At 42.2% G+C, this 110,318-nt stretch overlaps 2 protein-coding genes across 3 annotated transcripts; both read left to right on the forward strand.

Moving 5' to 3' along the window:
- Window positions 1–614: 614 nt before the first annotated feature.
- On the forward strand, window positions 615–37,659 carry CWH43 (cell wall biogenesis 43 C-terminal homolog). Its single transcript, XM_074991809.1, has 15 exons — window positions 615–783; window positions 4,745–4,865; window positions 5,048–5,202; window positions 8,449–8,644; window positions 9,809–9,897; window positions 13,068–13,322; window positions 17,517–17,642; window positions 19,917–19,996; window positions 21,750–21,855; window positions 25,534–25,669; window positions 28,031–28,180; window positions 31,206–31,350; window positions 32,644–32,705; window positions 34,265–34,420; window positions 37,427–37,659. Exons 1-15 carry the CDS (start codon window positions 630–632, stop codon window positions 37,521–37,523), a joined length of 2,028 nt encoding a protein of 675 aa, XP_074847910.1. The 5' UTR covers window positions 615–629; the 3' UTR covers window positions 37,524–37,659.
- A 12,842-nt stretch (window positions 37,660–50,501) lies between these two features.
- On the forward strand, window positions 50,502–109,133 carry DCUN1D4 (defective in cullin neddylation 1 domain containing 4). 2 transcript variants are annotated; one of them, XM_074991810.1, is made up of 11 exons: window positions 50,502–50,608; window positions 67,162–67,232; window positions 72,274–72,313; window positions 79,686–79,800; window positions 88,063–88,154; window positions 91,403–91,473; window positions 94,581–94,672; window positions 97,204–97,312; window positions 104,857–104,961; window positions 105,795–105,900; window positions 105,996–109,133. In XM_074991810.1, exons 1-11 carry the CDS (start codon window positions 50,584–50,586, stop codon window positions 106,049–106,051), a joined length of 882 nt encoding a protein of 293 aa, XP_074847911.1. In that variant the 5' UTR covers window positions 50,502–50,583; the 3' UTR covers window positions 106,052–109,133. The 2 variants fall into 2 exon arrangements, with proteins under 2 accessions (XP_074847911.1, XP_074847912.1); XM_074991811.1 differs by having other exon boundaries at window positions 105,798–105,900.
- Window positions 109,134–110,318: the final 1,185 nt, after the last annotated feature.

Raw genomic sequence — 110,318 nt, forward strand, 5'->3', positions numbered from 1 at the left:
AGAGTTGGCAACCCTAAGTGAAGGATGTGCATAAGGATTAGTAGAGTTGAGGCCTTACATTTTGTAAGCAGCTGCAAGGTCAACGCCACACTCTGTCCCTGTTTAGCATGGTTGGTGTAAACCAAATCGCTAGACTCATGCACTGGGCCCTGATCCTCTTGTCAGATCTGCCATTACCAATCCCCCTGTACAGACCCGTACAGAGCTTCTGAACAGATCCTCTTGCAAGATCAAGGCCTTGGTCTATTTGACTCATCATTTGATACTTCTGTTTAAGATGTGGTATGACTCTTCATCTGTCTGCACTTACTGTCTGGTAGAAAAATTGTCAGTCTGAAGTAAGGTAGGGCGGGCAACTGTCCCACCCTGTATTTTCCGATTCTGTGAGCAGTTGGCTGTTTCCTTCCTAGCCTTCTAGTTTCTATGGCAAATGAAATTATTTAAAATGAAAAAGAAAATGTTGCTTTCCAGAAAAGTCATGGTTCTCTAGTCAAAGTTCAGCTTTTTAAACACTAAAGAGTACTTTCAGGAAATCTCATATTAAGAATGAGATGGGGGAAATATATAATGTAATTTTTTTCTTTATTTTAGGCTACATTTCCTGGTCACTCTACCATGCACTTCCACCCATGATCTATTACTTCCCTTTACAAATATTGGCACTTACTGGTTTGGAAGCTTTTGCTATTGCTTTCCTTTCTCCAGTATTATTAATATTCAGTCCTTTATGGAAATTGGCAAACAACCAGTATATCCTCGCTCTGCTCAGGCTGACTATGATTGGTAAGTATACTTTGTAGTGCGCTTAACCTTTAATCAATGTAAGATGTTCCAAATATACCCATCACCATACTATCTAGCTACAAGAGTAAATATTCCAGTTTTTAATTTTAAGTGACTTTGAAAGCACACAGAAATGGACTGTCCTTCTCCTCTGCCTTCTTCTCTTGAGCTTTTCAGTAAATTATGAGAAGTATCTCAGGCATTCATGGCATTGTTTTTTAGAATGCATAGCTAAAGGCAAAGCCAGTTATAATTCTGTTTGTACATAGGGCCTCTTATTTTAGCACAAAGCGCTATTCTACAGGAAAAATCCTTTTAAAACTCTATTACAAAAAAACTGGCATGCTGGATTGGATCAGTGGTCTGTGTACACAAGTGCCAGATCCTGGATAGCTGCCAGGGACCAGATATTTTGAAGACAGGCAAAAAAAAAAATCCAGTGATGGACACAAAATGATCTGCTCAAGGGGAAAGCTTCAGTCTATCCCATCAGTTAGCAGCAGGCTTATGCCCTGAAATATGAGGGTTTATTTCTCCTCTTTATTATAATATTTGTTTGTTCATGCTTTTATTTTATTTTGATTAATTATGCATGTTCTTTCTCTTTTGTATAAATATTTACTTTCGATTGCAGAGGTTTTGGGTCTCAGTTATATGGGGTTGGCAATCAATTTCTGCTGGTTTATTAAAGTGGGGTAAAAGGTATTTCACAGAACACTTAAATGTTTTTCAATGTAATTAATTGTCCCCTCTTTCTTGTATTAGAAGAGAGGATAAACAGAACATCGCATTCACTTCCTCCACACCAGACATTATTTTGCATCTCTCTATCATTTCTGTTCTGTGAAGGGGTCACTATGACCCATTGTTATGAGGAAAGGTGCGAGAGCAGCCCTGTGTGCAAAGCTACTCCTGCCCTTGAAGACCATGTATGGCACATGTAGGCAGGAGGCTTTTTTAAAAGGAGACTAGTTAGATGAGGGAAGAGATCACCCTGAGCAGGAAACTGCTGGAGCAAGTCCTGGAGCCAGAAGGGGAGCTCCTATCCAGGAGATCTCCACCCCAGCTTCTCAGGGAGTGCAGTGAACTCCCTGGGTAAGCCTGACAGTGTTTGATTCAGCAGCCCAGCCCGAACGACTCCTTGAAAATCCACTGTGCAGGCAGCCTTGAAAGTAAGGTAGTGTTGGCCTTGTTTCCCCCTGGAGAAGCTTTGGGAAGAAGTTATTTTCTGTAGTGCTGGGACATTTAGTGTTTCTTCTGATCCCCCACCAGAAAAGACTTAGAAGGCTGGAAAAGAGCAGGGTCCCCTCTGCAAGAAGTAAGGAACTGGGCCCTTCTATAAGCCACGGGGTTGCCAAGTGTCTGTTTTTTGACTAGAACACCTGGTTGAAAAGTGATTTCGTGGTTGTGACCAGCACTGCTGACCAGGCTGTTAAAAGTCCAATCAGCAGTGCACATGGGCAACATGTATAAGAGGCCAAGGGAGGCAGTGCCTTCCCTGGGAGTTAGTACTCAACAGCTCCTCTCTTCTCATCCGTGTTCTTACTCTTTCTGCAGGCGCCCACAGCAGCTGATGAATCTTCCCCCAAAGTAGATTTAGTAATTTAAAAGTGAAAATCCTTCAAGCTTGTCAGACCTATTAGCGTAACATTGAACCTGTGAAAGAGCCATTGAATGGTAATGAAGTCGTTTATCAGGCATGTGCCAACCCAGAAGTATACACTGTGGCTGGGTCTACACGAGCCCCTTCCTTTCGAAAGGGGCATGTTAATGAGCGGGTTCAAAATATGCTAATGAGGTGCTGCAATGAATATGCAGCACCTCATTAGCATAATAGCGGCCGAGGCAATTCGGAAGTGCGGCTTTTCGAATCATGCACTGCCCACGGAGACGGGACTTTCTGAAAGGTCCCCCCCCAGTTTTCGAAAGCCCTTCTTCTGATCACCAGATAGGAAGAAGGGCTTTCAAAAACTGGGGGGGTCCTTTCGGAAGGTTCCGTCTCCATGGGTGGTGCACGATTTGAAAAGCCGCACTTTCGAATCGCCGTAGCTGCCATTATGCTAATGAGGCACTGCAACTTCAGGTGAGGCGATGCATGGGAGGTGCACGGGTGGGATGTCACATGCATCCCCGGCACCCAGCCCAGCCTCCTCCCCCTCTGCACTCATCCTCAGTGGTGCACCATTGATGGTGAGTGGGGAGGCAGTCTTGCCCCTCCCCAATTGAGGTGGCCCATGAGCAATGCAAGCTGTAGGGCAGGGAGCAGGGTGGGGCAGTGCAGGGAGGGGGAGAGGCTTGGTGGGGGCAGCTGGGTTGTGCGTGTCTGGTGTCCCTCCTGGAATTCCCTCACCAGTTGCCACTGGCTTCAGCACAGTTGTCGCCAGCAGCTGCAGAGCTTAGGAAGAGAGATCTCTCCCTGCTGCAGCCTCAAACCCTTTTGTGCGGCTTAGTGGTGAGCTGCACCTCATAGGGGGTGCGTGGGCCCAGAGAAAATTAGTGAACACGTGGGGGTGGGAGAAAGTGAGCAATGGAAGAAGAGAGAGTGGAGTGAGTGGGGATGGGGCCACTGAGAAGGGGAGGGCCTTGGGGATGCAGGGGAACAATCATATTTGTTATTTTGCAGTCAGAAAGTTGGCAACCCTAATAAGCCACACCATGTACGTAATTAGGCCTGGCCAGGGTCTCCCACCAGCTGGGCAAAAACCCCAAGGAGACTATCTTGCAGCCCCTCGCTCATCTCTGCTCCATACTAAGCCATTTGTCTGTTCAATCTCTGATCAAATGGAAACAAAAAAGCAGTCCAGTAGCACTTTAGAGACTAACAAAATAATTTATTAGGTGGTGAACTTTCATGGGATAGACCCGCTTCTTCAGACGAAAGCTCACCACCTAATAAATTATTTTGTTAGTCTTTAAAGTGCCACTGGACTTCCTTTTTGTTCTGATAGAACACAGACTAACACAGCTGTCTTGCGATGATTAAATGGAAGTTTCTATAGGCTTCTAATCACTTTGTCTATCTCTGAACCCCTTAATTCTACTCTACCACATTTAGAGACAGGGCAGCCAAAAGAGAAAATAGTATTCTAGGAGAGGATATCCCATCACTTAGACACATGGCATTACATTTTTATTCCATTCCTTGCCCATCCTGATTTATTTGCTGGTTTTTAACTGCAGCTGTACATTTGAGCAAAAACTAAAATGAGTTGCAATGCCCTGGGACATTTTCCTTTGTGATTACTCTTAATTTAGACCTGGACAAAAACACAGATGTTGTGTAATACAGAGGATCTGCGCTTTAAAGGATTATACAATATAAACACCCTTCTGAACTTTAACACCAGCTACATAGAAAAGTTAATCAACTTGACCAAAGGGATACACAAGAGGTGTGTGGCCCAGCTGTGAATAAAACATGAATCGCCTGATTCACAGTCCTGTGGTTTAACCTTTGTGAGTTTATATAACTCACAGTCTGGTATAAATAAAGGAAAAAGGAATCTATTTGCAGTGGTGAATGACAATGTGTTCTCAAGTGGTGGAATCCATAGAATGCTAACTGTGAATTGTAAAGGGGAATAACTTCTGAAAAATGTAAAGAATTGCTTTTAATCCTTCTTTCATGTACAATACTTAAGAAGAAATGACAACCTTTATCCTGTTTAAGGCACCCTGAGATGCTGCTTGCAATATATACCACTAAGTGGACAACATATTTTTTACACTGTGGCAAAATGGGAGGGTGTATCTAGCGGGGTCTTCCAGGGATCAGTCCTGGGTCTGGTACTCGCCAATATTTTAATTAGTGGTTTGGATAATGGAGTTTGAGAGTGTGCTTGTAAAACTTGCAGAAGATATTAAGATGGGATGAGTTGCAAACATTTTGGTGGACAGATTTAGTATTCAAATGACTGACAAATACATCCAATAAAGTCAGTGTCTGTTTGTTTGTTTGCAGGAAGCATAGCTTCATACCAAGCTCCAAACGCTACACTCCGAATACTGATCTTGGCTCCAGGAGTTTGTTCCTCTCTCATGGTTCAAACAGTAACATGGTGGTCAGGAAACAGTTTACAGAGGTATTGTCCACACTCATAAAAATTACATGAGTGCAAATGGCTTCTCTTTATTGATAAATTCATGAACTGAATATCAGTTTAAAATTGCATGCAGTGATTGTGCAGTAACTAAGACCTGATATTCACTATGACATCTGTTACAATATACACCAGCTATTCAAGAATCAATTCTATATTTATAGGTACAACAGGATTTGGGGATTCATACTGGGGAAGATTCTTCTACTGGTACTCCGAATCTGGTATACTTCACTAAATCCAATATGGAGCTGTCAGACTGCCAACACCATTATACTGATGTTGGGTTTTATAGCAACTGTTGATCGAATTTATGCAGGTAAACAAATCACTTTTTTTTTTTTTTTTTTTTTTAAAAAAACAATCTGACCCTATCCAGGTCTTAATGTTGCACAAAGGCAAAAGTTAATGTCTTTTGTAAAATCAGATAGTGTGTGTCTACATTTGCATTCCTCTTTCGAAAGAGGTGTGCAAATGAGGTAAATCAAAAAGTCAATGTGATATAAATTTGCATATTTGGTACCTCATTTGCATATTCTAATTTTGAAAGAGCTTCTTTTGAATGAAGAATGCCAGTGTAGATGCCGCTCTTTTGAAAGTAAACCCCATCTTCAAAAGAATCCTTCTTCCCATTAAATAAATGGAAGAGGGATTCTTTTGAAGATGGGTTTACTTTTGAAAGAGCAGCATCTACACTGGCTTTCTTCTTTCTAAAGAAGCTCTTTTGAAATTAGAATAGGCAAATGATATGCCAGGTATGCAAATATATACCTCATTTCCATTTTTGTTTACCTCATTTGCATACCTTTTTCAAAAGAAGAATGCAAGTGCAGATGCATCCATACTGTTCTTTCATGCATTGACACATTTGTGTACTTTATAAGGTGCTTTTACTTGTCTCTCAGTTGGCAGAATATATAAATAAAGAGCTGCTTTCTTCATTTAAATGGGCTATAGTACATGGGTTTGGCTAGTGATGCACATTGCTGATATTAATACAGCAATACTCATATCGTGTGCCCCCTGAAGTGTGCCTATTTGATTGGTTACAGCTATGCCTAAATGGAGTGGCAGTGGATTTTCACTTAGGCTACATCTACACTACAGCCATCTGTCTACAGAAGTTACTGTCAGAAGAGATGTTCTGGCAAAACCTTCTGTTGACAGATTGCATCTACACATAAAAGCAGATCTATCTTTTGATTTGCTCGTTCAACAAAAGGGCTCCCTGGAGCATCTACGCAGCTTTTTTTGGCCATACTTTGTCAGCAAAACACATTTTGTGTGTAGCTGTTCTGCAAGTTTTGTTGACAAAACTCCGGTTTTGTCTAAGAAATCTCTACTGTAGGTGTACCCATTACCCATACAGTGCGAAGCTTCAACCCAAAGACTAAAACACTGTATGATAGGGCAGGGCTGAGCAAACTTTTTACATCAGTCCTCGCTTTTTGTCCCTGCAATTAGCAGCCCTGTCTTACCCCCCCAGCAACCTGTCTAATATAATCCAAACTGATGGAAATTTCCATTATGTTCATATGGTGGGGGAAAAAAACCTTTTGGCATATGTAAGAAAATAAGTATGTCAAATATAAAATATTAATTGGTGTATAAATGTGAATACACACACATAAACAGTAACGTAGTTCAACATTTTTAATGAGCTGGATGAGTCTGAGATCTTTCTGCTGTGCCCCCCCTTATCAAATTTCACACCAACCTGTGGGGGCCCATGCCCCCAATTTGCACACTGCTGTGATAGGGTGCCAGTCTGGGAGTGAGGAGGAGTCCTAGATATATAAAGTACTTCTCTACAGTAGGTAACTGCCTTTCCCTAGTTTCTTCCATGTGGCAGATTAGCCACACAAACTTGGCCTCTTATGTGTACTTCCTAGTTGGTGTCCTGCCACTTGCCTTTTGACCAGCTTCAGATCATGTAATGGTGGCAGGACACAGTAAAGAGAAGAAAGTGGGGAAAGGGAAGAAAAACATGAAAGAAAATCAAAGCTCCTACCTTGCTTATAGGCTGCCCAACAGAAGTGTGTGTGTGTGTTGGGGGCGGGGGGGGAGATGGGGTGGAAAGCACCAGACATGTGCCCCTCTCCATTATGTGGTTAAGGCAAGAAAATAAACCCAAATTCTAAGACCAAATCAGGTTATTCACTCCTCTGTATACACCTTCATCCACCTAAGATTTGCACTCAGTGGACAAAATGACACAATAGTGGTACCCCATACAGACTGATACATATTTTAAAACCCTGAGAGGAAAGCAGTCAAAGTTGGAATGGGTAGTTCAAGGCAGTCCACCTGAAATCCTCACACACGTGTGTGTGCGCGTGCGTGTGTGTGCATCCACGCAGATTACATGATGCTATTGTATTTGTTTCATCATCTGTATACCACTCTGGGCAGTCATGCATTCTGTATATGCCATATATGGTACAAAATACTGCAGAGGCGTTTGAGTGCTTATTGGGTCTTTTTTTGTATGCCTTCATTATTAAGGCTTCAGGAAGTTGTAAAATCCTCTTTAAATGGCCCTATGTTTTCTGTATGCTCTCATGTGATGTTCAAAGTCTGATGTCTCAGTCCCTTAAGCTCTGGAGATGAATCTCTCATTCTGGCTAGAGATGACAGTCTTCTCTGTTGTTCTCGGTCTGTCACACAGCACCTCTAATAATCAAACTACAGTTGCATAGGTGCCTAACTATGGGTTCAGGAGCCTGTGTGGGTTGGATAATATTGTTCTAGTAGCTTTTAGCTGCCCGAAATACGGAGTGCTTGTACTAACAGATGATGTGAATGACAATGTTATGTTTTAAAGACTCAGAAAACATTTTTCCATTTCTCTGCTTTTGAGGAGTTTAATAATAGGCCAAACACCTTTTGCACATTTGGTTAGAGTCAACAACTGGCATTTATGTCAATCTAAGATTTTACAGTCAGAGTTCATTCTGATTTTCAAAGTTTTATAATCTTGTTTTTTTTCCTTGTAGAAAAGTATCAGTTGGTTGACCTTGCCGTGTGCCCTGTACAGTAAAGCTAAACACTCACTCTACAGAGAGAAGGTCTAAACCAAGTGGGGAAAAGGTGAAATTGGCAAGGGAGAGGACCTTTATTTTGTTTTCTTTGGAAGTATTGAGTTTTGTTCTTATCATTGTTTTGGGTTTCAGAAAACAGGCTCTGGTTAATTAATTTTCAGTAATTTTTCTACTGATTTTTAATATCCCAGATAGTTTAAAGCTTGCTTGTGTGTGTTCAGTTTAAGAGAACTTAAAAAATTTTTGCGAATAAGTTATGGTGGCGTGACTAATCAGAAGAGGAAAATCTTTGTCACCCAGAATGAGTAGATTTATTTCTTTCTGACCATCTAGTAGAATATAATTACATTTTTCTATTATCAGTCATCATGGTAGAGAGGAAGTGATGGATTTTTGTACCTGGTTTGGTAAACTTTCAGGACTGTTCTGTGATCCTCACTGTTTCTTCTTAACAAACCCTGCTAAAAAGATTTAAATTGTTTGCACACATGTACTGTGTGTTCATGTAATTATTCTATGCACAGATAGTGTGAAGCGAGAAACAAACAAGACTGGTGATGCAGCAAAAGTAACCATCCCTAGATCTAACTGGCTTGTGTCAGGAGCAGCTTTTGGCAGTCTAATGTTCCTCATCTTATGGATATTTGGAGAGGTCTCACTTGTTGCTAGGTGGGCTGTGAGTGGACATCCAAACCCTGGGCCAGACCCTAATCCATTTGGGTGAGAGAAATTTTTTTTTCTTTCTTGGTAAAGTAGTAACTAAAATGCCAATCCTACAGTCTCACTCACATGGGTGCAGGATTATTCCCACACAGAACTCATTTCAGGATTGCGGCCTTTATGTATAAACTGGAGGTAGGTAATCAGAGGGAACAAAGTCCTTCTCAGTCATATTTGTTTTCAGATATAAAGTGCCTCACTATGACTCATACTGATCTGGGTTGAACCCCAAAGGGTGTTCCTAGCACAGTTAGCCTCCGATCCTTGACTGGGTCATGTGGGTTCTACTCGTATATAACTTGGGAGAGTTGGTATTTCAGGTAAACATCTGATTTATTACACTAAAATATTTTAAAATTAAAACATGTCATTCAGTTACATTAGTGTAAAAGATTTTGCTAGAAGTTAAAAAAAATCAACCCAATTCTGCTCTTTGATTTAATTGTGAACAGAATCAGACATAATATAACTAAAGCTAGTAAGCAAATTTATAAATTAACATGAAATTGCATCACTTTAGAAATACAGATGCAATAAAGTTTTGTGGTACTCATGCGCCAGATTCTATAATATTTACACAGATATCAGCAGGAGTTTTAACTAAGTGATAACTGGAGCAATGGTCCCTCGGCTGTATCTTGTTCATCAGAACTCCAAAATCTAGAAAACACCCCCAAAAACCTAGATCTGTCATCCTGTTAGTTTACTAACTCAGTATAGTAGCGACTTTAGTGTCCTTGATAGTTTGTGGCTTAACATGCAAAAGCACCACCCAAGACCATTACACCGTTATATGATATATAGTCCATTTGTAGAAACTATGTGACTATTTCTCTTTAGCCTGGATTTCTCATCTTCCAGCCACCCTTTTTCTTTTTGTACCTAATCTTGTAGACTTTCATTGGTTGTTAACGATGTATTTCTGTGTATTTAGAAGTCCTGCAATATTGTAAACTGAACACTTTTGCTTCTCTGAAGAATGAAATTGGAAGTGATCTCTACAAGCTGAATATATCTTGCTCAAATTAAGATTCTCTAAAAGGATAGTACAATATTATTGGTAACTTTTTTTCTGCAGAAATATTGTCTGTTTAGCCTGCAAGTCTAGCTTTCAGCATCATGTATTACAAGATTACAGTGATGTGTATTTGTTTTCTTTCACAGAGGTGCAGTTCTGTTGGGAATGGCCCATGGAGTGATGCTTTCCTTTTTGTCTTGGTCTTCTATCACCAGTTTTGGCTGGTGTCTTATAGGTAAGAGCATGCTGGATGTGCTTCATTACTTTATTTCCAATATCTCATGTAAATCTTTCCTCTTTCTTTGTGCCCTGATGCCTAAAATAGCATTTTCTCTTTCTTCATTTCTGGAATAGATGCTGAAGAAAAGAGTTCTATTAATAATTGGCATTTGTTATCTATGTGCTGGCTATTTGATCCTGCCGTTCCTACAGTGCCACTCTTATTGTACCTGTGCATTTTGGGCCATGCCTAAGAATCAATGCCAGAGTTCCAGCCTAATGTAAATTACTGTTTCTATAAGTGACACCAGCTGGGGATCTGGACCCCTTGAGTGTGGTCTGATTTGTTCATCTTTCATAATATGTGTGCACTTTGGGACTGGGCCAGCAAACACTCACTACTGTGTCCCTTGATTGGGCTGTACAGAAAATGCAAACACTTAGGCCTTGTCTACACTTGGGCAAAATTGCAAAAGGGCCATGCTAATGGCCAAATCGGAGAATACTAATGAGGCACTGAAATGAATATAGTGGCCGGAAGCATGTGAATGAGGTGCTGAATATTCATTTCAATGGCTCATTAGTATTCTCCGATTTGGCCATTAGCATGGCCCTTTTGTAATTTTGCCCAAGTGTGGCCACAGCCTTAGTGTTTAATCAGAAATTCTCTTTTGGGACAAATCGAGCTCCTGCCTCTGGCTACAGAGATTGTGTCTCTGATTCTGCCAGTACATAGTGAGCCACTGGATGCTGGGAAGGCAGCAATGGTGAATGGGTGCTAGGGAGGAACTATTGGATCTAGGCCAGGGGTGGGCAATAAGTGGCCTGCAGGCCAGGCTCATTTCAGCAAGATTAGCCCCAGATGGGCCAGTGAATGCTTTATTTGCCCATGTGTCTGCTGGTACAGCTGTTTGCAGCTCCTATTGGCCTATGTTTGCCATTCCCAGCCAGCAGAAGGTGTGGAAAGCGATGGCCTGGCCCGTTGCACTTCTTGTGGCTCCCATTGGTGGGGAATGGCAAACCATGGCCAACAAGAACTGCAAGAAGCACTGCTCTGTTTTTTTGCTGCAGGCATTTGAAGCCCATTCAGACTTTCTGGAAGCCCTGAGAATTTTATCCAATGTGAATGTAAAATGGTGTTGAAAAGTGACCTCTGCCTCATTGATCTCTAGATCTATTCCTAGATGTATTTGGAGAGAAATCCAAAGAACAGTGCAGTGCTCTGTGGTGTTGCCAGTCCCAAATGAGCAAAAATAATGTCCTTCTCTCTGCAAATAAAGAGATATTAAAAGATAGTAAAAAGAATCCAACATTAAATATACCTTTTGTGTTTTAAGCCTACAGAATGCTGTAGGGTCACATTTTCAAGCTGTTTCCTGCAACCACAGGGGCTAGAAACTTAACTTTTATTTTTAATGGAAGCTGAGATTCTTCCATTATCACTTATTCCAGGAAATGGGACTTACAATGAAATGCCAGATACCATGAGAATCACAATAAAATATTGAGGTGTCAATGCTGCAAACAAAAGTGATCCTAATAAATCTGATTGTGTTGATACTGGCATAATAAAACACATTCTGGCTGCATTGCTAGTATCATTTTATTTGTACTGTACCTCCATCACTAATTCTAATCAAACATCAATTGACTATTGAATTCAATCATGCATTTGCACTGGGAAAAATAATTTAAGAGAGGTAGGTGTGTTTAGTCTGTGTCTTCACAAAACAAAACAGCAGTCCTGTAGCACTTCAAAGACTAATAAAAATAAAGCATTAGGTGATGAGCTTTTGTGGGACAGACCCACTTCTTCCAGTATGGAAAATTCTGAAGAAGTGGGTCTGTCCCATGAAAGCTCATCACCTAATATATTATTTTGTTAGTCTTTAAAGTGCTACGACTCCTTTTCTGTGTACTGAAAAAAGTTAGTAATCTCAATTGTCAAAGAAAAAAAATTACAAATTTACCAGTACAGGCTGAACCTCTCTAGTCTAGCACTGTCTCATCTGGCAACATCTGTAATCCAGCAGTTAACCAGCTCTCCATTTATCACGGGCATGGCCAAGTTTCTCATGGTCCAACAACCTTGGTTTATAGCCGCCACTTCTGGCTCGGTGTTTGGTGCTGTCATTTAGCTCTAATTTACTCCTATATGTCTTCTATGTGCCCAGTATGCAGTGGAAGTGTTGGTAATGTGCTGGACAGTATTGACCTCCCATGGCCTGGGAAATTCTCTTGTTTGGCACTGGTCAGATCATGAGGGTGCCAGACTAGAGAGCTTCAACCTGTATGCATGATCGCAAAGCAATAGTTGTTTGGGTAGGAGAAATAATCCCCACTACAAAAATATTTTATTTTTATAAGCATATTCTATGTTATCAGTAGTCTGTTTGGGACCAAGTCCCACTGCAGTTAGTGACAGTAAGGTAAGTACACTGGAGTTTGTGAAAGGTTAACAGTATGTTCCTGGCTGTCGTGTGGCTACATCACTCAAGTGATGTATTAAAGCAAGGGGAAGCTGGGTGAAGAACCTGCTGCAGAAGGTTATAAAATGGAAGCTACAACTATTTGGACATATTTGCAGAATGAACGACGAATGAAAAATCAAGACCCTAGTATTCGGCATAATGGACGCCTCAAATAGGAGAGGCAGACCCCACAGAGAATGGATAGATGATGTAGTAGAATGATGCGCAGCTAGTCTACAGAAACTAAGCCACACTGCACTGGATAGGGAAAGATGGAAGGAAATAGTGAGAGAGGCATCAGACACCAACGGGCGCTGAGCCCTCGGTTATTGATGATGATGATGAAGCTGGGTGGAGAGATAGATAAGAGGAAGGGTGTCTCCTCTCCCCACCTATTATATTTTGCACTGCCCTTATCTTATCATAAGTTGTTTTTCTGCAAAAGAAAATATTTGAGTTTAGCTCTTGATATTTTCTAGAGTGTAGTAAACGATGCTTAAGAAAATGTGCTCAGGGCGTCTTTCAGTAACTGTAAGGAATTGCCACCCCTAATAATACTACCGGAGTGCCCATTCTCACTGTAACCACACTCAGAATTTCTCTTAAATACAGAATATTTCTAACTGCATTTTTCAAAGCAAGAGTGAACATAAGGAGGAAAATAATGTGTACGTGATCATGACTCATTGTGACCTCATTTTGTCTCCTTTCACAGGCATGGCATCAGCAGCTGGTCTCCTTTACTTTAAGACTTGGGGTGCAGCTATAGGAGGCTGCATTCTTGCTGTCTTTACCATGTCTATGTGGCCACGACTGATGGGGCATTTTATTAGCTGTCTGCATCCTGGAAAAGCCATGAGTACGGCGATGTTTGTCTATGTCCTAGAGATGATATTCTGTGTGTGGTGCACAGCGTATAAATTTGTGCCAGGAGGAATTTATGCTAGAGAGAGCTCCCACCTTCTGATAGGTATGTTTGTGATCTGGAACAAAGATAACTGAGAAAATTATACTTTTTTTTTTTTTAAGTCTGAAGCAATCATTTAAAGCAGTAAATTCAGTTCTGTGATCCTTCCCCATGCACATCTCCAGTTGACTCGAATGTCTTGGGAGTTATCCATGTGGAAAGACAGCCAGATAAGAAAAATAATGAAAAAAATACAAATCTACAAGTTCTGTTTTGTTTAAAATTGGTGTAAAATATGGGCAGAAATAAAATATTTAACTCAAGCAAAATGGAGTGAAGATAGTCAGCATTCAATGGAACAGAGAGATCTGGGAATATTGTAAAGGAGACTCAGAGGTGGTAGCTGCTAGTAAATGGGACCTGAGTTTGCTGTGTGACATGGCAGAAAATAATGGCCAGTACAAAGTGGGCCTCGCATTCACAGGCACGGGCTCTCAGAAACCATGGAGGTAAGTCTGTCTTAATGGTGCTTGTGAAGTTTACATCTTACCAACTTCATCTTTGCTGTAACTGCTCACCAGCTCAGACCCAGGCATATTGGTGTCAGAGAGGCAAGACTAATAGGCAGTACATCAGTAGGGGTGGGAAGTAGGGGTGGGGGTACAGCAGCACCCTCAGGCTTTGGGTGTGCCAGCGCTTACATCCCTAGTGCTTGGGATCACCACTTCCAGAGCTGCTGGTCTGGGAGGGCTGCACTGCTGGCTCTGAGTTCCACTCAGCTACTGGCCCAGCATCCCACTGGCCACTAGCACCAAGCCCAGAGGCTCTGCTGCCATGGCTATGTCCAGGAAAATGTTTCTAAAGCATCATTTATCACCTATGGTAAACAAAGCCATGGTAACCAGGTATCGTTTTTTACCATGCCCAGGTAAATGATATTCATGTGTGATTGATTATATTATATTTTGAGTGGGGAAAGTATTCTTTATATACTTTACTAGATGCATGGTTGTCCAGGCGGTTTTAGGATGCAGATGTGCTTTTACTATCCCTCTATCTCTTTAAATTCTCAGGCTGAATGAGTCCTGTTTCAAATACTGTAGGAATAATTCTCAACTTTTTATTTACATGTATTATTTTAGCTTTCTTTGCTCTTGGAAGATATCCAGCCTTCACAATTCACTAAATTTTATTTTAAAAAGGTGTATGTGAAGAAGGTCAAATACTCTCAGAAATAATGCTTTTCCAGAGCACAGATTGCTATACAAATCCATCTCTATGACACTCAGAGAGTGTGGCCAGTGGGTGATAATAAAGAAGGGGTCCCTGTGCTTTTCGGTTGGCAACATCCAAGCTAAGAGTTAGAGCTATGGCAGTCAGTGGAGGTACACCAATTTACCTTAGCTAAGGAGATGATCCTCTGAGTCTTCAGAGGAAGATCTAGGGGAGTTATAGTTTCTGGGTTTTTAGCCCTATTCTGTTGCTTACAAAACTTTTTTGTTCTTACACCAGGAGACCGTTTATTACTATATTTCCGCCGCCCCCCACAACACCATGGCTTTCGGCAAAAGTCTTGTTTCTTCTGGTTTCTTTCAGGTGTCAGTGCTCTTTCCTGCTCTCTCCTCCTGTACGATATCCTGCCTTTTTCTCACTGCAGCTTGGGTAGGGAACCACCATGTGGGAAACAATGAAAGTAAGATGATTATGTTCGTTATTGGGATTCTTCAAACTGATTATACTGGCCGAACGCCCAGACCTAAGTCTACTGAAGTCAGAGTCTTTCTGTTAACTTGAATTGAGAAGTTGGAAGAGTACCTTCTCATTCATTTGAATATAGCTCTAATGCTGTGATTTGCAAACATTCATAACACAGGTAATGTTCAAGAACAGTGAGGAAGTTGATGGACTGTTTTACTTACAGCAGCAATGCTGCTGTCTAACAGAAATAAAGTGCAACTTCGTGAGCTAGTTAAGCATAGCACAAACATCCGGAGGCATGTTTCCGTTAGTGCATATTCTTGCATCGCAGCAGAGTGCTATGCTGTATGCTTTAGCCATCCAAACCTCCATTGTACTCAGTGGGATTCTTCGATGTATAAAAAATGCAGGATAGTGCCTATGGTGCGAATAATCTAAATTACATATATGGAGTGGAAAATACACGCCCCAAAATGTAAGTAGTTTGAAGCTTCATCTTTGGTTTTTAAATATGTCCGTATGTAGCTGTGTTTAAAAAGCACAGGTACCACTGTTGGGCGTTAACACAATGCATTGTTTGTCACATTAAACTTGCCTCTGAAGTTGTCTGTTTTACAGACCACTTATGGAAGGTTAGAGGACATAGCTGAAAATCTGGCTTTGTAATTCCTGTATAAACAGAGTCTTGAAGAGAGAGCAGTGCGTTAGTAACAATTATGGATATTTAGAATCCAGAATGTATTTTCTAGCAGGCTAAGGTACGGTAAATTAAATTTTAAGGCGTAAGCTGGTTTCCAGGTGTGTTATGTTACATATTAAAAGGATTGGGCTGATGTGAGAGCTGTATTGTCCAGCAACACCATTCTGTGTTATTTATCCCAGTGTCAATTAGAACATAAAATCTCAGGCCTTGATCTTGCACTTGGAACTGGTATCCTGCAATATTTCACTGAAATGGTTGGGTCTCTGTAGAAGGTCTTACTGGAGCTTGATGCAGAATCATAATGCATTTTGTTTTTAAAAAAATCTTAGAGCACTGTGGTAATGCTGTGGATCTCCCAATGAGTATATGTATGGAGTAAGATAAAATCATATTTATACCATTGTTTCGATTACAAATATACTGATAAAATATCAAGAAGTCCTGTGGCACCTTACAGACTAATAGATCTATTTGGTCATAAACTTTTGTGGCTAAAAAACACAGCAGTTTTTACCCATGAAAGCTTGTGCCCAAATAAATCTATTTATCATTCTTTAAGGTATCACAGGTCTCCCGTGTTTTTACAGATACAAACTAACATGGCTATTCCTCTGAGAGCTGATAAAATATATGTTAAAGTACAAACCGATAGCATCCAAGAAAACTAAAGTTGTGTCAGCATTTCCATTTTAAATAATGAGCCAGATCCTCAGGTCATTTTAGCACCAGATCAAGTTAAGAGTTGGGGGTTGCCAAGCCAAATGTAAGTTGGCGCCTTGATCCTTGGGTGGCTGGATACTTGTATGGTCTTAGGCCTTGTCCGCTCTTATCTGCTCCATCAAGCTACTTCTGCAACAGAAGTAGCGTAGCTGAAAACATACCTACTGCAGCATCTTGAATATAGTAAGGTCAATGGGGGCTGCTCTCCCATCAAGGCCGGCTAATCTTTTTTAATCTTGGTGAAGTACCCGCATCAATGAGCGTGAGCTTAGAGATTGATTTATCACATCTACAGTAGATGTGCTAAATTGACAGCCCATGGATTGATTGCTTCTGCACCAATCCACCACGTAAGGGACACAAGGTCCCAAGAAACAAACGAGAGCGGCTCTCAGTTGCACTGGCTCCAACAGCCCTCAAGAGATGCATAGGAAACGTCAAAACCTAAGAGATATGTTAGTGAAGCATTCTTTCTGGGAGTTTTCTATGCACCATGATCTTTGGCAGGCTACTGCCAGAGTGGCACAAAGGGATGATACTCTGCTCCACTGCCCTTTTTTTCCCAGGAGTTCTATAAATTACTGTTTCTATTTGTTCTAGGCGTATTAAATCTTAAAGTAGCAGGAATTTATTGCAGTTAAGCTTAGACAATATTGTTCTGGCTCTCCATATATTTTGTTTAGAATAGGGATATAGAGAGGTTTTAAACCATATTTTACTTTAAAATATTTTTGGAATAGTCTTATTTTGAGCTATTTACTATGTTTGGCAAATTAAATTTTAATAAGCGAGGAAGATGTATGCTTTGACACTGATGGTTATTGTATGTAATACAGCTCTACGAGTATTTAAATCAAATGCAAAATTATAACCAAAGTATCACATGCATCAGTGAGTTCCATGACATTGAAAAGGATCATCCCCAGCCACTATAACTGTAACTTGTGTATATTTATTGCATTACTGTAGTTTGCAAATACAAATGTCATACCATATGTTACAGTGGGAGCCAAAACTTTGAGTGTCTATAAACTTCGCATATGTAAATTCTCAGCTATAAGGTTGTATTATCACTGTCTCATTGCATTTAATAAGTAAAAGGTGCATGAAAAACTAATATGTTACGTTTGTTACAGGGCTGGTCATGCTTTTTGTTGGATTAGATGTACTTATTGCCTCCAAGAAGGACCTTAATTGTGTATTTCAAGTCAAAGGTAGCCATAAGCCACTGTTTAAACAAAGTAAAAAATACATCAAACTATGTAAGTACAAGTTTGTTTCCTTTCTTCAATTAAGTAGCTCTAAATTAAGCATGCAGCTGAATTGGGAATATGATTTCTGTAAGAAAAAGTAAAGCTGTGCAGGATTTTCCTGAGTCACTTTTATAGATGTTTGTTCTGGTTCTTTAGACATAATTTTTTTCTGATTTGTCAACCTTGATTACTGTTTTTGGTTCTCTATGCCTTAAATATTGAGTCTGTTCTGGTATGGCTATGGTCTGAAGAAGTGGGTCTGTCCCACGAAAGCTCACCTAATAAATTATTTTGTTAAAGTGCTACTTCACTGCTTTTTTGTTTATTTTTTAATTGACTGACTATTGAAATCATAACTGCTGTCACATTTTAACTGTTCAGGTTCCCTTCAGTTATGAATCTACTGTCAGAATTTAATATTGGTAAAAGGTGGTAATCTGACAGAAGTTAAACAACAACAACAAAAAAATCCCAACTCAAAGATTATCATATCTACTGCCCATGTATCTTTCATCTTAAGACTCTAAACTTGAAAATGACTGACATACTAGGGTTTTTCTTTTTTAAACTCCTGTAAGTAAAATGAAGTACTGGTTGGTACACACGTCATAAGAGGCACAGAAAAACATAGATCGCTACTGTGTTGCAAATAGCATTAGTGACATGTTATAAGGTTTTAACGGTTTTATTAGTGAGAATGCTAATGAAAATATAAGATGTGATCTTCCATTGTGGAAAATTTAGGCATGAAGCACACAGGTCAAGAAGATAATATGGCCCTAAACTATTACAGTTGCTTTTCTTGGTTTTTTTTGTAAAGAAACCAGTAACTACACATTTAATACCAAGTGGGAAAATATATAACTGCAAAAGCCTAAAATGTATGGAAGACAGAAAATGCCAAAAACATTTACCCTGGGCTGGGAGAAACCCTTTCAGAGTCAGTGTCTCTGGTCTATCAAATTGCATATGTCAGCTGCACACCTCAGCCCCAGCCACAGAAGGGGGCGTATCAAATGGGGGAAGGCAAGTGCCAAGCTAGAGTTTCACTACATCTGATCTTCCCTACTGAAGCTTGCCACCCCCAAATGTTCAAAAATTATGAGCCACCACCCAGAAAAATAATGAAACCTTTCATAAAAATAATTGGATTCTTTCTTTTTTGGCTTTCTGGTTTCCAAATCTCTATGATGCACTTGGGTCACATTGGAAGCTTTAGTTCTGCAAGCATGAGAGGTTATAAACTTGCTTTCATATTTTGGTTAATCAAGGCTGAAGATCTCACAAAATAACCGCGTTCTGTGAGCTTGGGCTTTAGGTAAAAATAATACAAAACGTCATGAAACTTACAGTAAAACAAAGAGTTGGCTACCCTTTTCACACTGGTGGCACAACTGGCTATCAAAGCCAGACTGTGGTAACTTCTGTTGGGACTGGAGATTAAGGCTCAATGAGCTGCAGCCAGCTTCTGGGACTGCCGTTCTCTACTACAGGTAGCACATCTGAGATGTAGTGGGGAATTGGGGTCACATAGTATCATAATAGTTTTTCAGTTACAATGCCAGTTAGAGCCTAATCCTCGGCTATAGGCAGCCTGTGTTCAGGTGCCACCCTGAGGATCCTTAGCTGTCTCCAGCTGTGATTTGGCAGACTTCAGAAGCAACAGAAAAGCCATGATTTGTATCCTATAAGGTTCTAGTGCTGCTTCAAGAATCTGCCAATTTGTACATTTAGAAAAATGCTTCTAAGGTTTGGCAGGGACTCCATCTTTCTGAGATTTGGGAGTTTTTAAAGCAAACTTATATCTATTTGCTTGGCAAGATAATATTAACAAATTAATATTTCCATACTCAAAAGGATAACTGGTAAAGAGCCAGGAAAAACAGAGCATTTTCTTTTGCCTTTATGAATTTCTATACCAGGTTCTTCAGTAGACATAATTTTAGCTATACTAAGTCTTTGCTATGCAAAGGAAAGTTCTATACAAAAGCCTTCTCTTTCTGCTTTGTTTTGTAGGACAAGAATGCAAAGCAAATAGATTCTTTTTTCTAAAAATATCTGCATTTATACTGACGGGCAGATACTTTCTAACTACACTTCCTTGGGACTGTATTATAACTGACATATATGAAGATTTAACTATAACCTGACAGTCACTCCCATTCCTTGAATATTAATCCCAAGGAGGGGAATCTACCCTTCTAAGTTTAACCAAGACGATAACAATGTGCTCTTCCTCTTTTTCTCTTTTCACAACTAATTCCCTGTGTTTTCTGTTTCCAGTCTTATGGCTGTTTGTTGGTGTGGGTTTGCTAGGATTAGGACTGCGATATAAAGCTTATGAGAAGAAATTAGGTCATGGGGTGAGTTAAATGATTTTTTTTTTTTTTAAAAAAAAGCAACACATTTACATACACACTGCAATAGCTGCAAATAATACCTTACCGTCTTTCCAGAAATACACAGCAGCGAAAAATCACTCAGTACATGAATATGTATTGAATAGCGGAAAATGGTCTGCTCTTGCTTGGGAATGTTAAGTGCTTCTGTAATACAAATAAAAAATGAATGGTGGGGGGGAATGAAGACTAAAGTTAAGTTAGGATTACCTCCAAAACACACTTGTCAGCAACTAATGAATACTGACTGACCCTTTTAGTATGACGTAAAACTGAATATGGGGAAAGACAAGCAGGAAAAGAGACTGGTGCAGAGAACATGTCAGGCAAAAGAAAATTAAACAAAGCAAGATATGGGAGTGGGAAGTGAGAACCCATTGGACTGCAAGGTGTGAATTCACAATATAATGTAAGTGCAAGGGCTTTTATGGTATAAGTATGTTTTTTGGCATTTACAGGATTGGGAGATGTTCCAATTGCTGCTTCTTAAGACAGTGACTTTTTTGCTCTTTCCACCCTCCTTCCATGACGATGAATGTGGATGGTGATTCTGACTTTGAGTCTCTGACGGGGGCATGATAGTGATTTTTTTCAGTGCCTCAGTAAAGCTCTTCTATTATAGAAGAAGTCTGAGTCCACTTTAAGAAAAAAAAAAAAGTTAGGCTGATGCAGGCTTCCCTTCATCTGGTCAGAATTTAACTCAAGGTTTAATGAGTGAATTCATGTGCTTGATGATATTGATGTAGATATTTGCCTGTGTGTTCATGACCTAAGAGCACGTAATAGTGAAGTAAGCAAGGGATTTTTACTCAGCAGGTTGGAAACTCTGAACTCAGTACCTAAAGCTTAGCAGAGTCATAGTAGAATCTGCTCAAGTTTGGTTGAGTTGGGTAGTGTTGAAATGTGTGTGACATTGCATCAGACTAATTTCTAGGGTGACCATTCATCCTGTTATGGGCGGGACAGCCCCCTATTTCAAGTGCCATCCCAGCGTCCCGATTTAATTTGCAAAAGGGGCTAATTGCCCTGAACTCCACTTTTTTAGCAAGTGGCAGCTGCAGATTCTGGCTTCCTGTGGCTGGGGAAGCTGGGAGAGGGACTTGCGCGGCTGCCACCTGGCTTCCCCTGGCTGGGGATAGGAATAAGGGGATTTTGATGTTTGCAGGGTCCTTTCAAAAAGGACCCCCATGTAGATGAGCTGAATGTGATTGAAACGCAGCACTTTCAAAGTGCCATGGCCAGCGGCATGCTAATGAGACACTGAATATTCATTTCAGCACCTCATTAGTAGTTTCCGATTTGGCCATTAGCATGGCCATTTCGATGTTTTGCCCAAGTGTAGACGTGGCCCCAGTGTGAAAATAGGTGATGCAAATACAATACAATGAGAGTGAATGTCAGCTGGTAACCTTTTTGTGATATTTATCCAGGTTTGTAATATATTAGGAGTGGGGAGAGAGTAACCCTCTGCATCTTCTTCTTATTCATTTCTCTACCTTATTTTTGTGGGTACATTTTAAACGTCATGACTTCCTGATTTTCTCTTTGTGGAAATTATGTGCTATTAATAATACCTATCTCTGTGATCTACTTCCCTACTTCAGGAACACATACTAATTAAAATGTGTAATCTTAGATCTGTTTTATGGTACTTGATATTTCAGATTAAAATATAATAGAATTTACCGGCTTTTTAATTTTTCTCTGGTTCTCACAGCCTTCAAGGAGAGACTTCTCTGCTGCAATCTGGCCTTTCAGGTTTGGATATGACAATGAGGGGTGGCCAAACCTGGAAGGCTCAGCAATTCTTCTTAATCAAACAGGTATTTTTCTGAGTCAAACTTTTTTTTTTCCTCTTTGAGATTCTTACGCTTACAAGAAGCACACAGGATCTTTTTAGAGGGACAAGGCAAGAATGCCGCGCTTATTGTAAATACAGTATCGCTAAATTATTTACATATGATATATGTAGTTCAGTTAGAGGAACACGCACATACACACACTGTCTTGTGGTTGCTTATAGTTACCAAAGGTTGCTCACTCTAATCCATTGGCCAGATGGATTAGATGTGGGTGTGGAACCAGGTTTTGTTGATCCAGATCAATGCTCTGATGTTGACAAGACAAGAAGAGGAACCCAGCTCTGTTCTTGTGCACGCATCTTTTATAGCATTTAGTCCACAGTCCTGGTTCTGTCCCACTTCCCCAGGCATGATGAGTCACTAGTCAATGGCAGATGGGTTTGATCCTTTCCCACAGCCCCAGGTTTTTGTGTGACTCATCACCTACAGATGGGACTTAATCTTCCTCTCTGGGTTGGTCACTGCTGTAAAGTCCAGTTTTCATTGTTCTTCAGCCTCCAAAGTCTTTGTTGTCCAGACAAGCTGGCTCCAGAGGGTAACTCTCTAAGCATCCACTTTCACACTTCCAGGTGGCTTTCACACACCCACTCTCACACAGACAGCACAAGGTTTACAGGCTAATACAAAGTTAAAATGGAGTTTTAAATATAATATGGAATCAGGTACAAAGTGTGTATGAATGTAAAATAACCAATATAAAGGGTAATACAAAGGTATAAAGTAGGTAGAATAACAAGTCTAAAGAGTAATACAAATGTCTGTGGTCTATTAAAAAGATACTGTATTGGGTAATACAGGGGATACAAAGCTACAGAGTAATGCAAAGTTTCTACTAAAAGATATATTACTATCCAGAGTTGCTATCCTACAAGCTGAAATCATAGGAGCTAGGAAGACGAGCACCTGGGGTGGGCCGTTGAATCCATCTGCCTGTTAGCACAGGACTGTTCCTTACAGCTTAAGGATGAAATAGTTTCATTTAAACTTTTGTGTGTTTGTAGCTGTTCTATTATGATCAAGTCAGTGATACAGTTACAAATCCACATACTTCACAAAAGTAAGTGGTACCCCCTTTGATTATTTTAAAATTCTCTCCAGCTAGAAATGCCACTTATAAGCTGTGTCTACACGTGCACGCTACTTCGAAGTAGCGGCACTAACTTCGAAATAGCGCCCGTCGCGGCTACACGCGTCGGGCGCTATTTCGAAGTTAACTTCGACGTTAGGCGGCGAGACGTCGAAGTCGCTAGTCTCATGAGGGGATTGGAATAGCGCCCTACTTCGACGTTCACCGTGTAGACGATCCGCGTCCCGCAACGTCGAAATTGCTGGGTCCTCCATGGCGGCCATCAGCTGGGGGGTTGAGAGATGCTCTCTCTCCAGCCCCTGCAGGGCTCTATGGTCACCGTGGGCAGCAGCCCTTAGCCCAGGCCTTCTGGCTGCTTCTGCGGCAGCTGGGGATCCATGCTGCAGGCACAGGGTCTGCAACCAGTTGTCAGCTCTGTGTATCTTGTGTTGTTTAGTGCAACTGTGTCTGGGAGGGGCCCTTTAAGGGAGCAGCTTGCTGTTGAGTCCGCCCTGTGACCCTGTCTGCAGCTGTGCCTGGCACCCTTATTTCGATGTGTGCTACTTTGGCGCATAGACGTTCCCTCGCAGCGCCTATTTCGATGTGGTGCCGCGCAACGTCGAAGTTGAACATCGACGTTGCCAGCCCTGGAGGACGTGTAGACGCTATTCATCGATGTTGCTACATCGAAATAAGCTATTTCGATGTTGGCTTCACGTGTAGACGTAGCCATAATCAGTCTCAGGTTTTTTTCTTGTAATGGACAGGAGTGACTATCTCAATACACTTCTGTAAGCAAATACTGAAGACAAAGTACTGTTGTAGGACAAAGAAGGGTTAGTAGGTGACAGGTTTGTTGTAATCAACCATAGATCCAATGTCCTCAAAAAAGTCATTCATTCAATAATGTCTAGCAAATTTGTGATTTTTAAGCTCTACACTAAGAGGGGCTTAAGCTATTGGTTTATAACATATAAACTAGGAAATTTTGCTTTTCTAGTGTTTATGTATGTGTCTGGATTGTCCTTTCTGCTCTCATGAATGGAAGGGGCCAAGATCAAGTGGCACTGGAGTGTACATTCGAGGCTTTGTAGCATTATTCTCACAGAAGCTTCTCTGCAGGTGCACAAAGGCTATTAGGAGGAGGTGACGGTGATGATGGGGTTAGCATTATAGTGTGTGTGTTCCTCTTCTACTGAGGAAACCAATTGTTCCCCTGAGGAAGGGTTGTCTCCACGTCAATGAGCAGTTTGGAAGCACTAATGCAGCATATCATGCTGAAGTGTAATGGGGGCTACAATGCAATGAGGAGCTCTGGACTACAGCACAGACAGCTCTGACCTCAAGTGCTCTGATTCTTTTGAATTCAGCGGGCTGATACCTCAGCGCATTCAGCAGGCAATCCCCACCTTCAAAGAAAACCAATTCAGAGCCCCAGGAGTTGGAAGCTGGGCCGCTTTCTGTCCTCGTAGTGGTTATTCTCCCTTCACATATAACAATGTAGTCTGTTTTTAACACGAAATATCTATATAATACATATGTTGAAAGTTTTTTTTTCTCATGCACATTAAAACCCATCAACTGAAGCCACCATGAACCAAAAGCACAAACGACAGGATCAGTAACTTACGTTACTTCCTTTGAAAGTCTCCATGCTAGCAAAATGTTTATTTCTAAAAGAAGCAATTCAGACGTCAAACAGTAGTAAGATGTTTCAAGACAAACCTTAGATTAAGGAGTCTTCATTTCTGTCTCCTGGTGACATAGGTGTAACACACAATTCCAGAAGTCTAAGTTTTATATAAATATTACATGACTTTCTAGGAAATTCATAAATTCACTAATAATTGAGGTCTAGCAAATTTGAAATTCTACCCTTTGATAAATAAGCAAACAACAGTCAAGGCAATGGAGACTTTTCCTACATCATCAGCTTCCAACATGCCTCAGCCTTGACCTAGGGGGGACATTTCTAATGGTGAATAAGCAGCTCCGTTACTGTGCTCACTTGTTTCTTCTCTCTATTGAGACAGCCAATTAAAGTCCCAATTGTAAAGGTGGTTTTTGTGATGTCGTTACCTGTCTGTTCTGAATTGGACTCAGACCAACTTATTTGACACATGAACAGTCATCAAATATCCACGGTCAGCCATTATCTGCATTTGAAATGCTCCCTAGAAATTAAGAGTTCTGCCTCTCATTCAAATATTCTGAGCCACCAAGTCCTCCGCTAGTACTATTTTTACTGTACTAAAAACATTCCCAAGAGTTCATGAAGTAAGGCTGAAATTCCATCTTGTGAGGTGCAGGAGAGTCTTCAGGTACACTATTAACAAACAATTGTAGAATGGGCTGAATTATTGGTGTAAGGGGTCCAGATTGAGGGGCCCTAAGTTATCAAGGGCTGGGACCACTTCAGAAACCGCGTACACGATCAATGGATCAGAGAGCACTCACGCAGTGGTGCTGACTGGTGTGTGAGAGAGAGCTGCCTCCAGCCTGTGTGATCAAAAGAATAACTTGGTATTTTTTTTATTGATACAGTTACAGTTTTTCAAACTTTTGTTTCCCAGGTGCAGATTTTATTACTATTCTGGAGAGTGATGCCTCCAAACCATTCATGGGGAACATTGATCCAACCATGTGGTTAGGAGAGAAACTGGGGTTTTACACTGATTTTGGTCCAAGCACAAAGGATCACACATGGGGGTGAGTTGTTATCTCTAGAAACAGACACAGTAGGTGAAGAAAGACATGGATGTTTAAAAATCTGAATTAAAATGTCCCAAGATGTAATCATAAACATTCTTAGCAACTTAATGTTCAATATAACCCTCATTTTTCCAACGGTGGGCGAGGGACACTCAGAGAAGCTGAACAGTGTGTGCCAAGTTCTTAGCTATAGAATGCAATAAAGGAGGCACCAGTTTAGAAAAGGCCAGTCTTCAATGTCTGCCTCCAGATTCTGCCACCCTACAGAAGAAAGAAGGGAGTCACGACTGATTTGTAGTCTGAGAAGACAAATATTCCAAACACTATACAGTAAACCCTCCTGTGTCCAGTATTCTTTCAACCAGAACTCTTAGATAACTGGCCCAGATATACTGCTTGTCTGAGAGCAAAACTGAAAGGAAGTCACTTTCGGCTGTCACTGCTAGAGTTTACCCAGCAGGCTCCCTAGCCTTGGTGCTGCCGGTGCTCCCCCACATCCCAGCTGGCTTCTCAGCCCGGGCACTGCCAGTGCTCCCCCATGTCCCACTTGGCTTCCCAGCCCCAGTGCTCCCCCACACCCTGGTCAGCTTCCCAGCCCTGGCACTTCTGGCCTTCCACTGTGCCCTGGCTGGCTTCCGAACCCTGGAGTTGCTGGCACTCTCGTGGCACTGCCACCACCGTCCAGCTCCCCAGCTCCAGAGTTGCCAGCATTCCCCCAGCCCCAGACGGGGATCCTGTGGCTTTGTTTCTCCCCAGCTGCCTGTGCCCCTCTTGAGCTTTGCCTGTGCCCCCCCAGCTGCTCTGTGTTAACTGGCATATTTCACTATCTGGCAACCTCCTGGTCCCAGGGTTGCTAGATATGAAAGAGGTTACTGTAGTTAGTTACTTTTCTTCAGTCCTTTCTGCCCTTGGGGAATTTGGGATTCAGGCTTAAGGACAGTAGACATTGTGAGGATGTAACTGTGCTGGGAGGAACTTGGAATCTTGATTAACATGAGTTTGAATCTAGCTTGGACTTTATGCAGGGAAGTGTGCAGAAAAGTACATCTGAGTGTGTGTGTGTGGGGGGGTTGGTGAGCAAGTCTCTGGTATCCAGCTGTACATTGCCGTTGCACACACTACCACTCAAGGTTTTTTGATGGTCTTTACTGCCTTGAAATAATGATTTTTTTATGAGACTGGATTGTTTCAAGAGGAATTTTGAAGTTTCAATAGCATATTGAGTGTCCTAATACCATTCATGACGCCTTTATTTTAATTTCTACCCTGTGACTCAACCCTTAGCGGAGCCTGGTTACAGGAATCTTCCACTTCTCAATTTTTAAAGAATGTGGAATGCAGTCACGTGGTCCTATAACATTTCTCATTAAAATGCTACATTTATTATAAAATGTTTTGTGAAAGTAAAAACTCAACTTAAAACTCTAAACTGATGGTGAACAAATTCAAGTTTGCAATTTAGGGTTACATTACTGCTCACGTGTAAGCAAAAGTTGTGAAGAGTGGTTGGTTGTTCTGAAGTTCTAGTTTGCATGGAGGATACCAACTATTTAATTCAGCCTTCTTTTCTTAATTTATTTCACACTCTCTGATGCTCTAAATCAAAACGTCAGGCTTATTTTCATTTTTCAAAATGCCTCACCATTCTGTGCTGTGGCTGGCAGGAAATGTGGTGAAACTCAGCTGCTTTTTAGGAGCCTCATGTTGTAATGCGTGTCTGTTGTCTAGGACATCGAAGCAGTGTCTCCCTTCCCATGATGGATAATTTCTCTGGAAGAGCAATTCTCTTAAGAATTGTGGATGGCAGTCTGATTTTACTTTTTCATTTTTCTGTGTGCTGCAGTCCCTGCTGGTAGGCTCTTAGCTGCTCCTTTCTCCTTTTTGTCAAGAGGATCCATGACAAAAGATTTAAAATGTGTGTGGTTTTTAAAAACAACTTCTTAAGAATGTTTTGATGTATATGTAAAAATGATAGTGAATGCTTTTCTATGTACAGATATTTGTTGAGTTCTGCTTTTGTTGTGTACAAACAGTACAGCACTGCCCCAGCCTATGGCCCTGTGTCTAGCATAGCTGAACTTGTTCAAGGATTGCAGAGATGATGTGCAGAACACTGGCTTATCCAAAGTCCATTGAAGATATTAGGAGTCTTTTCCCTGACTTAAAGACATTTGACAGGGCTTTACATGCTAAAATTAGTCTACATGACGAATGCTATCCAGTTTCACTTGCCTTTTCTAATACATGATAGAGCAGCCTTTGTGTTTTGAGTCTGTTGTCTGTCTGGTCTCCTTGTTTATGGACCAGCCTCATCATGTTTTAGAACTGAACAATTAAATTTCCTTCTGTTCACTGCAGGATCATGGCTCTGTCAAGATACCCAATTATAAAATCCAGCCATCACCTTCTCCCATCCCCGGAGGGAGAGATTTCACCAGCCATCTCCATGACTGTCAACTTCACTGGGAAATTGGTGGATTTTGTAGCTGCTCACTTTGGAAATGAAGAGTGAGTGATTTTTTTATTTTAAATGTACTTTATATAGAAAATGAAAAGTAAAATGTAATTGATGTTAAGCCGTGATTTTTATAAAGTAAATATCCATGAAACATTTTCACCATAATAATTGCTTTTTATCCAGATACTGTGATAAAGTTATGGTTTGAGAAAGGATCTTTGATTTATTAGTTTATGGTCGAAATTCAAACATCCCTGAGAGGTGTGGGTGTATATTGCTATAGACCTTGCAAAGCTGCTATGCTGATTAGTATTGTAGAAAATGTATTAGATTCCGCCCAGTCACCTTCACCTCCCACGGCAGTTGATAAGAGTTCCATTGTGTTCCGGCAGTTGATAAGAGTTCCATTGTGTTCCCTCATGGGGAACAGACTCTATCACAGGTGGAAGGCATCAATTATGGTTTGGTAAGAAGTTATAGGTCTTAAGTGTCTCTTTCCCTTAAGGTTTTTTTTTTTCCTTTCCACTGAAATATAGCAGTTACACTAAATAAATAACAAGTATAAAACCCCCCAGTTCAGTACCTTTACTGGACAGTTAAAACTGGAGGTGTAAAACCTGACCTCCTGCTTGTGAAATGAAGACTTGCACTGATAAATAGGAAGTCTGAAGGGTTTAATAAGTATATTATCTTTCTCGACCTTTTGTTTGGAGAATGTCTCGGTTATGGTTGTCTAATGTGTATAAAAAATTGGTCAAGTTTTGTCAATATTTAAGTAGCTATAATTTAGCTTTATTCTTCATGGTATATAATATTGAGACCCCAGTTATTAGATTTAATGAGTTATCTATCAATTACTGTAATTTTATGCAGAGATAAATATACAAGCAGAAAAGGAATATAATACTCACCTTCCATAGGGATGGCCCAGATATCAGCCATGCCTTCACCCCTCCATGTTCTTCCAGTTTGGGGTCTTCTGGCATAAAACCAAAGGAAGACAGTTAAACAGCTTCCAGGTTACTCTGTATTGAGTTACTGATAGTGCTGTAAGGTGTACTTGGCACATGAAACTAATGAATGGGCCATGCTTAAAACAGGATTCTGCCCTGAGGAAATCCCAGGCTAAAAGCACAGAAAATGTGAGTTGCAGTGGAGCAGCAAGCATTTACTGGTGGCAACTCCAGACATTCCTTAATTATTATAATTATGAGAAAGCATCTTGAAAGTGCCTGGCCATAACCACATGTTAAAAGAAGGCCAGATATCTGAGAATGTGGGAAGTAATGCTCAGAATTTGCTTCCTTGTGCCCACTCATTAAGTTCCCACTATCCCCTTTCCCACTTCAGAAGCTAAACTGCCAGATAGCTGGATTTCTTGGGAACTGTGGTTTGAGCATTAGCCTGCTAAACCCAGGGTTGTGAGCTCAATCCTTGAGGAGGCTGCTTAGGGCAAATAGATGTCAGGGATGGTGGCTGGTCCTGCCAAGAGGGTAGGGGACTGGACTAGATGACCTCCTGAGGTCCCTTCTAGCTCTAGGAGACATGTATTAAATAAATTGAACTGGTCTGAAACTGCTCCCAATAGGGCCTCTAAAACAAGCTGGCAGCCCAGTAACTTCCATTTTTCTGTTCAACTTTGTGGCACCCCAATCCCAAAGAATATGCCTGTTAGGGTAGGAGAGAAGGGAGAAGCACATCGCAACAAGTCGAATGGGAGAAATTGACCGGGGGGTGGGGTGCTCCTCTGTTTCCCTCAAAGACTGCAGTACTGGGGAGTCAGAAACATCCTCACGTGCACAGAAAGAGGAGCAGAGGGAATGCTATTGGAAGCTGTAAGGTCAACTTATAGGCGCTTCTGCCTGCAAAACAGCTGACACATTGGCCCACCTCGGTTGGTCTCCTAGCCTTTTGATATGGTAGGAGTAACGTTGAGTGTCTTGCTCAGTCTGTGAAGAATGAGATAACACAGCAGGTCACCTGTCTTGTAGCACTTGATCAAAGGGCCAGAAGGAAAAGACTAGAAAGAAGCAGCCCAGCTGGTAGCTGTGGGGTAGGGTAGGACCTCAGTGCTGAGTGCCTGCCTATGGACCAGCCTAGAGTTTCCTCCCGTGGTGCTCTTCCCTGGCCCTTCCACTCACCTCTTCAGCAGCATTCTTCTAGTGACCTATAGTCTCCAGACCAGCTCTCCATTTAGTGAGGGGAGAATAGTTGTATTACCCTTTCTTGCAAATTTCTCCAGTCTTGTGATATTTGGTGGCTTTTTTTTTTCTCCTTAAAAGCCTCAGCTCCAGGAGTCAAGCCATATTTGGTCCCAGCGGTGCCGACAGCTACTGCAGGCCCTGGAGCAAGGTGGGAGGGAGGACCAGCTCAATGCACCAAAACATCTAAAACTGAATCAGGGGACCTGGTTACAAACACAGCAGTTGAAGGGACTTCTGATCCACTAAAACTTTTAGCCAGTTGCCACAAGGTCTAATGACACTGTTGTAGTTATGAACTATAATCAAATCCTATAATGTTAGTGCACAATGGACTGGTGTTTGTTGGGGTGTATGTGTTCCAGCATCACTTTTGTTGGAAGTGTTTGTGGGACAGTGTTTTTGAAAGGTGTTAGGTAATGTAACGTAAAATTTCTCTAAGTTTTAGAATTAGTCAGTAATGCAATGGTATGATCTGCTTGTCCACTGTACGATTAAAAAGGTCACGTTACAATCTGGACATCCCAAAACATTGCAGGCAGTTATGTGCAAGCACAGTTCAACTTATAGTTTAGACAGACAGACCCAAAGTCTTTATTGCACAAGCTACTCAGATGAGACACTCATGGTGATAGCAGCACTGTATAAAAATATTAGAACAAGCTGATCAAGCAGTGTGTTGAGGAAGAAGAATCTCTTATTTGCATCTAATTTGTGCCATAGGTCAAATGTTTCAAAAGTTTAAAAAGCACCCTATTGTTGTAAATATTCCCACTCCTCCTTCCACTGCATAGTACACAATATTTGGTGTTTGTCTCAGAATCTTTTTTCATCTTTTTTTACATTTTGAGTAATGATTTCCCACTTCTTTCAGAGATGAATTGGACAGGAAACTCCAGGCTATTGCTGTTTCAAATCTGTTGAAGAACAGCTCTCGACAGGTTGTATTTCTAGGATATATCACTTCAGCTCCAGGATCCAGAGATTACATACAGCTAATTGAAAATGGTAATGTTAAGGTAATGTAACAATTAGTTTAAAATTCCAAATCAGTAACCTATACAGATTATAAGGTTAAAAATGCACACACTTTTAAAAAAATCTTGTCCTAAAATCTGTTGCATTTTTCAATTACCTGTTAGGAAGTATTATTTTGGAATAAAGTACCTTCTAAAAAAAATTCCTTACCTGCCTGGAGCGAACATCAGGATTCTGTTTCTTTCCAACTTTTGACTACATCTCAAGTCATTTCTTTGTTCCATGTCCACATACAGATTATGTTACTGAGTCCTGGTCTATATTTAAAATTTAGATCAACCTAGCTATGTTGCTCAGGACAGAGGAAAAATTCACATTCTTTAGCACTGTCATTAAGTGGACCTAACCCTCATAATTATGTACACCATTAGGTTGTTGGTAGAATTCTTCTGTTGACCTAGCTTGGGGCGGGCAATAATTTTTGATGGGGGGCATGCCAGGATTTTGGTACTATGGGACAAACTGGACTATGAAGTGCATTTGGGGTCTGGGATGGAAGCTGGGGACAGAAGGGATTGAGGACTAGGGGATTGGTTGCAGGAGAGGGGTCTGAGAGGGAGCTTGGGGGAAGGAGCAGGGTTGTGTGACATGTGGCAGGCGATTGGGATGCAGGGTCTGGGAGTGCGTATGGGTGCAGAAGAGGATTCGAGCTTGATCAGGAGTTTAGGAGGAAGTGCAGGGTCTGGGAGGGAGTTATGACCTGGGGTTGGGGAGCAAAGAAGGTGCAGTGGATTGCATGATGACCCAGGTGGCGGGGGTGGAGTGTGGGAGGGGGTGGGGTGCCAGATGCAGGCTCTACCTGAGAGGTGCTTACCTAGGAATCTCCCAGCCAGCAGCCCAGCTGGTCCCTCAGGCAGACTCCCTGCCTGTGCAGCCCCAGGTATCTCAAAGAAACTGGCTGCTGGGGCCATGTGCCTTTCTGTGCCATGCATCTCTGGGTGGGGGAGCCTTCACATGCTGCCCCTGTCCCCAGCACAATCCTCACAGCTCCCATTGGCTAGTTTCTGGGGCTGTGACAGGTCACGGGGCTGCCTGAGGGTTCCACCAAGTCATGGGCCAGATCCAAAGGCTTGGCCAGCCCATATTTTGCCTGCCTCTGACCTTGCTAGTACAGTTTATGGATGTGGATTACCTACACTGATGGTGGTGGAAAATCTGTCAATGTAGGAAGCGTCTCCATTATGGCATTGCAGCAGCTGTTATGTAGACATGCCCTGAGTGAAGGTCCACCTTTGAGGAAACCATATGATATTTGCCTTATATTTTTCCCATAGGATATCGACACTACAGATAATGACAGGTGGTGTGATTATATCATGTACCGTGGACTAATAAGGTAAATAAAAAGAGAGAATTTACTCATTTGTTTTACAAATGTTACCTTTATCAGTGTTTAGAAATCATGATGGAAACCTGAATGGAAGAGCTTCCTTATTGTATTTAATTCTCCTCTTTAATTTACATCAAATTTTCTGATTGGCTGAGGCAAACTACTCAACCACATATCTAACATGAAGTGATATGGAACCTGATGAGGGAATGTGAGCTGTAGTGTGATTCTACTTTGTAAAGTTACTCTGTAAAAATGGCATTGTTGGAGTTTCATCACTTGCTTCTAAAGACTGCAAGATCAAATTTTCTCAGTTAATATGTAGATATTTTAATTTTCTACTTCCCAGCTCTGTAGTCACATTCTGGAATTCTTGTTCATAACCTCCAGTAATACAAATTCTGAAATTTATTCTAGGGTTTGATCTTGTGAGGTGTTGCGCACATTGGCCCCTGTCCAGCAAAGCTTTGCTTTGAAATCAATGGCTACGTCTACTCTAGAGAGATCTTTCAGAAGAAGCTCTTCTGGAAGATCTCTTCCAAAAGAGGCTCTTTCAAAAGAGTGCGTCCACACACAAAAAAGCGGATCAAAAGAGCGAGTTGCTGTTCCAAAAGAGAGCATCCACACAGTGCCCACTCTTTTGAAAGGACAGGCTGGAGATCGAAAATGAAGATAGTTCTTTCCAAAGGAGGGCCCTTCAGAGTGTCTTCACATGTTTTCTTTCAAAAGGGGGTGCTCTTCCTGAAATGGGAAAGGAAGAGTGATTTCAAAAGAAGTACCACATTTTTTTCATTTACTTTAGAAAGAATGCTTTTTGTGTGTAGATGCTCCATGGGCTCTTTCAGAAGAGCCCCCTTCATTCAAAAATATTTCTGAAAGAACTTGCTAGTGTAGATGCAGCCAATGAGAATACTTTTGTGCTTAAAGTTAACCACTTGCTTAAGTACTTTGACAGACCAGGGCTGAATGCTGAGCATCTTGCAAGACCAAGTCCGCAGTAAATAATTCTGTCAGAGATTCTTGAACCAGAAGAGAATCCAGCTCACTCTGACATAGCTGTGTACAGTCCGAAGTGTTAGAAGGACTAAAAAGAAGTAAACTATATTGTCAGGAAGGAGACTGACACACAGAGAAATGCTGTACTGAGGGAGACGCCATTTATAACACAACTTCGCCTGTATTTTAAGTTTACTCTTCTCTGAATATGTGTTGGAAACTTTCAGACTGATATAATTGAAAAAAGTTGAGATGTATCAATATGTTCAAATGACTGAAAAGCAGTGTAGTACTTTTGAAATAACATTTCTAGTCATACATCTGACCAGCTGTGTGATTGCAGGCTTTTATACTGTATCTCACTTTTTTCATTTGCAAAATTACTTTATGACGCTTACGTTAGTAAAATGCTTTGAGATCTTTTGATGAAAGTTGCTATAGGAATGAAAAGAATTCTATTGGTGAGTTAAAATAACTAGCACCTTTTAAATCAGGGTCTTTCATCGTTAATTTGGTGATCTGACTTTAAGCTATTTCTCCAAAGTGAATCTGTGTTTTGGATGTGTTAGGTTGGGTTATGCCCGCATTTCTCATGCTGGCCTGAGTGATACAGAGGTTCAGATGGCCACATTTAGGATTCCAGATGATGTGGATAATTATGTTGACAATGACAAAATCATCATTGACCCCAGTCAAGTTCCTGAGGACATCCGTTTCAACCCAAGGTCGGTGTATTACAAAAAGAATTGCACATGATCATTGTTTTGTTTATTTGTTTTACCAATAGGGGAAAACTTGAGGAACTGTCACATTTCAAGGTGCAGTCCAGACCAGTGAGGGGTTTTCAGCACTTATTTTGCAGTCTTGGGTGCCTCACAATGCTTTTCTGTTACAGCTCCAAATCAGGGCCACTCACACAATCTGAGTCTGTGTGGAGCTGCAACCCTGGTTCAGCAGCCTGTTGGCAATGCTCCAGGCACACGCTCTGGCTTTTACCAGCCTAGGTTATATGTGCAGGGTGATTCTAACACAGGCCCCATCCCAAATGTTCCTAAAACGTATGTTGTACATTGTTCTACCGTCTGCTGGACAAATCTGTTATTAAATGTTCGTTGCAATATTCAGCCGTTGGCTATTTTAACTGGAGTTATCAAAAAGTTCAGTTTAAACACAAAATGGAACAAGTTTATATAACCACAAACAGAGTTGTTAAGTGGATACAAGGTATTAAAGCCAGAAACCATTCAGAGACAAAATGGTTTTTAGTAACTAAAATGTAAAGATATGAGATTTGGTTCAGGGTAAAATCCTTATACACTTACCAGCATAGAGTTGACCAAATTCTTCAGTCAGGATCTCCCCTCAAAGTCAAAGGACTGGCTCCTTTGTCTTCTTAGGTGAGACATAGAGATGGGTCCCTTGGTTTTCCTTTGCCCTTTCTTTTTATAGTCCAGTTAACCTTTGAAGTGGATTCTTCCGAGGGTTACTTCTCAGAAGAAGGGTTGTTTATTTAAAGAGTAGAAAAGGTGACCGGGAGTCTGCTAAAGGAGACTCCATGTTCTTTCTTCTCACCCGTGTTTACTGAAACACAGATTTACTGTGTGTCTTGCCATCTCCTCTCCCTCTGTCTCCTGGACCTGTTCGTTTTACAGTTATATGTAAATAGAGGTAAATACATATTTTTTCATCCAGGATACTTCTTCCTGGGGAGGGCTGTGTGATTTTTTTTTTTTTTTTTGAACCTGTGGTAAGAACACTATGCACAGGGATTTCAAAACTTTGCCTTTAATATTGCTATACCCATTTCACCACAACACAATTGACCAGTGAAGAGTTAGTTGTCAGATGATACCTAGTGAGGCATACTTTGCGCAAAGATGATTACATTGGTTTACAAGGGTGAATACAGGTAGGGAGGGTACTTTTGTACACAGGAATAACTGGACTTGATAAATATAACATGGGCAGCAACATGGTCTGCTGTATTGAACACGAAATTAAGAAGCCAGCATCCCTCATTTCTACGTCCATTTTTCCCACTGATTGGCCATTTGCTATGAGTTACTTAATCTTTCTATATCCCAGTGTATTGCTCTGTAAAGTGGATACCTACCTCACATTGATGATGTGTGTATTAATTCACCTCTCAGGATCAAACATGTTATATAGTGCTTTGAAATATAAAATACAATATGAATGCTGAACACCAATTACATGAAGGTTTTTTAAATGATACATCTATCTAGAATAGTATGTAGTCATGCCAGAAGTAGCGTTACAGGAAAAAAATATCTTCGGAGGCAGATGGTGCCATTTTCCTGTGAACTCCCAGGAAGTAAGAGGAAATAATGATAGGCAGGAAATTTGTTTTACGCTGCTATCAGTGGGAGAAGTACTTAGATTGGTGTCATGAGGTAAGTTTAAGTATTTATTTTCTATGTATGGATGTCAGTTGGGTTACTCATGTAAGGGAAGATTTCCACAAGATGTCCCAAATGTTGAAACTTAACTAAACTCCATATTCAAATTCCAGATCTTTGTCCCTTTATTTCAATACAGAGCAAGTTTCTTCTTGTACCAATGTTTTTCACTCCTGCTTGGAAATGACAGGCTCCTGAGAACAAGCTTCATCTTTTTAAATATAATTAAAAAAAAATCTGTTGCTTTTATATGGCTGGGTAATGCTGGCATTGTGAATAAACAAAGCTGATTTTTTTTTTGTACACGAGGTCAGTAATAACAAGCAGTAATTAAAAGGTACATCTTTAAGTGTGATGTGAAATGTACTTGTCTCACTTCATGTAGAGTTTAAAGCTTTTCTGCATAATTTTAAGAGTAGAGAGTATAGACCCGGCGTCAGCAGCCCCAGTCTGGGTTTCAAGAGCAGCATGTGAGCAAATTTTCACTGAACCGTAAGGTGGGAGCTCAGCACCACCCCTCATCCCCCATGCAGCTGAGAGCTTGTTCAAAGCTGTGCTACCTCTGGATTAACAAAAGACCAGCTAATGCTACCAACCGCCACCTAAACAGCAAAGTTGTACATCTTAATGTCTTTTATTAGTGAAGCTGCTGTAAGTAGGACTATCAGTGACTTTTAAAAGTATCCTCAGCACTTTGTCTGTATATAGAGGTCAAAGGATCAACTTTCGGCATTCTGCCTCGGAAAGGTTGCTGACCCCTTGATCTAGACAAACAATAGATCTGAGTCTTCAAGCACTCCGTGGGGAAGTCCTGCCTTCATCAAAGTTAATGGCAATACCTACTTTGATTTCAGTCAGTGGGGCCAGGATTTCACTGCATCTGGGCTTTTCTCATTCAACTGAAGTTCCATTTATGGAATGTCCATAGCATTAGGCCATCATGTAATCCTTGTAATCATGATTTCCTTGTACAAGGATGTAGTTGCTGATTCTGATGCAAAGGACTTGTGGGCAATTGATGTAATAGACTAAATTTTTTTTGTTTTCCTAAAAGGTACTTTCTATTTTTGTTGCAGTGCCATCATTCTGTCTGAACTGCAGTTCAGATATGCTTGCTTGTTTTCTTCTATCTTTGCTTTTGGGAAAAAAAAATTGTCTCAACAAGAGTACTTTAAAATGAAGCCTAGTTTTAAAACAATTGCTTCAGATTAAATATTAATTACACCATACAGTTGTGTGATTTTAATTGCATGGCTTAATTCATTTTAGCTACATTATAATAATTTGGCTTTGTTCATTATATTTTATTAGGTTTGGATCTTACAAAGAAGGACACAACTATGAACATACTCATCATTTTCATATGAGTACACCCAAGTATTTTGAACAGACTAGAATGAGGAAATAACACATTGATGTGACCAGAAAGAGTCTGTAGATTTAAATCAAACCAACCAAGTTGACACTGTTAGAGACCGAGCAACTTCTAGGCTACATAATATTGTCAATGTCTTGCAATATGTAATGACTAATAACTTATTAAACTGGGAAACCTTTTCTTTCATGTTCACTGTCGTCTTTTTAAAAGAAAAAAAATTACCAATCAAAATGTCATGAACGTGGGACAGAGGGAGGGAAAGTTTTGTGTTAAAGTTTTATAGTGCAAGTTTGTCCATTAAGTGGATAACATGTAGGTCAGATTCTCTGCTTTACACTCACCAAACCAGAGAATAGGGGCTGTCAGGGACCTGGTATGGGTCCTTCATTTTTCCTCTGGTAGGTTTAGCTTTCACTAGCTGGTAATGGTTCTCAAGAGACTAACTGCCAGTTGAACATATTCCCCTATCCTGACATGCCCCATGCAGTAGAGGCTTCAAGGAGGTTGGGTATGTTGGTTCTGTTGCCCCTAATGGCTTCCCTTTGCTGAGAATCACGAGCAAGGGGGATGCAGCTAGTTTCTGCTCTTTTTTTCCATCAAAAGAGCAATAAGAAGGAACAGAGCCTCAGAGAGAGTTTGCAAAGGAGGTTACTTGCCTGCAACTGGAGGCCATTTGTGATGTATGGTCCCCATTTGTATTCCAAACATATGTGCACCATGCACTAGAGCCAGAAGGTTTTCTTAGTGGTGACTGTTGACCTGCTTGTCTCTCTTGCATTGCTTCTTGTGCTCACAACCAAGGGTATAACAGGCCATGTGGATTCATGCCACCCCACTATCCCGTCTACCCCCGAGTATTCCAGTCTGCAGAAGTGAAGATGAAGGGTGGGTACTAAATACAAATAGGGACTGCATATCTCAAAGAACTTCCAGTTACAGATAAGTAACGCCCTCTTCATAGTGTGATGGATGGTTCCTGCACGTATGCTAAATATGGGTGAGCAGTAACCAGTGTGGAGGTGGGTGCAAGGATGTGAGAAGAAGTGCAATCTGTAGCATGATATGGGCTGCTGCTGTGACTTGGGCAGTGGCCTTGTGCAGTGCTCAGCAACCTTTCTCACCTCGTGGCACACTTCAGCATTCATTATTAACTTCACAGCACACCCAATATACAGAACCCAATCCCTCCACCTTCCCCAGAGCCGCCCCTCCCCACCCCCTGCTGTAACCCAATCCCCCTCCACTCCTCCAGAACCAGGCACTCCCCGCTCACCACTATAACCCAATCCCCTACCCCTCAGATTGCTAGAATAATGTCATCACCCCAGGAAATTAGCACTAGCAGCAGAATTAGTGAAATACAGCTCTGTGTGTTTCTGCCAGAAAAATCTCAATACAAGCTTTCATGGAGCAATACACCAGGATAGGAGTCTTGGAATTTCTAGTCCTGAGGGAATGCTCCACCAAAATCTTCAATTCTGTGCTCAAGAGTTTAAAATTCTGCATATTTATTTCAGCAAAAAACAATATAATCACACCAGTTTCAATTATTATGGTAATTTATTTGTTTAACAAAGAAACTGTCAGCAAGTATGCCTATCACAGTGCAGGACAAAAAGATTCTGGTAATTTTTTTTTTTTTTGGATGACTAGATTCCTAACTTAGCATAGATATATGGAACTTGGAGTAATTCATTTAAACTACAATACAGAAACATATTTCTTGCACCCATCAGAAGGAATGCAAAGGAGGTGTCAGGGCTCAGAGAGGAGCTGAGGGAGAGGGAAGGAGGCTGGCATAAACCTGGTAGGCTGTTGGATATGGCTGGGAGAAGTAGGGAACTGTTTGTCTGCTTTTTTGAAGAGGGAGGGGAGGTATCATTAGGGAAGTGTGGAGTCTCTCCCACCCCAAGTGTTGGCAGACCCCCCCAAGCCTCTCCCATTCAGTCAGGCACATCTGCCCTGTCCTCACGTCTCCCAGCCCCATATGGCCCTGCATCCCCTCTTCCGTACAGCCCCTGTCACAGTGCGATCACCCCACACACGTCTGTACCCACCACTGGGCATTCTGAATCCCAGTCTGTGGCACCACCCCCTTGCCCATAGCAGCCGTGTGTCTCCCATTTGATCTCTCCTCACCTGGCTCTACATGAAGGGTGTGTTATAAGCACCTACCACTGCAGGAATTCTGTGCCACTGGATGGTACCATAGGCCATGCATGGGGAGTGCATGTGGGGCCACATGAACTGCCCAGTGTTAGCCCCACCCTCGCACTCACTGAGTGCAGAGGGCCTCCCCCAGATTGGAGCGGTGCGAGCTTCTTGCTGCTCCTAGGCTGTGCCACTCCAGAGGAGTGGGTGGGAGCAGGGGGACTTCCCTACACACAGTGGAAATGGCAGGCAGGGGCAAAGGTGGAAAACGCACCCAAAAAGTAAAAGGGCAACTGCTTTCACTTTTGGATATGTGAGCACAATAAAGATGTGACTTGTTTCTGTGCTTTTATTCAAGTACCTCAGTAAGGACACTGGTGACTTGGACACCCCCCACTCCCCGCAGCTGTACTTTTTAACTCAAGTAAATTTTTGGGTATCTTTTCCACCTCTGATCCAGGGCAAGGTGGGGCATGGGTGGAAGGACATGGTGGGGAGAGGGCGGAGCATGGCAGGGAAGGGGTGGGGCGTGGGCAGGGAGAGAGCAGGGCAGGGGCATGTGGCTGGTGCCTCCCTGCAATCCCCACACCAGTCACCTCTGGAGAGCACCACCACATTTTTACAGTCCCTGCCGCTGCTCATTTCATGAAAAGTCGCCTCAACTTCGTTCTACCAGAACTCAAGCCACCATCCCCAGGGGACAGCATACCTCCTGCCCAAGAAGAGCTGCCGTTCTTCCTTCTGCCCACCAGGAGCTTCTGGGGCACCAGAACCTGCAGCTTGGCTGCATTCCTCCATCTGGAAGACACCCTGCACAGAGCCTGGCTAGGAGCTGAGTCTGCCCGCAAGATACACAGTGGTGGAGTGGCCCCAGGCGAACAGGCGCTGCTCTCTGGAGCACAGCAAGTCTGGGGCTCCTTATGCTCAACCACTCTAAGGTGACCTTTTTTTAAAAGCATAGGAGGCACTAGTCCTCCCACATTTAAAATGGGGGAGGGGGGAAGATGAGAATGCGCTTTGCTAAAATTCTTAGAAGACATTGCCAGCCGATCCAAGGGCCAAGCCCAGGGGCAGTAGAATGGGAGATGCCAGGAGGGCAAAGGGACGGGTCCTGTGGAGTGGGAATGCCAGTTCATGGCAGATGTCATGGGCATTCAGGATCCTGGCGACATGGGAGGCATGTGGTTTAGGACAGAAAACCTAAGTTGGGGCATTGATTTATATGGAACCCTAATATTAACTTCAGGAGGAATTTAGGGCAGGAGTCTCAAACTCATGGCCCAGGAGCCAGCTGCAGCCTGAGCAGTTCCACAATCTGGCCTGCCCACAGCTGCTGGCATGTGAGTTCTGCTGTTTTGGGGGATGTCCATATCCTTCCCCAAAGTCCAGGCCCTGCTCTACCCCTACCCTGCCTCTTCCAGCTCCTGCTCTGCCCTCCCCCATCACACCTCTTCCTTCAAGCCTCCTCCAGCAAGAAACATGGCCTCAGAATTACAGATGAGGGGGAGCCTGGCATGGAGCAGCAGTGGGGATCAGGTCATCCTCCACTCCCAACAGGAGCCGTGGGGAAGCAGAGTAACAGTGCAGAGTGTTGTGCTCCATCACTATCTCCCAGGCCAGCCTAGCAGCTCTGCTTCACTGCAACATCTCAGGTAATTCCTCCCTGGTGCAACATGCCTGTTGGCTCTTGTGCTGGACTGTCCCTGATTGGTTGCTCTCTCCTTCCCAGGTACTGGGCAGGTTCTTGGTTCCTGCTCACTCTGCAGGCCTGCTTGCTGAAAGCTTTCTATCTAGAGCTCCAGTCACTGCTCCCATGCTTTGCTCTTCCCCCGTCTCTCTCCTCCCTTCCCCACAACAGAACTTCCTCTTTCTGGACCAAGCCATCCTGCCCCCATCAGGAAAAAGGTTTAAAGCGGCCGTGCTTGCTAAACCCCAAAAAGATGACAGTTGTTTTAATCTTTAATAAAATAATGGCAATTAACTTTTAAAAAGCCCAGAAGAGAGCACAGCATGGTCTGAAAAATACAACACTGCCACATAGCTGTAAGATAAGGATTTTCAATGATCATCATCATGGCCTGATGCTTACATTTTCACATCATCACAAAACACCTCCATACTGGTGTATGTCAGTTGCAGTCAGGTGCTATTTTTATGGGCCCCAAAAGTCACCTTGAGACTTACGACTATATCAAAAATAATCACTTGCACCTGTGCTTTTTTTGTGCCGGTACTGAGTGCCGGCACTCTGGCACCTCCAGCCATTGGACTGGCTGGGGGTGGGGAGCCTGCTGAGTTCTGGCTCGTTTTCTATTTTTTTTCTTTTCCAAAAAAGGCACTGATTTGCACAATCTGGAGTTAGGACAACCCTTAATTTATAAGATTTGGACCCTCTACCAGAATAGTGATTAATGCTATGGCTATATTTTAGTCACAGGTATTTTTAGTAAACACCATGCACAGATCATGGGCTGTCAACGGAAGTTCATGCCTCATGAACTGACCATGAATTTTACTAACATTTTAGGGAAAGGGGGACTGGCAGTACTGTGGGTTCTTGTAGGGACATGGTTGGCGGGGGGAGAGGTTGGTAGGATTGTGGCAGACGACGTACCTGGCTTCTGGGAAGCAGCAACTTCCAGCTCTTAACTCCACATGCTGCCTCTGCTCTGTTCCAAGCTCTAGTTCTGCAGCTCCCATGGACTGGAAACTACAGCCAATGAGAGATGTAGGGGCAGTGCCTGCAGATGGAAGCAGCACGTGGAGCTGAAGCTGTTCCTGTTGCCCTTCTGGAGAGCCCTCCACAGGTAAGCACCATCTGACACTCCAGCCCTCAGCCCTGATTGCCACCCCATCTCCTGCAGCTGAGACGCAGTGGCCCAGGACTGCCCCAGCAGCAGATAATACCTCTGCCCCAGGGGCTGCTCAAGCTGCTGAGGCGGTTCCCTGGGCAGGAGGCATGGGCCACTGCAAAAGGTCACAGACTTCCCATGACTTCAGCGGCAAATATGGAACCTTCATTGTTGCTAAATGTACAAGAGATGGAACTATCTAACTGGAAAAAAATGAACGTACAGCAAACCCTCGTTTTACAGGACTAATACGGGGAAGGGGTGTTTGTTAATGCCGAAAGTTTGTTAAATCCAGATCTGCAGGACTGGAGGCACCCTGCAAGACGCACTATGGAATGCTGCATCCGAGACCTGGAAGGAATGCAAAGGGCTCAGGAGAGAGAGCACGGCAGCAGGCTGTTTGCGCTGTTTCCAGAGCAGGACCTCTGGGCTTGTCTGCCACAAGCCACTCATCACCCACTCAAGGCTGGGCACTATTGGGGAAACTAAGTTTCCCTCTTCTGGCCCTGGCGACCCCGCTGTGGCAGCAGCCCCAGCTGTCATGGCAGCGGCTCCTTCAGCCCTGGTGAGTCACTGGCATTTATTTAAGCAGGGGCCTTACCAGACAGTGTCCATTATTTCTGAAGGCTGTTAAATCAGGGTCTGTGAATCAAGGATTACTGTAGTATCAAAATAACTTTTAAAAACTTCCCATTTTTGTCCAAAAGCCAGAGTAAAAGGTCTTGTGCACGTATAGATAAAGGAAAACAATAGTATCAGCAGCGGGAAACTGCATTCTGCTAGCTAATTACCATTACTATTAAACATCTATTTTAGTGCAAACTATTTCTAATGAGCTTAGGACTCAGACTAATCAAGCAGCAAGATTAGTCACTGATGCATAGGTCATCTTTTCCATAACTGCTGCTCATTGTTTTTTTTTTCCAGGAAGTGATTTATATTGGGGGAAAAATAATAAAAGGATCCAAAATACTGCCGTAATTACCTTTATTATGTAGGGGTCAGGGTAAGTCTCACTGTATGTGTTCCAGTACAAAAAACCCTAGCTGTATGGAGCAGAGAATTAGATGAAGTGCAATGATATATGTGCTAATCTAGGTTATACCTTGTAGGAAAAGTGCTAAATTAGACAAAAGTGCGAACCTTAGGGTAAGCCTTTTGTGTATTTTCACCCCAGCAGGTTTCTGGTGTGCAAACTATATGGAATTTGCATCCGAAAGTAGTTGGTGCCTGGGGTAGTGGCAGGCCTGCTGATGGGACGGGCGGGGTGTGTGTGTGTGTGCAAAGAGGGCACTTGCCCTGAACCTTATTGTTTCAAAGGGGCCCAGTGCTCCATCTGCTGCCGCTACTGCTACTACTTCAGCACTGGCAGCGGCCAGAGCTCTGGGCCCCTTTGAACTCCTGCAATAGCACTGCTCTGTGCAGCTGGGTGGGGAAGGGGACAGGGCTACTGCCATGGCCCAAGTGGTACTAAGGAAGAATTGCCCTAGGCCCCCTCTCTTCCACCCTTGGCCCTGCCTCTTCTAGGGCTAGGAAGCCAACCTTCCTCCCACCTTGCCCCAGAGCCCACAGTGGCTGTTGGCCCCTATGGGTGCGGTTTCATATCTGCAGGGGTGAAGAACTAGAGGGGAAAAAATCAAACTGTGTGGTGCTTAAGAATGGGGGAAGGATGGAAATGAGGAGACCTGAGATGAGACGGTCATTAGGTGTCATCTTGAAAGCAGTACATAGGCTTGTGGAAGCCAGGGTGAGACCTGCAGAGCCAGCACACCATTACACAGAACAGGAATCCGTCCACTAGGAAACCCTGTAGGGGCTGGACCAGACGTCCTCCTGAGGTCCCTTCTAGCCCTATGATTATACGATAGTCAGAACACACATAATCCAGGTACGTTCCTGGGTGGCAGAGCCAGCAAGGGGCAAGGCAGGTTGAGATGATTTTAATCAGTTACATCAATGCAATTGCTCCTTTCAACCACATGAGGTCTCCTTTATCCCTAATTCAGTAACAGAGCGATGCCATTGTACATGAAGCACGCTCACGCTTGTGGAGTGCTGTTTTATTTCCTCAGTTCAATCTTTTCAGCAGCATTATGTAATTCATGTGTGTCATTTGTTTTACTAGGGATTCATATCTATAAATGACTGAGATACATGATTATTTGATTTTTCTGGGTGTACTGTTTCTCTTTGTTCTGGTTCTGTGATAAGGGCATTTTTCCTTAGACTGCTCTATTCCTCTTCTTAATTTAAAGGGTGTAGTGCTTCTGAGTCATATGGGTTATGTTTCTGGTAGTCAAAATTATTTTTCAAGGCTGAGCTTTAGCAAAGCAAGTACTCTGGAGCCACAATCCACAGCCTGATTGTCTCAGAATTGGGGTGTAAATTGTTGATGCTGCTAGGGAACCCACTCCCCTCAGAAGAACTTGTGCCTTACTTTCCTACTCATTTATGGCAGCAAGAGGGAAGATGAAGACAAGCTGCCATGTGACTTCTGTTGCCAATTGCAGTTTGGCCTAGTACATTACACCCTATGCATTTTCCTTTCTATCAGAAGTCAGCAACCCTTCCGAGGCAGTGTGCTGCAATGTGATCTTTTGGCCTGTATGTACAGTTCGAGAGCCGGTGATATTTTTGAAGTCATTAATTGTCCTATTTATACCAGCTTCATTAATAAACAAACTAAGATGCAGAACTTTACCTTTTCTGTCTCTAAATCACTATCTGTCTGGGTTTTTTAAATTCTAAAAATGTTCCACATTTTACTAAAGGTTGAACCTCTCTTATCCCAGACTTTCTGGCCCAGCAACACCCCTCATCTGGCAGAGGAAGGAGACATGCCCCAGCCCTCGCAGGCTATCCTGCATCTGTCCATGGGGGAAGGGGGAGACTCAAGACATCCCTGACCCCACCTGTCCATGCGGTTGGGGGCGGGAGGCAGACATGAGACACACTTGCTCTTCACACTATGGCAGAAGGAAGGGGAGGAATGAGGGGTCAGTGTAGGCCCAGAGCCCAGGTGTGGTTACTGAGCCAGCACCATCAGGATCCCTTCTGGGCCACCCCCACCCCAATCCACCGGCATCCCTCTTTGCCCCCAACCTCTCTCTTCCTGCCTTTACTGTTTGCAAACTTGACTGAGTCAGCGAACAGTAGAGAAGTGTCCACTGTTAAACTACAGGTCCCACAACACCCTTTGTTTGCCAAGAAAATGGATGTTGCTGGACCAGACAGCTCCAGCCATTCAGGGCACAGCAGAGCCTGCTGGTGGTAGGGAGTCCCACTGGCAGCCCATTCTGGGCACCCCCAGGGCAGGTAGTGAGGTCAGGGAGCCCCACTACCGAAAGCCTGTCTGAAATGGGGGAGCCCCACTGTGGGGGGGCCCAGCGTCAGTTGGGAGCCCCCCAGTGGAGAGCCAGCAGGGAGCTCAGTTGTGACAAAGCCCCGCCAGCAGCCCTGCAGCCACAGGGACCCCAACTGGGCCCAGAACACCCCACTATCCCAAGCAAGGGACTCCTACTGGCAGTCCCACAGACCACAGCTGGGGCAGCCCTGCAGGTGGGAGCTGTCTGGAGAGTGGAGCCCTGCCAGTAGCTCAGCAGCCACAGAGACCCCAGCTAGGGACAGGGATGCCCTGCACACATCCCTGTGACAGAGAGCCAGGCAGGACTGAGGCAGGGGAATCCACAGTTAGCCAGCAGCTGCACGCAGCTGGCCTGGGGCACCAAGCGTGAGCCAGGGAAAGGACTGCCCCTCAGCCTGCCAGCTGGGGGCAGTGGGGGCAAGGAGCCTTTGCAGCCAGCAGTGAGTTGGAGACTGCCAGGGCACCCTGAAGCAGCCCTGCAGAATCTTGCCCCCACCCCAACATTCCCGCAGACATGCTCCTCCCCGGAACTCCCCAGTGGACATAATATACCTAGATTTCCAGAAAGCCTTTGACACAGTCCCACACCAAAGGCTTTTATGTAAATTAGGTGGTCATGGGATAGGAGGAAAGATCCTTTCATGGATCGGGAGTTGGTTAAAAGACAGAAAACAAAGGGTTGGAATAAATGGTAAATTTTCACAATGGAGGGGGGTAACTAGTGGTGTTCCCCAGGGGTCAGTCCTGCGACCGATCCTGTTCACCTTGTTCATCAATGATCTAGAAAATGAGGTAAGCAGTAAGGTGGCAAAGTCTGCAGATGACACCAAGTTGTTCAGGACAGTCAAAACCAAAAGGGATTGTGAAGAACTACAAAAACATCTCAGCAAACTGAGTGATTGGGCAGCAAAATGGCAAATGAAATTTAATGTGGGTAAATGTAAGGTAATGCACATTGGAAAAAATAACCCAAATTACACGTACAACATGATGGGGTCAAATTTAGCTATGACAGATCAGGAAAGGGATCTTGGAGTTATAGTGGATAGTCCTCTGAAGACATCCACGCAGTGTGCAGCGGCAGTTAGTAAAGCAAATAGGATGTTAGGAATTATTTAAAAAAGGGATAGATAATAAGACAAAAGATATACTTCCCCTATATAAAACTATGGTACGCCCACATCTTGAGTACCGCGTGCAGATGTGGTCTCCTCACCTCAAAAAAGGTATATTGGCATTAGAAAAGGTTCAGAAAAGGGCGACTAAGATGATTAGGGGTTTGGAAGGGGTCCCATATGGGGAGAGGCTAGAGAGACTGGGACTTTTCAGTCTGGAAAAGGGGCGATATGATAGAGGTATATAAAATCATGAATGGTGTGGAGAAAGTGAATATAGAAAAATTATTTACCTTTTCCCATAATACAAGAACTAGGGGACACCAAATGAAATTGATGGGTAGTAGGTTCAAAACTAATAAAAGGAAATTTTTCTTCACACAGCGCACAGTCAACCTGTGGAACTCCTTGCCGGAGGAGGCTGTGAAGGCCAAGACTCTATTAGGGTTTCAAAAAGAGCTCGATAAATGTTTGCAGGTTAGGTCCATAAATGGCTATTAGCCAGGGGTAAAGTATGGTGCCCTAGCCTTCAGTACAAGGGCAGGAGATGGATGGCAGGAGATAAATCACTTGATCATTGTCTTCTGTTCTCCTTCTCTGGGGCACCTGGCATTGGCCACTGTTGGCAGACGGGATACTGGGCTGGATGGACCTTTGGTCTGACCCAGTATGGCCATTCTTATGTTCTTATGTTATGTAACTCCCTCTGTCCCGACTTACCTGCACTGTTCCACGTGGAGGGAGCAGGAACTCAGGGTGGCAGCACAGGCGTTTTGCTCCCCTCACAGACAGAGCTTGCCTCATCCCTCTCTCCTCCCCCATTGAATGTCTGATACCAACCCCTGCTTTATATGCTTGCCATTTTAACTGTTAACAAAAAATAAAAGAAGCATGAACATAAAAGGAGAGAACTCCTCTTTACATTTAGAGTAAGGTCTTTGTGGAGGGGAAAAGGGCTAAGAAAAGGAAGGGAAAACGGAGATAATTTTGCCATATTTTTCCAGAAAACTGAAGACTGTCACAGTTTGTCATGTTTTTGTTTCCCCTATGTGGCAAATCTAGTTTGCACAATAATTGACTGACCACCCAAGCAATTATGGCAGACACTCTTTCCTCTTAATTTATGTAGAGCTAATAGAAATCTGCAGGGAAATATCAGAATTCACTAACCTCCCAGCTAATGCACATTATAATACATAAGGGATGATCTCAAATACTTGCAAAGTGACAAGAGCTTCATATCTAAAATATAGTATTTATATAACAACAGCCTCAGCAAAGTAGAAGACCAAAGCTCTTGTCTAGACTCAACAACTACCACTCCTCACAGCCCACACAGCAGCTGGGAACCACAAAGATGTCTGCCAAGTCTCTCTTGAAAAAAAAAAAAAAGGCAGCCTTCAAATAACCACAGCTCCTCTATCTGGTGATTTACGCACCACTTTGCAGCTACAGTTAACAAAGGGGACACATACACATTCTCTAGGCTGGAATTAAGGTGCACGTTAATAACGAACCTTGTTTGCAGCAAGTTTTGCTATACAGGAGGCAACAGAAAATGAGATTATTTCAGAATGGGTTTCTTTGGCATTGATCGCTCTGATGTTAGGTCCAGTACCTGGAGGGGAAGAAAGAGATGGAAATTGTGTGCGCGCGCACACTGGTTTAAACCATCTTGGATCATTGAGAGAACTGTATGAAACATTTCAGGAGGGATTTTTTTTGGTGTTGTTGGTTTACAATATTATTTGCTTTATAATTATCGAAAGATCTAAGCAGTAAAATCCTGCCCTCCTGCTTTATTGCAGGGCCATGGAGTTGCTCTTTGCTGGTCCTTGTCAGAGATATCAGACATAAAACTTTCATTGAATGTTAGAGCCTTCGTTTTATTCTCAATTTTAGTTCCATAGCTCTCCCATACTCTTTGTCCATTTTCTAAATATCAAGTTGAATATTTGCTGTATGATAAATCTCCTTTATCGTATTTTTCCATGTAGTAACTTTTTCAGGCATGAGCTAGGTCTAGTGTGACAACATTTCCCAAAGAGAAAACAGGCCACTCCCAGCTGCTCTTTTGAAGCACACTCTTTTTCCCTAAAGGAAGCTGTTGCCAGTGGGGCCAACAGCCACTGTGGGACCCAGGGCAAGCTGGGATGGAGGCCTAGCTCTGTGTCTGGAAGTAGTGTGCCCACCCCGCCCATATTAGAGGGACAGTCCCATATATGGACACCAAAAAGGCAGCCCAACTTATTTTTTAAAGGGGACTAATTGTCCCATGTGTGGGTGACCCCCCATCTGACCTTTTCCACCAGAAGCTGTGAAGGCACAGCTGCTGGCAGAAGTCACTTCCCCAAGCCTCAGGGAAGTGGGGGGAGTGTGGGCGGCTGCCACATCCCTGCTGCTTCTCCAAGAAAGGCCAGCAGCTGCCACTTCCTTGGGGTTCTGGGGGAGAGCCAGCAGCTGTCACCTCCTTCCCAGCTCCCTGGGGCTTGACAGAGCCAGGAGGGGTCACCCTTCTGCTCCATATCTCCCTATCCTGCATTTGGAACATGGTCACCCTACTGGAAGGGATAGGGCCTATGACCGTCCTTGGCAGTGCCCCTCCCCACATCCCACAGAGCAGTGCTGCTAGTGCTTCAAAGGGGCCCCAGGCAATTGTCCCCTTAGTCATCTCCTGGCAGCAGGCCTGGCTGTTTGCTGAAATCCCATTAGGCTCTCCCCTCATGCTAGGCCATTGCCTTCCCAGCTCTGCCTATCCCTTGAATGGGGCCTGGCACCTCCACTTGCAACACCCCCCCACCCCATGTTCCTCTGCACCCATCCCCCACTTTTGAGAAAAAAGTGGGCACTTTTTTCCTGTTTGCACTCAGATCAGCTAGAGAAAATGGAGCAAAAAACTCCCGGAGAGCGGGGGAGACGGGGGGCTAGCCAGGACAGGGCTCAAGAAAGCGCTGACCCCGCTCCCAGGGGTCACGGTCACCCTCCCTAGCTTTGCTGCCCCACTCCGTGCTCTGCTTCCGCAGCTGTCAATGAAGTGGGTGCCTCCCCCGGGTGCAGGGAGGGCGGCTCTCAACAGCCTGCCGCCAGGCACCTCCGCGCAGCTCCCGCTGGCCCAGCCAAGATGTGAACCACTCGGCGTCCCACTCCACGCCCTCGGACCCGTCCACCCAGCACCCTACTCCAGCCACACCTACCCGAACCGCTAGAGCAGGCGCTGCTCCCCTTAACCAATTACAATAGGCCGTGGGCGTGGCCCATATCCTCCAGGACCAATCAGATTCAGCGGAGACACACAGTCGTGTTCTTTGCACGCGCTTGCAGAGCCAGAAATAATTGACATAGGCAAGACCAAATCAGTATGGTCGGTAGGCGGTGCTCAGTCTGACCTGTAACCAATAGGACGGCGGAAGTAGGCGTGTCGGTCCGTGTGGGCCGGGCAGAAGAGGAATGACGGACGCATAGCCTAATGGCGAAGTGAGACAGGTTTTAGCTCATGCCAGCCCGAGCCAATGGTGTGCGCGTGTGGGCGGGGCAGGCGGGCCCGTGCCTGGGCTCCGTGATTGGGAGACAGAGTGAGCCCGGTTGGGCAGTGTGTGCGCTGCACAAAAATGCACTCGGATGCCGCCGCTGTCAGTGAGTAGCGGCCGGGCCGGGGATCGCGCCGCGGGCTGGGTGAGGGGGTCGCGGCCCGCGGGTCTCCTGTAGTCCCTGCTGGGGCGCTGCCCGGTGCTCGCGGGACGAGGGCGACGTGGGGCCTGTGGGCGGGGGGGTATTGGCGGGGGCACGTAAAGACGAGAGGCCTCCCGGCCCCGAGAGCCGCGGCTGGGGGAGCCTCGCAGGGGCTGCGGGCGGCCGGCGGCCGGGGCGGCTCTGCGGCGGTTCCGAGCGCTGACCGAGGCTGTGACGCAGTTTCTCCACCTTTGCACAGGAGCCTCGCGTCTGGCGCCGACCCCGCAGGGTGCCTCTGAGAGTTGTATTGTGCGCGGAGAGGATCGCAGCGGGCACCACCGCGCGGCACCTTCCGCCGGGGGCGATTTAACGGGTTCAGTGTCTGCCCGGTGCGGGAGGAGCGGGCTGTGCTGTGAAGGGGAAGGAACCCGGTGCATTGTGGGAGCGGGAGTCTCTCGCTGCACCGCGCCGTTGGGATGAGCGGCTGCGAGGACTACAATTCCCAGCATGCATCGCGCACCACTTCACACCGCCCCCCCCCCCCCCTTTGGGTAAATGCCAGCTGCAGCTTCATGCTCAGCTCGGGGACCCGGAGGCAGGGACATACTTCGGGCCCGGGGGTAGGGGATAAGGCAGCGCTCTCCCGAGGAGTATCATCTCTCTTGGGGCGGGGAGAGGGAGCACCGGCTGGCTTTATCTCTACGGAACTATACGCTGTGGAGTAGCAGGGTGCAAGGGTCCTGAGCACAGGGAGGGTTTTGTTTGCCCAGTGAGCTGCGGGGAGGCAGGGATGCAGAGCCCGGCGAGGCATGTGTTTCAGGAGCTCGTTCTAGAGTGGGAAGGAGGCTACGCTTCCAAGCATAAGACTGTCTCTGTAACATGAGGTTGTTGACTGTCACTGACAGGAGAAAAGGCACAGCACTGAGAACAAATATTTATCTCATGGGGCAAAGTCTGATCTGGAACATTGTTATCTCTTTGCATATTTTCTTATTTTGGGAAAGGTTCATGAGCTTGAAAATTACTATTAGCAGCGAAGCTGTGTAGGTCTTGGATTTTCTTGCCTCCATCTTCTACCTTTCAGAATTAGAGCGTGGAGAAAAAGAGCCTAGCATAGGAACATAGTGTAGATTTACCCATATAGGTAGGATTCATTCATTGCTCCAGTATGTCTGATGATTTAGGGCTTTACCAAATTTATGGTTCATTTTTGTTGATTTCTTTTTTTCTTTAGATATTTAAATTTGAAGTTTCACATTATTGTAATTGTAAGAGTCCTGACCAGTGTTTTTTTTCCTATACAGAAAGATGCCAGAATTCAAGCCCCAGCTCAACACGCGCCCCCCCCCCCCCCCGACAGCACCACTCCCTGCTCAATCTCCTGCATGGCCCTGGCTCAGTCCCCCACCTGATGCCAGCTCAACAACCCCCCAACCCACCCCCTTCTGTGGCTTAAACCTCCCGCCCCCGCATGGCCCCAGCTCAGCTCACCCTCTCCCGTGGCTCAATTGCCCTGCATGGCCCCATGGCCCTAGCTCAGTCCCCCCCCAGCCTTGGCTCAACCCCACAGTGCCCTGGCTCACCCCCCCCATGCGACCGCATGGCCCTGGCTCAGCCCCCCATGCTGCTGCACAATCCTGGCTCAACCCACCCCCTACCCCGGCTCCACTTCCCCCCCACAGTCATGTGGCCCTGGCTCAACTCAACTCAACCCCCCTGCTCTTCCCCCATAGCCCTAACCTACCCGCAACCTACCCAGCCTTAATCTACCACCTACAGCAGCTCCCAGCCCACTCCCAGACTTAACTCTCCCCAACTGCATGACCCCTAAACCCAGAACTTACCTTTCAAAAGGAGCTCCAGGTGCTTCCTTGGCTGTGTGGTTCCCCGCACGTACAGCAGCAGGGGCAGCTCCCCGCTATGCATGCTGAAAGAGCAGGAGTCAGTGTAACTGCTCTGGCTGGCCATTAGGCCAATCAAATCGAGTCCTCTTTCTTCTGCAAGCAGGGAGCTGGAGGCCGAGTGGCAGCAGCTCCTTTTCAAAATGGTGCTGGGAAAAAGGTGGTGGAACACAGTTCTACTGGAAAAAAAGCCCTGCTTCTGGCTGAAAAGGAGTTGGTTGGGGTTTGCCAGGTTATTGTGCAGGGTTGCAGCACTGTTACCTTACTTCTGCACTGCTGCTGGCCATGGCTCTTGCTTTCAAAGCTGGACAGTGGCAACTTCTGGCTGGGAGCCTAGGTTTGACGACTGAGTCGCTGCCAGCAGTAGCATAGAAGTAAGGCTGGCATAGTATGGTATTGCCGTTGCCTGCAGAGCTGGGCCCTCAGCAGCCACAGCTGTACCGCTGCTCACCTCTGAAGGCTGCAGCAGACACATAAAGATGGCAATACAGCAACAGTCCTTAAATAACTTTGCAATTTCCCTGCTACGTCCTTTTGTGTCAGGAACCCCCGTTAGGGAGACAGTGGTCTTGCACATGAAATTGGTATATTCTAGGGTGAACGCGCACAAAAGACCAGACTTCACAGTCTGTGAGGACCATCAATTTGGTAGGGCCCTAATAATGATTATTAATTTGTATTGATTTAACTTTTGGGATCTGGTAGCCAGCGTTTGTTGATTCAAAGGAATGTAAAAATGTACTCTCCCAAAATTAACATAACTAGTGGCACAGGAGGATGTATACTGGCAGATAAAATCCTCTTGATCCCTGCAGTGCACACTTTACACCTTGAAGCTTGAGATTAGGCTTAATCCTGTTTTAGCATATATAATACTATATGCTTATCATAATATAGACAGATAGTAGGAGAATTATTCCCTAAACGTTCTCTACAGTACAGATATCATGGGCACATAAATGTGCTTCATGTTCTCATCAGTCTTTTCAGGAGTTATTACTAAGAAAAAAAATAAAGGTGTGAACCCTTATTGGGAAGATATTTGAGCTGGAGCTGACGTGTTTCCCTCTGCTCCCTCCTTTGGGATGTTATACGTTATCCACTGTTCACTTAACCTTTTTGTTTTTGTTTTGTTTTGTTTTTAATTTCTCTGTACAGGTTAAACCTCTCTAGTTGGACACTGTCTTGTCCAGCAACATCTGTAATCTGGTATGATTTTAACATAAGAACGTAAGAATGGCCATACTGGGTCAGACCAAAGGTCCATCCAGCCCAGTATCCCGTCTGCCGACAGTGGCCAATGCCAGGTGCCCCAGAGAAGGAGAACAGAAGACAATGATCAAGTGATTTATCTCCTGCCATGCATCTCCTGCCCTTGTACTGAAGGCTAGGGCACCATACTTTACCCCTGGCTAATAGCCATTTATGGACCTAACCTGCAAAAATTTATTGAGCTCTTTTTTAAACCCTAATAGAGTCCTGGCCTTCACAGCCTCCTCCGGCAAGGAGTTCCACAGGTTGACTGTGTGCTGTGTGAAGAAAAATTTCCTTTTATTAGTTTTGAACCTACTACCCATCAATTTCATTTGGTGTCCCCTAGTTCTTGTATTATGGGAAAAGGTAAATAATTTTTCTATATTCACTTTCTCCACACCATTCATGATTTTATATACCTCTATCATATATCCCCTCAATCGCCTCTTTTCCAGACTGAAAAGTCCCAGTCTCTCTAGCCTCTCCCCATATGGGACCCCTTCCAAACCCCTAATCATCTTAGTTGCCCTCTTCTGAACCTTTTCTAATGCCAATATATCTTTTTTGAGGTGAGGAGACCACATCTGCACGCAGTACTCAAGATGTGGGCGTACCATAGTTTTATATAGGGGAAGTATGATATCTTTTGTCTTATTATCTATCCCTTTTTTAGTAATTCCTAACATCCTATTTGCTTTACTGACTGCCGCTGCACACTGCGTGGATGTCTTCATTGTGCCAGTTCACTTTAGTCAGAAGTTCCAGATGTGAAGAAGTGGGTCTGTCCCATGAAAACTCATCTCCTAATACATTTTGGTTAGCCTTTCAAGTACTAAGGGGCCATGTGAAACTTGGACACACCCATGATAGATGGTTATCTGGCTAACTAAAATCATGCTGACAGTAACAGTGAGGTTGTTGTGTTAGTCTGTACTCCAACAAAACAAAACAGCAGAAATGTAGCACCTTAAAGACTAACAAAATGATTTATTTGGTGACGAGCTTTTGTAGGACTGACCCACTTCATCAGTTCAATCTCATGTGCAATACTGACAGACTTTTATAAGTAGAGAGGATGCAAACAAACAACAATTGCAATAAAAACCGTCACGGGGGGATGAGGGGCACGGGGGATGTTAATTGTCCTGTCTGAGATACAGGATAATTAACATCCCCCACCTCTTATATCCCTGTGTCAGTTTTTATTGCAATTTTTTTTTGGTCCTTTGTATTTATAAATGTCAGTCTGTATTGGAAATGAGATTGATCTGATGAAGTGGGTCTGTCCCACGAAACCTCGTCACCAAATAAATCATTTTGTTAGTCTTTGAAGTGCTACATTTCTGCTGCTTTGTTTTGTTGGAGTACAGACTAATACAACAACCTCACTGTTACTGTTGGCATGATTTTAGTTAGCCAGATAACCATCTGTCATGGGTGTGACCAAGTTTCACATGGCCCCTTAGTACTTGAAAGGCTAACCAAAATGTATTAGGAGATGAGTTTTCATGGGACAGACCCACTTCTTCACATCTGGAACTTCTGACTAAAGTGAACTGGCACGATGAAACTATAACAGAGAGAGAGAAAAAAATTAAACGAAAACTGACAAATCAGGTACATGGAACAGAAAAGGAGAGTAACGGGGGGAAGAGGGAGAAGAAAATTACTTACTGCAAGTGTCTATTAAGTAACTATCTGCCTAAGATCTCTGAGAATATCCAAGATGGGGAAGCTATCTTTGTAATGCGTAAAGTAGTTGCTATCTCTATTAAGACCAAGCTGCAGAGTGTTGAACTTGAGAATAAACTCCAGTTGAGATGTCTTCCCCCATCTTCTGTCCTATGTAGCTGATTTGTCAGTTTTCATTTCATTTTCTTTTTTGTCTGCGTTATATTTTCATCATGCCAGTTTATTTTCATCAGAATTTCCAGATCTGAAGAAGTGGGTCTGTCCTATGGAAGCTCATCACCTAATAAATTATTTTGTTAGTCTTTAAAGTACTACATGACTGCTTTTTTGTTTTGTGAAGATACAGACTAACATGTCTATCTCTCTGTGACTGTGGTCTCTTGAAGTTTGTTTACAGCTGCCAGGCCCAGTGCTCAGTGCTGTTATCTATCTTTTAATGTACCCCTAAATATCTTCTGACCAGCCACGCTGGTCATGCTTCTACTCAATATTGACCTCCCTATGGTCTGGCAAATTCTCTCATTTGGCACTGTTCAGGTTCTGAGGGTGCTGGACTAGAGAGGTTCAACCTGTAGCAAACTTACGTACACGTTGCACCTCCCTGGTCCAGCACCCTTGAGACCTGAGTGGTGATGGACCTGGGGAGATGAGTGCTTCCCTGCTGTCCGCCGGCCACATTCTGGGGCTCCGCTTGGGGTATGTGCCTGTTCCTGGCTGCCAACCCCACTTCTCCCCGGCCCCATGAGGATTCTATTCCAGGCTATGGCCGCAGCTCCCACTCCATAGCTGTGGCTGTGCCTGAAGCTCTCCCGCTGTGGCTCCCCAGAGGCTTCGTAGATGCTGCAGCCCTGCCCCCTGCTTGAATTCCTGGCCCCCAGCCATTCTGGCCCGCACAGGCAGGCTTCCTGGTCCCTTCCAACTTTCCAGAGCTGCCTCGCCCCACTCAGCTGGGATGCTCTCCCAGCCATTGGGTCTCTCTGGTCTGGGTAGACCATGGATGTTGATGGACCAGAGTGTCCCAGATTTCAGAGGCTGAACCTCTGCTTTTTCTGGGTTTCCAGCTGTCACTGGCTCGGCTCCTCCCCATCCTTCTCTTCAGCACCATCCATTGAAATGTAACTGTCTCTGGTAGTTCAGTGCATTTCCTTCTCTTTCTCTTTTTTTAATATACTTTCATCACTTCCATAAAATAATTTGGGTATAAGAAATCTCTGTGCCAATTTATAAAGTCTTGCAAAACTTTGCTCCCCAAGTGTGAGTAACTAGTTTTCAGTACAAATTTACAAAATAACGTTGCATCATTAGTGTTATGTTTTGAGGGAGTAAATGTGCTGAGCCGGTAAACTTTTCTGATAATTTTGCAAGATTCAGTTAATTTTTTTATTTTTCTTTCCTCTCCATCTCATTGGGAAAGACTTAGTACTTCTTGATTACATCTTTGATATTTTAATATCTTCTGTAGTCTTGAAAAATCTACTTACTTACAGTTTTTTCCAAAATTAACAGACTTTGTTGTCTCTAGTTTATACTTCTGTGTTTGTAGATTAATGTGGGTGCTTGAGATAAGAATTAGCTGTTCTTTGAATAGCGGACCTTTCAGGATGGGTTGATTTGAATCAACAAGAAAAAATCATTGGTTTAAATCACGTTTCCCACTGATAATTCTTCACATATTTCTTAAGGAATGGTGCAAATCTGATCACTAATCCATGTTAATTTATGACTCGGTACAGTATTGTACAACATAAGAGGGTATATTTTGTGTAATTTTTAAAAATAGCTTGATATATATCGATTTAGGAAATAATATGTAATACTCATTACAGCTACGTCTACACTGCATTCCCCTTTCAGAGGAGGAATGCAAATGAGGGAAATGAAAAATGCAAATGAAACGCTGATTAGAAATCTCACACTTTATTTGCATAATCTCATATCGTGTTTCCGGAAGAGGCTTTTCTGAAAACAAAAAACAACTGTATAGATGGGGTTCCTTCGGGGGAAAAAAATTATTTTTGAAAGAACCCTTCTTCCTATTTTGTTTCAGAAAGGTTTTTTTTTTATTCCTCCCCCCCCCCGAAGAAACCCCCTCTACACATCTGTTTTTTGGAATAGCCTCTTCCAGAAATGTGATCACATGAGATTATGCAAATGAAGCACAAAATTACAAATCGTCACTTCATTTGCGTTTTCAGTCTCCCTTATTTGCATTCCTCTGTGGAAAGCGGAATGCAGTATAGATGTAGCTTACCTGTGTCAAGCTGAAAAGGACATTAGGAATGGTAGGAACAAATGGTAAATCTCACAAACAAACATAACTGCATTTATATTTTATTAAAAGAATTTTAAATGTTACATAAATGTTTCAAATTTACAATTGCAGCATTCTCCTGAGTTGCTGACTGACAGCTGTCTTTACTCTTTTTCTAAAAAATGTTTTTAAATGTTCTTAATCCTAACAGACAAGTCCTCAGAACACTAAATGTATCGTGTCCTTAAAACTTCTTTACCGAGCTCTCATATTCCTCACTCCCTCTGTCTTTTTGATTCATAGACTGAAACAGAAATGTGTGGTCCTGCTTTTTCAGTTCCCAGTCGAATTCTTAAACTTGTGTAAATAATACCAAATGATAAAAGCGTTCTATATATGCAGAGGAAGCTAGCACTCTGAAAAGTTGGTTGGGAACTGAAGGAACATTGTTTCAGAGTACCTGGCTAATGATTCCCACAAATTTCAGGGGAGTGACTTTGTTCAGAACATAATCGCTAAACATTTACTGATTGTGTGGTTTTGCTCCAGCCTTAACAATCACTCCTTAATAATAAATTTTGAGATGCCCATGGCAGCAGCAGTAGTAGCAGTGTCTTTAGAAGTTAGGTATCTGTCTTTGTATCTTGGGTGAAGAACATGTACAAGAAAATTGGTTGGATTTAGTATTTGATCCATTCAGTTCTTATTGCCTGCAGTTTAACTTTCTGGTGAGGTGTTTCTTTTGTCAACGTCTCTTGAAATACCTTCCAGTTTCAACAGCATCAGCAGTGCAGCGGCATTCCTTTGAAATGTGTTTAAGGCTATGGATAATAAGTTTCACTGTTAGATACAGTAGGGTCTTAACATTCGCACCAGTTCCATGTTGAGAACCCTCGTGAATATTGGATTTCGCGAATATGGCTCCTGCTTGGAGCCCAGTTGCCGGTGCTCCTGCCCAGGGCCTCGAGGGAAGCGGTGGCTGCTGGCACTTGCAAATAATTGAATTCGCAAATATTAAGTTTGTGAATCTTGAGACCCTACTGTACTTTGTATGAGATACTTAGTCTATTTAATCACCATTTTCTTCACAAAATTTTATAATAGACCAATTTATAACAAATTGTTCAAAACAATCAACCATAGAAGTCCACTGAACGTTTTGAGAGAGATTTATCTGGATTCTTTCTTCAGTGCAGCTGAAGCAAAATGGTGTTAACAGAAATGTTTTTATGCCTTCAACACATTTTCTTTTATTTCTGGAGAATACGTACTTAAGTCTTTGGCTAAAAGATGCATTAAATGAACAATGAAGCCGTATATTATTAAGGAACATACTTCTGTATCTTCTTATGTTTTCAGCGTTATCTATGACAAAATTCTGCATATGACAGTTGAATTTTTGTTCACGGTTGCAGCTTTCACTGCCACTTCTTTTTAATATTCCATTGTGTGGGCATTTCCCGATGTATCTCTTGTTTCTGAAAGATATGCAACTCCATCTTGTGTAGTTACATGGACACATATTGTTTTGCTTATTTTGGACATTGTTCCACCCGTCAGTCCTAAATTGGCAAATTTTTGCTCAGTATTTCTTACACATTGTTCAAATTCCTTCTCATACACTATCTAGCAACTTTCCACCAGTGTCTGCTCTAACAGGTGGAGTGTAGCCTGGTTACATAGTATTTATTATTAACAATGGGAGAAGGAGAATTTTTGTGGTTAAAATGAACCAAGCACTCTTTTTATCTTCAATTTCTTGTTGGTATTTGCTAGTCCTTACTACAAACCCATTCCTAATGGTGGTTTTGCTAGATTGAAATCTTTTGCTAGTTACTGATGTTTTGTTGTCTGAAATATGTTTAGTTGTAGCACTGTTGTTAAAAGTACCAATAGGTGATTTCAGGTTGTTGCAGATAGCTTAAATGGGTCCTGAAACAAAATTCAGAAACGATTTTGAATAGTCATATTTTTCAGTTCTTCTCATTCTGCTATTCAGTTAATCATTTACAATATTTTCAGCAACGATGCAGATCTGAGTCCAAGTTACCAAAAAAAAAGGCAGACTCACTGCACTGAGGCTGCTTAATTTTAGATTCTGAACTTAGTTAACTAATTAAACAAGCCATTAGGATTAGCTAAATTAAACTTGGAAACAGCTTGGAAATTTACTTGTTAAATCACACTTGTACTAAACGCATAGAGAGAGAGTGTTACTGGGAGAAAATGATGTGGATGTCTGAAAAACAATGTGGATGAATTGGTTAGTAACTTAAATAATTCACTTTGCAATGCATTTTTCTTCATTTTCTCCCAGTAAAATGTTCTTCCTGTGATGTTTCATTTTTGCAACTAGACCATCTTCTTCTTGCACTGCTTACGCTTGAGACGTTTTCCTTTTTTACCCAGGGAAAGAATTTCTTTAAAATATTCCTCTTTGGTCCAGGAGCCATGACAGTTCTTTTGTGGCAAAAGTGTGGAGGAATATAGGAAGCTGTGTGCACATCGGCTGTGTCTACACAGTGTGCTGCTGCCAGCAAGGTCATGCAAATGAGATGCTCATTTACAAACTGAGTGCCTCATTTGCATACTCTCATGTGATTGCTGTCCTGGCAGAGGCCTCAGTCGCCACAAAACAACCTGTGCAGATGGAGGCCTGTTGACCAAAGTCCCCTGTGTTGACAGGCCCTTATCCATCATTTTTGTCAGGGATTAGGCCCTGTCTACACATAAATGTGCACTGGTTTAATTAATCTGTTTAATGAAAACAGTGAATTTCTTATGGGGACCCTCTTGTTATGATTTAAAAGTGAATTATTTGGGGCCATTTCAAACTAGTTCTTAAAGTAAACCGGAATAAGTTTGGTTTAAACTAAACTGTCCACACAACCTTTTGCATAGGTTTAATGAAGGTGTGATGTCAAAAATAATTTTGTATTTAAAGCAGTGCAACACTGTAACTAGGCCAACTGTTGCTGTTAACAGTTCAGTTACCTAGTGAAATAAGGGTTTTCTTCATAGAAAGTCATGTTTTTTTTGCCTTAACATTACTCATTTCAATCTGCATTTTATACAAAATCTTGGAATCCTGAATTGCAGGTGACTAAATAGTATGATTAGCAGCACTGTATGAGTATAGCTGAGTTTAAAAATAACATATGCTTTGAGTCAGGTGTAAATTAGTGCACCAAATGGTTTGCCTCACTGAATCAAATTTTGTTTCTTTTCTCTGCTCTTCATGGCTGTATCTTTAAAACGTATCAGAACAAATTTTAGTAGGATTCCTCAGACAAAAGAAACCCTAATTTTCAGCTTTTTGTTTTCTGCCTTTTGGCTAGGAATATAGGCTTTTCAGAGCTATGCATTGTGGAAACTGTGGGTTTTAGGTTGAAAATGTTGATCCGTTTCAGATCTGGGTTTTTATTTTAAAATGCCTTTATGATATAAACTGATACATAGTTGTGAGTCTGTTAGCAGACCTAGTCTTGTCAGTGTTGGAGCTTAACTGTTTTAAAAAGTGATTCTGGTTAATGTGGATTTGTCTGAAGATAGGAAAGGTAATTTTTAAGTGGCTTTATTAAATAACTGGCATGTAATTTTGTCGTTTGGAATTTTTGTAAATAATTGTGTTCCTCCTTGATGTGGGCTTACTCTTTTAAAAATAGATATAGGACTTACTGTACAATTTTGAGCATACTCCTTCTTCCTTCCCTTTCTCTTTTTCTGTTCTGTGGGACATTGACTTCAAAGTCAAATTACTATAATTTAACTGCTGAACAATGTAGTAGGTACATGCAGCGGTTGGCTTTTCTTGCTGTGTCCCCGTTTTGTAGTTAGTACACTGCTGCCAATACATCTGTGTATTAGATCTTGTCTACACTATTGAGTTATACAAGCTGCCTTGCAGTAATCTCAGCCTTACATCAATGTACACTAAAAAGTTGCTTCTGCTGATACAACTCACTTGCTATGCTAACTTCACATCTGTGAGTGGCATAGTGCTTGAGGCAGCGGTGGGCAACCTGTGGCCTGCGGGCAGCGTATGGCTCACTGGGGTTCCACCTGCAACCTGTGGACATCTGGTCGCTCCGCTCCCCTCCCCTCCCACTTTTTGCATGCCAGGGCACTGGAACCTTGTACTTCCTATTCCTTCCCCTCCCTCCCAGCACTTTTGGAGTGCTGCCCATCACCTGATTTGTGCTCTGTTCCTGCTCCTCTCTTCCTTCCCTCCCAGAACTGGAATGCTGCGAATCAGCTGCTCGTAGCATTCCACCTCTGGGAGGGTGTGGGAGGGGCAGTGATGGAGCACAAATCAGGTGTTTCACACTTTCTGAAAGTGCTGGCAGGGGTTAGGAGGAGTGGGAGGCAATTGCAGGGCTCTGATATGTGAGAGGTCTGGGGGAGGAGAGCACACGGGGGCTGCTGGAGTGCAGGATGGAACCTTAGTAGGCCACGGGCTCCTGTGGCCCACTGCAGTGAACAAGGGCTACTCATGTGGTCCACTCACTATTTGTGGTTGCCCATCCCTGGCTTAAGGCAATGCAGTGTCAGTGTAGATACTGAATTACTTATAACTTCAGTAGCCTCCGAGAGGTGTTCCGTGATGTCCCAACATGACCACTCTGGTCACTACTTTAATCTCTGCTACTTGACAGCCAGGTACACAGATGCACTCTCTTCTCCATAAATAGCCCTTCAGTTTTTTGAAATTCCTTCTCCTGTTTGCTTGATAAGGAAAAATAACTGCCCAGTGACCATGGTGGCTCTACACTGCAGACACGCTTCTGCCTGTAGTATGCAGGAAACATTGGAGCTCGTGGGTCTGTGGGAGAAGAAACTCTGTAGGCACATCTCTGCTTCAGCCATAGAAATGTGGCTATGGATATCTATGAACATATTGCTGAAGGTATAAGGGAGAGAGGGCTGCAAGAGGGACTTTCCATAGTGCTGCCTGGAAGCCATCCAGCTGCAGCATGTATACCAGAAGTCAAGGGTGGCAAACATTTGGTATGGAGCTGCAAACATGCCGCTTTTATAAAGAGCTGCATGCCATCTTTGGAAGAGACCCCATTACCACCCCCAAGAGCTCCATGGGTATTGTGTGGGAGATGGAGTCCCAGCCCCCAGAATAAACAGTGAGGAGAGGGAGAATTACAGGGGTACAGGTGACTGGGTGATCTAATGGTGGACCAAGGCAGGACCTGTTTTTTGACTCCCAAGCAGTCAAGCCAGTTCTTAACAGTCCAGCCCTGGTGTACCTGTTGTGGGGAAAGAAACTTTTGATTAGTATGCAGTTTGCTTTGATATTGCAGGGATGTGTCTGTCATTTACTCTTTTCTTAAATCATGTTAGAAAAGATCGTGAAATAACAAATAGACATAGTCTGTTTGTCATGTACATTTAGCCAGAGGGGGCTTGCAGAACAGTTTTTCTGTGCACTGGGATGTCCCGTAAATCCTCCAAAGACATCTAGGGGAAACTGTCGTGAGGGTAGTCTACAGTACTGTGGGGAGGGCTGCCTTATTTCTTCCACAGCCATAGGACACTTTCCCACACCTCTTTGCAATTACTCCTGCAGACACAAGCTAGCAGCATATGGGCCCGGTCTGCAGTTGAATGTATGCAGGATGTATGTATTTCCTCTCATCCTCTGTTACCCTCAGGAGTGAGATATCAGCTAAAATGAATAGCGCCTGTGGGACATGGTGCCTGTAATCAGTTCATTTGTCTTGTCCACATATATTGATGCTCGTCTTCTTCCTTGCTTCCTTCTGCTCCTGCCTGCATTGTTCTATATTACCTCCTCCCGTTTGGGCTGTACTCACATGGCTGGGACTGTTGTTATGCTCTGTGAATCCTCAAAGGGAGTGAGAATGTAGTATTTATAACCTGTGGATCAAAGGGAGTGAGATCAGTGTGCTAATTGTCCATTTATCTTGTGAATACAGTGCACACAGGTGCTATTGTGAGCGTATTTTTTGCAGCTGGAAATGTATCTTTGGGGTGTCCCCATTCACAGCAGAGGAGCAGCTCAGACAGATAAAGAGAGGCAAGAGGATGCAGAATGACATATTCCAAGAGACCTTGCAATCCTCTGGTGTTTGTAAACAGAGCACAAGGCTTGGAAAGATCACCCCAGTGCAGTGAATGGGCAGGGATAGTATGACAGACCTCCGGCAGGAGATGTTAGTATTTCCCAAGCTGCAAACTGACATGCTGGAGACTCTTCTTGACCTTCAGGTTCAACAGACCCAGGCTCACCTCCATCTACAACCACAGAAAACTGCATTCTGGTACCTCCCTGTGTACCCCCCCACCCCACATTCACTGTGGTGTCTGAGGCTGCTTCAACTACCCCTCCTGTTCCACCCTAGGGCAGAGTACAGGTTTTTATAGCTACACATATTCTGACCTCTGAGAGACCCTGGCAATGTAAATCAAAAAAGCAGTCCAGTAGCACTTTAAAGACTAACAAAATAATTTATTAGGTGATGAGCTTTCGTGGGACAGACCCACTTCTTCAGACCATTCAGTAATAAATTATTTTGTTAGTCTTTGAAGTGCTACTGGACTGCTTTTTTGTTTTGATAGTATATAGACTAGCACGGCTCTCTCTCTGTTACGGGCAATGTACATGCTTATGAAATGGAAATGATTTTTCACAAATTCTTTTCCCTTTCTTTATAAAGTTTAATTCAGTTATAAATACATGTGTTTGGATTTGGAATAAAAGTCTATTGTGGAAACTTAATTCATTTTTATTAGTTTACAGCATATGCTGTCTGGGGTGACATAGTTTGCAGGTAATCACAATAGGTGCATTTACAATGTTGTATACTACAAACACAGCACTCCTTATAAGGTTCATATCAAGGTACCAAAAAACACCCCAAGCCCACAAGCCATGCAGAGCATACCACAGTAATACGTTTTACTGTGGCTCACTGTTGAAAGGTTCTTTCAAAGCCTCCAGAGCCACATAGCTCTCTTTTGAGTTCTTCTTGTAGCCCTTATGTTGGCTGCTTGAAATCAGCAGGTAACCTTTCCACCTCTGCCCTTCACCCCAGCCCTCCAGCCCAGCAGAACCTTTTTTTGTTTCATAAATATTATGAAGAATATCTCATGAGTAGACAGTACCAGCAGCCTTTCATGTGTCCAAAGGCACATTCAGCTGTCATTCTGTACGTGCTGAGTTGGTGATTGAAGTGCTCCTTGCTGTTATTGAGGTGGTCAGTATATAGTTCATGAGCCATGGGAGTAAAGGATCAGCTGAATCTCTCAATATTGCTGTTGGAATTTCAGCACCCCCAGTGGTAATTGTCTGCCCGGGAAAGAGAGACCTTACTTGCAGCTTTCTGAACAGAGTTGTTTTCTTAAAGAGGCAGGCATCCTGCACCTTCCCTGAGTCACCCGTGTTGTCATTAAAATGTCCTCAGTGATCCACCACGCTTACAGTACCATTGAAAAGTAGCCCTTTCTCTTGATGTGTTTCTGTGACAAGGTGGTCTGGTGCTAAAATGAGGATATGCATGCCAGCTATTGCCCCACCCCACTGGGAAATCCCACTTTTGCAAAATCATACACTGTATCTAGCGTGTTGCCCAGAGTCACAATCCTTTGTACCAGCATATGGTTAATGGCCCTGCACACTTGCGTTACAACACCACTGAAGGTGGATTTCCTAAATCCAAATTGATTCCTGACTGATTGGTAATAGTCTGGTATTGTAAGTCTTCAACCTGCTGATCATCACTCATTTCTACCCTATCAATGAAAATTTCATTTTGGTGTGCCTGCTCCAGAGGACTGCAACTTCTGCTCCTCGTCCGATACTCAACATAATAATACCATCCCACCAGGCAGTGCTTGTTTCTTGGGCACAAAATCAACACTCCACCTATGCAGCTGTTCCATGAATGCATGCATCAATCTTGAAAGTTACATTCTGGGCTTGTCTACACTACCTCCCTACTTCGAAGGGAGGATGGTAAGTAGGGTGTTGGGAGTTTGTTAATGAAGTGCTGCGGTGCATATGCAGCACTTCATTAAGCAAATTCCCCCTGTGGCAACTTCGAAGCGCCAGCTCGCGTCTAGCTGTGGCTCACCCGGTGGTACTTCAAAGTGCCAGGGCAACTTCGAGGTCCCTTTACTCCTCCAAAGGACTTTGAAGTTGCCCTTGCACTTCAAAGTACTGGCGGGTGAGCCGCGGCTAGACGTGAGCCGACACTTCGAAGTTTTAAACTTCAAAGTTGCTGCGGGGGGGGGGGGGGGCGGATTTGCTTAATGAAGTGCTGCATATGCACTGCAGCACTTCATTAATAAACTCCCAACACCCTACTTACCATCCTCCCTTCGAAGTAAGGAGGTAGAGTAGACACAGCGTCCATGTCCCATAAGCTGGTCTGCCAAAGAATTGCTGTGCTCCCCACTGCTGCTGTGGCAGCTCTGCAAATAAGGATCGGGTACATTGTGTTTGCAGTGCCAATCGTAGAAGTCTGTCTTGTTTTTCAGTTACTAATCTATTTAAATGCCAGTGTTCATTGATACTAAACCAGCTCTGTGCAATAATTATGGTTCTGTTTTAGCTTCAATTATGGTATTTCTCAGTTATTCAGTTTTGTTAGACTAATTAATTTAGAACTCAGATGTGACCTTTTTTGAAAGCCCAAGTGAAATAAATTAGTTCGTAACTTTGTGCAAATGCATGTGGTAATACTCTTGGTTATACATTCTGATCAAGTTTGCACTCATGCAGCTTGGCAATTAAAGGTAGATTGGATTTCCAGTGAGATTTGAAACACCAAGCCAAGTTGGTTAAGTGTTCAAATTTAAAACTGAAAGTTGAAAATTTCACAAATGCACAGCAGAATTGTATCCTGTTTTAAAATGCACTCAGTCTTTTTGCTTTGTTTTTATGCTTTGATTTGCTCAAGCAGATTTTCCTGGGGCATCTGTAAACCTAAATGGACTCACCTGTTATTGCACTCCTTTTTCTTCTGGAAACATGCCGAATATATTGCACGTTCTTTAGCTTTCTACCACGATTGTCAGATTGCTTGCAAAGCGCCCTTCAGCAACTATCTGTAACTTTTTGGTTTTGTTTATATCCTGAAAATTTAACTTTGCCTACAGTGGAGGAGATCTCTGTTTATGGACGGGATATATAGCCTTTCTTTTACTAAGTTGCACTTGCTAATTCTTGTGATGTGGCAAAAATTATACATTCTCTTTCCCCAAAGAGTTGGAGAGGGCTTTTTGTTGATGTTAGAAAGCATTCATGCAGCATTTTATATTAAAGACTGATGGCCTTTTTTTAAAGAAAAGAATTAATAAAATCTTGTTTCTAACAGTAAAACTACATTCTGTAATATAATTTAAACCAGGATAAGAGAGAGAACTAAATTTTATTTTTCCTTCAGATTTTCAGCTGAACTCTCATCTATCAACACTGGCAAATATTCACAAGATTTACCACACCCTCAATAGGCTGGTAATGACGTGCTATTTTCTCTTTTATTTATTGGTTGTTTACTTTTGAATGCATTTATTTGTGCTGTGAAATATTTAGATTTTTTACTTAATAGTTTTTTTTTTTCCTGTGGGAGAGAAATGAGTTTGAGGGGGGAATCCACATTCAAGTCTCACAGCAAACTGTCACTTCTAGTGTTCTGATTGCTTAAGGTTGCATTTGTACACACAAGAATTTAAAATTAAGATTTTGCTGTGTCCAGGAGAACCATTGTTTCTGTATGTGTACATTATGGTATGCATGGAAGCATGTGTGAAAACTCTGGGTTCCTTGTGCAAAGTGTCAGGCTCCTTACCGTAAATATGGGAATAAGTGTACTGAATACGTATCAGTCCAGTTAGAGCAATGCAAAGAAAGAAGCATAGGCTATTGATGATCCTTGCCTCCTTCACTGTACAGCTATCGTATTTTCCACAGTATAGCTCACCATGCACATACTTGTGGTTTAGGGCAACTGCACTGATATTTCCTACAGTGATCCATCAAGGTCACCCACTCTCAGGCTTTCGGTTACTCACTTTTTCTCTCCTGCATTGCGACAGGTCTTGCTCCTTTCTGACCAGACTATCTTTCAGCTTCACAGATGCCTGCCTTCATTGTACATGCCCCAGCATTAGTAGGCTACTGAAGACCACCTGCCTGCTTTTCTTTGGAGCTGATTAACAGGTGTAATTGCAGCACTTGTAAGGTGCTCCAAGGCACTTTCTGTGCAAGCCTATTTTATTTGTAAAGTAAAAAGCATAAGAGGGAACATTTTAAAATAGTAAAAGAATCCAACTGTGTGCAAGTAAGCTTATCAAAATTAATCACAGCCCTAACATGGATTTGGACAGGAGCTGTCCTTTAATCTCCCCATCTAATTTTTTTTTTTTTGGTTACCCATTTACTATAGTTTCAGCTCAGAACAAGCACCAAGTATTATACGACTTCAGTAGGCCCAGTCCTTCTAGAGCATTTGGGGCTCTCTGTGAATCAAGGATCTTGTCCATTTACTGGATCAGGAAGAAGGCCATGCGCCAGTTTAAAAGCAGGCTGTTAATTTAAAAACTGATTGTGGTCTGTTGGTTTCTGGAGAAACCAGTGTATGTGGTCCTTTCCGTGGAGGTGGCTTTTCAGGAAATGTCACAATCTTCAGTGAATTTGCTTGATTACCTCCCGCTGTTCATCTATTTACCCTACCCCTGGAAGTAGACACAATTCCATAACACACATCGTTTCATTAAAAATCAGTCAACTCCAAATATGTTAAAACTAATTAAAGTTTAACTTAATATTCTTTATTTAGGGTCTTGCAGGAAGTTTAGTCCATTATAGCTGCTTCTGCTACAGAAATGGGTATAATTAGGGTGGTGTCTGACAGGCAAGGGGAACCCACTGACTGAATTGGGGAGAATGAATTCTTCCTAAAAGTGGGTGGGGAGGCCATCAGACCTCACCCACTCTGTGGCCCCACTCTTGTCTCTGTTTTTCCCCACACCACCTAAGGCCATGCCCCATGGCCAAGATGGAGTCCAGCTTGGGAGCTCAGGCTCCTCCGCTGCCCAGGATGAAGGGACCTGAGAGCAACGTCTAGCATGTGCCCCTGCCCCTCAATTCCCCTCCTCACTCTTGTAGCATGATTTCCTAAAATCAAAGAATATGGAATATTTGAAAATACACCTTATGCTTTCTGGGTTTATTTAGAAATTTGTGCTGTAAGCAGAATGAACATTTGATGGGACTTCACTATATGGCACTAAACTGTGGTCCTGGTTGTCCACACGTGTAGTGAGTTTACCCCCATTAACCACCTTCTTCTCCCACTGTTGAGTGGATGGATTTACACCCATGAAGGGACAGCATGACATGTTTGAAATGGTATGGGTTGTGAAAGGTTCAGTGTGAACATTAAATGTCACTGGCAAACTGTCTGTGTGACTTTTTTCTACCCTGGAGGTTCAGTCACACAGCTGATTCTTTGAGGTGGAGGTTCATTTGACTTTCCAGCAGTGGGTGTTGTGAGTACTCTAGGGTGAAGTAACTCGGCTGGCTGCATATGGCATACCATTTCTCCTCCTGATTCAGAACTGGTTTCCCTCCCCTTGAGTTCAGGTCTTGGCTTGGGCCTGATGCCTGTCCTGTGATCCTGTCTCCTTTATGTTCAATCAACCTCAATTGGATAGGCTGACCAATATGCAGATAGAGAACCTATCTCCTAGACGTGGTCACATCTCTGGGATTTTGTCTGTTAACCATGATTTCATGTTGGGGTGTCAGAATTCATAGAATTGTTATATACCTATTATTCATGGGCCTCATCGATAGTGGTAGCTCCCAACTGCTTCTCCATGTCCTTATGTAACCATTAATTTTATTTGCAATCTCAGCATAAAGCATAGCTCTTTTTTCTGAATTCCATGAACTCAGCTAACAAAGTTTTGTTTACGGCTTTCACAATGTTTATAGTCCTCCCTTCCCATTAGGGTAAAAATGTCCAAGGCCTTTGTCCCAGACTGTAGTGGAACCACTTTATTCCCACCGTATTTAGTTTATACCACATTTAAAAAATGTGTAGGAACACATCCATTTCAGTCTCCCCTTGAAGTCTTATGCTGTTCATCAGTACAAGTTGTGGGGGACTGGCTTGATGTGTTGGACTCTAGTTCTTTCCATGGTATTTCCATTTCACACTGATGTTGGTGATACCTGTCCTCTCTCTCTGCCCGCTGCTGTTGGGGCTCCTTGTGCTTGTGGTGGTGGTTCTTCTCTTTTCTCTTGCACTGACACTGCCTACACTGGTTTGCGAGCTGCTGGGTTTCCAGAAGTTCTGTGATCCTGTTCTGCTCCAGCTGTTGAACTGTCCATCACGCCTATTGTGGTGATATGCTTGGTTTGGATGGCACATAGTTGTTGCCATTGCCAGGTTCTTCTTTCCTTTGGGCATTGAATCTAGGACTCGTCTTATCTTCTGGACCTTCTGCCATGAGACTGGAGGTTCTTTGTATATCTGGACCATCTTTCTTTAACTGGTCATTAGAATGCAGCTGTCATTTTGTTTGGTCCTCAGTATTGAACTACCTCTTTTTGCCTAACTCAGCCAGTTCATATTCTTCTGCTATTTATAATTCTCATTTTTCCCCCATTATTCCTTTCATAAAATGATTGAGACCTTTTATTTGTGCTTTTTTTCCTACAGTAATTGCTTTTACTCTTTTTGGTAGTTATGCAGTTTACTCTGTTGCAGCACTCTGCCACTAACCATATATATCCTAGCTCTGGCTGAACACATCTGTATTTCCTTCAGTGATCCAGTAAGGGCAGTTCAGTTTCAGGCTTTTAGCTCTCTAGCTTTTGCCTCTCTTGGGTGGAGACTTACATTCCTCTCCTTTATGACGTGCTTTTGGGCAGTATGGTTCTCTGCCATAACTGTACTTCTCAACACAGACAGTTTGCTCAAGGATGCTTGCTTGCTTTTTCCTCAGAGCAAGTTAACAGGTGTAATTGGTATACACTCACCCCTCGTTAAATGAGTACTTTATTTACTAGTACTCGCTTAAACAAAGGGACACATATTCCTCCCTTAGTTCACTCTGTGAGTGATCTCTCTGCTAATATGAGTCTTACCCTCCTCCCTGTGGCTTCAACCCCCCCTGCCAGCCCCGCAGCTCCAACCCGCTGCAGCCAGACCCCCTCCTGGCCCCACAGCCTGCTCCCCCGCAGCCCCAACCATGGAAGCCTGATGCCCCTGTTGGCCCCACAGTCAGACCCTCCTTACTGCTTGAACCCCCTCCCCTGCAGCTCTAAGCTATAGCAGCCACACCCTCTTACCAGCCCCACAGCCTGAACCTGTCCACCTATAACCCCTGCAGCCCCGAGGCCAGATCATCGCCGCCTGTATCCTCCGCGGTCCGGCAGCCTGATGTCCCTTCCATACCTACCCTATCCCCTGGTTTTCTTATTTACCTTTCCCATGGAAATGTATACAGTTCTACAATAACACACTCATAATTACATTTTTAATGAAACGGTGAATTTTAAAGATGTTAAAACTAAATCTGTAACGTTTAATTTAATTAAATCAAGTTTAGTTAGTGTAGTCCAAGAACTTTAGTCTGTTTTTTTTTCTTTTTTCCCCCTAAAGAAGTGGATGTAACAAGGGTGTTAGCTGGCACCTTAGGAGAACCTATTGTTTTTTTGCTTCGACAGTGTTGCTATTTTATAATTCACATTTTCATATTCAGATAGCGAACATTTTGCTAAAAGACAGCATATTGTCTTTAAAAAATTGTATGGAGTTGTTTGATAACCTTTCTGCATAATGCCATTTTTTAGAATTCACCAGGCTGATCTTTTAACATGCAATACAGTGAACTCCAAAATTGTTAAAAGTAATTCAATAAGGTTTAACTTATTTAATTAAGTTCATTTAGGATATTGTTTGCAATTGTTACACTGTTCCCATACACAGAATGCAAGTTCCATTAGCTTCACACTTCATGAGCATGGTAGAAAATGTATTGTGTATTTGGAGTCAAAACTTAGTCAAATCTCAACTAGTTTTCCTGAGAACTTATAACAGTATTTTTTCTCAAGAACATTTTCATGCCAAATTTCCATTTTTTTTCCCCCCGCAGCTTCAATCCTAAAGTTGTTCAAAATAGCATTGCAAGATTTATTTCTCTTTACAACATGGATATTTGTGTTTCCCTTTTCTTTTTTTTTATAAAAATAGTTGATCAGTTTATGCTCAAGCATTCAAAGATTTTAAAAAGCGCATTCTTGGGTAGATTCCTCACATGGAAACTTTCAGTTCAAAAAGGTAGTGCTTCAGAAAATTAAAAACTTAAAGTTTGATGAGAAAGGATATAGTTATGCAACCTCATCACAGAAGCACTGTCAACTGCAGTCGCTAATGAAAATTATTTGGATCACCATATCATGTGAGAGTTGAAAACATTATTATAGAGTTTTATATTGTAAGGCTACCATATCCTTTAACTGCATTGATGAAAATGTCTTACAGAATCTGACAGAAGACGTTGGTCAAGACGATCACCAGACAGGTACTTGATAATTATACACTAGAAGTGTAGAGTAGAAATTGAAGCATGCTATCTGAAAGAAAATTAACTAAAAATCCTTAGTTCGAATTGTTAAATGCCTAAATTGATATCTACTATAAAATAATAAAAATTGTTTGTTTTGAAAAGCAGCGTATTGAAAAACAGCTATCCTTTTAATTTCTCCACTTGTGAATGGTTCCAGTAGGTCTCAGTGGTATTTGCCACTTTTCTTTTACATCCTACCAGGAGTTTGCTAAGGACTCTGCCTCTACATGGCTGTTACCATTGGCATGTAGCTTCTTAGCACAAGACTTGTAGATTCTCCCTTCCCCTTAAAATTTTTGAACTCTTTGTGAGCAGTAGTGGGAATAGAGCACAATTCAGACCTCTGCTGTCTGTTTTGTGGCACCCCTTGATGCACTGCACACACTCTAGTCAGCTTTCTCTGGATTGGGATTGCGGAAGGAATCTTTCTTAAGAAAATTGACCTCTCTCTGTGTTATTCCAGTTCCTGCAAATCAGTATCTTACATATTTGTATACTGAGAGAAGTGGGAACCTAAAGTTATGCTTGTAAGGATGAAATTTTCAAAAGCACCTAAGTGATTTGGGGCCATACATGTCACTGAATTCAAACCACAAACCCTAACTAGGAGAGCATGGCCTGACTGAACCATTTAGGCTTTCATGATGTATACAATTCGAGGATAGTATAGGTTTCAATGCTTATCAGTTTCATAAGTATTTGTGGTGAGTTTCATAGTAAGGATATTAACGAAGTCCCAGACTTTTCTCTTTCGGAATAGATGAGTAGTAACTGTAAAAGTATCATAGTTGTATAAGGCTCTTCAAAATATGAAATTCTTTTACAGGTTGACCCTCTAAAATCCAGAACTCTCTCATCTGGCAACATCTGTAATCCAGCATGATTTTAGTTAGCCAGATGACCACTTATCATGGGCATGTCCAAGTTTTCTGTGGTCCCATGAAGTTTTTTTACAGCCACCAGTCCTGGCTCTAAATCCTCTGTGCTGTTATTTAGCTGTAATTTTCCCTTAACTGTCTTCTAAGAGCCTAGTAAGAAGTGGAAATGTTGGTAATGTGCTAGAAAATATTGACCTCTGTTGTCCAGGAAATTCTCTCTTTTGGCTCCAGTCAGGTCCCGAGGGTGCCAGACTAGAGAGGTTCAACCTGTAGCAATTAAGTTGAAGTACATAATCACATTAGCAGTTTAAGACTCCAAAATGTGAAGAAAGGTATTAGCGTGTTTTAATTTAAAATATTTTTTAAAGTCAAGATTTTTATTCTCTTGGTTTCTCTAAATGAATGAGAGTATATTTCCTATTATAATTTGGCTCTCCTAAAATCAGAGGACAATGCACAAAGTTTCTTTGATCAAAAGCAAAGCTACATCACTTGCCCCATAGTATCAGTGGGTCTGTTGCAGGTACAACAGGTAAAACAGCATTATTATTTTATCTCCACACACTCTTCTTGCATGAATATGACTTCATTGGGAGACTCTTCTGGAATATGGAATCCAATGAAGGGAAGTCCAAATTCTCCTTCCAAAATAAGCAAGGATGTCTTTGGAATATTTCTTATTTTCATTGTGCCTTTTTCATGTTTTCCTCTGTACTTTTGGTCTCATTCTACAGGCTTTTACCGTGTACTTTATGCTTGGATGGGTGTTTTGGTGTTCTCATATAGTTTTTAAAAACATAAAATACTTTGCTGGTTAACAGCACTTGCATTAGCGTTGTTGTCACTCCTGGAAGCTTTACATTTATTTTCTTTTTGGGTGCCACTCAGTTTGTGTGATCTCCATGAGTCTAGTGATTCACAAAAATTTTATCTGTGGAGAAGGTAAAAATTCTGTATCTGCAATTCCACTTGTCTAAAGATATCCTTTGCAGGATTCTCACTAACTTGCCCATTTTCTCTCAGTTCAGAGATTTACACGTTCACTTTTTAGTTGTATATCTTGTTTTTTATTTTTCTCAGATGTATTTTACATCTTTCATCATCTTGAGTTAGCTTTTTTTTCTGGGAACTTGATCTCCTGAACATCTGAAGGAACTGAAGGGGAATATTTGGCAAGTAACATTAATAGTTGGCAGTTTTGTGGTGGTAATGGCACATGACAGACATTTGGGCTTCACAAATGTTACCTTTATGTGACAAAAGCCATTTATAATGTCTAACCATGAGCCACATTCCAGGAATGGAAAGGCTTCTAACTTTCAGAGGAAAGTTTCTGGAACAACTTTCTAATGGTGAGGAGAGAAGAGGCAAGCAACCTCTAACTACTGTTAAAATGGACCTGGATATGTTTATGAACAGGATTATGTAATGGGGTTGCCTGTGATAGCAAGGAGTCAGACTTGATTATCCAGGAGATCTTTTCCTATGTTCAAGATATTTAAGAGAAGCAGTTACATGTAAGTAAATTTTTTGTCAGTCTCAAACAACTCCTATTGAAGACAGTAGGAATTGTGTGTATATTTGCAGGTGACCTGACCTGAAATTAATTACTAGCCAAGAAAAGATGGGAGATAGAAATTACCTTAAAATAAAATAACCTACTACAAAAATCTGTGCAGAAAATATTCATATTAAACCAATCTTGAACTAACAAGCATTAGAACTTGCTTTTAAAGAAATGACAATCTTTATATTTCAGATAGGAACACAATATCTTGTTTCTCTGTGAAATTTTGTTACCTCTCTGTGGAACTCTTTTGTCCAGCAACATCTGTAATCCAGCATGATTTTAGTTAGCCAGATGACCACTTATCATGGGTGTAGTCAGGTTTCCTTTAATCCCATAAAGTTTGTTTATAGAAACTAAACCTGGCTCTGAGTCTTCTGTGCTGTTATTTAGCTGTAATTTACCCCACGTGTCCTCTAAGAGCCCAGTGGAAGTGTTGGTAGTGTTGCTAGATGACATTGACCTCCTGTGGTCCGGCTCATCCTCTCCGTTCTGCACCTGCCAGGTCCCAAAGGTGCTGGATGAGAGGCATTCAACTTGTATTTAATGACAGTGGGATAAATATCATATTTAAAATAAATGATACTTCTGTACTATATTAGTTTCTAGGTCTTCATTCAACAATTAAAATACAACAAAAGATTTAATTAGATTGAAAACAGTAAGATATTAAATAACATATGCAGTATGTGAAGATTTGTGCTTGGAACAATACTTGAAATATTCTTTCAGACGTCTGTCTTGCTTTCTTTTTAAAAAGTAGTCACTTTATAACTTTTGTGCCCCTTCCACTTTTTCCCTTTCACTCAGTGGGTGTGAATTTGAATGTTGACAAATTTGAACTAGGAGCAAGGTACAAAATTGTAAGCTAGGGTAATAAGTCCCTGGAACAATTTTATATGGGACATGATGGTTAGGGGCTTGATTCAGGAGTTCCTTGGTCTGTTTTACTCAGGTGGTCTGACAAGATAATCATAATGGTCCATTCATGCCTGAAAACCCTTGAATTATAAGCATACAAAGTGTTCTCCCCTCCCTCACTGGTAGGACTGGTATCTCACTTCTTCCTTGGGCACCCATATTCTGAAAAGTAGCTTGCTAAATTTTTCATTTCCTACAATTGCTTTGATAATTTACTAGACTTTCAAGGCCCATCCCTAATGTTTTGTCTAAATCTGTATACAGTTAACCTTCAATTTAATGAACTAAAGGGAGGAAGGGTGTCTGTTTAAACCCAAACATCCGTTAAATCAGAGCGTTTACTGCCCATCCACTCCTGCCAGACTCCCCGAGCCCCAGTCTCCACTCCCCAGAAAAATGCCTCTACCCACTGTTGTTGGAATCACTGCCACTGGAGGAGTTGTCGGAGCCCAGTGCTGCGTTTGGGGACCCTGCCACACATCAGCAAAGGCCACTCCTGCAAGGGCCCCTCTGCACACGCCAGCAAAAGCCCTGCTGTGGCTGTGGGCCCTGATGTACATGGCAGCAAAGCCTCTACTGCAGCCTGGACAAGCTGCCTCTGGAGCTGGCACACGCTCCTCTCACCGGGATGGGGCACGTATGTGAGTGCTATTTGCTCATGTACACACCCCACCCCGATGAGAGGAGAATGTGGCAGCAGCAGCTCATCTAGGCTGTGTCAGTAAACACCCTAACATACTTTTTGAGGGGGTGGGGGAAGGATTTTGGATTTTCTGGAGGTGGGGCTGGTAGATGTCCGTTGTTTCCAAAGCCCACTAAATCAGGGTCAGTAAAATCAAGGATTTGCTATATTTTATATCAAATATAAATGTCTATAGTTGTACTTGTGTCTTTATGTACAGTAATTGCTTTCTGAGTGTCCCAGAAATAAAAAAATCTACACTTGATCCGTTTTGTCTTTAAGCTGAATGGGAAGAAATGGCAGTGGGCTGTATTTAGCACCTAACATGTATTTTGGGTAGTCATATTAAAACTAGGGGTATCTTAAGACCTATATTCAATTTACAAAATTGTTTTGTATTGGTCTCGTGTATGAGTGATGGAGTCCTTAAATCTGTGTTTCTTGCCTTTCCCTAACCAATGATCCAACCCTGCTATCATTCTAAGACATTCAGTTTGAGCAAGTGTTTATCTGTCTGTTCACTTGCTATCAAAATGTCTAGAAGCTTGACTTAAAAAGCCATAAAATTACAGATTCTGTCATTTGTAGGCATTACAAGATTGTGTAAAAGAAATTCGGCAGATATATTCATAGGGAATAATAACTGAGATGTCATAGTTCTTTTAATCCATTTTGTGTAATGCACACAGAAGTCTATTTTGAAGCTTTTGGCAGTTTAAAGGCATATTGCTCTTTGGAATTAGCAGTAACCGGGGCTCTAATCTTTGGCCTGACAATACCAATAATGCATTGCTGTAGTTGTCTCCATCACTATACTGATAGAGTTCTCACTGTTTAACTAACTCCTTAATGTGTATTTTAAGTCTGAGACAGTATTTTTACATTATTGTAGAGCTCTTTAAAACACTAGAATATGGAAAGCCTTCCTGAGAACTTACTTAATATTTGCAGCTCTCCTCTCTTGTTCCTTCTTTCAATATTATTTTCCATTTTTTTTGTCTTTTCTGTGGTTTTCTTTCTTATTTTTTTTCCTAACCCATTACTTATGTATACTTCAATAGATGAGCTATTTTGTTTTTACTTCATCCCACTTTGCACTTCTCACTAGCTTAAGCTTGACTACTCAGTACTTTCTTGAATAGAAAAGAAAGAATCATGGGGCTAGAAGGGACCTCAGGAGGTCATCGAGTCCAGCCCCCTGCTTCAAGCAGGAGCAACCTCAGCTAAGTCATCCGAGCCAGGACTTTGTCAAGCTGGGACTTAAAGACCTCCAGGAATGGAGATTCTGCCACCTCTCTAGGCAACGTATTCCAGTGCTTCACCAGACTCCTGGTGAAGTAGGATTTCCTAATATCCAACCTACTCCTCTCCTTCTGTAACTTCAGACCATTGTTCGTTGTTCAGCCATCTCTCACCACTGAGAACAGTTTCTCTCCCTCCTCTTCAGAGCTCCCCTTCAGGAAGTTAAAGGCTGCTATTAAATCACCCCTCAGTCTTCTCTTCTGTAAACTGAATAAGTCAAAATCCTTCAGCCTCTCCTCCTAGGTCATGTGGTCCAGCCCCTTAATCATTTTCATTGCGTTCTGCTGAACCTGCTCCAGCACGTCCACATTCTTTCTGTACTGGGGAGGGGAACTGGACACAATATTCCAGATGTGGCCTCACCAGTGCCAAATAGAAGGGAACAACAGCTTCTCTAGATCTGCTTGAAATGCTCCTCCTAATGTACCCTAATATGCCATTAGCCTTCTTGACTACATGAATGCTGGGGGGATTTGAAGAAGACTTGAATACCACGTGTAGGTCAGTGTTAGGGAAAATTCATGAAATGGTTGAGAACTGTCTTGCTCCTCTTTAAAACAATGTGGATGGGAGGGCAAGAGCAAAAATTAATAATAGGAGAGCATGATGAGCTAAACCAAGATTAGTTTGAGCATGTTGCTCAACCGTACAAAACTTATGTATTGAAGTTATAGTGTGTGTATATATGTATATGCATGTTGGACCTCCTTGGTCCAGCACCCTCAGGATCTCACTGGTCCTGAGCCAAGGGAGTTTGCTGGGGAGGTCAGTTCTGACCCTCCAGCCTGGCTGGACTCCTGGCTGCTGGCATCCCTGTCTGACCACATTTGCTGCTGCGCTAGAGAGTTCTGGTTTAGACACATTCATTGTTTACAAACAATAGAACCTATAACCGTATCTCAGCTGTGCATCTGAACTTCCTTACATTGCTTTTAGAGCAGTTGGGAGAGATTTTCAATAGCACAAAAGACAGCTAAGCACCAAACTCCATTGCCGTTTCATGGAAGTTGGACACTTACTTTCAGCTTGTGCCACTGTAATGTCTAAAATGTGAAGTTTTATGGTTAGATTTTTCTTAAGCTTCAAGCAGTGAAACATATTTAGGGTTTTAATATATTAAGAATGATCTTGGATGGTACAGGCGTCAAGTACATGGTAAAGACTAACTATGATACTACCCTGTTCTGCATTTCCTTAACTTGTCTCTGCCTTCTCTTACATTGAGTCATTTCTACATTTCCTTATTAACTTCTCTGCATACTATTCAGAGCTGTGCTGACTGTTCCAGCTGGTCTTTATCCTGTCTTTACACACAGCTTCTTCAGTGTTCTGTGCTGTGTTCATTATTTCTAGTTAGGGAGAGTGGCAAAAAATCCCGTCTTTGGGATCACTTGTTGTTCCTAGGATAGTTGAAACAAAGTGGCAAATGTGCTTGTTTCCAGTAGCTGCTGTGTGTGCCCCTCCCTGTAGCACTTCCTCCTCTTCTTGGGACGGAGAACAAGAAATTCAGTTAAGAAATGAAAAAGGGCACCTGTGAGAAGTATTATGCTCTAATCACTGAACTAGTCCTTTATTTTGACAAGTGATGAGCAAACCGCAAAAGTTTTGGTTTGAATTAATAAGTAAAATAGAGGGTACTTCCCAGAGCTCTGAAGCAAAATTTTTTTTTTTAGGTTTTTGGCCCTAATTTATACTGTACAAATTGAAAATAACACAAGGAGCTGCTCTTTGCTCCTGTGGCATTATTCAGTGCTCTCTGTCTTTCCAGAACCCAGGAAATAGGGTAGCATGCAAAAATCGGTGGCCTTTTATTTTGAAAGGAGATTGGGGGTGGGGATTTTGTTTAACTTTGAAACCTCAGTTCTTTTATTCAAGTCAATTTACCTGTCTCTCTAATTTTTTGAGAAAAATACATATGGTTTCATAGGCCTGTCAACTGTTTTTATTCCTTGTGCTTGTTTCTAATTCTCTCCTTAGGGAGTCTTCGCTCTTGCAGTTCATCAGACTGCTTTAGCAAAGTGATGCCTCCAAGGAAAAAGAGGAGACCTGCGGCGGGAGATGATTTATCTGCTAAGAAAAGTAGACATGATGGGTATGTCCTCTTAATTTGAGTTAAGAATGAAAAAGTACAGTAGGGTCACAACATTTGTGAGGGTTTAATGTTGAGAACCCTCATGAATGTTGAATTTCACGAATACGTTGAACTCCCAGACAGCTCTGGGTGGCAGCAGTGGGAGGCAGCCACCAGTGGCAGGACCATGGGGAGCTGGGGAAGCAGCAGCCGCCGGTGTTCCCCTCCCAGAGCCCTGGGGATGTGTCGTCCGCCAGCGCTCCCCACCTGGAGCCCCAGGGACATGGTGGCAGCTGGCACTCACAGCCCTGGGGAAGCGGTGGCTGCTCACAAATAATTGAATTTACAAATGTGGCACTTGCCAATGTTGTGATGTTGCTGTAACATTATCAATGAATAGCTGAGGTGATCATCTACCTGTGAAATGGTAAAAATGGTATTAAATGTGGGATTCTGAGCGTGTAGCTCAATGAGCAAGGATGACTTTGTGGTTATGCCACTAGATTATGACTCAAGATATGAGTTCAAGTCCTGTTTTTTGCTGTAGACTTCTTGTGTGATATTAGGAGAGGTAGCTTAATTTCTGTGCTCTAGTGTCTCAACTATAAAAATGGGCGTAATACTTTCTTTGTCTTGTCTGTTTAAACAAAGATCTTTAAGGGCGTGTGCACAGTAGCTAGATAGTGGGTGCTTGTGCTATGTTGCTCTGCTGTATAATAAGTGACTCAAAAGGCAAATAAACCCATAATAAATATCCTCAAATGGAAAATGATTTTTTTCTAATTGCCAGCTTGGGATCTTATCATAATGTCTTACTCAGACTGGGTTCTTTCTAGTTTGTTCACTATCACAAGTAATAAGGGTTCTGCAAGCCAAATTAGTCCCTAAATTATGTCTGTGCAACTCTATTGTGCTTAATGGGGGTTGCTCAAGGATAGCTGACTTGGAATGTACTAAAATAAATCTGATGATGCTGATGAAAGGAAATAGAAGGTAGCTCTCTCTTTGCTTTGTTGGCTTGAGAGTTAAAGGGACAAAAAGCAGTATATGTGCCTTTCTAAAACAGATTTTTTACTAATTTTCAGAAATAATGGAAATAAAAAGTAAAACGGTGCAGAAGAAATATTACAATATGGCAAATGTGTATATAGACAGCAAATAGCATAATAAAGTGAGACCAGAAACTATATTTTTTAAAATAAAACCTAATAGAAATGTTTATATTGCACATGTTCTTTGCCAGAAGGCTGAGGCAGAACATGAGATCCGGAAAGCAGTTCTGTCTGTAAACAAGAATGACTTTAGTACAAATAGTAAACAAAGAATGAAAAGATGGTTATATTTCTAACATTTTTGTTTTAATAATTGAAGGTAGGGTGTGTCATACAAGTTAAGAAATTAAAAATATTTTACAGGTGTAATTTTAAGAGCCTTCCAAATGTGAAGAGACATGATGATGTCTGAGAATTAGTTATTTTACCCCATTAAGCTCTACAGATGTATTTCAGTATTCATTTAGTTCTGGGGTAGAATCAGACATGTTTTTCACTGGCAGCTGGGGAATGCCCTACCCCTTGACATTCCTTTCAGTTTTATCTGCCCCAAAGCAATCAGTGGCTCAGGCAGACTTCCCTGCTTCAAAGCTTTTCCAAGGAACATTTTGCCTTTTATTTCATATTTCTAATTGGTTGATAATTCCCAGCTGTGTCCTAGGACTCCGTCTGTTTCTTGTAGAGTGAGTTCCCTTGGTTCGGCTTTGCCTTTTGAGGTGTTTATGGGGTCTGGTGCCCCTGCAGGCTCCAGGGGGCAAGTTATGCTGACAGGCAAAGGGAAAACCTCTCTGTCCTGCTTTTACACACCCTTTACCAAGGATCTCACTGTGGACCTCAGTCTTCTCTGTGGGTGTAGTTCAGTTCTGTTCATTTTGCCCCCACTCCAGTCTGGGTGGTTTTGCCTTGTCCCCTCCCTTTTTTCCAGGCAGGAAAGGAATCAAGCTTGACTCCAGGAGCCTCTTCCCTCTAGCAATGGCAGAAGAGCTGTGTGCTAAGTGGAAAATAATGCTGAGTGCATAGCATAATTACTGAGTGTGGAATTCAGCTGCCCTTTGGCCCTCCATCTTCCTTCAAGTTGCAAATGGAAGTTACTGGAGACAGCACTTGAGAGTGCAATAAAGGGCCTTTGGGCTCAGTTTACTATCCTTGTTGCCATCCCAGTAACAAAACAAACAAGCAGTCATGTGAACAACAAGAAGTCCTGTGGCACCTTGCAGACTAACAGATGTTTTGGAGCGTAAGCTTTCGTGGGCAAAGACCCGCTTCGTCAGATGCTCCAAAATATCCGTTAGTCTGTAAGGTGCCACAGGACAACTTTTTGTTCTCGAAGATACAGACTAACACGGCTACCTCTCTGAAGCAGTCATGTAGCACCTTAAAGACGAACAAAATTATTTATGAGGTGATGAGCTTTCGTGGGGCAGACCCACTTCTTCAGATCTGGAGATATGCAGTACAGCACTGACAGCTTTATAACACAGAGATCCAAAAAAATTGAAATAAAAACTGTCCTGTCAGTTAGCATTGCAGTGGAATGGGCCGTACTGTTAAAGACCTGGGAATATGCTTCTTGCAAGAAAGAGACTTTATCAGCAGATTACAAAGGGAAATGTGTGAAGTGCAGTTTATGCTCAAATTCAGTAGGTTGAGGCTTGGCCTTAATAGAGCAATTATCTCAAGCATTAAAAAGACACCTTCCTGCTCTTTGATATTCATACGGGTCTCAGGCAGCACACTTAATATTTCACTCCCCTCTTCCCCACCCTTCACACCCACCCCCTTTTCAGTCCTATGTGTCTGATTTGTCAGTTTTTATTTCAATTTTTTTGGAGCTCTTTGGTATAAAACTGAAGAAGTGGGTCTGCCCCACGAAAGCGCATCACCTAAATAAGTAATTTTGTTGTTCTTTAAGGTGCTACATGACTGCTTGTTTGTTTTGTTAGAATGCAGACGAACACGACTACCTCTCTGTTACTATCCGGGTTACAGATCTTCAGGTGTTTCTTGTTGAGATCCAGAATAAAGTCTCCAGGGGAAACAGACCCACCTGGCCGACAGCAATCCTATAAAGTAAAAAGTAGAGTCTCCGGGGAGGCTATTTTTGAATGTTGTTACCTTCCTTGAAAGATACAGAAAGACCCCAGGTGGAGGATGTGGAACACGATAAGCCCAGACTCTTAATGCAATGAGATGGCTAGTCACTTAAAATATGAACCATATCTGAGTCCAATATTAATCTTTCCTGTGAAGCTTGTCAATATTCCAAATAAAGTGCTGGTCCTTGCTTATCTTCAGAATGCAGTATGGTGGATAATCCTCAGTGTCTGGGTCCCCTGCTCACCTTCATGGAGTGTCTTATTAATGCAGAAAAGACCAGATTACAGACATGCTGATTATCTGGGTGCACCTGCGTATGCATATAAAAACGGGGAGATTTCTTCTGGCTTCGGGGAGAAAGGTTAACTGCCTGACTCAGCTTTGAGATACCATCATTTCAGCCTTGAGCATGAAAGCTTTCAGGTGGCATCAGCCGCGATATAAAATTATGAGGTCTCATTTGACACGATCCACGTTTCACAAGCCGTGCTTATAGCCATGAACCGTATTACAGAGATGATCCCTCTCAGCCTAAAAATCCGGTGGACTAAGGGCTTCCTCTTGAAAATGATAGTGGGAGTTAAATCTGTTTCATGTATGTATAACAAAACATTGCTCACTGATCTCTGATGCAGGAGCATTAACAATTTCAAGATACAGAAGTCAAGTCTTTTGCTGGGTGAGCATTAGTATCTACATTCACAGAACTCTATTACTTGGTTTTTAGCTAGTGCTATCCGTCAGCAACAGTCTTCTTCACAGCTCACTGCCCCGGGAGAAATACAAGATCTGTATTTTACCTGATTTTGGATATTCATATTTGAAAGATGATTTTGCTTCCCACCCCAGAGGTACACTGCTGTGAAAATTCCATTGTAACTAGGGTCCTACCAAAAGTAACAATCCGTTTTGGTTGATTTCATGGTCTTGGGATTTTAAAAATCATAAATGTTATGATTTCGTCCATTTAAATCTGAAATTTCACAATATTGTAATTGTAGGGGGGTGCTGACCTGAAAAGGAGTTGTGGGGAGGTTTCAAAGTTATGATAGTGAAGATTGTAGTACTGTTACCTTTGCTTCTGCTCTGCTGCTGCTGGTGGTGCTGCCACCTTCGGCTTCTGGCAGAATCACTGCCAGTGACAGCACAGCAGTAAGGACAGCATGATGTGGTATTGGCACTCTTATTTTTGTGTTGCTGCTGCCGAAGCATCGCTTTTGTTGCTGAATGCCTGGCCAACGGCTGCTGCTCTTCAGCTCTGGATGCAGCAAAGTGTAAAGGTGGCTGTATTGCAATTCCCCCACTAAAATAACTTATGAACCCCTTCCTCCCCTCCCCAACTCTCTTTTGGGTCAGGTCCCTCCCCTGTTTGAGAAATGTTGGTCTCCCTGTGCTATCTAAATAGTATAGGAGAGAAGTGTACATAAGACCAGATTTCGTGGTCCATGACGCATTTTCATAGCTATGAAAGGCCGTAAGTGTAAGAGATCTTTGTGCTTTAGGGTACTGAAGAATAGCAAAATGTATCTGTTTGTCTGAAAATTTTCTTTTTTCAAGCAGTAAGGGCCACAGATTCTTCACACTTAAGAGAACTACAGATTATCCAGAACATAAATGGTAACAGATATTAAAACATTTGTTTCATTAGAAGAAATTATCTCCATTCTCAGCCATATGTCAGATTGCTTTTTGTTTAATGTATAGTCAACAGTCTGGTTGTTTAGAAAAGGAGAATGAAATTATCCAGTCAATAGAAATTCTAACCTGAACAGAATTTCCTGGGGCAGAGCCCCAGTTGGCAGAGACTGACCAAGTGGTCTGACCGGTAGGCTGAAGTACCCACTGCAATGGATAGGTTGACTTTATTGCTTTAAAGAAAATTTTCAGATAAGCACAGGTACATTTTTCGTAAATCATCTTTTCAGTGGACTTCATGAGACAGTCTTTACAGTTCTAGAGAAATTTGACTGTCCATAAGCAAGGTGGCATATATAGGTTGTTCTTGGTGTGAGCCTCTTGTTATAGAACTAAAAAAAAAAAAGTGGGGGGCAGAGGTTTGAGTATCTTCATGTTTATGACTTATCCTTGTATATGAGACTGCTGAGCCCCCACTTTACCCAGCAATCTGGATTGCCTCATGCAGTGGGATGCTGTGTCAAGCCTCTGCCAGCTGCTGCACTTGATCAGACACCTAACTAAGATCCATGATTGCTCACCCAGCCATGCAGATAGACCAACGCTGGTTACTTAAGAAATTTGCAGTCTGAGCTCTACAGACTAAACAGAATGAAACATGCAATGTCTGGGCCTGACAAATGGTACAAACAGGTTAGAAATTCTCATTACGCAGGCTGGGACCACTCTCTCCCATTCAACGTCTTCATCCTCCAGATGTGTGTTTCCAGGTGTTGAGTTGTGGGGACGGGTCCAGGTGATGATGTCACTTACCTTCTTTTGTAGTTTCTTGTAGCTTGTTGGAAAGATCTTTTTGATGTAAGGATCTGGCATTCCCTGTTAGACTGCATTTTCTGTGTCTTCTCTCTCAGAAGTTTTCTGGGAAGGATTTGGGACTGGATACCCTTTTATCAGCTGGATACTGTATTGTTATACCTGAAAGGCTGATTGTGGGTGTTCCCAACCTTACAATATATTTCAGTAACACGCATAACAAACTTTATAACTTTGCATACAGTGATAGCACATACTATCCAATAGGCTGTTGAAGTTCAGCAGATCAAGACTTTTCAAATGATACTAAGGAAGCATACTATGAAAGTGGTGAATATAGGGTTCCATCTTTCTGCTTTGGGGTACAGACTGTCACACTTGCATACACTGATTTTATCCTTACAATATTTTTGTGAGGTAAGGAAATACAGGTTGCACCTCCGAAATCAGGCATTCCCTGGTCCAGCAACATTCCTGGTTTGGTAGGACGAGGGCTGGTCCTGGACCAAAGGGCTGGGGCGGGAGGCCAGCCCAAGCTGGCCTTCTGGCACCCTCACAGTAGGCAGCTGGCCAGATCTGGAGGCAGTGTACCTCAGCAGCCCCTCAGGGGACCAGGACTGGCATGCAGGTGTGTCTGGGCAGCCCTGCAGGGAGCTGGGGCTGAGCCATGGTGCCGGTGACCCCTGGCAGCCTGGCGCAGAGCCAGGGAACTAGTGTCCTCTGGCAGGCTTGTGCAGAGTTGGAGCCAGGGAGCCGGCATTTTCTGGCAGCCTCACGTGGAGCCAGTGCTGGAGAGCCCTCTGCAGCAGGACAACGGAGGTGCCCATGGAGCTGGGGGCATTCACCACAGCGGTCCGGCAGAATCCTTCATCTGGGACCTCTGAGGTCCTGAGGGTGCTGGACTAGAGAGGTGCAACCTGTAGTATTGCCCCTCCTTTACAGGTGAGGAACGTAAGTGAATTGCTGAAAGTTTTGCGGCAAGTCTGTGGCAGAGTTGGAAATTGAACCCAGATCAGGAGTTTTAGTCTAGTTTAATAAACAGAAGACAGACATGACTGTCTGTGTTTTCATCTCCATATGAAGTGACTTACTGAGAAAGACTTGAATGTGAAAGGTTAGATGTGACATAGTCAGAAAAAGGTTGTTTCGTAAATCATTCAAGTTGTGTATGAGCTTGAAATAAGTATGACTCATCGGCCAGTTCTAATTCTGTTAAGAATCAGTAACTGATTGTTTTCTAACAAGCCCTGTTTTATGTTTTTATCCTACTACCAAGATAATTAAAGTTCCTTTTTAATGGAGCAGCAGTTCTTGTGACAGTTTGTCTCCAGAATCTGTCACTGCTTAAGTAGGGCCATTACAAATTTGGAGTTCAGTATACCAGTTTATGAATCTTTATTCTCTTGATTCTGGAGCTCATTTGGGAGAAACGTGTGCTTCAGTCTTTTCATTTAATGATTAGTTCTCCTTCTGGGGATTGCAATGTTAATATCTGATGCTTGTAGTTTAAAGGTGAAAGATAAGTAACTTACTAATAGCTGGAGTTCAGTAAACATGCTATTGATTAGTTGCTATATAGAGTGTTGTGAAAAATTTAAAACAGGCTTCATAGAAGCAGTAAGAAAATGGAGGTTCGTGGGTGACAGGTTATTTATAACTGGAGTTTGAAAGGCTCATTTCTCTGGTTGAGGAATAAGCCTCTAACCCTTTTGCTATTTCTAATGGCTGAAAGCAGTGAAAGAAAACTTCTTGTGGCACAGTGGTCCCCAAACTGAGGCCCCCTCCATGGGGGGAAGGGAGCACCACCCAGTTATGCTTTGGTTCCAGACCAGCTTTGTTGCCAACTGCAGCTCCATTTCACACCCTGTTCCACTCCCAGCTGCAGTTCCATCTCACACCCTGCACCACCCACTGGACAGCTCTGCTTCAGTCCCCACTATCCCCCACCAGCTGCCTTCAGCCCAAGTGACTCTGCTGAGAGAGCCTTGGCTGTGCAGTAACGGAGGGAGAGGTGTGGGCAAATTCCATTAGCAAGTAGGTGGACCAGCAGGAAAAGTGTGGCGACCACTGCTATAGCGTGGCTTTGCCAGAGCAATATTTTTCAAGCATTATTGTTTAGTAACCTTAATTTCTTTAGAAAGGTAGTCAAATAGCACTTTAAAGACTAACAAAATAATTGATGAGCTTTCATGGGACAGACCCACTTCAGATCATAGCCATATCACAACAGACTCTATATATACTCTATATACCCTATGGCTATCTCTCTGTCACTTAATTTTTTTCATGTCAGTAGACCCCTGGCAGCAGGAGGGCCAGTGGCCAGGAGCCCTGCTGGCATCCTGTTTGACAGGCTGGTGGTAGGAGGGCCAGGAGTCGGGGTAGGGACAGTGGGGCAATGGCTCTGGGTGGGGCCAGGGCTGGGAGCAGACTGGGGCTAGTGATGGGGATGGGGTTGGCAGCTGGGATCAGAGCCAGGCTGGGGGGCCAGTTGCAGGGATTCTGGAATTGACTTTTGTTGCTCCAGTAAACTCCCTTGTTTGGGACTGGTCAGATCCTGAGGATTCTGTACCAGGGAGGTCCAACCTGTGTTAGGAAGATGATACTGCAATTTGAACTGGCTAGCTATATCTTGACTACAGGGCAGTTTTTTAAAATATAAATTAATTATTTTCTCCATTTTTAGCATGTATAGAAAATATGATTCAACTAGAATAAAGACAGAGGAAGAAGTCTTTTCAAGTAAGAGGTGCTTAGAATGGTTCTATGAGTATGCAGGTAAGCTGATATGTACCAATGCCAAATCCTGACAACTGTCTAAATTTGTATTTGACATTTAAAGACATGATTTAATGAATATTTTTATCTAGAAATTTCAATCTGAATATAAGGGTTGCTTGGTAGAGGAAAGCATTTTAAAAGGAGTCTTTAAATATCCTGTTTATAGACAGAGTCCAAAGAGCTCAAGATGTACCTGTGTCTATAAGAATAATTGGTATACCAGAAGCAATATTTACTTCAAGACCAAAAACGTTTCAAATACAGATAATGTGTTACTATTTTGGTTTAAGTTGTGTGCAATTAAAAGTAAACTAGTAACTGCACATTAATAAAATCAAGCTTTAATTGTGATTTAATGCTAAAATATATACTAAAATTTGAGAGGAGGGATAGCTCAGTGGTTTGAGCATTGGCCTGCTAAACCCAGGGTTGTGAGCTCATCCCTCAAGGGGGCCATTTAAGGATCTGAGGCAAATAGAATATATATATATATATATATATATATATATGTGCATATATGGTGATACACATCCTACAGAAATGGAAGGGACCTTAGGAGGTCATTGAGTCCTGCCCCCTTGGCAGGACCAAGCACCATTCCTGATAGTTTTTTTTTTTTTTAAACCTATTTGTCGCAGACCCCTAAATGGCCTCTTCAAGGATTGAGCTCACAACCCTGGGTTTGACAGGCGAATGCTCAAACCACTGAGCTATCCCTCCATCTAAAAAAAGGGATGGTGCTTGGTCCTGTCAAAAGTACAGGGTGTTGGACGCAATGACCTCCTGAGGTGCCTTCCAGCTCTATGAGATGTGTATATATTGAATTATGTTTCTAGCTGAAGATTGTTTAACTCATTCGTTTGAGCTGTTGTGCCTGGTGACATTGGCCCGTTTTAAAAGGGGAAGGAGGTTAGCCATATTTTGTTTGTCACTTCTAAATCTGGTTCCAGTTCTAATTAGAAAATGGAACATGTTCCCGAGATCACATTTATTGAAAGAGTCCTTTCCTTTTGTTTTTTTATCATTGAACATGGAGGGTACATTTTAGCTTTATTCTCACTGTTGTGTATTGAGCAGGCTAGAATTAGCAATTTCTGCTAGGCCCACCTACAGTAAACTCTTTCATATCTGGCATCCCCGGGGCCAGGAGGTTACCTTATATTCAAATATTCTGGGTAATAGAGAGGTATACCTAGCAATGCGTAACACAAAAGAAAAACAAGATTAGATATTAACAAACAAACAAAAACATATGCAGAGTACTTTATTTACCAACAACAGGAGTATTGTACACTGTAAACTTACACTGTATTTATTTGTATTTACTTTCATTGAAAACATAACTAAAATTTACTTATGGTTAAAACGCCGATTATTTGTGCGTTCCGGATGACAGAATGCTGGATAGGAAAGAGTTTACAGTATCATGATATACTTCAGTCTCTGATGACATACAGGCAGTGACCTGCTATTTTTCCAGGATGGTACACAAAAGCCTGTTAAAGGAAGATATTTGAAATAGGAGAAAATAAATCTATAGATCTATAGTACTGCAAAGAACACTGAAAAGAAAACTGAATAGGCGGTAGACAGAGAAATGGGACTTTGCCCAGTTTCTTTGAAAGCATGCCTAGAACTTATTGTGACAATTGTAGTCTTTTGGTGGGGGGGGTGCAGGGGGGCGCGGTGGCTGCTGGTTATGTTAAATGCTCTCATCTCTATTCTTTTTTGGCATCTATACATGTAATAAATTGCCATTTATTTTTGGTGGTAATGGTATTAAAGTAAAACATGATTAATATGAATCAAGCTAGTTAAAGGTTTTTGTGTCTGGTAAGTTGGGAGGAGAGAGAAAGGCAGGCACCTTATTTCAGATTCCTTGCCTTTCTTTGTGGCTGTGTGTGGATTTTCTGTCCTTGTTAGGACTAGTGGAATAACTCATTCCTGGCAAGAGCTCAATAGAAAGAAGGATGAGAGGATGGCAGTGTGTGAAAGAACTGTAGTTTTCCACTAGCTGCATCTGCAAAGGTGCTGAGAAGAGGGCAGGGAAGAGGGGGTGTAGTTCTGTTCAGAGGGATGTTGCAACATTCCTAGAAAACACATTTTCAAATGAGGATCTTGTATGTTTACATCACAGTTTTTTCTCTTGTACAAAAAACACACTGTTTTTCTAATGTGACTTTCCCTTACAAAGTAGCAGAAATCTTTTTTTTTTTTACCTGTGCATGTTTTGAGGTGGCTGGATGGGGGGCAGAAGGAGGAATAATGGGAAGACAGGGAAATGTATTTAATGAAAAGCTTGTTACTTCTAAATTGAAGACTGAATATTTGAGCCTGATATAAGACTGACTATAACACAAAAGTGAAGGGTCATCTACCATTCACATTATAAAATCTTTTTTTTTTTCAAGCCTGTTTGACTGATTTTTATATACATCTAGTAGTTTTCATACAGCATATTGCAGAGATTGTGATGTGGAGTCTTGATTTGATTACCCCTTCTTGCTGTTATATTTTCTACATCATGTTTACATAGCAATTACTTTGCAGAGTTTTGCAGGTTTTTTTTTGTGTATGTGAGCTCTCCATAATGAGGCATGATATGGTATTGGTGCCATGTGAATAAAAATAGACCAGAGTCTTATTTCAGATTTTTTTCAAATGACTAAGAAAATAGTTAGAATTAATATAAATAAGTAAATTGTGTATTAGGTTCTGGGGATGTCAGTTCTATAGTAGTATAACATATATTTATTAATCAGCTATGTTCTCTCCTTTTGAAAAAATCAGGTAGGCTCATAAAACTATAAAAAAGTCTTGTTATTAAGATAACTTTAAAACAAAATTGTTTCCTGGCTAGAGCCTTTAATAATTTCCAATAACCATTGTGTTCAGTTCAGCCAGTATAGCACTACATTGGTACTGAGCCATTTGCAAAGTGTTCATCCTATAATACGTTGCTTATTTACTTCAAAATTGCTGCAATTACTGGGTACTGCGGTAGCAGTTTTTTAAAAAAGGGAAAGATAGTACTGATGTGTGCTTTTGCATTACACTTTGCAAGAAATGAACTTTTAGAGTAGTTTAACATCTTGTAAAGGATAAATATTTGTCTGTGTCAAAAAGAGAACTAACTCCTACAGAAGTTCTGCTTATTCTGCAAGAATACTTATCTTTACAGAGTGATGTGCTTGCACTGAATTTTAATTTAAACAACAATATTGTGTGATATTATTTGATTGTAGGAACTGATGACATTGTAGGTCCTGAAGGCATGGAGAAATTTTGTGAAGACATTGGAGTTGAGCCAGAAAATGTAAGTTTTTGCTTTTCGCAAAGTATGCTTAAGTCACCCAAATGACCATGAGCCTGCCTTGCATCTCTCAGTCTTTTATCATCCAAGTTTTGAAAGTTTTTGAAAGGGATACTGAAGAAAAAATTGTTTAATGGAGAGACGTAAGCCTGGCAGGTTTATTTTGTTGCTTTGGCACACCTGAAAATCATACCAGAGACCTCAAAAAAGTGAGTGTTTGGATAGGACTACACTATTTAGGAATAAATTGTGTTTTTTTGTGTTTGTTGACATTCGTTCTAAAGAGCACCATTTTCACTCAGCCATCTGTGGATATGTCTGCACTTCAAGATGGAAGATCTCAGTCTGAGCTCAAGGAGACAGACATAATTCTGCCAGCTCTGATAGTGCTTGTGTGCTAAAATTAATGTACTTGGATCTTGCGGACTGGGTAGCTAAAATTAGAATGTAGCTGGGTCCTGCTGCTTAAAGTGACAATATTTGAAATTCTTAGGGCTAAGGTGTCATCAGCTGCAGCTTTGAAATATTTCCATTTTGAAAATCTGTAGAATGGCAAGCTTGGATTTCATTTGGACTTTCCTTGACACTGCTTTCTAGATTTAGTATCTAGATGTCATGTATGCACATTTTAAAGATCATGTGGGAGAACAGTTCTGCAATTTTTGTTTTATTAAAACCTGCCAGCCCATGTTGGCTCTACTCTGCGCTGGTTAGGCCTCAGCTGGAGTATTGTGTCCAGTTCTGGGCACCGCAGTTCAGGAAGGATGTGGAGAAATTGGAGAGGGTCCAGAGGAGAGCAACGAGAATGATCAAAGGTCTAGAGAGCAAGACCTATGAAGAAAGGCTGAAAGAACTGGGCTTGTTTAGTTTGGAAGAGAGAAGATTGAAGGGGGACATGATAGCAGTTTTCAGGTATCTAAAAGGGTGTCATAAGGCAGAGGGAGGGAACTTGTTCTTCCTTGCCTCTGAGGATAGAACAAGAGGCAATGGACTTAATGAACAGGATGAAGTTGAATAAAGATAAATGTAAGGTGTTGCGCTTAGGAAGGAATAATCTGTTTCACTCATACAGAATGGGAAAATACTGTCTAGGAAGGAGTACAGCAGAAAGGGATCTAGGGGTTCTAGTAGATCACAAGTTAAATATGAGTCAACAGTGTGATGCTGTTGCAAAAAAAGTAAACATGATTCTGGGATGAATTAGCAGGTGTGTTGTGAACAAGACACGAGAAATCATGCTTCCGCTCTACTCTGCGCTGGTTAGGCCTCAGCTGGAATATTGTGTCCAGTTCTGGGCACCCCAATTCAAGAAAGATGTGGAGAAATTAGAGAAGGTCCAGAGAAGAGCAACTAGAATGATAGAAGGTCTGGAGAACATGACTTATGAAGAAAGGCTGAAAGAATTGGGCTTGTTTAGCTTGGAAAAGAGAAGATTGAGGGGGGACATGATAGCGGTTTTCAGATATCTTAAAGGGTGTCATAAGGAGGAGGGAGAAAACTTGTTCTTCTTGGCCTCTGAGGAGAGAACAAGAGGCAATGGACTTAAGCTGCAGCAAGGGAAGTTTAGGTTGGACATTAGGAAAAAGTTCCTAACTGTCAGGGTGGTCAAGTACTGGAATAAGTTGCCAAGGGAGGTTGTGGAATCTCCCTCGCTGGAGATATTTAAGAACAGATTAGATAGATATCTATCAGGGATGGTGTAGATAGTGGTCGGTCCTGCCGTCGGGGCAGGGGACTGGACTCAATGGCCTCTCGAGGTCCCTTCCGGTCCTAGTGTTCTATGATTCTATGACTTAAATTGCAGCAGGGGAGGTTCAGGTTGGACATTAGGAAAAAGTTCCTAACTGTCAGGGTGATCAAACACTGGAACGAATTGCCAAGGGAGGTGGTAGAATCTCCATCACTGGAGATATTTAAGAAGAGGTTAGAGATGGCTTTCAGGGATGGTCTAGAAAGTGCTTGGTCCTGGCATGAGGGCAGGGGGCTGGACTTGATGGCCTCTCGAGGTCCCTTGCAGTCCCACTTTTCTATGATTCTATGTTCCTGTGGCCTGTGCTGCATGGTAGACTCCCCCAAGTGGGTGTATGCAGTGACCACCTTAAAGAAATATAGTAGATTAGCAACAAGAGTGGTTTGTGAGGAAGTTGGCTCTACATAGTTGCGCTACCGGAAAACTGTCCTGTTTCTCCAAGATCATCTCTCACGGGACCTCAGATTCAGTGGAAGGAACTGAGAGGGTCTGGGCCACTTGTGCCTTTTATAACTTTTAGCTCAGAATGTTTCATGCATAGGGCATTTGTTTGAGCCAACAGCTATCGGATTAATAAGTTTTTTGAAGTTTTGCGACACTTGGGAGTCACATTCCACAAATGAAATATACTGAGGCAATGCTCTCTCAAAGAACCACAGTAACTGACAAACCTTATATTTATGAGAGCCTTTATGTTGTAATAAATCCTAGCTACAGCTAGCTGAAGGAGGGTTTCAATCACTCTTTATATAATTCATCATTCTTTGTATTATACCTGTGTTTTAAGGTGTGTCTACACTGTTGATAAAAGACCTGTGACTAAGCTTCAACTGGCTTGAGTCAGTTGGCTTTGGAGCCAGGGCTTTAAAATTTCTGTATAGACTTCAAGGAATGGACTGGAGCTTGGGCTTTGAGACTTCACTCGGGGGGAGGACCTCCGAGCCTGGACTGCCTTAGCCCAAATATCTACAGTACAGTTTTATAGTCTTTTGTTGTGGTGTGGTCATGCTTTTTAGGGCCCTGTCATGCTGTACAGACAGTTTCTGCTCCAGAGTTTAAAGATGTGGTTTGATGGACTCTGTACATAGGCTTAATCAATTGAAAGGTAGGTGGAAAGAGTAATTTAACATAGAAGTGCTTCTGAATAAGTGAGCGGTGGAATCAATTTGTAGAACTTTTTTTAGAAAAAATATTTTTCTATCCCAGGACTTCCAATATCCTGCCTGTTCCACTCATGTTTGAATGACTTTTAGTCTAAACAGAATAAAAGTATTTGGCAAGCTGTCTATTAATAACTGTTTGAGAAACCTTTTGTTACCATTGCCGCCTCATCCTAATATGTTGTTTCCTTTTTAAACAGGTAGTTATGCTTGTTCTAGCTTGGAAATTGGATGCACAAAACATGGGTTATTTCACGTTGCAAGAATGGTTAAAAGGAATGACATCCCTGCAGTAAGTGTCTTGAAAAAGGTTACAAGTCTTAATTTTGCTGTTGTAAGTGTAATAATATAAAATAATCAACATGTCTGTTTGTACAAAAAAAAATTAGTGCACAAAGTGGAAGACTCCACTCTGGAGAACTAGACATAAGTGTTTATTTTCGGTATTGCAAGTATGGCTCACTTTCAGACACTTGCAGTGTGTTATTGTAGTTAGGCTGACGAAGCACTCATGGCTTAAAATATCAGTGCAATGGGCAGAAAAAAAAGGAGGGGGTGGCTAATCTGTTCCATACTATAATATCTATAATCAAGCACTCTTTTACCTCAGCCTGAAATAAGACTTCAGACTCTTTAAGTCTCAACAAAAATCACATCTCTTTCAAGTTGCATAGTAACAGAGAAATAGCCGTGACAGTCTATATTCTGTCAAAACAAAAAGGCAGCACTTTAAAGACCAACAAAATAATTTATTAGGTAGTGAGCTTTCAGAACAGACTCAATATTGAAGGCACAGAGAACCATTCATAGAACACCGAATTTCAAATATAGTGACTGTTCTAGATTCTAGTCTATATATCCAAATTATTCCAAAATGCAGCCTGCTTAGGAGGGTTCTCATTTGCTCCTTGACATTCTTGTCTCCTTGTGGTACCCAGTTCCTAATGCACTTCTGTAGGAAACCCTCCCAAGGCCTTTTCCCTCTTGGGGCTCCTCTTGGCATTTCTGGCCTACTCCCCCCCTGCCCCCACCCCAACCTGTGTCTCTGTCATTTTAGAGTGGACCAGTCTGTTGAAGTCCAAAAGATTCAAAGTCAATGTGGATGTGTTAGGACACAGTGCCCGGCTGCTTTTTTTTTTTTTTTTTTTAACACAGAAGTAGCAATAGGCGTCCTTCAGTCTCTAGGCTAAATTCGTATGCATCACTGACTGGTAAAACGAATTTACTCAGTTGGAATTACCATAACTTTGGTTGTGCCAGAAGAGACACACTTGACATAGACAATCTCTGCCGCACCTGTCATTTTTGGATGTTCTTTGAGGCTTTTTCCAGATGCCAGGGGACTGTCGAGGATGTCCTTTTGGATGCTCTCATCATTCATGTAGATTCCCAATCCAGCAGAGGTGTCTGTGTTTGAGGAGTGTTTAAGTTCTGCATATTCTGGCTTGCTTGAGCATCTCAGCGTTGGGAGACTGGGGATAGAGAGGAGTTGCCCCCAGCCCTGCGTCCCCCCTTGTGATGGCCCGGACTCCAGGAGATTCCAAAGAGTCAATGAAGACAGCCCATAAGAAATCTGTTGACTCTCTTTTCCAAAGGAAAATATAAGGCCCATGCGTTGCTCCCATACCAAAGTGTGCTGGTAACACGTGTATTTTGTCAGTTAGATTTGCCATACTTTCTTGTTCAGTTTAGACATTGCTGGCTTTTATGGTATGAATATTGAGTTCCATTTCAATGAAAGGAAGTCTTTCAATGAAAGGTCAGCTGCCTTAATGGGTTCCACTTATGTGAACTTGTTCACCACTTCAAGTTCATATTCGTTGATCTTGAGAGAGGGTGCTTCTTCAACTCCTTGGCACATTATGTTGGGTTTTTTTAGGTTTATGGTAAGCCCGAAGTCTAGGCAGGCTTTGCAAAAACTGTTCATGAGATTTTGGAGTTAGGCTTCTGGGTGGGTTTTTGCTGCCGCATTGTTGGCAAAGAAGAGGTGTTGAATGAAGATCTCCCAAATCTTGGTTTTAAGCCCGAGCCTTGCAGGATTGAACAAGTATATTCCCTCAGCTGAGGAATCAAAAACTTGTTTCAATAGCAAGGAGAATATCCCAAACAGGGCTGGGGCAAGTACACTCCCTTATGCTATGCTATGCTATGCTATGAATATGGAAAGCTTCAGAGACTGAGCTGTCATAGTGGACTATACTGCACATGTTTTCAGGGAAGGCTCAATTAATGGTTAAGAACTTAGGGGAACATCAAATCTTTTGTAAAGGTGCAAATAGTCTGTTTCTGCTGATATGTTCAAAAGCCTTTGGTAAAGGGTCATTTTTGTTCTCTACATTTCCCTTGTTGTCTCCACACGATTGTCATATCAGTAATACGCCTTTTTGCTCTGAAGCCATACCATGATTGAGGATAGATTCTGTCTATAAATAATGGTCAAATAACTGCAATATTACGATTGTAGTCAAACCCTTGTAAGGATAGAAAAATTGTAGCGATTATCTTAAAGCAATTTTTGAACTGGTGCAAACCCTGTGCAGGTGCTATTATTTTAATTTAAGTAGCTTACTTACACTTGCTCCTAATCAACTGAAAAAAGCCATCTACTCTTAAATCAAAATAAGTGTGTCTATGCTCGTGTTTGCACATTTAAAGAAATTGCTTTCCATTCATGCCTTTGGGTAAATTGATGCAGTGTTCTGATGTAGAATACATTGATACATGGAAGAGTGAAGACAAAGCTAATGATATTTGGAATATTTTTTTTTCCTAAAAGTTCAGATGAAAATCTATTGTTGCATAAATACCTCCTCTTTTTTGTAGATGTGATACAACAGAGAAACTGAGAAATTCCTTGGATTACTTGAGATCCTTATTAAATGAGCCTACAAATTTTAAGCTTATTTATAGATACGCATTTGATTTTGCACGGGTGAGTAGTTCAGGATTCTGACTTATTTTTTTATTGATTTCTGGGGTTCCCTTTCATATAACTAAAAATCTGGGACAGTCCAGTGATTAGTGTTCATTTTGGATGCAGTTGATCCCAGGTTCAATCGCCCGTTTCACCACAGACTTCTTATATGATCTTGGAGAAGTCAGTTGGATCATAATGCCTGTTGAAGTATGGCAGTTTCCACTGATTTCATTCACTCAGAATCAGAATCTTGGTCTCTATACCTTAGTTCCACATCTGTGAAATAGGGATAGTACAGTAGATCCCCATTTCAGCCTCCATTATCTAGCTTTCCATATTAATGTGGCCAACAGATCTATTCAACAGAACAAACTAGAGCTTTCCTTTAACACTTAAAAATGAGAAGAAGGTGATTGTCATCACAATGAGCTTTAAAAATCAAATGATGCCAAGCCCTTTACACTACATCAGGATGGCAGCCTGCTTGGTGGGAGAGCCATGTGGCAGCGACAGAGTTGGCTCCTCCTCAGACCTGCATGCTGAGAGTGCTGCCTGCCTGCTCCACACACGTGCCCCGCCACTTGGTAGGAGAATGCACGTGGCAGCTTTGGTGGCTCCAGTGAGTTGTCGGCATGGAATTAGAGCAGGGGAGAGAGCTGGGGGAGCCTGGCTCTGTGTGGAGTGGGAAACTATTCATTTAGAGTGGGGGGGGCTGGGAGAGCCTGGCTCTTGAGGGGAGAGGGAGGGCATTGAGCCATGTAGTATATATTTCTGTCTCTCTCTCTGTATATTGATATATAGCTATATAAATAATAAATATATAATACATGTCTCTTTGCACTTTATCCACCTCTATTTGACTCTTTATCCCTAACTGGTTGGTCAACCCTGCACTACATGAAGGAGGGGAGAAAACGTGACCAAAATCTTTCTCCATCAGTGTTCTAAGCCTCATATTGATCTTTGTCAAGATAAACATTAGACTTTTTCCTCAAAACTGTTCACATGCCTCACAGCCTGAAAACCTGATGTGTCAAATGCAGGCTGTGATATAGACACTAGTTTATAACTTTTTCAGAATATTGTGAGTTGCCTTCTCACTTCTTGTTAGCTAAGCATCCTGATCTGATTGAACTTTTCCAAGTACAAAATCTGTACTGATAATACTGTACTGTGATGGCTACCGGGGCTCATAATGGATGGAATGCTATTCCTACATAAAAACATCAATAAAATAGCTTGGAACTCCTCAGAGTAACTAGAGATAGAGCTTCCTGGGAATTTTTTCACAATGTATAGTGGAGCGTGAGAATCAGAACTTTTTGCATAAATCTATCTAATTTTTTTGGCATAATGAATAAAGATAGTGTGAATCTACAGCCAGTTGACACAAGGTCAAGGCCATGCTTTGTCTGATTTAAAGCAGGGTCTTGAACACACACACACACACACACCTCATAGAGTTGGGAGGTCATAGAGTCCAGTCCCCTGCCTTCGTGGCAGCACCAAGCACCATCCCCCCCCCTTTTTTTTTTTTTTTTTTTAAATTTGCCCCAGATCCCTAAATGGCCCCTCAAAGATTGTGCTCACAACCCTGGGTTTAGCAGGCCAGTGCTCAAACCACTGAGCAATCCATGGATTTCCAAAATACACCTGTGTTCCCAAAACACTGTGCTATTGGCTGTTCTACGTGTAGTTGCAGAAAGGGTCTGTTTCTTTTCAGTTGAAAATGAAACCTCAATTTTTCACAAAATGGAATTCCTGTTTTCTAGTGAGCCCTAACCAGGAGCTAGACTGATCATAGATGTATTGTAAGGAAATATAGAACAGCTCTTTGTGATGTTAGAGCACACATAAGGGAGCTTACATCTGAAGTGGTCCGTTTGTGTGGCAAGGCTGAAGATCAGGCACAAACAAAACAAAAACCCTCAAAGCGCCAAACATTAACAGTAAAGGCTAATAGACCAGGCATTACAAAAGCAATTTCAGACTGAACTGAGAAAAAAGATTTTAAGTAGTACAAAGCTTAGCTCTGTCATAGTAGTACAACTTTGTCATGGCCCTGGGTGACAGTATCACAGACATTGCAGCAACTGTAGTTGGTTCCTAGACACACAAGGAAAGGAAACAAAGCAAACAAACAGCGTAGGAACCTCAGAGTTGTGAAAACCTTGCAAATGGAGGTTGCTTGTAACTCTGAACAAAATGTTATGATTGTTCTTTCAAAAGTTTACAACTGAACATTGATTTACTGCATCTTTGAATCTAGGCCTATGTCTATATGGCGATATAAATTTGACTTCATTAAATTCGATTTTATAACACTAGGTTTCATAAATTTGAATTGGCTGTCCTCACCTCCCCACGAAGTCGAATCAGTGTTGCCACACTGAATTGCCAAACATCGACTGTTGCATCTGTGCATTTTGGGAACCTATCGCACAGTTCCCTCAGCCCTGTAGTATTCTGGGTTTTTTTGCTGTTGCAGTATGGGGAAGAACATGCCCTGCAAGTGGTTGTGGGTATGTGATGTCATCTTTTCACGTTGCCTGGCCCTGATTCCCCTCCCATGGAAAGCAGATGGCCATTTTTCAGAAGAAAAGACGTGAAAGTAGGGAATCCCAGGTGAAAGAAAAGCAAGGAGGCTGGCTTCAGAAGGTGACTGAACTATGTAAACTGGTTGCTCAGTTGCTTTTCCCACATGGAAAGAATACCAGCGACAGTCAGCTCTGGAAAATCTTTCCTACCTTTGGAACCTACACTGTGTGCGAGCCAGGACATGGTGCTGTCTGGCAGCATGGTCTGCACTGCACTGCAGGAACATCCTTTTGTTAGGTCTGAGGAGACTAGCTACATGATGTAGATGGGTCGGGGATAGACCCTGACTGCGTGGTGCCTGTGGGAGAGGTGTGGCTGCCCCCATACAAATGTGAACCACAGAAAAGAAGTTTCTCGGCCTCTCATATAAACATGACCCCTGCAGCCTAGCCGTCATGGGGGATGGGCCTGCGCCAACACTGAAAAAACCCTTGGCCTTTCCTGTTATATCCTGTGCAGGGAAGAAGCCACCACCCTGTGTTAGGGCTATTTTTTCATGGGTAGATGCAAGTGCTGTGCTGATAATAAGGAATTAATTCAAAATGGGCCCAGGTGCTCGTCTCAGTTTCTTGGGCTTTCTGGTGCTGAATTCAAATTCTCAGGCTTCGTGTTACCTACTTCCTGCATACCTGGAGAGCAGCAGAGATGGAAGTGGCCAGAGTGGACAGCTGTGGGGCATTGTGGAATACATATGGGACACCCCTGGAGGCCAATAGTCGATGTAAATAATTGCCATTCCCACACAATCATTAATCTGACCTTCTAAATTTGAAGTTGGTGCTATGCCGACTCGCTTTGTGGGTGTAGTAATATCAACCTTTGCGCTCCCTAAAATCGACCTAATGGCATTCACAGCGATGACAGTGACATTATAAAATCAAGCTAATGGCCTTAAAATCGACTTTATGATGTAGTGTAGACATAGCCTACTATGCAGAAGAAAAATGCTGCTTTTAATTACCTTAATTTAAATGAAACAAGTACTTAGTATTTTATATATAACACAGAATTATAATGTGTTCGCATTTTGGTTTTAGTTGCTGACTGATTGCTTGCTTCCTCTCTAAGGCTGTGTCTACACTACAAAAATAACTTCGAAGTTGCTTACTTCAAAGTAAGCAATTTCGCAGTTGAGCATCTACACTTACCCAAAGTAGGGCACTACCACACTCACAGGAATGGAGTAAGGACTTCGAAGTTGGGCTCCCTACTTTGAAGTTAACGTCGAAGTAAGGGAAAGTATGTGTAGACACTCTGCATACTACTTTGAAGTAGCAGCTCACTTCAAAGTAAGTTTGTAGTGTAAACACAGCCTAAGTGAATGTGTTGTTGACTAGTTAGTTCGTAACACAGATGCGCATAATTTTGAGGCTTTACTGTATATCCATTTTTCAAAAACATCTCTTGAATAAGTAGCAAAATATCTGTATAACACAAAGGGCAAAGTAGTGAAAAGCAGTGATAGAATAAACAAGAGGAAGTATGTGGATAACATCACCAAAGAAGCCAAAGTGGCTGTTGAAAGAGGAGATATTAAAACACTTTATCAACGTAACAAGGTTCTGACTGGCAAATTTTCACCAGCCAGAGGCCTTGTTAAGAATATACAAGAAAAGATCTTAGAAAAAGAAATGAGAGTTATTGGCTGAGCACTTTCCAGAGGTGCTAAACAGATGGAATACTACAAGAAACTATTGACTTTGATGAAGAAATTAAGCATCCAGTGTAACATTGCTTGAAATGACTCAAGAACACAAGTACCAGCTTGAAGGGAAACTGTTGGAATGCAGGACACAAGCCACAAATTAGTTGTTATTGGTTCTGTGCTTAGATTTCACCAGCCAGTTATCAAGTGAACTCCTCAGATACTGTAACAATCATGATGTGGAGTCTCAGAGAGTCCCTTTAGGAACACAGATCTAGTTTGTGATCTCCAGGAGCATACTTTTGTGGTAGAGGGTCCCTTACATCAGGGTTAGGGAATGTATGGCCCAAGGGCCAGATCTGGCATGTGGGTTCTACAAGGGGTGTTGCTGGGGTGATTGGTTCTGAGCACTGCTGTTCCCTCTCCCCCCAGAATCACAGCCAGTCAGAGTGGCAGGGGCAAGCGCAGGTCAGTGCTGAGCCACCTGTGCCCTGCCAAGAGATGTGTCCAGTAGGCACTCCAATCTCCTGCCCCCTCCTTCATCCTCCTCCGCCCAGACCCCATCTCTGCAGCCTACTTCCCATGCAGACCTCTGCACTCCCAGCCTACTCCTGCACCCTACCTCCTGCCGAGATCCCACACCCTCACTGCCCCCCCACACGTAGGGAAGTCCCACAGAATCTACTAGCTCTGGACACCCGGAAGAGATAATATAGCTCTGGGGGTAAGCCCTGATCCTTGGTTCCACCCCCCCGCCACACACCTATCCTTGGGGCGGGAGCGCAAGGGGAGTGACGTGAATGTGTTTCTCCTTTTTTTTTTTCTGTTCAATTGGGGACAAGTTTGTGAGGGCTTTTTGTGTGGTCCCTGACTGGTTTTTCTGTGGGACAGCGGCCCTTACCCCAAAAAAGGTTCCCCACCCCTGCCTTATAGCAAGAATCACAGCAATATTCAGGTTACTTCCAGTCCCAATGGACCAGTTACTTACACCAGGTCAGTTGCACCTTATATGTACAAAGGACACTGCTTGTAACCAATTCTATAATAATGACATCAAAATCTATTGTATAGGAAAATTAAACAAAGAGTTATTTACAAGATAAAGAAGATAAACATATATCCACAAATGAGTTAGTTTCAATTTTCAAAAGGTAATAGAAGCTTCTAAAATAAGAAAGCTGTACACGTCCTTTAGAGCTATCCTCGGTAGCTGAGGATTTCTTACTTAATGCTTGGAAAAGCTGAGCTGCTTCAGAGCCCATGCAGCGTAGGGATCTTCAGTTACTTCTTCACAGGAATTTTATTCTTGTCCTCTGAGCTGAAAACTCAGCTGATGGGTGGAGTCGACTTGCGGTACTCATCTTCACAGGGAAGATAGCAAAAGTCTTTTCTCCTCTTTGTGATGGTTCATATGGCAATTCCAGTTGTGGTGTCCCATAGTGGACTGGTATTGAGGGAACTTTCCTTTTGGGAAGATTGTAACCTCTTTTCGGATGTCATCCTTTCCGGCTAATTAATGCTTGTCCTGTCAGGGGGTTTACACAGTTGCAGGAGTGCACAATGCTACTTTTCAAAGATTGCCTGAGGCTGTGGCTACACTACCCCTCCCTTTTGGAAGGGGCATGTAAATGCAACTGTTTGAAAATGGAAATAGGGCACAGATTTAAATATCTCATGCCTCATTTGCATACTCCCGTGAGATCTCAGTTATGAAAGGAGCTGCGTTTGAATCACAAGCAGCCATTGGCTGGGGTTCCTTCGAAAGGAAAACCCCCTTTCAGAAGCACCCTTCTTCCCCCCCAAAAAAAATTGAGAAGAAGCGTGCTGTTGAAAGCAGGGTTTCCTTTCAAAGAAACCCCAGATACATGGTTGGTTGTGATTCAAATCATCCCCTTTTGGAATCGAGATCCCACGGGTGTATGCAAATGAGTCATGAGATACTTAAATCCACACCTGAGTTGCATTTTTGAAAGCTGCATTTACATGCCCGTTCTGAAAGTGAGGGGGTGTGTTGCCACTGTTTTACTGAGATACATGTGTTATATGTGAGATTAGTGTATGCAAGCATCCAATAAAAACTAAACACTGAATATATTCTTTTAATTCTAATACCTGTTTTAATAATACTAACAAATAGGTGAGCCAGGCTGATACCGGCTATGTGTCTGTTCTTCAGAGAACTGGCGACCTTGACATGACCTGGTGCCTGATCTGTCAGCAGCACATTCAGAATTAGGTATAACATCTCACAGCACAAAGTGATAGACAGATAAAAAATGTAAAATCCGAGGAAGCTACTGGTGAAGAGCAAGTCTTCAGGAAAATGTCGAAAACTTGCAATAATGGCTACCAATAAAATTACTTGAATTGTCAACATTATAATCAAAATACCAAATAACTGCAGTAACATAAAAGCTGTGTCTACACTACAGAGTTCTGTTGACATTTCCCGAACTATAGAACCTCTGTCTACAGAACATGTCCACACCTAATACAGGCTCTCCCTGTCAATGCCCTTTGTCGACAGAGAGCAGCTAGACTTCCCAGCCCTCTGTTGACAGACAAGCCAACCGGAAGCTCTGCAAATAGGGCAGAATGGTGAACCGAAAGCCCTCTCTCTCGACAGAGGGTCCCCCCTCCAGAGTGTCTACACTATTTTTTTTTTTTGTCAACAAACTGGTGACAGAGGCGCTATGCCTCATACGGTCAAAACAGAACTCTGCCAGGAAAACTGCTGTGGCCTGTTGACAGGTTCTCGATAAATGCATTTGTAGTGTGGACACTCCCTAGTTTTGTCGATAAAAGGCCTCTTCTGTCAACAGAACTCTGTAGTGCAGAGCCCACTAAAAAGTGGTAACCTTGTTTGTCACTGAAAGAAGTGTTTCTGAAATGTTCTCTTACACAGTATAAAGGAGGTGACTGAGGCAAAGCTCTAGGTGAAGAGCAGACTAAATTCCCACCGAGAAATTGTATGTCAACCAGATTTTCCTCTGGGTGCTTTCTGCTTTCTAGGAAGTTCAGAAATTGTATCACAAGAGTGACTGCTTCATCTGTATTAATGATCCTTGAACTATTGTTAGTATGAAAAGTAACTGTTTTTTGATAGCATGGCCAATAGCTGTAAAGGAACACAGAGTTTTCATTAGGAAATCTTTCTTACTTGTACATTAAAACAATACAACACTAGATTTACAGGTTGCCTGCAAGTTATCAGCATTTTTATGATATGCCAAAAGTGAACAGTGATTTAACTATTGGTTTAAATGAGAAATATTGATATAGCAACATTTTAACTTTGTTTCTTCACTTTCAACAGGAAAAGGACCAGCGCAGCCTAGACATAAATACAGCCAAGTGCATGTTAGGACTTTTATTGGGAAAAACGTGGCCTCTTTTTCCAGTATTCCACCAGTTCCTAGAGGTACACAACAAAGCTGTACTTTGAAACAGATATATGTTTTACTTGTTTTTTTTTCTCTGCACTATTAATATTTTAATGATATGTCAGAACTAGTAGAGTACTGAAGTGTGACTGTTTATTTTCCAAGTTATCATTTTGTAAATTCATAATTCTTAAAATGCAGTGTCCCAGCCCTAAAACTACACTTTTCATTAGCATGGATTAGTGGTGTCCAGTGGTAATTCAAGAATCACCACACTTGTAGTTGTCATCCTTCCATATTCACCACATCCCCCTTGCTCTAAATAAATGCCCTCCGCCATAGCCAGGCACCCCCGGCTCCCCCCCCAGCCGAATGCCCTCTCCCCAGAAACAGACACTTCCAGCCCTCCAGCTGAGTGCCTTCTCTCTCCCCGAGAGCCAGACTCCCCCAGCCCCTCCATGCTCCAGACAAATGACCTCCCTCAGAGCCAGGAACAAACTGCTCCCATGTGCATGGTGACTCACCAGAGCTGCTGCCACAGGAGCTGGGTGGCAGCAGGAGGCCAAAGCTGTGATGGCAGCTGATCGTCCCACCAGGCAGTGTGGCACATGCACAGAGTAGTGGAGGGCGCTCACATGTGCAGCACTGAGGACTCACGTTTAAAGGCTCCAAGAGCCCAGATTTGCCACACTATGGTGTCTTGTTTGCCACGTGTGGCGAGTGGCAAATGTTTGGGACACCATGGGCTTAGATATTCGATCATTATCCTTAATTGCATTTGAGTTCTATTAAAACCTGCAAATTTGAGGTGACTTTCTTTCACATTGCAAACTCCAAGCTTATTTTAGTAATCTACCCTTTTTATTTGAAGCAGCAATCAAAATACAAAGTTATCAACAAGGACCAATGGTGTAATGTGCTAGAATTCAGCAGAACAATTAACCTTGATCTCAGTAATTATGATGAAGATGGCGCATGTAAGCATTTCTTCTGTTTTCTCCCTATGTTCCTGCTCCTCCAGCTCTTCTTCCAAGATTTATGTAAAATATGATTATTTGATGTCTTTCTACAGGGCCAGTATTGTTGGATGAATTTGTGGAATGGTATAAAGGGAAACAGATGACATAGGAGTTTAACTATGCACAGCCGCTCAAGAGTCACTGTTACCACAGTTATGTCAACCATTAGCCATAAACTGCTGTTTGTATTAAAGCGCATGCTGCTTTTCTTGCACTGTATCCCTTTTGCAGGGAACTTTTGGTGTTTGCTATTTAACCGGCCAGCTATGCTTGCTGTGTAGCATTGTTCTCTTTGAAGGCTGCTTTGCATTTTGTATTTACACTACAGATGGTGAGCCTGCCAGCATCCTCACTGTGATTATGTGTATATTGCTGTCTAAATTTTGTATATGTGTATAAAAAAAGCTTCACTTAGGGATTATTTCTGGAGAAATGTATTGTAAAAATAATTTTGTGGCATATTTCTAGTCACCTTCAACGAACATGTAATTCCTAGTTTTTGTTTTTCACTTGGTCTCAAAAGTAGCGTTTGAAAAAAAAAAAAACAAAATTAAGACTGTTTGAACGTAGCTAATATGAACTGTTGGCAGTTCTAATGTTGCTGTTTAAGATGCCAGTTTTTGAGACAAGGAGAGGTGCATTATGATTTCCTTCAGAGGCATATGCCAAACAACACTTTCGTTTAGTAAGAAGTACTGATGTATTTTTATTAATATTATTAAAATTGTAATAGTGTAATGCCACAGATGATTTCCACTTGGAGAAGAAAGTACTGGCTTTTTAATGTCAAAACTGTGTTAGTTTGAATATAGGTACAAGTGAACAAATTAAAGTACCTTTTGAAAATGGGTTTTAGACTTTTGTAAATTGCCTTTGGCATATTCCTTTCATTTTTGGTGTACCAAGACTATATGAACTGTGTTGCTGCAAAGTGAAATTTAAACTAAAATTCTATCTAAAATTAGTGTTTAGCAAGAGAATTAAGGCTCATTATTCCTACCCAGTGGTTAAACCTGTTTGGTTTTTGTTTGTAATTTTAGTGAATCTTTCCCATGCTATAATTTTGTGTTTCTAAATAAGTATACACTATACTGAATAGTGGAAACTTAAGTTGTTTCATGCTGGGAATTGGACTTTCCTGGCAAAATGCCCATTGCAGGCAATGGGCACATTAAACACCAGCATTAAGGAGTTAAGTATACTATATCTTTAGGAGGGGGCCACTTCTTAATTTCATTAACTTGATTATTTGTATAGGAAAGTTTTAGCCATTTATTTGAGGAAAATGAGTGGCAGGAATGTGTTTTAAGTTTTATATTTTGTTATGTCTCATTTGACTTCCATTTCATAAAAATCCAGTATTAGTGGTTTAAAAATTTTTATAGTTTCTGGTGCTATTATACTTTGGTCCCTAAGAATTTGTGACAGTGCCCCCAAGAGGATATAGTTTAACAAAGTCAGCCACTGAATATTTTGGAATAAAGCAGTAACATGGCTACAAAAATATTTTTAAAGGCATTAGCAGTTTTGAAAATGTTTTAGATAGCGATCCAAAAAAAAACACCTTACGTTGAACGTGAAATTTTCAGCTGTATTGAATGTTCTATTTTGCTCATGCTGAAGTCAGTGATAAATTTCCTGTTCACTTCAGTGTGTGCAGAATTAAGTCTTGATTGACCAAAGGCATACTAATCTTGCTGCTCTGGACCAGAATCACAATTCCTTTGCTGTTAGTGGGCAGTCCATGTTTAAACTTGTTTATACCCTAATTCAGCTACCTAAGACTAAAGTTGCCTATGTATTTCTAGTATGTGAGAATAAACAAAATCTGAAATCATGTTATGGTAAAATGCATAGACTGCCTTCCCCCACCATGTGTTGTGATATGTTTAAAAACAAATAGAAATCTTAAATTTCATAGTTATAAAGCATACAGAATTGTTGCCTGTTCGTATGCTGTTACATTATAATATGACTTTCATGTTTGATGCCAGTTTGCACAAGTCAGTAATTAAATGGTGTATGGTATTTAATGTTTACAATAAGTTTCTTATTAAAATATATGTTTTAATAAGACTTCTAATGTAAATGTATATATTACAGTGAGTATAGCCATAGGGAAAATATCTATGGAGCCTACTCCTTTAGTTCTTTTGAAAATGAACTTGGAAGCAATATTGCTTATAAAATTAGGCTAAATGGTGGTTGCTGAAAACCTAGGTAAAATACTTTGTGTTCTTACATGTCAGGCTAGTTACAATTCCAGAGAAGTGTTTAGTACAGGCACAGTTAAAACACAGCATGTGTTACATAATGAGTTTTATGTCATGAATAATCTGGTTTCCAATAATGGAGGCAGAAGCCAAAGACTTGTAATCATTATTACAGATAAAACTGTCCTACAGGGTCAACAGAAATCTGTTCAGATCACCTAGCTGTTTCTTGTGGACGTTTACTGTGTTTAATGGAATCCAAAATTTAATTATCTCTCCACTACATTTGTAATGGTTACTTGTGCTGGGTAAATTGCGTTTCTTTGCGTATAGCTCATGGGAAACAGGGTCCAAAGAACAGGTCTGAATATGAAATGGGTACCCGTGACTGAAAATATATACTTTTTCATCTGCTTCCTATTGCCTATTTGAGTCTCTAGTGAGTTTCTAAAAGGTGTCCTCTTAAACCACTAATGTAGCTGAAGGTAATTTTCACCTTTTTGTTGGTATTTACCTATATCTGTCTCGTAGAACTGGGAGTTCAGTCCCCTGCCCTAATGGCAGGACCTGTCACCATCACTGACAGATTTTTTTTTTAAATCTGTTTGCCCCAGATCCTTAAATGGCCCCCTCAAGGACTGAACTCACAGTGCTGGGTTTGGAAGGCCAATGATCTAACCAATTTATAGTACAGAGACAAAAAATAAAATAAAAGACTGAACTAAACCTATCCATGTTGACTAGTTAACATATGGATACCTGCACTCCTGCTCCTTGAGCTCTGTGGATAAACAGAGGACATCATTCTTGGTTGCTTTCAGTGATAAATCTCAAAAGCACTACCTTCTTTTTTTAAAAACAAATAGTGGTAACTCCCTAAACAATTCACTTCGTCTTTTGTTCTGTACAGTTTTCTTTAAGGGTGTGTCTACACTTGCATTCCTCTTTCGAAGGAGGTACGCAAATGAGGCAAATAGAAAATGCAAATGAGGTGTACATTTACATATTTGGCACCTCGTTTGCATATTCTAATTTCGAAAGAGCTTCTTTTGAAAGAAGAAAGCCAGGGTAGACGCTGCTCTTTCGAAAGTAAACCCCATCTTCGAAAGAATCCTTCTTCCCTTCATGTAACGGGAAGAAGGATTCTTTCGAAGATGGATTCTTTTGAAGATGGGTTTACTTTTGAAAGAGCAGCATCTACACTGGCTTTCTTCTTTCGAAAGAAGCTCTTTCAAAATTAGAATATGCAAATGAGGTGCTGAATATGCACATGTATACCTCCTTTGCATTTTCGATTTACCTCATTTGCATGCCTCTTTCGAAAGAGGAATGCAAGTGTAGACACACCCTAAATGTAATGAAGTGACTGGTACTTTAGTTTATTCCTTGTTCTGCCAAAGGTGCACAAAATTTGCCAACTTCTTAACCTTGAAGCGAAATCTGAGATGCATAGGTCGTTGTGGCAAAACGTTGCAAATTCTGTACATGGTTTTTTGATGTAAAATAAATGTCTGGTTGAGGCTGAATGATATAAGTGTTCTCTTTGTTCAGTATTAAAGAGAAATGAGGCAGCGAGGTCATTAGTGAGAAAATTAACACCAAGATACCTGATAAGTATTTCAGATTGATGGGGGTTGGGCTTTGTTAGTTAATTAATTCAGTAATTAATACATTTAAGGCAGTGTGAATTATAGGAAAGTTTACCAACATCAAACTTACATAGATGATGCTTTATCTGTGCATCCACAGGTATGGCCGTTTGCAGTTCCGATTGGCTGCAGATCGCTCCCATTGCCCAGGAATGGCAAGTGGTGGCTAATGGGAGCTGCATGCAACCATACCTGCAGATGCACAGGTGAATAAAGTGTCTGGCAGCCCTCTAGGGGCTAACCCTGGGGAACTGCGTCCAGCCTACACACTGCTTATTGGCCACCCCAGTTTAATCCTATGTGTTACTTTTATTCCAGAGTCTAGATCAACCTTCCCGTTTCTTCTTTAAGCAAGTCTATTCAAGGAAGTGGCAACTCCAGTTGTCAGTCCGAACAACCTATTTCAGTTTTTTGAACTACAATGCAAATTTGGAGTAAGTGCACGACCTTTTAATAGAGAGCTGTAGTTTCCTGTTCTATCACAAATTCATTTTTCATTACAGATGCCCCTGCA

Source organism: Carettochelys insculpta, chromosome 4 (assembly GCF_033958435.1).
Source record: "Carettochelys insculpta isolate YL-2023 chromosome 4, ASM3395843v1, whole genome shotgun sequence".
Classification (NCBI taxonomy): Eukaryota; Metazoa; Chordata; order Testudines; family Carettochelyidae; genus Carettochelys; species Carettochelys insculpta.

Excerpts from the sequence above, each read along its gene's own strand:
- CWH43 (XM_074991809.1), top strand. The coding sequence starts at position 630 with ATGATCTATTACTTCCCTTTACAAATATTGGCACTTACTGGTTTGGAA. Across the intron at positions 5,203-8,448 it reads TGTTGATCGAATTTATGCAG|ATAGTGTGAAGCGAGAAACA; the intron begins GTAAACAAATCA and ends TTCTATGCACAG. Across the intron at positions 8,645-9,808 it reads CCAGACCCTAATCCATTTGG|AGGTGCAGTTCTGTTGGGAA; the intron begins GTGAGAGAAATT and ends TTTCTTTCACAG.
- DCUN1D4 (XM_074991810.1), top strand. The coding sequence starts at position 50,584 with ATGCACTCGGATGCCGCCGCTGTCA. Across the intron at positions 72,314-79,685 it reads TCAAGACGATCACCAGACAG|GGAGTCTTCGCTCTTGCAGT; the intron begins GTACTTGATAAT and ends TTCTCTCCTTAG. Across the intron at positions 97,313-104,856 it reads ACGCATTTGATTTTGCACGG|GAAAAGGACCAGCGCAGCCT; the intron begins GTGAGTAGTTCA and ends CACTTTCAACAG.